Source organism: Zalophus californianus, chromosome 2 (genome assembly GCF_009762305.2).
Source record: "Zalophus californianus isolate mZalCal1 chromosome 2, mZalCal1.pri.v2, whole genome shotgun sequence".
Classification (NCBI taxonomy): domain Eukaryota; kingdom Metazoa; phylum Chordata; class Mammalia; order Carnivora; family Otariidae; genus Zalophus; species Zalophus californianus.
The window spans coordinates 150691230-150835408 of NC_045596.1; the positions used below are offsets into that span (position 1 = coordinate 150691230).

General features: G+C 40.3%; 1 protein-coding gene and 1 long non-coding RNA gene across 4 annotated transcripts; one reads left to right on the forward strand and one right to left on the reverse strand.

The window, feature by feature from the left end:
* Positions 1 to 7501: 7501 nt before the first annotated feature.
* LOC113924530 lies at positions 7502 to 30739 on the reverse strand. Of its 2 annotated transcripts, XR_003520699.2 has the most exons (6): positions 30658 to 30739; positions 28855 to 28961; positions 20656 to 20795; positions 19388 to 19449; positions 14263 to 14383; positions 7502 to 10272 (listed from the first exon to the last, which is right to left on the reverse strand). It is a non-coding gene; the product is annotated as an uncharacterized LOC113924530 (long non-coding RNA). The 2 variants fall into 2 exon arrangements; XR_003520698.2 differs by lacking the exon at positions 19388 to 19449 and having other exon boundaries at positions 20662 to 20795.
* An 85-nt stretch (positions 30740 to 30824) lies between these two features.
* PINX1 (PIN2 (TERF1) interacting telomerase inhibitor 1) lies at positions 30825 to 118324 on the forward strand. Of its 2 annotated transcripts, none has more exons than XM_027600441.1 (7): positions 30825 to 30967; positions 37387 to 37496; positions 39189 to 39281; positions 40769 to 40847; positions 54930 to 55022; positions 61152 to 61228; positions 117608 to 118324. In XM_027600441.1, the coding sequence occupies exons 1-7, from the start codon at positions 30949 to 30951 to the stop codon at positions 118085 to 118087; spliced, it is 951 nt and encodes a 316-aa protein (XP_027456242.1). In that variant the 5' UTR covers positions 30825 to 30948; the 3' UTR covers positions 118088 to 118324. The 2 variants fall into 2 exon arrangements, with proteins under 2 accessions (XP_027456242.1, XP_027456243.1); XM_027600442.2 differs by lacking the exon at positions 30825 to 30967 and adding an exon at positions 31278 to 31579.
* Positions 118325 to 144179: the final 25855 nt, after the last annotated feature.

Consider the following 144179-nt stretch of genomic DNA (forward strand, 5'->3'; position numbering starts at 1 on the left):
CTCTCCAAAACACCATTCCTGGGGATCTCTTTCAGCCAGATGCAGCTTCATAATTAATAGTAAATAGTATTAAATAGTCCCAGGTACCAAAAATGGGGACATCACAGCCCAGCTTTGGGGCATTTTCACTGGGCTTCACATTTGCCTGTGGACAGCAACAGGAGCTTAGCACAGAGGAATCTTAGCACGTTTCTTAAGCCTTTAAGGCACATAACCTATCATGCCACTCTCTAACTTCATTCTGTTGCTTCACTCATGTGAATACATCTGTGATCACATATCCTCAAATGTTGTTTCAACTACCAACCACCAAATCAGAAACACATCATTTAGATAAAGCAGATCTAACTAGGCAGAGCTTTGGGGATTATTTCAAGAAGAACATAGGTGTTTGTAAGGCCATTCAGGCAAAGAAGCTTGCACCTTTTCAAAATCCTCCATTTGAGGGAAGACCCAAGATCAGTGGTCCTTGTAGACCTTAGCTGACATGGAGGGAACCACTTAGTGGCACCCAGAGCAATGAGCAAAGGGCTCATTTGACACCCACCACCTCTGGTATCCCAGAGGACCAGGCGTTGAGCTGCATTTTGAGTCAGAGCTGGGTGGGGAGCGCAGAGAATGTTTCCAGGGCAACGACCTTGCTCTAATAGGTCCAGGATGGATTCTGAACTCTGGGAAAGCTAGGTAGGAAATGCGATTAGGAAGCCTGGGAAGATGCAGGATCTCATATGGCTAAGGGATGAGAAAGTAGGAATATCTTCTGCAAAAAGTGACAGACACACACACACACACACACACACACACAGCTTCTTCCTGATTCCACAACTCCCTGGGGCAGAACAAACCATGCTGTAGGAAGCCACACGCTGAGGCTGTCCGCCTCCACCCATGAGAGGGGGAACCAGAACAGTGTGGAGGCGATGTCTGCCAGAACTGTCTTTTCTCCTTGAGGAATGTAGTAAAATCTGTAGAGGAAGCCCAAATGTCCTCCAATGGCCAGATTGTAAACCAAGTTATTGAGTGTTTTTAAGGCTCACAGCACCTCACACTCTATTTCAAAGGGAGGGAAACTTTCTAACATGGCAGCGGAATTTGTGTTTCTTCCCTTTCTCAGGCTGTGGTTGTGAGTAAAGGGTTTGCTCTCCTGTGCAGGTCACTTGTGTGAGGTGGGTGGATCCAAGCACATGGTCACATCCCACAGGAGATGAGAGGGTGCTGCCCACACCTTACATAGGACTAGCAGATTCCAGGCCCTAAATAATACACCTCTGGCTGCCTAAAATAATCACCTTTTAATTTCAACAAACCCGGAAAGAGTTTGCCATATACTGTTCAGGGGAACTCAGAGCCTACAAGGAAGGGGCCAGCCAAGTAAGTCTAAGAGTGGTTTTCATGGGTGTGGGCACCAGGATGAGGCTAGAGAGGGGTTGCTGAAGAAGAGGAGCATTATGTGGCCTCCAGAGGCTTCTGGACCCATGGCCATGCCCAAGGTTGCCAAACATCCGCCCCTTTCTCTTGGACACGGAGAGAAGGGCTCCTTGAAGCCTTCCAGTGTGTCTTGCCTCTCCTAACTCATCCCAGACTGGTCGGCTCTACAAATCTCAAAAGAGGACAATTCCTCAGTCACCCTTGCTTCTCCGCCTGTCCCAGGACATGAACATGAAGACTGTTACTGGATCACTTCATTTAGCCACATTGCTCTTTCAGTCATATGCCCACTCCCAAAGGCAAGGCTCTGGGGGAATGGTGGCTCTTTTTCTTCCATGTAATTTGGGGTTCTTGACTCTTTCCTCTTCTTCTTTTCCAGAACATGAGACTCTGAGAGGCACAATGGTCTTGACGAGGGCTACTCTTCTGCTCCTTTGTCCTTGTCCCCCTTTGCCCCCCTACCCCAGCCCTTGTTTTAACAGTTCTATTTTTCTTTCCTGGGGGGTGATTCTTGATGGCACAGTAAGGTATGACTCCATTGTGGTTTCCTTTGATCCCATGAGGTCATGCCACTCCCTTTCCCTGGGACAGGGGTACTGAAGCACAAAGCAGCATTGCCCAACAAGGCTCACACTAAAACAATTCTTTTTATTTTTAACTACAGTGGGAAAGCTCAGTGACGTGGGAAGCTCCCTTCAGATGCTCCACCCTTCAGCCCCAGATTTCCAGTCCTTTTCCTGTTGGAATTTTAATACCATCTGTTTATTATTTTTTTTTTTAATGGAGGAAGAACCTCATGCTAATGAGTTGTGCAAACAACACCATTCCTTTGTTACTGTTTGAAGGGGTAAAGACCGTAGTGAACTGTGTTTATGTTAAGATATCCATTTCTTGTGCTGGGTTGATTTCAGATTGGTGCATTTTCACTTATCAGGGACCTCTGATTCTAGCAGAACAAAATCAGCTACTTACTCTAGTTACTGTAAGCAGACACATAACTTTTACTGTAATTTGAAAACCTTGCACTGTAATGGTTTAAAAAAAAAGCAAATCTTATTGAAACTGATTTTGTATTTTTGATTACATCTGAATTTTCACATTTTTGTATCTAACCGTGACCATGATAGTGCTTCCATAGCTTGTGTTCAAGGTCTTGTTTCTTTCCAGGTTGAATTCTTAGGGTTGTGTTGACACCAAATGTTTAAGGGGCAGGACTGGGGCCTGGCTAGCAGAACCTGTCATGGGGGTGTGTCCTTCTTCTGCCAGATCACTGGCTGGCAACAGGAAACCTTGCCTAGACTGGAGCAAGCTGACGTCGCATTTCATTGCGCGAATTTCCACAGACAGCTCATATCTCCAACTAATTTCAGGCCAATGGTTTTGGCCAAACCTTTGCCAAGGACTCTCAAAACTGAGCTGCCCCCACCCCTGCACTACCCAGCTTCCTGGGTAAGGGAGGACATTTTTTGAAAACAAAACTTGTGAAATTAATTTGTGATTATGATTTTTTCTTCTTGCTGGAAACGTGCTGGGAACCAGACAGCATGATGTTATCGCTCTTTCTGCTTTTCCAAACCAATACACCTGTTGTGCTCTTTTGTTTCTTAGTGAAGAAAAATTCTAGACACAGATCTAACTATGAACTCTTTTCCTCCTGTATTTCTGATTAGCAATTCTCCTTCTGTATTCCTAACTTGTTGAAGTGTTTTCCTTCTTAGCATTGCTTCTCATATTTTACTTTATTTCTTTACTGAACAACAACAACAAACCCACAAAGGAACAAAAAATCTATTTCTCTTTTTCTCTCTTTCTCTCTCTGATGTGTAATGTTGTGTTGTCCAGATTCTGTATAAAAATATGTATATGATGTATCTGATATTTGGCAGCCACTGGCTGTAACTTTAACCAATATAATTAACAAAAATGCATAATGTTGGTGTTTGATTTTTTTTTACAAAAAAAAAACAACCTAGTTAAGATGTTTGTGTATTTTTGCATGGTTAAAATGTACTTAGTGCATTGAGAAATGTTGTGGAGGTACTCAGTGAAAAGGCCGGTTTACTTTTTGATTCTAATGGTGATTGGTTGTTGACCAGACTATTCCCTATGATGTCTGTCTTTAATTTAGCATACTTCTATTTATAACTTGTTTTAGTACTCAAGATTCAGCATAGTGTATCTATCTATCTCTATTGTATTTACTGTTCCTTAAAACCAGGTTGTGGAAGTTCACGTCGTCTGGCACAGGTGCCTACATTGCCAATTTCTGTTGAGTTGTGTTCCATTCAATTTGCTGTACAGTCCAGATCTGAAGCATCCCTGGCCCTGTAGACAAAGCCTGTCATCTCTCCTTCCAGAAGTCTATTCCTTTGAGCAGTACTGTGGTTTTCCCTCCTCGTGGAACATCTTTCTTTTTCTCCCCTCCCCCGCCCCCCCAACGTAGTTATATAAAGGAGGGAAGTTAAGTAGGAATCCGAGAATTATTTATATTTTATACATAATAGTACATATAATATATTATTGAGAGACAGGCAGGAAGACTTTGTGAAGTAAGCAGAAAGGCAGTGGAAGATTTTGACGGACTCAGAGATGGAGGTCCTGGGTTTTCCTTCCAGGTGTGTCACTAAATCAATAGGAGAGATGCAGAAGAACTGTCTGTCCTCCTTGTGCCTCAGTTTCGCCATACATAGGATGACAAAGCACTGAATTTTCGGGGAGGGGAGGCAACTACGCTTTCTTGAGTCTTCAGTGCATTCAGAGTGAGAGTGGGTCTTTAACTACCTAAGAGATTTAATTGCTGTGTGTTCAGAGACCATGCTCTATGCTCACAACATCCTTTCTCCTCCTCAGGACATCTGGGCTTGCTCGGGGTGGGGGGGAAGACACATCTTTTTAAGAGTCAAGAGCTGTTCCAGGCTGAGGTTATCCTGGCATCCAAAGTCTTCTCTTCAGCTAAGTGGTTCCCACGCAGCTTGGAAGGAGATGGGATTGGTAGGCAGTATTTCTGGCGAATGCCATCGAGCTTCTGTCCCCTCAAGTCTTACCTTTTCTTGAATCCAATAAGAATCCATGGGCTTGTTTTCTCCAGGGCATACAAGGAGTTTGCCATCTTCTATTTTTTCTACCCAAAACTCTGACAGATACCCCACTCCCACTGCTAGGAACCAGCATACATAGTTGTATTAGAAGCACCTGTATTTCCAGTATTTGTGGTTTTGCAGACACTGGTTTCTTGGCAGACAGATGCAACCTGTCTCCAAATGGGCCTTCCCTTCCTCCTCAGATCTGGAGACGAAGCCAGTCCTCTAAGGTCTTCGGGGCTTCTTGGCTCAGCAGTGAAATGTCAAACCTGACAGCCGACCATGTAGAAAATGAATATTGCTTTTCCCACTCTTCAGAGGGAAGACCTCAGAGCTCAAACACTTCATAAGCATCTTGTCATGGGCATTTCAACCTGCTGCAATGTATGTGACTGTGAGGATTGATCTCATTACTGACAATTGGTAGTGGACATCTTTCAAAATATATTGAAATTTTTATTAGGTTTGAATAGCACTTGCTACTTTTCCTCAGAGTAAGGTTGAATGCGAAGGGGCAGGATTCCACAGAGATGTGGCCGGTACTACTCTTTTCCTGCCTGGCTGTTTCAAGGCCAGAATTTGCCAGATGGAGCAGCATGAACATGCTGACCTTGTGCAGGGGTTGAACTTCTCTCCCCCAAACCCCCTCCCAACATAACATTAGCCAGGAGTCCCAGGAACCTGTTAGAAAATTTATTCACCATCCCTAAGAATAAATTTGTTCCGTTTGAGGCAAAGCTAGTAGAGAACGTCTTGATCCTAGAATTCAGCCCCTTCCTCATATCTATTCCAGACGAATAATCAGTACTCTAGATCCACAGATTATGAATGCCAGCGAGGCCCAATCTCCTCCCTGTACAGATGAGGAGATTGAAACCCATAGAGAGGTGAAGTAATTTTCCCAAAGAAATGCAGCTAGAAATTCGCAGAGCCAGAATCAGATCCCACATTGAAATGCTCTTTCGTCCCTCTTCTGACTTACAACCAGTAGCTGAGAGTCTCTCTTTTAATTTGTGAATTCAGGTATTTCCCAGAATATCATGCTTTATATAAGTCTCTGGGAGAGAAGAGTTTATTTTTTCATGATGACAGGCAATGTGAACTCACACTTAATACACACTCCCTCTCCAAGTCTATCCCTCTGTAAGTCAAGAGAGTTAGGATTTTGAATGAGAAATGAGCTGATATCTTATTTACCTCTATTTTTGAGGAGCAAGGAAGAACAATGAGAGTCAGAAACAGCAGAATCTTAATCTATAAACTGCCTTACTAAGTCTCTTGCTAGAACAGATTTTTCTAAAAAATCAGAGTAATCTGTCCATCCACCCAGCCACCCCATCTCTTGTCCAGCCTTTCTGACTTTCTTGGATCTTTTCCATTCCCAGGGCATTTGATCTCTCCAGAAAAACTTTTTACGGTTGCTTTTGGCTATGTGTTTCAGGAAGTCCACAACTTCTTAACCTCAGCAAGTCTTCATAATCTGTTTGTTTTTTTTTTTTTTTTTAATATGCACTTCTCTCGGCTAACTTATTTTCTTTATTTTTTTAAGTAAGCTCTTTGTCCAGCATGGGGCTTGAACTCACAACTCTGAGATCAAGAGTTGCATGCTCCACCAACCGAGCCAGCCAGGTGCCCCTCTCTGCTAACTTTTCTCTCAACCAAGCTACCAGAAACAAGTGTGTTTTCCTTGTGCAAAATGGTGGGCCCAGGGACTTCCTTGGGTGTCATTCTTCTAGAGGTTTTCTGACCTCGCCTTCCCCTTCATAGGAGCTTAGAAGCACCTGGTTTATCTGGTCTCTTTTCCTTTGGGAGGACTCTTTGAGGTTTGTCCCCATAAGCTTATAAGGATGTATCTAGAATGTTTATATTTTAATTTGCAAAATAAAGTCTGCGGTTTGCTACTGAAGCCCCTTGGTTCCCTATCAGTGTCATCACTGAGAAGGGTCCAGTGAGTCCTGCCTTCCTTTCTCCCAGCCTCCAGTATTTAAAGGTCTTATTCTTATTCGATGGAGAGATATCTTTGGCTCCAATTAGATTATAGCGCTGTTTCTCTAAAGAGATCAAGTACCCTGAGTTGAAGATTTTTATAGAAATGTATTCCTTTAAATGGCTACCATTCCTGCCTTTTCCAACTCTACCCCTGTAATAAATGTGATGCTCCCCTCCCCCCACCAGCCTTCAATCAGGTTCTAGAGGAAACTGAATGCTGCCAGGGGCCCAGGAAGGACATTCATTGTCCTTCTTGGTGGTGGTTCCCCTGAGAAGAAGTGGCTACAGTGACTGCTTTGAGCTATCCAACCTTAAGGCGGAGGTCTCCCTTTGAAATGTTGGGGCTGAAGAGAGTCTTCAAAGAAAACGCCCCTCTGGGGCTTTGTAAGAGAAGAGTACTTCTGTCGTTAATATGTTAAGGCTAATTGGCAGGAGTTTTGAAAACAGCCACCTGCTTTTCAAGGTAGTAAGAGCAGAGCTGAAGAATATGACACTTGTTCAAGCATTAAAGCCAACTAAAATATCCTAATCCCTGCAGAAAGAGCGCTGGGTTCTAATATTGGCTCTGCATTAACTCCCCATGTGACTTTGGGCACTTAGCCACGGGGTTCTGCCTTTAAAATGAAGGATTAAGCTAGATAATCTCCAAGAGGAATTGTTTTGTATTGTGGGTAATTTCAAACCATATATTTAAGCACATATTAGAGTCAAATTATTCAGTGAAGCCCTACAGACCTACCAATCGACTTCAGTAATGATCAACTCATGGCCAATCTTGTTTCATCTGGACTCCCACAGCTTGATGATCACGTTTGCTTCATTATAGATTTGTCATGGTCCTTGGATTCCTGGATGAAATGTTGCCCACTTTTCTTAGGACCAAAACAAGACAGCTTCTACCAGAGAAAGGTCAGGCAGAGCACTAGTCCCCCGATGGCTGGCCATTACAACCAGCATTTCTCTTTCTGAACATCTTGTCCCACTAATGCCCCCGGTGGAGGTGGCCTTCAGTAATTAGAGCACAACCATTGGGTCCAGGACATCACATCCTCAGGCCCTTGCATCAGACTGTAATCTCATTCTACAGGATGAGGGGATATCTGTGTTGTTCACTGAGACCACATGTGGTTCATTTGCTGGAGTAAGTGGTTGTACCTTTTAGCAACTGCTTGAGAGCCAGTTCTTGAATTTCAGGGTCTTAGTAGTCCAAACACCCAGCATCTCGCCAGAAGATGCTCAGAACGGCAGGCAGCTCTCAAGGTTTATCCTTCCCACAGCATTTCACGGTCCATCTCCTTTACTCCAGAATAAGAAGGAAAAGATTCTCGCATCTGTTTTGTTCAGTATTCTGTACATCTCTCTGTGAGTGACTTCAAAGGAGCTTCTATTACTCCCCTAAGAACCCGCCACCCATGGGCTCACAAACCTTCCAAGGATCTCATACTTCTATGGACTTTGTAACTGTCATTTGATCAGACACAGGGGAAATATTCCTGAACCCTGAAAGGCTAGTCCTGTTCTCCAGGTGAACATAGGTCTCCCTGAAGCATGTGAATGTCAGGCCTGCCTTTCTAGGACATATGGTGTTCAAGGCCATTGAGATGGGCCATAGACAGTCTATAGCCAAGGACTTAACCTAACTGCACAAACCTTGGTGCTTCCACTTTTCACTCAATAGCTGGGTGAGCATAGCCTGCCCTCCTGAAAGAACTTCAAGAAAGAGAGTCTGGAGAATAAAATGCCCCAAGTCAGGGATAAGTCTTCTTTTCCATGGAGCCTTCCAAAGGGCACGCCCTCCGCTACTGCGTACTGTAAATTCAGAGCTTCGGGAGCTGAGGCCTCCTGTGCTTGGGGGGAAAGGTAGCTGAGGAGAAAAGGAGTCCTTCTCACCTTTTGTTTACCTTCAATCTGGCTGAATTTAGCTGCCCTTAACTTCTAGTTTGCTAAAGTCCTTATTGCCTTAACAACCACCTCAGAAGCAGTCAGAACCAGAAGAGAAAGCCCCTTTGTTGGCATTCATTGTTAACCCCTACACCTGTCCCTGTCTCCCCAGTGCTGCTGTGCCTGAAAAGAGTCCCAGCCCCGTCTCCAAAGCACTGGGTTAGCCTCTGCTGAAACAGAAACGTACCCAGGCTAAGAACAAACCCAGAACTGCTCAGACGGGGAGAGATTCCCCACACTACACTTACACTGCTGACAACCGTGGCTGTCCTTCAGACTTGGCTTTGCTTCAGATCTGGACTCCTCACGCACCCTCCCCTCCACCTCTTGTTCCAGAGACCCTCCACACCCCATCATCCTCAGTGCCATTCCTGAAGACCATCTAGACTTTGTGTTCTCCTGAACATTCTACTCACCTTCAGCTGCACCGTATTTCGTCAGCCTCTCCACCAAGCTCTTTAAAACGAAAGGCAGTTGCTGTCTTCCCGTGGACAATAATGAATGTATCTACTGTAAGTGCAGACCATGTAGAGAAGTGGCTGGGTTTATCAAAAAGAGGGGTTTTGTAAAGCCTGTTTATTTTTTTAAGTCAGTTTTGAGCATTTCTATTTTACCACCCTTCACATGGTTTTGGGGAACCCAAATTGTATCAAGGTCTCATGCCAAAACAAGCCAAAAGTTGTTTTCTTTACCTTTTTCCTCCATGCACCATGATTTAAATGATTGTTTTAGTGTCATTTTAAATGTTTTCTTGTGACATGTACTGACGATAAAAGTCATCTTGACAAAAAAAAAAAGATTTATACATGAATCAGAAAGTATTTATTTCAATTTTGTACCTTTCCATTTTAATACATTATAATGTATTGACTCAACTGAGATAATATAAACAGTTCATTTTAATAACATGTGTCTGCGTGTGGCTTTTCCTTTATTCACGGTCAGGGAGGGACAAATAATCGTGGAGTGGAAAATTCTGGGGGCTTATTGGCATCAGTGTGAGCAGAGTGTTTCCTCTGACCCAACAAAAGGCTTCTCGGCAGCAGCCGGAGACCCCCCCCCCCCCCAGGAGTGGAAGAGACTTTACAGGGGAAATGAGGAGGTAAGTGAGTGGGCCCTCCAGGCATCAACTACCTGCCTCCTGATATCCTGACACACACTTCCCCATGTAGGGAGCATCATAGAGATGTCACTACTTACTTGTGGAGCCTGAATAAAGCCTAGAAATCAAAGGTTGGGATAGGGGCCAGAAAGGGGAAAACCCAAAGCAGATAAGCTGAGAATCTAGGGAGAAAATTCAGTGCTAAAAGTGTTGGGGGGTGAGGGGTGGGAAGAAACAGAAAACTTCTGGGTTAGATTTTCTGGATGCAACACTTTCTTTCCCCCAATACCTGGGTGCTAGAAATTCTGCAAATGAATCCCTGGGGCAAGTTGCCTTCAAACAAGACCCACTGACAACCAACCAAATGGCTTCTTCTTGCTTCCTTAGTATAATTCCTTAGGGCTTCTAAATATAAAACTGAATACAACCATACTCATTTCAGGCTCTTTACTGGAGGGTGGGAGAGAAGGTGGGCACAGGAAGCGGCGGGGGGGGGGGGAGGACCTGGAGAAAGAGGGAGGAGCTGTCAAATGCAACTGCATCCAAAGGGCATTAGGGATAACTTTCCCCAAGCATATTTGGCAAAGGGGGTGGTAATTCCGTGAGCCTCATGATATTAATCTCTAGTCTTCTCTGTATGTTTGAACATGTTCTAATTTTCCAAGGTGTCATCTGGGAGGACAGAAACACTACTTGAAAGGAATCCATCAGCCCTTTCCATGTGGGACTCCTCTGAGAAGAGAGAGAGAGAGAGATTATATGTCTAGGACTCTGGGAGGTATGTCTAGGACTCTGGGAGGAGAGATGGATGTTCTCAACAATCAGCCATTTGATTGATCTCCTTCTGCAACCCCATTCTCTCCATTCCCTCCCTTTTCCTCCTCCCCCACCCCCTCCACACTTTTAAGCCCACAAGTTTCTACACTTGCCCTTTTTGGGCACCTCCCCTCTGGCCTAGGCTCCTTGAGTGCAAGCTTATTTCGGCCAGCAAGAACACATCAGAGGAAGGCAACTCTAGCCGGTGAGTCAAGGGACCTCCCTTTGATTCCTTAATCACCCCCACATCATCTCAGCCTCTTCTTCTGGGAACATTTGTGCATTCCATACAGGAGATTCATTAATGGATTATTTTGAGTCCTAAGCCAATACTTTAGAAATGATCAGTTGCCAATTATATAAAATAGGAAGCTCTTCAGGCTTACGAAGACTCATCTACCAGGAAAGACATAGAAAGCCCCTCCCACCCATTCCTTTCCAAAGCTCTTTTCCAAAACTCCCATTAAACTGACTGGTAATCTTTAGCTTGCAGAGGATTTAGCTGTTTGAAGAGAGCTTGAGTTCTAAGGAAAGGATGTGGGAGGTGCTTATTATTTTAAACTGAAATCCTTTCTAAAGTGAGTTGATCTGCTTTGCTAACCTAGTTCATCAAAGGCAACATAGAAACCCTTTTCAGATATGTGGAAAATCTGCCCTTGGGGAATATGAGTCCAGAATTTGAGATTCTTCCCCTGTGCCAATGTGTATCTGCAGTTGGGGATTTGTGATTCTGGGTCCTCTTTTCTCCTTAACTTGTAAAGAGAAGTTTGGACTGCCTTGGTCCCTGGCAGTTGAAGCTGAATGAGAGGCTATTGCAAATAATCCCCATAGTTAACTGGGTGAACTGCTATCAAGTTCACACTTGCTGGCCACACACAGACACACAGACACACAGACACACGTGCGCATGATACCCTACTACCAGGAGGCCCCAGTGCGCCACCCATGAGTCCCTGGACCCAGGCATCCAGTCAAGGGCTACAGAGGCCTGTTTAGACACACTCTTCTAAAGCCAACAGAGGAGCCATCCTTCCTCTGTGCCCTGTTCATCTTTCAACCTAGCTTTCTTCTTTCTGGCCCCTTCTTTTGCTTACTCTCCTCTCACACCTGACCTGATTTCCTCCCTTCAGTGCCACAAGAAGGGAGAGATCACCATGGGACTGAGAGTGGAATTCTTCATCCTCCCTACGCCAGACGTGGGCAGAGTAGAAAAGAAGTCCAGGTGGCCTGGGTCCCCCTAAAATTTTTTGACTAACAGAGCTCTGAGAGTAGATCTCCAGCTATTTCCTTGCCTTGAGTCATTCTCCATCCTTTGGAGAGATTCTTTTGTCTGGTGCAGAGTGGGTTTGGGGGCATATTCATTCAAATAAACTCAGAGTCCTCTTCTAATAACTTCTCGAATGGGGCAGACCCACATGCCAACCCCTCACTTGATATATATCAAGCCAAGGAAGCACATACATTGATGCAGCACCTTTAGGAAAAGAACCTCCCTTCCTACCTCCCATCCACATACACAGGGATGGCAGAAATGTGAGGCTTGCAAATGGGCACAGGGGAGACATATACAGGGGAAGGGGAGCCCCAGAATCTTTGGTAAACATCATGGGGCTACCTGGGACAGAGCTGCTTCTCAGATCCCTTCTGTACCCCTTCCTCAGATGTTGGAAAGGGAGCATTAATCTAACTCAAGTGTCGCATTGTCAGCCCAGACTGCAGCCTGCGAGGCTTCCGGTCAATGGGAGCTGGTCTGGTCTCCTGCACAAAGAGGGGCAGAGGTTTAGGAGGCTCCTTCTAAAGGACACATGACACAATGCTTAGGAAAATTGTACACTACAAAGTAATAATAGTTAACAATATTTATATGTACACTGAAAACCCCTCAACTCTCTTTGAATTATATTCTCATCTTATTATGTAAACTCTCCTCATCTATATTCTTCTGAAGAGGAAGGGCCTTGGGCATTAGGGGAGGAATTTTATTTTATTTATTTTATTTTATTTATTTATTTATTTTATTTTATTTTATTTTATTATTTTTAGAGAGAGAGAAAGCGGGGGGCAGGTGGGAGAATCTTAAGCAGGCTCTACAACCAGCAGGGAGCCCAATGCAGGGCTCAGTCTCACGACCATGACCTGAGCCAAAATCAGGAGTCAGACACTTAATCAATTGAGCCACCCAGGCACCCTTTTTGGGGGTGGGGAGGAGGGAGGAATTTTAGAAGCTGTACTAGGAATACAGAAAATCTGCTGTGTCTTGCCCTCTGCCTGGAAATACATAAACATCAACAGAGAGAAGGAAGGAAAACACTGGGGAAGTTTTTCATTTTCTGTTTGTTTTCTGGGAGTAGCTGTTCCCTTATAGACTGTGAACCAAGAGGCTAGAATCACAAAATGATGTTGGATGACTTCAAGAAAACATACATGCCTCTGGAAAATCAGCTCTGCTTAGAGCCTAGACTCCCAAGTGGGCTTTTTCCACTCCCACCTGATCCTCCTACTTGGTGAGGGACCGTCCCCAGATTTGCTTTCCAAATGTCCTTACTAAATGTCAGGTAAGAGTGAAAGGGAAACAAATAACCATCAGACAATAAAATACAAAGACCTGAGCCCCCATGTTCTGTCCCTCGCCACTGCCTTCTGCACATGATCTGAGCTATTTCAGCTCTAGTCCTAGTAGATTGGCATGGCCTCCAGACACCATACCTGAAGCCCTCCTTTCTTGGTTCCTGGCCTGGCTCCATGCAGAGGACCTCTTCTTCTTATGGGCCACCCCACCCCCACACAAGCTCCCTAATCAAGAGTTTGCCAACTTTTTGAATAGGCCAAGAGAGCTGAATCCCCTGGACAATGTTCCTGAAGTTTCTCTGCCCCTCTTCTGTTTCCTCTGAGAGACAGGATTCTATTCTCTGGTGACTGATGCAGTAAATAATCTCACCTTTTAGGTGAGACCCCAAATCCACAGAGGCAGCCCTATCCTTATAATGCCAATAATTAATTATTAAAATATTAGTTTCAGCTGTGCTGTCAGGATGCCTGGATTTAATTCTTGGCCCTTACTGTCCATATAAACTTGTTAATATCTCTGCACCTCAGTTTTCTCATCTGTAAAGTGGGGACAACAACATCATCCACCTCGCAGGGATTTTGTGAACAGTAAATGGAATAATATATGTAAAAAAATGTAGAACAATGCCTGCTTCTGACAAAGATTCTCTCCTTGACCAACCTGTAGCCAGGTTCCCCTGAGCCCTCTCATCCACTGGGCTTCAACCTTGGCCTACAAAGACGTGAACAAAATATTAACACAGTTTCTAACAACTCAAGTCTGCATCTCCTGGATGATCCTAGCCCCCCTCTTAAAGAAAACTCAAAGCTGCCAAAAGAATTTACTGTTTGTTTCAGGCAACACCTGAAGATAGGGCCCTGTCTTCCAGCCTCTGTGGGAGGGGAGGAGCCTAACTTGGGTACACCCCAGTTAGCGAACCCAGATGGGTTTCACATGGGCCAAACCCCTTCCTGCTTTTCGTGATTTTTCACTTGCCTGACTCTGTTGAGACCTCTCTAACCCTCCTCCCTATGCTCTCATTCTCCCTTTAAAATGTCTAGTCCCCTCTGTACAAGTCAAAGCTGAGTTCAGTTCATGTTGGATAGACCCTTTTACCTATTGCCCTAGCGCACATATTACTGATTAAAGTCTGTCCCAACCACTTTAAATATTGTCCAGCTTTGTTTATCTTTGACACCACATAGTAAACTCAATAAATGCTAGCCGCTATTATTATCATTTAGCATTATATAATATTTTCCTTTTTGTGCTGGTTGCTACAAGCTCAAGGCCACTTTGGAACTTTAGCTCATGCTTATGGTACATATTTCTATAAACTAACTTTACCCTTGACTTACCTTATTTTTCCTACCTATATTTTCTCCCTTTGACCGGATTTCTTCATATTTTTAAAATATCTGTGGCCCATGTATTTTTGCATGCCACCTCAAGTTTTCCTGATGAAGGAAGCAATACATTCTAAAAATAAAATTAAAATAACAAAAAGTAAATATAGTAAGCTGGAAGATCAATTGCTCAAAGCTGGGTTTTTGTGGGTTTGAACATTTGCTTATGTTTTCTACAAATATATTATGGAGGTTGAGGCCTAGAAAGAAAACTTAATGTTTGTCACCTCCCCATCTCACCACAGAGTTAGAACCAACTAATAAGGATAAAAAGTCATAAAGTCTAACGGCCAGAAATCATTGTTTCAAAGGCTACAATTTCAGGAGCAATTTGTGTGTGTTTAGATTTGGCTCTGTCTGTGAAGTCACTAAGTCGTGCAGGAGAGTCACCGCCTACCCTGTGCTTTACTTTTCCTACATAAGGATGTGATTAGATATGGTCCCTTGTTGCCTTCCTTCTCCCCTGGAACAGACATTCTGCCTTTACCAGATCCCTGGGGCTCACTGAGGTAAAGGTAAGCAAAAGCTGATGGATTTCGGGAAACAAGGCAAGAAAAAGAAAACCTATTTAGCTGCACAACCAGAGAGACTTAAGAGATGTCATAGAAATCAACCCCTAGATTACTCTGTTAAAGAGAGTTAATACTCCTTGCTCAATGGAGCCCCTATGTAGCTAGCTAGCATAGCTCTCTTGTACAATGGAAATTTCTTCTTCAATCCCCTTCCCTACCATCCAGTCCTCCTTCCTGCATTATCTGAGTGTAAAAATATGCCAAGTTCAGCACTAGTTCAGCTGATACCCTAGCATCCCTCCCTTCCCACCCACTAGACACCCCTCCCCCCCTTAGCCCTTATTCTTAGAAAAAGCTGGAGACAACGCTTGGAACTACACCAAAGGCAATTCCTGTCCAAATGGAAAACTCCCACATGCCCTCTTGTTTTGAACTCAACATTCATCTGGGTTTTGTTATATAGACAAAGGGTAAAATCATATAGGTTCCCTGGCCTAAGGAGAAGAAAAGTTTAGGATGAAAAATACTTGGGTTTTAGCTAAGGCATTCGATGACTGGGTTAAACACAGAATCATGATCACAACTATTACATCAGTTACTACTACTTCTTTATCACTTATAAATCCGTAGTTAGCTTGGATTTGCCAGTATTAGGAACAGGAAACCAGGAAGAAAGAGCAATGGAGGCATACTGATGGCAAGGCAAAGAGCTGCAGCAGACATGAAAGAAGCCAGAAGTCCAGGAGGGAAGTCCCCTTGGGTAGCATCTAAAAGGAGAGGTGGCTAAAATCCTGAGAAAGAATGAGCCCTAGAAGGGAATGAGGCTGTGGGGAGAAGAGGAGACCAAACAAGGACCTGAGGTGATAGCTAATGTTAGACATTCGGAGGAGGGAGAAATGGTAGGGCAGGGGGAGAAAATAAAATGTGGGGAAAGCAGAATATGATAGAGAAAGTGCTTAGTGAATGTCAGGTAGTGACAGAGAGGGAGTGCAGTGAGAGCTGGGGAAGGCCTTAGGGTTTGGAAGGAGGTTACTGGTGACCTTAGCAAGGTATCATAACGTCCTCACTCTGGGAAGACAGTAGAAGAGTTAGGACTCACCCAGCCTGGGAACACAGAGGAATAGGGTTTGTCAACCTCATCCCCCATTAGAAGCCAAATCTCTTCAGTAGATACTTCTTTTATCACTCACTGGCTTTGGCTTCCCCATGCTGAGTTTGACTTCGAAGAATCAACAGCTCCATGGAAAAGGAAGTGGCCCAGGCAAGATCCTGATAGTACCAAATGAGGTTCTTCTAACTGCACTTCATTATTACCTGGGAGTGTGGTGTTTACCCCAGGGCCCCATGTCTGGTCAAGAAGATTGGTGCCCCTGCCTCTAGGTGAGGCTTCTTCTCTGCCTTAAGTGTAACCCCTTCCCCAGCTGACTGAAGATCTACAAGGCTGCCACATGCACACATGTAGAGAGGAAGACAGAGAAAGCAAGATGGGCAAGCCCACCCCAGAGAGACAACCCTGGCTCAGGCTGTTCCTTCTGCCACCAGAAAGAAAGCCACATCCATGTAGGACACGGGACTTTCACCACGCATGCTGACCCTGAACACTAGAAAATGTGGTCCAACTGGTATCTTAAAACCTGGACCCCATCAGTTTAGTGTATCTTTAATTGTCTTATGGAGGAAGAAGTTGGAGGGCAGGGCACAATATATATCTTCCTGACCGCCTCCTTAACCCCCAACAAGCTGCTAACAAATGTAAAACGGTGCTTCCTAGGGCTTTGGGATTCGTATCTCTGGACTTTCTAGAGAGTTAACTTTTCAGAAGTGGTTAAATATGGGCAAAAGACCCAAACAGACATTTCTGCAAAGAGGATAGACAGGTGGTCAATAAACACATGAAAAGATGTTCAACATCATTAGCCATCAGGGAAATGCAAACTAAAACCACATGATAGCACTATACCAAAACACAGTGACAACGCCAAATGCTGGGGAGGATGACGGGAAGCGAGACCACTCATACATTGCGGATGGGAAAGTGAAATGGTGCAGCTACTCTGGGAAACATTTTGTCAGTTTCTTACAAATCCAAACGTGCAAATATGTGATGACTCAGCAGTTGTGCTCTTGGGCATTTATCTCAAGGATAATGGATATTTATGTTCACATGAAAACCTGTACAGGGATGTTTATAGTGATGGTCCAAAAATGAAAATAGCCCAGACATCCTTCAACAGATGAATGGTTAAAACAGTAATACACCTGTATTTTGGAATCCTGCTCAGCAATTTAAAAGGTACAGACTGTCGATACATGCAACATCTTGGATGAATCTAAAAACCAAGGCCATAGATGGCTGGCTTGACCTCAGTTGTCATTTTTATCAGAAGGGAGTTTCAAAGCCATGTTAACTTCTTCAGAGCTCCCCCTCAGATATCTAGGAATTTCCATAGAGTTGTGTCATAGGCCAATGCCAGGCAGGGCAGCCAAAAATGGACCTAGAAAGGTGGTCACGGTGTCTGAACGTCTGGGACAGGTGAGGCAATCAAGAGACTGGGGCCAGAAAACAACAACAACAAAAAAAAGAGTCAAACCAGGATCAAGAAGTGGGAGCCAGAGGCTTAAAGGAGACAAATTTGGAAGCAGGGGCTGGGACATCACGGGAATCAAAGCTTTGGGAATGGGAAGTGACTGGTGGCAGGGCAGAGCTGCCAGGAAGAGGCAGTGTGTGTTAGGAGCAATGGTGTCCATGTGGGCCCCCAACTGCAGTCAGCTGGATGTCATTCCCAGGGGTTCCCATGCCCATGTTTCTGCCTCAGGAGAATGCTGAATGTGTCTTTTGACATCATTGTGTGAATTTGATCTCTGGATGTGATTTTCTACTGTTGAGCTTTACAGATTTTGTGAAGGCTAAAGCTTGAAGCCCTAACATTTTGAGAGGAAGTATAAACAGAGGAAGAGTCTCAGGCTAGCCCTGCTGCCAGGGAGGCAGAAGGCATTTCTGGACCGGGATCAATAGAGCTTTCCTTTCGCACAGCTCTTGGCTCACTGATACATTCTCCCGACGACATAGCAAAATAGATTCCCCTACCCCCAGCCAGGGAATGGGTAGATAAATCTCAGCAAGACATCATACCAAGCACCCATTTCTGGTGTCTTGGATCTGAGAATGGGAAGTTGCTTCTCAACCTGTGTTCCTCATATGGCCGGAGGCAGGCTTCGGTGGGACTGCAGGAGACACCCCTCCAGGGAGGGGATGAGTCTTCCATTCTTTGGGTAACAGCCACTGGATTGGCACATTCAGGGAGTTTATATTAGACGCAGCTTCCCTGATAACTGACAAAAACAGACTCCCTGGGCTGTGTCGGTCCTCCTCAGGAGAAATATCCCCAAAGGCTGGTGGAGGAAGGGTGGAGCAGGGCCCACGGTGAAGTTCCACGGCAGAATTAGCTTTAAATAAGTGAGAAAACCAAGCTATTTCTGTCAGCCTGCTTCCAGACTCCCGTACCTCAACCACCACAACATACAGTTCTATGGAAATTCAGAATGCTCTTTGAAATGTTTACAGTTTGGTTTTGGTGGCAGTGGTGGTGGTGGGTAGTTTTTGTTTTTTTTATTTTTGTTTTGTTTTTGTAATAAAAGTCATCCAGAGCACATATCTCATTTCTGCTTTATGCCATTTTAGGCATATCTGTCTTCACTAGTGAATAATTGATTTGAAGGTAAAATCTGGTATGTTGGCTTAAAACTTCCATGGTTCTAACTTGCTTGCTACTGTATAGGACAATTTTGGTTTTTAAAGACTTGACTTTTGTGGGTATACATAGCTGGTACACAAATTGTAGAAAACTTGAAACATTTAGAAAGTATTAGGAATGTCTGCTTCCAGCCATAATGGAGTAACAGGGACTGGATCTATCCATTCATGTAGAACAACACAAAACTGGACAAAAGATACAAAACACTGGTTTTCAGACATTGAGCGGTAGGCAGTAAAGAACTGTGCCCTTGCCCTGCGCCCCTTCCCCCGCCCCCCCCAGAGATGGGACACAAAGGATGTGAGCCCTCTGATTGACCTTGTTTCCTGCCTGGAGAGTTTCCAGGCTGCACCTGGGGGGGGGGGGGGGGGGGAGGCGGGTGGGCAACAGAACCCAGAGGTCTCACAGAGCTGAGGAGACACAGATCAAGGTAGCGAGAATCCACAGGGCTGTGTTTGGAGAAAAGATAACTATACCAAGGGCTCCACATACCATCAGCGGGGATGCCTCCAGTCTTCCAGTGAGCATTGAGCAAGGGACCCATGTACAGAAATGACTTGGAAGGAACTACTCAAGAAAAACAGGCAGAAAAATCCCCAGGGCTTATGCAGGGCCAAGAATAACCTCTGTTTCCTGAGCAGGAAGAACTCCGAACACATGGAGCATTAAATAGAATCCTCAGAAGAGTTTTACCTCAGTCACGGGACCAGACAGACTACACCTAAACTAAAAGACTGGTGGGTGCCCATCTAAGAAAAATTAAAAGAAAGTCTTGAAAAGATCAAATTTTTCCCAAAAAACCTTACCTACCTCAGAACGAAATATTTAAAGGAATACAAATCCTCCAACACCCAATAATATAACACAGAATTCTTGTCATGGCATAAAAAAGTCATCAGGTGTGTGAAGAAGCAGGAACATATGAATCATAATCAGGAGAAAACCTTAAAAAGCATTTGGAAGATCAAAAAATAACAATAAACCTAACAAGAAATGACCTTAATGATGAAGGTATTATTGCCTTTTAGGCTTTTATTCAGTACATTAAGCTTTTATTAATTGATTAATTTATTAATTTATTTGAGAGAGAGAGGGACAGAGAGGGAGAGAGAATCTGAAGCAGACTCCACGCTGAGCACAGAGCGACTGAGCCACCCAGGTGCCCCTTGGTACATATTTTTTAAATTACTGAAATTATGGGGTGCCTGGGTGGCTCAATCAGTTAAGTGTCTGCCTTCGGCTCAGGTCATGATCCCAGGAGCCCCCTGTCAGGCTCTCTGCTCAGTGGGGAGCCTGCTTCTCCTTCTTCTGCTCTCTGCTGCTCCCCCTGCTTGTGCTCTCTCTGTCTCTGTCAAATAAATAAATAAAATCTTAAAAAAACCTACTGAAATTACATCAACTATGGATGACCAGATGTGGGTATAACTTGGTAAGCATTTCCCCATGTGTGTTATTTTTTTCTTTCCTTTTTTTTTTTGGTGATGAGAACCAACACTCCTTTGGGTTACCTCAAATAATAGGAAGTGTATTATGAGGAGACCACCAGGTAATAAGGAAAGAGGGTTCTCAGCTAAATTGACCAAGGGAGAAAAAAAAGATAAATAATTGGACCTCGCAGGAAGTGAAGGAATGAGAATTGCTCAGAACCAGAGCAGCTCCAGCACATCAACAGGAGCTATGAATATTCCCAATGATGCCCCACCTTAACAAGCCTCACCCCTCACCATCTCAGTATTCCTCCTCTTTGTATGTCATCTTGCTGCTTCTGTCGTACAGAATGGTTTCTGGTCTGGATCATTCAAATTACCTGACTTTCAACCAAATTGAGAACACTTTACATTAAGGGTTTGAGAACGGAGATGACAATGACACTCATTCTCTTGGTTATGATCCCATGACAGGACCTTAACATCGTTAGGACATTCATCTCACTCCCTCCATTCAGGAGGCTATGGCTGAAAGCAGAGGCAATGTGGGTGAGCCTTCTTCAGTCAAAACTTGCCTGTACTGGATAACCATCCAAGAAAAAGTCAAATGTTGGGGTATATATGTGAGCATCATCTGAACAGAAAGGATACACGGACCACAGCAACTTCCTTCATGATCACAGGGTGCAACTTCCAGCTCTCGGCCATCTAGATGGGGCCATCCACGTCCAGCAAGTTTGTTCTGGTAGAAGCAGGGAATTGTTTTTCATGGGTCATTTCTCCATAAAACCCTGTAAGAGGAGTGAGGGTCTATTTACTATTGGATTTGTTACTCTACCTTATTTAGAGGTTGGTACAATATTATCTTTGAGTCCTTGTATTTATGTAAATGAAAAAACCCTCAATATCTGATCTTAAACATTGACAGTGTTGTTTTTTTGTCCCCAACATTCCATTATGAAAAATTTCCAGCATGAAGTGAAGCTGGAAGAATATTATAGTGAACATCCACCGAGATTTTACTACACTTGCTATGTCACACATTCACACATCTATCCTCTCTCTATCCATTAATCCCACCTATTTGGGGGGCATTTCAAAGTAAATTGCAGACATCAGAATATGTTCCCCTAAATAGTTCAGCATAAATGTTGTTACTTAAGTTTCAATGTTTGTTAAGTTTTTTCCACGTCTACACAAAAAATATGCAAATCATTAAGAGTACACCTCTGAGTTCCCCCCAAAAAAGGCATTGAACTGTGTAGCCCAAATGGTTATCAAAATCTATGACATCATCATCACCCTTGAAAATTTCCTTGTGACCCTTCCCAGCCAATGTGTGCTCCGCTCTCCCAGAGACAACAGCTGTTCTGATTTTTTCACACCTAGATTTGTTTTGCCCTTCTAGAATTTCATATAAAATGGAATCATAGAGTATATACTTCTTTCACTGAGGACCATGTTTTTGAGATTAATTCAGGGGACAGGAAATTTTCTCTTAATATTTTTAGGTAGTAACTTTTTTAGCCTTTGGAACCAGACAATCTCTTGAAACTACTCAACTCTGCTGATGTAGCCAGAAAACAGCCCAACAAAAGATAAACGAGTGGGGCTGGCTGTTCCAATAAAACTTGTTTACAAACACAAGTAGCCAGGCCCATAGGCCATGGTTTGCCAAGCCCATTAAATGTCATTGTGTGTATCAGTAGTTTGTCTTCACTGCTGAGTAGTATTCCACTGTAGGAATGTGCCAATTTATTTATCCATTTGCCAGGTGCTGATCACAGGGGCTGCTTCTAGTTTTTAGCTATTATGAATAAAGCCTCAATGAACAATCTTGTACAAGTGTTTTTGTAAAAATGTTTTCACTTCTCCTGAGTAAATACCTAGAAGTAGAATTGCTGGGGCATAGGGTAGATTTATTTTTACTTTCATTCTAAATGCATAGAAAATAAACAACAAAAAACAGCTACCAGGCGTCAGTGTGACTTTTACTTCTCTTTCACCAGGGAGAGATAATTATAACCACATTCTGTAAAAATTTCTTCTCTCACTGAAACTTCTCTCCCTCTCCTGACCTTTCCTTCCTTTCAAAGTGGGATCATCACAAACAAAACTTTAAAAACATACTTTGCATGCCTATCTCTACGACCTAGCTTCTTTCTACTTCCTAGCCCAGACTGCCAAGAGGAAGACCGACTAGTTCAGCTGATCACCGTCCTCCCATGCATGGCCAGCTTTTCACTGGCATAGACTAGTGGCATGGCGTGGCTGCATACCTCATCCAATCAGCTCTGGCCTGGCGAAGTGGTTCAGAGGGTAGAGATGGGGCTTCTCCCACTCTTAGCTGAGCAGTGTCCTTTAGTGAGGATGGTAAATGTGGCTGGCGTCTTAACTGACACATAACTACAGCGATTAATAATTCCCCTATTGTTGGGGACTTACATTGTTTTCAATTTTTCATCTCACATCTTAGGCTGCAAAAGACACGTTGGGACACAAATATTTGCATGAAATTGGTAACATTTCCTTCCAGACTCCCTAGAAGCCATATTACTGGGTATAAATATCTGACATCAGTGATTCTCCCACTTTGGCATCAACATTATTTGCAGGGCTCCTAGTTTCTGTCTCGGGAGGGCTAGTGCGGGGGCATGAGAATTTGCATTTCTAACAAGTTCCTGGGTGATGCTGACCTGGGAAGAGGAATTTTTTTCTTCTTCTGATGCTTTTACAGCACTTTGTGCCACTTGAAAATATTTAACACAATCTGCCTTGCCTTAGAGTTAAGTTTGCACGTATTCATTTCCTCCCTAGAACAGGAGCTCCATAGGTTCTGTATTATCTTTGTATGCCCTAAAGTGCTCAGCAAGAATAGTGTGTTAAAAAAAAAAAGCAGCTTGTTATGTCCTTAATCTGCCACCTAATTTCCTTGTTATTGTCTCCTTGTGGTATTAATGCTGTCCCAACTTCCCCCAATTTTATTTGCAGACACTTAAAACTAGTTGCCACTTAAGCTTTGGTTGCTTGTTTTGATTTCTGATAAGCAATAGCTGTAATTTTTCATGTCTGGATTTTACACCCCCTCTTGTCATTAAGTACCCTTGATCCAAATTTTCCTTGAGGTGGGTGATAGTGGAAGGAGGTTGTGAGGGAAGTTAGGATGGGTTGGCTTAAACAGTGCCAAAAACGCATAAACCGAGATCTTAAAAATAAATTTTACCATTAGCATCCTTGAAATCAAAATCAAAATGAGATGTTTGTGAAAGACCTGGAAAGTAGTAAAGCGTTCTCTAAATTATGGAATTATTTTTTTAAAGATTTTATTTATTTGAGAGAGAGAGAGTGAGCACAGGCGGGGTGAGGGACAGATGGAGAAGCAGACTTCCCGCTGAGCAGGGAGCCCAATGCAGGGCTTGATCCTGGGACTCCAGGATCATGACCTGAGCCGAAGGCAGATGCTTAACCGACTGAGCCACCCAGGTGCCCCTAAATTATGGAATTTTTAATATAACACCCTAGGTCATATGATAAACAGAGGGGAGGAAAACACTTAGAAAGTAACTTGCCCAACTTTATCCCTGTCACAGTTCACACAGACAAAAATCAAACATACTTAGAACATTTGGACCAAAATGCAGAAACTAGAGGGTGGATAAACAGCACATTCAGACCAAAGTTAGGAGAGTCCCCATGAGTTTGTATCACAGGAACCGAAAAAGTTCTTTTGACTCAGATTTGTGATATTTCTACCCCCAAAAGTAAAAGGGTAAAATGTTTCAAATGAACTGGCCCTAACTGCCTCAGAACATCTTAAGTGAGAATCTTTCCCCCTGGTTTATTTCACACATATCCTACAACCTCCCTCTTCATCTAAAGCTGTCATCTAAAAGAGGACCCACAACCCATTTTCAAGATTTTTGTTTGATATGCAATGCACCAAGGAAAGTACCTGTTTGCAATTACATATATGAAATGTTTACTATCCATTTTTAAAAATATTTATTTATTTATTTTAGGGGGGAGGAACAGAGGAAGAGAGAGAATCTCCAGCAGACTCACCACTAGAGTGTGGAGCCCATTGTGGGGCTTGATCTCACGACCCTGAGATCATGAACTGAGATCATGACCTGAGCTGAAACCAGGAGTCAGCCACTCAACCAACTGAGCCACCCAGGCGCCCCACTTACTATCCCTTTTCACAAAGTTTTCCCAGTCATTTCCTGATAGGATGAAGCTTGTCCTCTGCTAGATTTCTCAAGAAAGGCTCATGGTTGTGAATTGTTTAAAACTCATTTTCTATAGACTTGACACTTGAAGGATAACTCGACTGGATATAAAATTCTTGATTCATATTCTCTTTCCTTGAGTTTCTTAAAAATTGTTGCTCTATGGTTGCCTTGCTTTCTACATTGATATTGACCTAATTCTTTTGCCCTTACTATTGTAAAAAATTAGTTATTAACTTGTTTACATTTATTATTATTTTGCTTGGGGATTTTTCTCTTTGAGAAAGTCTAATAATTTTGCTAGAATATGTCTTGGAGTTGATTGTTGTGGCTCAGTTTTCCCAGGTACTTGATAGACTTTTAAAATATGTAGAATCAGATACTCTTATTTCTGGGAAATTTTCTTGGGTAATAGTTGTAAATGTTAGTTCTGTTCTATTATTACGTTTTTCTTCTTCAGGAACTCCAGTTTTATATATCTCTGTAGGATCTTCTTTGCCTCTCCATTTTTTTTTAAGATTTATTTATTTAAGAAAGCGCACGTGTACACACTCATGTGAGAGTGTGTGCAAGAAGGGGAGGGGCAGGAGGAGAGGAAGAGAATCTCAAGCAGACTCCCCACTGACTGGGAGCCTGATGTGGGGCTCGATTCCATGACTCCTGAGATCACAACCGGAGCTGAAACCAAGCATCAGAAGCTCAGCTGACTGAACCACCCAGGCGCCCCTTCTCTCTTCCATTTCAACAGCTGACCCTGTTATTTAAAGTTCTTTCTTTATCTCATTTTCATGCTCTTAGTTATTTGGTTAGCTTTTTTCAAAATCTCCTTTTAACTTTTAATTTGAATATACTCCTTTGGCCACCTTGTAATTTTGTCCTCATTTCTGATATGGTTTTGCTGTTTTCCATTTCTTTCTTGTGTTCAATCAACTTTTTTTGTGTGTGTGTTTCTGTTAGTCAGAATTTCTGATTCAAGTTATTTTGTCCCCTCCACATCACCAAATAATTAATTTGATGTGGAGTATTACCTATAGTTTTCTTCTGTTTTTGGTTGTTTTTGCAGGGGTGGATTTTCATCATCTGAAATGTTTCCATTCTCGCTGTTTTCTTCTTATAGAAGCCTCGTATAGATGAAGACTATTTTTGTTTATTAATTTCATGGACAGGCTCTTGGCTAAGGGGTAGTTTTTAAGACTCCTACTTCAGGAATACCACTTGCTCTCAGTGTGGCAAAGTGCCCTTTAAAATGATAGTTCTCCTTTTGGTATGTGTGGAGGAGGAAACTGGGGAAGGAAATACGTGTTCCTTGATTTTTTCAAAATCTCTTTTGTTTTGCAGCACTCTAAATTCCCTCTTCCTACTCTTTTCTTTCTTTTTTTTTTTTTATCACCTAGTCTACAAAGGAGACTTTCAGAAGCAATGACACTGGTTCATTGCTACACAGAATCGTCAGTATTGATACTTGATCTCTGGCTGCTTTCAACACTGTTGACCACTTCATCATTCTCTGAAATATTTCCCTCCTGTTTCTTCTCCTATCTCTGAAGCAGTTCCTTCCATCTCTCCTAAGATTCTCATTCTTCTCTTCTGGCTATTAAATGTTAGACTTCCTCAAAGCCTGGCCTTCCGCTGTTCTCATTCCACACTCCTTCTGGGTGCACACATCATTGTCCATAGCTTTATTTAACATCTATATTTGCATGATTCCCAATTTTTTTTAAGATTTTATTTACTGAAAGAGAGAGAAAGCATGAGCAAGGGGGAGGGCAGAGAGGGAGAAGCAGACTCCCCACTAAGTGGGGAGCCCAATGCAGGGCTCAATCCCAGGATCCTGAGACCATGACCTGAGCTGAAGGCAGACACTTAGCTTGACTGAGCCACCCAGGTGCCCCATGATTCCCAGTTTTCATCTCTAGCCCAAACCTGTCCCCTGAGCTCTAGACTCCTATGTTTAACTGATGATGCTCATACTCAAAGACACCTCAATCATATCATGTCTAAAACTGAGCTTTATTCTTACCTCCAAATGCCTCTGTTACAGTTACAGAAATTTTGAGATTTCCTTGACAACTTTCTCTCAACTCCCAAATATCCAGGTTATCATCAATTCCTATTGACCTTACCTTCTAAAAGTCTCTTGAATCCAAAAACTAATCATCACTTTGACAACCACCTTCATTTCTCACCTTAACTACAATTGCCTGCTAATTGGACTCCCTATAAACACCTTTCCCCCTTCAATCTATTCTTTCCATACAACAGCCATAGGGACCTTTTAAAAACTATAATGTGTGTTCCTCCCCTACTTAAAAATTCTTCAATGGCTTCCCATAGTTCTTGAGACAAAGACCCAAATCCTTGTTATGACCCACAAGGCCTTATAAGAACTGGCCTCTTACTTAGTTCTGTAGCCTCACTTTACCTTACTCTGCATTCAGCCATATCAAGTCCTGGAATAGGCTATGTTTTAATTTACTTCTCACTTCCTTTTTTTTTTTTTCCCCAAGGATGGTATATAAGATCACTTTATTTCACAGGGCAAAGGTTATGTAATACCCTCTGGACACTATGTAAAGCATTAGAAGCCAACTATACGTATGTTCAGTACTGGCCAGAGAGCTGTTCCTCTTCTAGAAGTGCTGCTTTTTATTGTGGCTTATGGTAACCATGCAACATGGAATGTTGGGAATGACCCTGGAATCCAGAGAATGACCCATGGAATCCAGGGAATGACACTGGATGCCACATGGGGCAAGCTGTTTTGCCCAAACTCTTATCCCCCAAATATACCTTCTTTAGCCAGTGAGGGCCTGTTATAAAAAGCCTTGGGGGTTTCATGAAGAGACTACTATGCATTACAGCTTTTGCCCAGCATCACCACAAAACTTGAACTATTTTGGTTAAATAGCCCTTTAAAAGCTGACAGAAGAAAAGAATATCTATTGTGAAACTGTCTAAATCCCCCAATTGCTGGCTCCACACAGTCAGATATGGTGATGATGCACATAGTTCTGGATTAATAATGAAAGCTTAAAAAGCAGAGAAAAGCTGCAGGGGCTTTGGCTGGCTGGCTCTCCCCTCAGGAGCCCTAAGCATCATCTCCTGGTGCCTTTCCTGATATGAGAGGGTTTTCACGTTTGAACAGCCTGATGTCATAGGTGACCATGTTGAAGTTGTCCCAGGCACAGAGCTTCTTCACCAGCAGGTCATAGTCAACCATGCTGCTGTACGTTCTTGAGGGGACAGTCAGGGCCTTGCTGTGTCCCGGGCCTGTGGCATAAGCAAAGCTGAGAGTGGTGTCAGGTGATGAGTAGCTGCTGACGGGGTACAGGTGGTCACAGATGATGAAGACATTGGCCACTGACTGCTTACGGATGTTAGTCTCCCCAGTTTGTTCAAGTTCCAGACTCTCTGGGTTCAGTTTGGAGAGGACAATGCGCCTTTGGCCTCCTACATGCTGTACAGTTCTCACTTCCTTGTGGAAGATTTCTTGAATTCTCCTAAGTTAAATCCCCTCTCATATTCTGTCCTAGCCTCATGTCTTTCTCTCTCCAGCATTTATCTCAGGTCTAATTTTATATTTATGTATGTGATTAACGTCTGTCTTCTCTGCAAACTCAATGAGGATAGGGGTCATGATGTTTTGTTCACCTTTGTAACTCCAGCAGTGAGCACAATGTCTGAAACAATAAATATCTGTTGAAATAATCATTCTAACCTCTATTTCCTTTAAAATTATAACAGTGCTTTATTGAGTACTGTATTGAGTGCTTTCTATGTGCCAGATGCCATTTTAAGCACTTGACATGTATCATTTCATTATTCCTCTTAATAGAGGAAGGGGGAGGTAAAGTAATCTTCCCAAAATACACAGCAGGTTACCAAAGCTAGTAAGTGACAGAGCTAAGATTTGAACCCAGGAAGTCTGGCTTCAGAATCCAAGCTCTTAAATGTTATATTATATTCCCTTTAATGCTCATATCACTGACTTATGCTTTTCTGATTAATTTTATGAGAGTCCTTCAGACCTGGAAATAATTTCAGTGATCATCCTTTTTTCATAGATTGGATCAGTGATATCAAAAAGGGTGAATGACTTGTCCAAGATCACACTGCAAGCAGGTAGCAGAATTTAGACTCTATTATGTTTTCTGCCTTTTTTTGTTCCTGCATTGTACTGGCCTGGTGCCTCTTAGGAATGAGCTAAGTTTAACTGGCAAGATTCAGTTCTATTTCTTTTATAGATACAAATTTTAGTGCTGTATCTGACATATAGTATAAAGATGTAGTACAACATATGAGAATTCCTTTTTGCAACTGTACAGAATGTGTAACTAGCTTTTATAATTGTCTATGTGTGGAGTGGCAGGGGGGCAGGGGATTGATTGTGATTTGCCAGAGCTAAAGAAAAGAAGTAGCAATCATCTGTCTCTGATCTTGGTCTTTGCTTGCCTGAAGGTAGGGGACTAGGTCAGACCCAAGTCAGATCTCTGAACCTTCTAGGTTCAGGTCTTTGAAGTATATTGAAAGCATCAATCAACCTTAACTAAAGGTGTTCTTCATACAGAACTTTTCTTGAAAAGAAGAAAAAAGTATATTTTAATCCCAAGTTCATTTATACCTTTGGTTGTTTGATGGTCTGCTGAGCAAAGTAAGGTCTGTAGATCATCAGCACCCACATCCTTGGAAGCTTGTTAGAAATGTAGAATTTCTGGCCCTATCCCAGACCTGCTGAACCAGAAATGGCATCTTAATAAGATCCTCAGATGATTCACATGCACATTAAAGGTTGAGAAGCACTACTCTGAGAGGGTCTGCCAAGAAAGAGACTGAAGAATAAGACTGAATGTCTTAAACTGAATCACCTTATTTTTAAAAGCACAATATTCATTCCCAGCTGACAACTTAAAACATATAAATAGAATTCTACACATTTTTCTAAAATCCCACACTTGACAGTAGTTTTTTTCAATAGATAATCTTCATAGATTTTTCATAGGCACAAGAAATGCTGGAGTTGGAACAAACCTAGGACACTATTAGTCTATCCTGCATTCACCCAAATGCAAAATACCTTCTATAGGATTCTTGTGCGGCCTCTGATTGAACATTTCCAGGAAAGGCAGCTCACCAAATTACAAGGCACAACCATTCCTTGCCATTCACTGCCACACTTAACAATCTCAGTTTAGTTCTGACCATCTATCACCTAGAGATGGCAACAGTGTTGCAAACTTGTCTCAATCCTTCTGACCATCCAAGAAATAAAACCCTGTTCCTACAATCATATACCAACAAATGCCGTGCTTGCAAATTTTGACTTTTTTTTCAATTCACTATTGTCCACACTTATGTAACTACCTTCTATTTTCTCTGGTCTCATTGGACAGATCAGCTAATTATCCAAAGACTTGGGTGATCCTGCCTTTCTAATTTTGGCAAGTCCAACTCCCTGTTTTCCATGGCACAATTTATGGGATTCCTGACTTAGCTATAAAATTTCCATTAATTTTGCATCTCCTTATTCCGCCCAGCTCCTGGGTATTCACTAATAGCGGTAACTATTCTTTTGTCTCTTTTTTTCTGATTTTTATGAAACTAGAGAAGCTAACCTTGTTTGTCTAGACTCCTCGTTAAAGGGCAAATTCATCTAGAACAGGAATCTAGTCCTTTACACGGCGTTTCGTGGCACCTGGCTGCTTCCTTTATGTTCTGCTTGTGGGGGCTAAGACTTCTATCAATACCATCACCTTAAGTTCACTGGAGAGTCAGTCACCTGTGCAAGATGTCCTTCCTATCTGTCTAAGATTCTCATTGCCAGAAGTTCATTAGAACTCCCCTGGAGACCGAGACACTTCAGTTAAAATTCACAGATGGCTATAGAGCCCATACCATACTCAAATTATTTTGCTAGGTGTTGGTATGGATAAGGAGATGATTACGATAAAGGCAGAGTTCTAGAGTGCATGTTATAAAAGAAGAAACAAAACAACTTAGTCTTGTTGAAGACATCATGTTAGAGACCAATTTTTTGCCACATTTAGTTATCGTCTTAATTTGGGGTCCCATAGATAGATAGATATGTATCTACTTTACCTACTGCTCTATCTCAGAGGGCAGAGCACCACAGTGCAAAGTCTTCCCCTCCAGGTGAGTTTCTCAAACTCCTCATACACGCAGTTTTAAAACGCTGACGGCCCTAAGGGCTGTTGTTTACATGTCTCTTTCCTCATGAGACTGTGAGCTAACCGAGGGCAGAGTTCATGTTTTATTTCCAGAAAGCACCATGCTTGGCATTTAGTAATCAATACTGAGAATGATACAGGTAACCCTACCGAGCGCTTGCCCTGTGGCAGCCACTCTTAGAAAGGGTTTACGTATAACCATTTAGTACAGGCACTTGCTCAAGCGAATGAACCCATACCCTTTTCTCCACCGGCTTTAGTTCCGGAGACCTCCGACCTCTTCCCCGGGGCGTCCGCGCTCCCTCACCTACCGGAACTCCTTCGCCCCGCCCCCAGAACGTCCGCGTCCCGCCCCCTCGCCGCCACGTGATCCGGGGCCGGTCGCACCTCACTAACGTCACCAGCACGCGCCCTGGCTGCTGCTGTGCCCCTGGTTTGCGAGTCCCGTGATTCTAGTTTCTTCGCGAGCCGGCTGCTCGGTAGCCGCCACCGCTCAGGTCCGGAGACTCGCGGCGCCCCAGGCTCTCGACATGTCGATGCTGGCTGAGCGTGAGTTGAGGGCGCGAGGGTGAAGGTTCCAGGTGACGCGCCCGGCCGGACCGAGTGGCGCGGGGTGCGGGTCGTCGGCGCGCAACGGGGCGGGGGATGCCGGGGGACGTGGAAGCCCGGTTCGGCTCGCCCTGCCTGCCGCGGAGATTTCCCAGCCCACCTTTCGCCGGAAGTTAGCTACCGGTCTACTAGTGAAAGAGACTGCGCGTGTCAACGTGGGACTCTTGTCCTTACGCTCAGGTCTGGGCACGCACGCGGTGGGTTCAAATGGGAGCCAGGACGCGGACCGGGCAAACCCTGAGCTGTTGTTTCACTTCGCCGGACCTCAGCTTCTTCTGGTTAAAAAGAGGCGGTTGGGCCAGCAGAATCTCTTCAGGCAGTGAAATCCCGTTCTCGAAGATTTATTGAATCCAGAGAAAGAAAAGCAAGGGGTTTAGAAGCATCAAACACAAGAAGTTAGCCTTTTTTAGGGAATGCAGGACAAATGAGTGATTCTAAATAAGACTGACGGTTTGGACTTAGTTGGAATTGTTAACATTCTTGCATGACAGAAGTGTTGGCTGCAACGCCGTGCCCTGCTTTTTGCCTTTGACATTTATCTTCACTTTACGAGTAAGTTCATTAATTCCCTCTCTCTGGAGAGGCGATTTGACTTCTGAGCGGTATCTGTCGCTATGCCTGCCACTAGGTGGCAGTCGTGCTTTGTCATGAAAAGCCGACCCGTGACTTTTTGAAGTGTATAGTGAGCAAGGAACAGAAAAGGCTTGTTTAACAGGCCAATAGCAGCCACACAGGGATTCTATGAAATAAATGCTGTCAGCATTCTCTTATCTAAGTAGGTGGGAGAATGGGAGCACAAACGCAAGGGGTAAGGCACCGTTCCAATTTTACGGGGGCTGAAATCCAGGTTCAGAGGAAAATAATTTGCCCCGAGTCTTTGAGCTAGAAAGTGACAAAATTGATCTAGTTATCACTGTGTCTTTACCTTTTTGTCACTGGGCCAGCAGTTTCTTACTGTTTTTTAATAGGGACTTAAAGAAAAGCATATGTTTTAGACTGTGACTAAATGGGCTCTGTTTCTTCATTTGTGAAACTAGGGCTGCTAGAATCTCTTCTGGTTTTAATTTCTCTGATGTATGCTTAATTCAGCATGCACTTTGGCCCTGGCTCTGCTATTCATTTATGTCTCTTTCCATGATCAATTTCTGCGGAGCTATTAAAAACTTTCTTTTATTATCTTCATTACTAGGTTGGCTTAAAAATCAATGAGATGGTGAACATGAAAACATTTCAGAGTATGAAATGCCTTTTATACAGGTGTGAAATGCTGTTTGTAGATATCAGTAATTCAAATTGCATGATTTCAGAGAATATTTTCAGTTCTTCTCTCCCCACCGTGACTCCAAATTTTCAAATCTTTGCCATGATAATATTGATACTTTGTGTTGTCTTTTAAAATAACTTGCTAAGTTTATGTCTTCGGCATCCCTTGTGATTAGATATTTAGGACTGCTGTTCTTATTTTATGTTTTTAAAGATTTATTTAGTTGAGAGAGAGATAGAGCATGGGGGGGGGTAGGGGTGGTTAGGCGGAGGGAGAGGGAGAGAATCTCAAGCAGACTCCCTGCCAAGTATGGAGCAGTATCTCTGGACCCTGAAATCATGACCTGAGCCAAAACCAAGAGTCAGATGCTCAACCGACTGAGCCACCCAGGCGCCCCAGGACTGGTGTTCTTATTTTAGAAGTAAGAAAATAGGAGCAAAGGAACGTCCTAGTCTCATAATTTCAGTGCCTAGCAATTATTTTTTCTGCTGGTTTATAAAATTGGGGTAATTCTGTAGGTATAGTTTTGTTTTCTCCCCCACTTAACATTAGTGAACATTTTCAATTCATTAAGCATGCTGTTTCCTCTGTTTTCCCTTGCCATGTGGACTATATTTTATTTTATTTTCGCCATAGGTACTTATCCTATTTTTAAAATCTAGTAGTTTTCTTTTTGTTTCTCAAAAATATTTTTATTTAGTATTTCTGTGATATCAAGTGTTATTTTCTTGGGACTTCCTTGTGCAAGACAAGAAATCTAGCTTACATAAACCTCCCCTATGTAAGACAAGAATTTAATTTATTGATCTCACTTACCGGTCATTACATCATTTGGAGTTTTAGACCCAGATTTTTGTCAAGTTATTACTTTTTTTTTTTAAAGATTTTATTTATTTGACAGAGAGAGACACAGCGAGAGAGGCAACACAAGCAGGGGGAGTGGGAGAGGGAGAAGCAGGCTTCCCTCTGAGCAGGGAGCCCGATGCAGGGCTTGATCCCAGGACCCTGGGACCATGACCTGAGCCTAAGGCAGACGCTCAACCCGTGAGCCACCCAGACGCCCCTCAAGTTACTACTTTCTTTACAGATTGTTTCCTTTTTGAGATCAGTTTTTGATACTTCCAATCATCATATGTGTAGTCAAATCACACTATAGTTAATGTATTTTAATGCTCATTGCATTAAGATTCTATACTGCAGTTTCCTTAATTTTGAATATGTCTTGAATTTTTAAAAGGAATACATGGTACGTGGATGGTATATTTTGAGCTCTTGAATATTTCAAAGTGTCCTTTGAAAAAGAAAAAAAAAAGACAAAACTTCTGTCCCTGACTCTTGGAACTCAACACACCTTTCAGAGTAAGCTGAATCCTGGCATAAGCCAGGTGGTAATAGGCATGGAGTGACTGAAAAGTGAAATCTCTTAAAGCTGTTATATGGAGGGTTGTTTATTGGGGTTATCCTGAAAGTGTCCTGATGGAATCGACTACAGTTAGGTCTTCAAATAGGAGTCCCTGCCAGAGGGACTAAGTAGTGATTCTGCAGATTCAGGGTACTCTACTCTCACACTGCTGTTCCACATAGCGTCAGGCATCCCCAAGACCATCCCAGATTCAGTGATTTGCTTGGATTCAGGACATAGGACTCAGCAGAAAGTTGTACTCACGGCTGAGATTTATTACGGCTAAACAATCAGCAAATGGAAAAGATACATGGAGCTAAGTCCTAGGGAAACCAGACACAAGCTTCCAGAGTCCTCCCTCAGTGGAGTCACACAGGACACACTTAATTACCCCAGTATGAGTTGTGACAACGCTTGTGAAGTGTTGCAAACCAGGGAAGTTTGTTAGGAACTGGTGTCATGTTTACTGGGGGCTGGTCATGTAGGCAGTCTCTGCTTGGCATGTACCCAAATTCCAGACTCCCAGAAGGAAAGCCAGGTATTCAGTATAAACCATACTGTTTGTATAAACAGGCATGATGAGCCCTTCATGAATTCTGAGAATGCTGGGAACCCTCCTGAAACCCAAGTTCCCAGCCAAGGTGCCAACCTTGTAAGCAAGCCTTTTGAAGGATAGCAGTGAGGCCTGCTATGTTCTGTTCTGCACATAGGGTTAGCAAAGCTGACATCTAAGCACAGAGTAACTGTGGAATAAGAATATCAAAGCACTTGAACATAGTAATAAAAAAATAATAAAAAAAGAATAACAAACAAAGCACATGTAAATGTTGATCCAGTATGAACAGACCAGTGACAGTCTTTTCCTTCCCCGATTTCCCAAACCTGGAAACTTCTATAGCACTAGAGCCAGAGAGTGTTTCAAGGAAGTAGGTTCTGAGCAAATAAATTTGGGAAACATGGCATTCCTGCTTTGCCCTCGGAGGATCTACACATCTGCATATTAAACATTCTGGGGAAGTCTCTAATATGGAACACTGTTGACTTTTGTTTCACCCATTATTGCCCTTTTTTATTTTAGTGGGAAGTGTGCCCCCCCCCCCCATTTAACATCCTCATTGGGGAAACCCTGTCCTACCCCATTGGTTGAGGTTACCTGACATTTCTGCAGGGAAGAGGAACTGACCTTTGGGATCTTTGGTATAAGCACTCTAGTCTGCTATATAAACATATGTAACATAAACTGTTGGAGTTCTTATTGCAAAGTGTGGCCTCATTTATTCTGAAAAATGTCCCGTTCGTATAAGCCCCATTCAGAACACCCTGGCAAGCACTACTGAACAGAGACATGAATTCTGACACACACCAGTAAGCAGCCTCACAGAGAGAACACTGGTTAACGAGGCTCATATCTGGTATGTTGTTCATTAGCAGAGGCAACATTATGCTGTATATTTGCTAAGATAGGTAAAGTAGTAACTTAGTCATGGTTAGCATTTTGGGGTTATCCTTTTCCTGTAAAACTATAGATTTGTTTTGCTTCATAAGTAGCCTTTTTCTACATGCTTATAAAAGGTTCACTTATTTTATACACAGCTAGGCTGTGTATAGTTTGGGTCTCTATTGATTTTACAGGTAATACAGTGAGCCCTCTGACTAGAAGTTGTTACTTTTAAATTATGTTGTGAAGATGATCTGGCTGTGACATCTGTTACCGTATTGATCGCCAGGGTTGATTGGGCTGATCTGGCTGGCTAGGTTGGTGTCACCTTCCTCCCTGCTCGACATGTGTCCCTCCCTAAGCCGTGTGCTAGGTCGAAGCTGTATGCTAGGTTGGAGAGGACGGCCTTCCCCTATAAAGGAGGGATAAAGAGGGCCTTTCTTCAGTCAAAGGTATACGAGTAGCTGCGCTCCCCTGCTAGAACCTCCAAACAAGCTCTCAAGGTCCATTTGTAGGAGGACGTGGGGTAGTCAAGCTTCTAAGACTCCAGACACATCTAAATGAGGTTGCTGCACATGGCTGTCTGCCTTAAAGAAAGAAGGGAGAGAGGGAGGTAGGGAAGGAGGAAGGGAAAGAGGAAGGGAGGGAGGGAAGGAGGGAGAAAGGAAGGAAGGGAGAAAGAATGGACAAAGTTACCAGGCTGTTGTTGATAGTGACATACTGTGCTTTGGTTGTTGCAGTAGGTGAATAATAATGTCACTTGACCTGCAAATTCCACAATTTACTTTGGGGCTTCATGTTCTTGTTCTGTGAACTTTTGAGGTTCTGTATCTCTGCAGTAATTTTCCTTAATATACAGCGCTAGGGGCACCTGGTGGCTCAGTCGGTTAAGCGTCTGCCTTCGGCTCAGGTCATGATCCTGGAGTGCCTCTCTCTCTCGATAAATAAAATCTTAAAAAAAAACTACAAGGACAAATTTGAGTTCCTAATGGTCAGTTATTGATATGCATTTAAAAAAATACTTAATAGAAGAGATTCAATGCAGTTCCCTTAAATATGTTCCTTCCTATCTTCCTTTCCTCTTGTGTCTCTTTTTTTGTCTCTTTTTTTTTTTTTTTTAAAGATTTTATTTATTTGACAGAGAAAGACACAGCGAGAGAGGGAACACAAGCAGGGCGAGTGGGAGAGGGTGAAGCAGGCTTCCCGCAGAGCGGGGAGCCCGATGTGGAGCTCAGTACCAGGACGCTGGGATCATGACCTGAGCCAAAGGCAGACACTTAATGCCTGAGCCACCCAGGTGCCCCTCCTCTTGTCTCCTTTTTTGCTTTCTTCTCTCCAATCCACTCATACACCCATACACATAGCGCCTGCAATGAGTACAGTGTTTTCTACTTGTTGCAATGAAGCATAAAAAAGAATAACACACAAATATGAGCCATAAGTTGATGATGGTCTAATAGAAATCATCAGAGATGGATATAAATAGCCACCATACAGAAGAATGTGAGTTAAATGCCAGAAAAGAAGCAGATAATTTATACTGGAAGTTCAGAGAAGGGGTCATGTGGCTTTAGGGCATTTGAATGACAAGGGATGGTATCACGAATATCTGTAGATCAGGTGTGTGTAGGGTACAGTTGACTCTCCCCAAGATCATAATGACTGTGGATTAAGAATGTAAGCTTTGAAGTCACCTGAACCTTGCTTTGTATGGAGGCTCTGATTTTTGCTTGGGGGCATTAGGCACATTTCTTTGTCTAAGCCTCAGATTTTCTCATCTGAGAAATGGAGATCAGAATATCCATCCTCACTGGGTCTCTGTGCAAAATGACTACAGTGCATGGATAGCATTTGGTACGTGCTGTCTGGCAAGGAAAGCTGCAGTGATTGCTGCTCGTGGTGGTGGTGACACCCCTGTTGACAGGTGCTTTCAGATGCTGCCTTTCGCTGAGTGCGGAAGGCCAGCTGATGGCTTATCATGTATTTCTGTTTGTCACATATGGAGGGAACATTGTTATTCTTTTCTTAGGCCAATTTGTATATTGAGAATATACAGTTATTGGGAAAACCAGGGTAAGTGATCCAATCTGATGATATTTCGTTGAATGCTGAATCCAATATCTGTAGCTAATAAAACAAACTGTTTGTCACATTTTTTGCAAGTATGTGTGTATGTATTAGGTTTTGTGTGTATTTGTGTCGTATTTTCCAGGTTTGAAAGATAAATTGCTGATGAGATACTTTGTCACTTCTAGGAAGGCAGAAGCAGAAATGGGCTGTGGATCCAAGAAATACTGCGTGGAGTAATGATGATTCCAAGTTTGGCCAGAGGATGCTAGAGAAGATGGGGTGGTCTAAAGGAAAGGTACGTTGGAGAAGAGCAAAAGAAATTGGAGCCATGCAAAAAGGCAAATCAGGAGGATGCATCTTTCTTCGGAGACTGGGAGAAATTTATGTTTTAGATCAGTAAGGGATTTTGGAGAAATAACTAAATTGTAATGATAAAGTTAGAATTGAACATAGATGTCAATTCTCTTTATCATTTAAATTGCTGTGATTGGCGTTTTTCATAAATTGTACCTTTTAATTAGCTGCACTTAGAATCATACTTAACCATCATTGTTTTATATTGCTAATAGTAAAACTTTATTCCCCTTTATAGCTAAGAATACACATTTTTTCATTTTCCTCACACTCCATTTATTCCCAACTGACAGGATTTCTCCTGATATCTTTGTATTTAAAGGGTTCTTGTGAGGGTCTTTAATGACCTTGTTGACAAATCCACTGGATCCTTTTCTGTTCTCATGTTACTCAGTTCCTTAGCAGCATTGGACATAATTGACTGTTCTTGAAGTACTTCTGTCTCTGCTTCTACCATACTGCCCTCCTCTCTGTTTTTTCCTTCTCCCTCACTGGCCACTCCTAAATGTGTTGCTGGCTCTTCCTTCTCCAGGCTTTTGTGCTTTGGAGCTCCCCAGGGTTTAGCCCCAGGCTTTTTCTGTACTCTGCTCAGGTGAGCTCTTTCATTCCAGACCATGCTTGGAATTGTCTGAATTCTGAGGACTTTTCTACATCTGGTCCAGAAATGTCCTCTGAGCTCCACAGTTGTAAATTCACCAGCCTGCTTGGCATTTCCACTTGAGTAAGCATCTCAGGTTTATCATTTTTGTTATAAAACTGTTGATCCACCCCCCACCTTCCCCCAGCCCCGCCAGTCTTTTCCTTCTCAAGTCTTCCCCATTTTTGCAAATGGGCCTACCTGGTTCCTGTACCTCTCTCACTTCTCGCCTCCCTGGTCATTACTCCTCTCCCCCCAGGGCCCCATCCTGGGCCACACACCATCCTCATCTCTTGCCCTGATCACTGCTGCACCCTCACAGCTGCTTCCCTCCCTCCTTTTCTACCTCTGGGCCGTTTGCCAAACAACAGCCACAGTACCTTTTAAAGTACAGAAATTAGATTGTGGCATTCCCTTGCATAGAAGTTCAGTGGTTTCCCATTGTTTTAAAAAATTAAGTCCAAATTCCTACCATAATTTCCAAGGTCCTGTGAGGTCTGTCTCTTTTATATCATCTTATTTTCTCTTAGCGAACCTGGTTACCTTTTAGTTTCTTCAGTACAGCAACTTCTCTGGGACACCTTACACATGAGTGTTAATTGATGCAGGGGACTTGGTCTCCTCTCCCCACTTTCTCAGTGTTGTTTTATAAAATTATTTAATGGAGAGAGCCATAGAGTTGTAATATCTCTAATGAGCATCCATTAGTTTGGTGGTAGTGCTCTGATTTTGAGCATCACAGAAGGGCCTGTTCTTGGTAGTGTTTACATGGGCCATGAAGTGGGTGTCAGATTGAAGAAGTAGCATTCATTATTATGAGTGTATTGGTATTACAGACATTATAAGAATCCATTAGACTGTGTCCTCTTTGAGGGTAAGGATAGTGCCTCACTCCTGGATATTTAATAATTAATTGAATGGTTGATAAAGGAGGAAAGATGCGATCTGTCTTGATACTTGATAAAAATGCTAACTCTCTTTTGTTGATCTCCACAGGGTTTAGGGGCTCAGGAGCAAGGAGCCACAGATCATATTAAAGTTCAAGTTAAAAATAACCACCTGGGACTTGGAGCTACAATCAATAATGAAGTGAGCAACAGTGTGTCTACTGGGGGTTTTCCTTGCACGATTTGCTTTTTTATAAATATAAACATTTTAATCCAATCAAATTGATCAGTTTTCAACTATTCAAGTGTGTATCCTCCATGGTGTGGTTAACTAAAGAGCCCATAACTAAGCGGGCTCTTCATCACATCACATGCCTTCACCTTGCCTTGTTGTCCTTATGGGATTCTTGACTTGCTTATGTCTAAGAGATCCAAATTAGTTTTATTGCTAAACTTTGAAAAAAATACTTCTTTTATAGAATATTTATAATTTTGTACTCATTTCAGTACAGAAAGGCATTTTCATCTTTACCTGTGTTCTGATATTTGCTTATGTTATTAAAAGTTGGTGGTGTTTAGTTTCAGAAAGTAAGTTTTTTCTGCAAGAAAGTGGTGACCTTTATCTGTCCAGTTACCTATTTCTGACTGTTGATATTCAGTGGTTGAATTTATTCACATTTCCCCTTAAATACTGATGCTTTGAGAGATAGATGTATGGATACACTTAATTTTTTAGGAGAAGCATTGCCCAGTAAACCTATTAATATGCCTTAACCTTCAGCATTCTTAAAAAGTGTGTATGGGGCAATTTCCTACATTGATACCTTGCTTCCCATTGGTTCAGATTGTTTTGGAGATACCCATTCTCTTTTAAAGTCTGATTGTTTTTCTTATAATGAATGTATTAGCACCACCTTACGAGGGTGCTAACTGATCCAGGGAACTTGGGAGTCTTTCCTACTCCCTTCCTCAGTGTTGTTTTGTAAAATTGGGGTTGACGCGAGCAAATAGAATTGGGCAAAATATTTTCAGTGCAGAGGAGCAAAGAAGAGATCCCTGAAGTCTGTCACTACTTTTTTCCCTTTAACCTACATAATATTCCCATAGTGAGAGAAAAATAATAATTTTATTTCCTTTATTTTAATATTTAGCACAGAGGTTGCCTGTTGATAATTTGATTATAAGTGGACTGTTGATAAGTTATCCACATTTGAAATCGGGACTTAATCTTCCAAGAAGTCCATTTTTAAAAATTTTTTTAAATTTTGAATTTTTGAATTTTGAATTTTTTAAAAGATTGATTTATTTATGAGAGAGTGTGTGTGTACACGGCAGGGTGGGTGAATGCAGAGGGAGAGAGTCTCAAGCAGACTCCCTGCTGTGTGTGGAGCCCTTCACGGTGCTCAATCTCACAACGCTGATATCATGACCCAAGCAGAAATCAAGAGTTGGATGCTTAACCAACTGAGCCACCCAGGCACCCCAAAGCCTATTTTTCATATTAATATAGATAAATTACATTTCAAATTTACATTATTTCTTCATTCAAATTTGTAACATAATATTTTGATGAAACATTTAAAATTTCACATGAACAACCAGATTTCCTTGATTCTAAAATATATCTTATCTCAACCAGTGTATGTAAACAACAGGCTTGCCTTTAATTGATTTTTTGGGTGTTTTCAGGATAACTGGATTGCTCATCAGGATGATTTTAACCAGCTTCTGGCTGAGCTGAACACTTGCCATGGGCAGGAAACAACAGGTAGGAAAAACCTTTGCTTTGTTATTCATTTGATTTATAGAAGAGATAATGTCTTAATTTAAAACATTTTTATTAACTCTTTTTACTGTAAGCATAATATATCTGAAAGTTAATTGATTGAAGCTCTTATAAATAGTCCTTTCTGTATACATTTTAATGGTGCTCTCATCATTAAAAGCACACACTTTTTTCCCAGTGTTTGAGAATGGCAAGATAAATCCGTTCAGTTTACAACCTCAAATAGTAAAGTGATCTTTCCAGGGATCCTTGAGTGTGACTAAAAACTTGTTTTTAAAATATAAAACAAGAAAAAAAAATACAAAGCAAGAAATATCAAGTGGGGCCACAAACTAGCAGCCAGCAAAGGCTTAATAGAAGAGCCTTTTTGGTACTGATTCTGCCTAGTGAAATTTATTGTATTTTGAATATATGTCAGAAATTCAAAATGCTCAGGTATATAGTAAAATTTGTTACAAGGGCTCAGTACTAGAAATTGTATATCTAAGGCCTGGGAACTGAAAATGAAACAATTGAATATTGGGCATTCCATATTAAATTAACAGAAAATACTGCCGAGGGGAAGGGCATGGATGGTGTAGGCTCAAACTTACGGGTCTTTGGTCTAATTTTAGAGGTTAAGGTACGTTTTTGTCACATGGCTCTTTGGAAGGCAAGGACATAACTTCAGTTAATTGTGCTGGATAGTCATTGATGAAATCTAGACTGTTAGCTCTTCTGCAAACAAATTTCTAAAAAATAGTGGTAAAATATATATAACATAAAGTTAACCGTCTTAACCATTTTTAAGTGTACAGATAAGCAACATTAAGTACATTCACACTGTTGTGCAACCACCGACACCATCCATCCATAAAACCTTTCATCTTGTAAAACAAACTCTTTCCCCATTAAATACTAACTCCCTATTCTTTCTCTCAAGCCTTGGCAGCCATTCTACTTTCGGTCTCTGAATTTGACTACTCTTAATACCTCATATAAGTGGAATCATACAGTATGTCCTTTTATGTCTGGATTATTGTACTTAACATAATGTTGTCAGGGTTCATCCATGTTGTACCATTTCCTTCCTTTTAAGGCTCAGTAGTATTTCCTTGTATGTATAGACCACATTTTGTTTCTCATTCACCCTTCAGCGGACACTTGGGTTGTACTTCTTGGCTATTGTGAATAATGCTGCTGTGAACATGAATGTATAAATGTCTCTTCAAGTCCTGCTTTCAGTTCTTTTGGGTACATATCTAGAAGTGGGATTGCTGAATCTCATGGTAATGAGATTCTATTTTTAAGTTTTTGAGGAACTGCCATAGTATTTTCTATAATGGCTACACCATTTTACATTCCCACCAACGGTACACAAGGCTTCCAGTTTCTCCATATTCTTGCCAACACTTGTTATTTTCTGGGTTTTTGATTTTATGTGGTTTGCTTTTGTTTTGTTTTGTTTTGTTTTTGATAGCAGACATCCTGATGGGTGTGAGGCGATATCTCATGCTTTTGATTTGCATTTCCCTGGTGACTAGTTACGTTCAACATCTTTTCATATACTTGCTGGCTATTTCTGTTTTTGGAAAATTGTCTTCAATTCCTTTGCCCCTTTTAGAATTGGGTTTTTTTTTTGTTGTTGAGTTGTGTTTTGCAGACATTTTTATAAGGAATTTCTTTCTGTTCCCCATGCACAATATTTGGCTTGTAGTATACTGTCAAAAGATGTTTGTTAAATTGAAGGAGGAAGAACTTCGTGGAATGAAATTAAAAAGTGCCAAGTTCAGCAAACATTTGTTGAGCTGTGTGCTGGATCCCGAGTTCGACGTGAGGATATGTAGATGTATGGGACGATCCCTACTTAGGAGGTAGCTAGCAGGATATGCCTGTAATTGGTAAAATTATAGTGTGAATCCAACTCTGGGAAGATTTATTGCAGCGCTGTGTATGGGACTGAGCCCAAAAGCATGAAGAGAAAGGTGCTGTGTTTGTATTTTCCCTAATTCCCTCTTGTTGGAATCTATAACTTGGACAGTTTTCCTTATCCGTGGGATAGCTATTAGAACTATCCTAACAGTTCTGTATAAAAAGATATATGGTTCTTAATATAAAAGATGCTAATGTGTTAGCCAGAGAAAAACGTAAGGAAAATGTTTTATGAAAACACTACCTGGACTGGTGTTAGGAAGTGCAGGATATATGCAATAGTAAAACTCAAGGACCTTAGCCCTTACTAATTATAAAAAGAAACATCTTTATATTCAGGATTTCAGTTAAACTCAGTAGAAACACAAATATGAATATAAACGTGATCGTATAAGACTTGTAGGTTTTGACTGAAGAGTAATAGAGTGCCATGGCTTGGAGATGAACACTAGAGCCAGATTGCCTGGATTTGAATCCTGATTCTGACGTCTCTGCTTGTGTGACCTTGAGTAAATTACTGAACATCTCTGTCCCTTCCTTCTTGGTGAAAGGGAGATAATAGTACATCCTCAGAAGGTGATTGTAAAAATTAAATATATTGCTATAACTAAAGTACTTTGAACACTGCCTAACCTATGGTAAGTACTTAATAAGTATTAGCTGCTGTAATCTTTATTATTGTTGTTATTTGTAGAGATAGAAGTCCAAAGTAGAATATTTCCTCTGAATATTTTTAGTAATTAGGATATAGTGCCACCAAGAAAGAGTGATACTTGTAGGTGAAGGGATTTGGGCTTGATACTTAGGCTAGTCCTAGTTGTCATTAATGAAATCAAAGGCAATAATGTACTTTCTCCCCAGATTAAAAAAATAGAATGCTCTTAAGATAATGAACATTATAAAGAGCTGTACTTCCAGTTGGCAGCAAGATATACATAAAATTTGAGATCTTTATACGACTGTTGGATGATCTCCAGTTATAGGGTAAAAAAAAAAGAAGATGAAAAACCATATGTACAGCATGCATCTGTAGAAAAATATAGAGAGGAAATGCGTGTGTGTGTGGTTGGGTATACATCAGTGGTTTTCAACTGGGGGTGATTTTGGCAATGTCTGGAGACATTTTTGGTTGTCACAACTGGGGATGGGGGTACTTTTGGCATCTAGTAGATGGAGACAAGCGAAGCTGTTTAATATCTAAGGTGCACAGGGATGGTCCCCGATGACACAAAATTATCTGGCCCAAATATCAGTGGTGCTGAAGTTGATATACATAGGGTAGCTCCAAAATATCTGTTGTGTGTATATTTTATGTATATAAAATACATACAATAAAATATATTTTATATACATAAAATATACACATACATATATATACCTAAAATATCTGCAGAAAAATGCCCGAAAAACTGGTAAGACTAGTTGCGTCTAGGGAGGGAGCTGAGTGACAGAGGAAGAGGGTTTTTTGTGGGTGTTTTTTGTTTTTTGTTTTTAAGATTTTTTTTTTTTTTAATTTATTTGACAGAGACACAGTGAGAGAGGGAACACAAGCAGGGGGAGAGGCAGAGGGAGAAGCAGGCTTCCCACAGAGCAGGGAGCCTGATGCAGGGCTCCATTCCAGGACCCTGGGATCATGACCTGAGCGGAAGGCAGACGCTTAACCGACTGAGCCATCCAGATGCCTCGGGGAAGAGGATTTTTACTGTAGTCCTTTTGTACCTTCATGACTATACCATGTGTGTTATGTCCTACTCAAAAAATTGTTTTAAAACTAATTTTAAAACTGTTTCTTGAGCCCATTTACCTCCACTTCCTGAAGCTTCTGCTCTTCTTTGCCACAAAACTCTAATTTTCTGTACAAATTGATTTCAGTTCTCCTATCCTCTCTTTTTAAAAACTTGTAACATGCCTTGAGCGAGTCTCAGATAGTCTGCTTAGTTGCTCTACCTCTCTTTTGCCTCTTCTAGTGTTGATGCTCAGCAGTGGCGAGGGGAGGGGGAGCCCCAAACATCAGACTCACTTCTCTGGATTTCCTTATCCTTAAGTGGGACTGTAATTCTTTGCTTTGCTCCACTGTAATGTCTTTGAGCCATCCCCCCCTGCCCCCCCCCCATATTTTGTTGTAGTTTTCTTGACAAGAGAGATTATTGAAATGAGCCAGTTCACCATTACTAGAAGCAGCACTCTGCCTAGAATATTTTTTTTAAATAAACTTCATTGAGGTATAATTTATATATAATACAATATACCCATTTTTGAGGGTATAGTTCCATGAGTTTTGACCAATGTATATACCTGTAATCGTAAGAACCTTGATAAAGAAATTTTCATCATTACAAAGAATTATCTTGGGTCACTTCCCAGTCGGTCCTCTGCTCCTCCCCACATCCCACCCTCCCACTTCATTCTCTGGCCCAGGCAACCACTGATCTCTCCGTATAGATTAGGTATTTTCTTTTCTGCCTGGCTAATTTTTCTCAGCACGATTCTGAGATTTATCCATGTTGCATTTATCAGTAGTTCATTTCATTTCTGGATAGTATGCTGTTGTATGAGTATGCCGTAATTTGTTTATGCATTCACCTGGTGATGGACATTTCGGTTGTTTCCGGTTTTTGCCTACCGTACCCAAGGCTGCTATGAACATTTATGTATACTGTGTGGACATACATTTTCATTTCAGTAAGACCCTTGTGCGCATGCGGGCTTCCCCTCCTTATGCCATGTCCAGAAATTGCCTCTTGACAGAAAGCTGGGGCAGCCCTAGAGCTCACATCCTTTGTTACCCATCTGTCAAGGATGACAGTCCTGTGCTGCCTGTTGTCCAGTGTGTGATGAGTAGTTTCATATCTTTTGTTTTCCCAGTGTTTACAGTAGAGGGGCATGATCCATAGCACTTATCCTTTTGTGGGCAGAAGACAGGGAATCTTCCTCCTGTCTCTTCTAAACCCACTTCAGACTTTGCCTTACTGCTCCACAGAAACTGGCCTTGCCAAAGTCACCAGTGACTTCCACGTTACTAAGTCCACTGGGCATTTTTCAGTCCTTGTCTTACTTTGCCTGTGGCACAGATGTTCACCCCTCCTTGAATCACTTGTTTCCCGTGCCTTCCCAGACCGCATCATCTCCTGCCTTTCTTCCCCCTTCACTGCCACTCCTTAATCTCTGTTGCGATTCTCTTTTCCCAGCCTTATCATGTCTGGGGCCCTGCAGTTCAGTCCTGGACCTCTCTCATCTTTTAGCTACACCAATTATTTATTAAATCATGGCTGGATATAACAAACCATGGCTGAGATGTTTGGTCACAATTGCCAGATTTCTCATGACTGCGTTACCATCTCTCCTAAACTCCAGACTTGTATTGAACCCCCAACTCAGTATCTTCATTCGGGGTGTCATCAGCTATCAACTTCTCAAACTTAACATACTCAAACTCCAGTTCTGGCTGCTTCCCCACCTCCACCCCGCAAATGGTTTTATCCACAGTCTTCCCCATTTCAGTTGATGTCAATTCCCTCCTCCTAATTGTTGAAGCCAAGGACCTGTGTCCACTAGAAAATGTTGGTTCTACCTTCAGAATATATCCAGACCCTTCCTGCTTCATGTCACCTGCACTGTAGCTAGTATGGTCTGAGCAACTGTTATTTCTTGTCTAGATTATTATAACAGCTTCTAAAGCTGGTTTTCTCAGCCATAGCACTACTGATGTTTTGGGCTAGATAATTCTTTGTTGTGAGGCATGTGCTGTGCATTTTAGGATGATTAGCAGCATTCCTGACCTTTACCTGCTAGATGCCACTAGCACCTTCTTCCCCTTCCACCCCCCACCCCCGCCACCTCCTCCCCATTTGTGGCAACCCAAATACCTGCAGACATTGCCAGATGTCCCCTGAGCAAAATGCCCCTGGTTGGGAGCTGTTGCCCTCAATTGCTCTTTCTTCATCCAGCCACGACCTTCAGCGTAACAGTCAGAGTGATTCTTTCAAAGTGTAAGTCTGTGCTGCTTATTCTCAGACCACCAGTACCACCAGCACCCCCTCGCCCTTGTTGCCTCCTTTTCATTCAGAATAAAGTCAAAGTCCTTTCCCTTGCAGCCTTATATAATATGGACCTTTTTCCCTTTCTGACCTCATCTCTTGCTACTCTCCTTCTTACTCATTCCGTCTTAGCCACTGGTCCCTGTTCTGGTTTATGAATACATCAAGCATCCTCCTGCCTTAGGATTTTGCATTAGTTTCTCCGTCTCTAGAACACTCTTCCCCCAGTTAGCGTCTATGCATTTTTTCAGCAAGGTCCACACTTCCTGCCAGTTGAAAATTGTATCTTGTTCCTCAGTGCCATTTTTGGAAGTCAATAGAAAATTGGTGTAAGATATTGCAGTGTAAGGATATTATTTAGAAATATGAAGGAACTAAAACCCAGAAGAACCAGCTAAGAGTCTGGAGAGAACTGGGGCAAGGACTTGTTGTGCATACTTACGTGTGCATGTGTTTGTTTTAACAGCTTTGTTGAGATATAATTCACATGCCATATAATTTACCCATTTATAATGTCCAATTCAATGCCTTTTAGTATATTCACAGAATTTTCACCAGAACCAATTTTAAAACATTTCATCACCTCTAAAAGAAACTCTGTACCCAGTGGCAGTCATCCCCCATGAACCCCCCAACCACCCTTGGCAACTGCTGATTTACTTTCTGTCTCTAAAGATTTGCCTATTCTGGACATCTCATTTAAATGGAATTCCACAACATGCGGTCCTTTGTGACTGATTTCCTTCATTTAGCATAATGTTTTCCAGGTTCATCCTTGTTGTAGCATGTGTCAGAACTTCATTCCTTTTTTAATACTCCATTGTATGAATATACCATGATTTACCCATTCATTAGCTGGTGGGCATTTGGGTTATTTCCACTTTTTCATCCGTTATAAATAATGCAGCTGTGAACACTGTCAGTGTTGGTGTGGCCTGTGGCTTTATTTTCACTTCTCTCGGGTATATACGTAGAGTGGAATTGTTGGGTGATGTGATTACTCCATGTTTAACTTTTTAAGATTTTTTATTTATTTGAGAGAGAGCGAGCGAGCACAAGCTTGGGGAGAGAGAGAAGCAGGCTCCCTGCTAAGCAGGGAGCCTGATGTAGGGCTTGAGCTCAGGACCCTGAGACCATGATCTGAGCCGAAGGCAGGCACTTAACCAACTGATCCACCCAGGAGCCCCTCCATGTTTACTTTTGAGTAACTGCCAGACTGCTTTCCAAAGCAGCTACACCCTTTTGCATTCCCACCAGCAGTGTATGAGGATTTTAATTTCTCTTCATCTTTGCCAACACTTGTTATTATCTGTCTTTTTGATTATAGCCATGTTAGTGGCTACAAAGTAATATCTATGTGTGCTTTTGATTTGTATTTCCATGTCCGCTGAAGATGTTGACTGTTTTGTCATTTGATTATTGGCCATTTGTGTGTCATCTTTGGAGAAATAGCTATTCAGATCCTTTGTCCAGTGTTCAGTTGGGTTATGTGTCTTTATTGTTGTTTAGTAAAACTTTTTAGTATATTCAAGTACCAGTCCCTTTATCAGTTATATGATTTGAAAATATTTTCTCCAGTTGTGTGGGTTTTCTTTTCACTTTCTTAATGGTATTGTTTAAAGACTGAGGAAGTGCAAATAGGTAAAAAGACTCATTGCCTTCTCTGAAGAGACTTAAAATCTAGTGCAAAAGAAATGAAACAAATACCAAAATAAGTTGATCCCCCAACTTTTTCAGTTCCCAGATAATTGAGGGAGAGTAGCAAAGGCTTTAGATGGTGAGTGAGGGTTTTCTTTGAAAATTTATCCAAATCTCTTTGTTTCCTAAGATTTTTCTTTCCTATCAGGTATTGCTAAGGTTGCATTATTGATGACTGTGGCCGGTTTCTAGCACCCATAGGCTTGGATACTGAGTGTGCTATTGGGTTTAATAACAAAGTAGACACAGCTGAAGAAAGTCTAGAAAATAGACTAGAAGACAGTTATCCAGAATGCAGCTGTGAAAGAGGAAAAGATGAGAAATAAGAAACAAGTTTAGATGAAAGATAACGATCTAGTATCTAATAGAAGCTCAGCAGCACAAAGGAGAATGGGAAACAGGCAGTATTTAAGGGGATAAGGGCTGAAGACTGTCTAGAATTAGTGATAAAACAAATCCACAGATTCAAAAAACTTAATGAATCCAAGCAGATTACATTTAAACAAATCTTCACTTGCAAACATAATAGCAGATGTAACAGTGTAACATTGTAGCAGAACATCACAAATACAAACATACATGCACACACAGGCATGCACACAAAAGAGAGATGATTGTTAATGCAGCCAGAGAAAATATACTGATTCTCTTCAAAGAAGCAACAGTTATAAATGAAAGCAGAGTTCTTAACAGGGGAAACCAAAAGACATTGGAGTAATACATTGAGGGAAATACAACTGGCAACCTAGAATTTTACACTCAGCAAATACATTTTTTAAGAAAGTGGATGGAATAAGTTTTCAAACAAAGCTTTACCACCAGTAGACCTTCAATAAAGGAAATTTTAAAGGATGCACTTCAGTCAGAAGGAAAGAGTACTTATTATCTGCAGTATCACCCAAATGTCCGTCAGTAGTAGAATGGATAAGTAAACTGCTGTGTTTGTAACTGCAAAGAAATGAAGTACAGTTACATGCAAGGGTCCAAAGCAGGGGTTGGCAAACTTTTTCTGTAAAGGGCCAGATAGAAGTATTTTGCCGACCATAGGGTCTCTGTCACAACTACTCAACTTGCCTATTGGAGTGTGAAATTAACAGTATACAATATATAAACAAATGGAGGTGGCTATGTTCCCATGAAATGTTATTTACAAAAATAGGTGGCAGGTAGGGTTTGGCCTATGGGCTGTTGTTTGTTCCCTGGTGTAGAAGGATCTCATTAATTTAACGTTGACTGAAAGAAGTGAGACACAAAGTTAACATCCAGTATGATTCCACTTGTAAAAAGTTCAGATGATAGGCAAAAATCTGATACTGAGGTACCATACTGGGGTGGTCAAATTATTTTAAAACACAAAGAAGTGATTACTGTGAAAGTCACAGTAGTGATTACCTTTGGAGAGAGGAAAAGGGTTGAGATTGCATAGGGGCCCATGGGGAACTTCTGGGGTGATATTAGGGTTCTGTTTTTTTTTTTCCTAGTTGGCAGTTATATAGGTTATTTGTGAACACTATGTTTTATGCACTTTCTGTGGCTCTTACTCTCCCCCCCGCAAAGTAAATGGTTAAAACCAAAACAAAAAGCAAGAGGAAAGGTGATTATCACAAAAATCAGGATAATGGTTGCTGTTAGGACAGGGGTTCTCACCTGGGGGCAATTTTATCGTTCATGGGACATTTGGCAATGTTTGGAGACATTTTTGGTTGTCACAGCTGGGGAGATGTTACTTCTATCTGGTGGGCAGAGGCCAGAAATGCAGCTAAACATCCTACAGTACACAGCGTAGCTATGCTCCTCCGTCCCCAAACAAGTAATTATTCCTCCCAAAATGCCAATAGTTTATGGGTTGAGAAACCCCATTCTAGGAGGAAGGGGCACAGGGATGCTGGATGCTTCTTGATACAGGCAGTGTTCTGTTTTTTCTCATCCAGGAAGTGGTGGGGGTGGGGGGGAGAGGTTGCTTTATAACTAACTGTACAGACTTCAGCCACTCCTATATATGATGATATTTGTCCCAATAAAAGAAATCTAAAAATTAAATGGGTCCCTTTCTGGTAGACTTAATTACAATAATTTATGGCATATTAAACCTGTAGTGAAGGTTAACTAAAGAGTAACCTGAAGCAATTTGGATATCAGGGATCAACTTCTATCTTAATGAGTATCTGGTGAGGTATAAATGGCCGTCACTTTTCCTACACGGATTCAGTGACACGATTAGGGTGTCAGTCTTGAGCTGGCTTTGCATGACCATAGTCATGGAGGCAGAAGCTTTTGAGTCTGGGGCTCGATTTCTTAGAGGCAGCCACACACTCATTCTTGAAGAGGGAAAATGAGTTGACTTCACACCCTGTTTGGTATCATAACTTTCTCCTTGATGTACTGAATTAGAGAAAACTCTGTAACCTCTTAGGTGATAGGGTTATCAAGAAATTATCAGCTTCAAGATTCCATAAAGGAGCCATGAGATTCATTTTTGTAGGTACTAAGAAAAGAAAGCAGATTTTTGAGCAATTTGCTTTTGAGGTTTGACAGCGATAGCTAGAAAGTTACCTTTTCTCTGTGATGGTATCATGTACTCTTTTCTGAGAAATGCCATCGTAGTTGTGAAAACTCTGCTTTGGGACAGTTTTCCACTTTGTTCCTTGTGCTGATTGCCGAGGCTGAGCAGTTAGTTTAGTCGGGCCTTCATGATGTATTTTCCCAGAAGTACAGTCAGTGAAACGTTTAAAGTGCCCCAGGGCACCCTGTATTATTTGTCAGGAAGTTAGTGGGTGTATAACAGCTTCCAAGTGGTAGTCCCTTGTCCTCATGCAGCCTTGTCCACAGGTTCATCGGTGCAGACTGACTCTTGTGTATATAGGGCAAGTAGAAGACAGCTGGAGAGTCACTCGCTGATCTACAGATTAAGTTCCACCTCAAGACCACTAGAGGGTCCTGGTAGCCTTGCAACAGGGACTGAGCAGTTCAGAAGAAACGGGGCCTTGCTAACTGCCACTCCCAGTACTGGAAAGCCTGTAGAATATTCCTTTAAGGGAAGACCTGGCCAAGGAATGAAACTTGAAGCTGATAATTTCTTGATAACCCTGTCACCTAGAAAACTAACATTATTTTTCTGCCATGTCATCCTTGGTAAATACAGTATGTCTTCATCCAAGGGAATTTTTGGTCATATTACTTGTATTAAAGCTGAAAAGCAGATGGCACAGTAACCTCGTAACATAATTTTTCTGCCATAATAATTTTAGTTTCTTAAGACTGTTTACAAATCCACACAGTAGGCCTTTTAACTAAGCAGAGATTCCATACTGTCCTTTTCTTAGACTCTTACAAAGATTCTAGAAATAACCCTTATTTTCTTATGGGATATAAAATTCAGTATATTCTTCAAAATTTCATTTTTAGGAATTATTTTACTGATTAGTTCTCTCTACCAGACTCAACTTCGCTTTTTGGTGGACTGACCTCAAGGTTTTAGGAAATGTTTGTTACTTCCATCAGATATTTTGCCCTTTCTGATTTTAAGATTTCTGAAAATAAAAACTGGGATGCCTGTTAGGACAGGGATCTTCAAGGGTTTTTTGTACACATGTTGAAAACCAGTATACTCTGTCTCACATTTTTTAGAGCAACATCTGTAAGATTTTTAACCATAGCTTTGAATAGTTGTGCAGAATGTAATTTCTGGCCTATTGGGAAATATTGGCATTTCAAGATAAAACCCATACGTCAGTCTCAGATGTATCCAGTGGACGATAAATACCAGAGCAATTTGATATCCATTGTCACGTGTCTAGAAATACACCAAGTCCTTTAGTCATCAGAACTATTATATTTCATAGTTCCCTTTCCTCTGAAATAGTATTTCCATTGCACATACCACATAGCATTTTATGTTAATATGTCCTTTTTTGCTTCAACTTTTCAGATTTGTTATCCTATCCTATTTCTCGGCCCCAAAACAAATACATATAAATTTTTGGTTTATTTCTAAAAGCCCTAAGGTTTTAGGTGTAAATATTTTTCCTGTGGATTAAGTTATCGTTGTATCAGTAGATTGCAATTAATAATACTGGGAAACATGTTATAAATTTTGATAATTATTATTACAGTGAAATCTTTCTGGAAGTGCATCTCTGGATGAGACAGATTGGTGTGGGGTGGGGGCTGGTTTTGCTGTTTTGATTAGAGGGCGCTCCCTAGTACTTCGGCTTGTGCCTTATTTATCCCCGGTAAGAGAAGAGTCATGCCTCACTGGTTAAATGAGGGAAGGACACATGGGTGAAGTGAAGGAGAGCCAGATGGCTGCATCCACTCAGGATCAGGGCAGTTTGGGGAAAGAATGCACAGGGACTAGTAGATAGAGACCGATTTCCCCTAAGATCTGTCTATGCTCCATATACTGTGGGAAGTCTGTATTCTCGGCAGATGGAACAGCTCCCCCCAGAGATGCTTAAAATCCTCTGAAGTGCAAGAGCAGCTCTTTTGGGGACACAGGGTAGTGGGTGGGAATGTGGACTATCCTCATATCCACCTGGGTTTGGATCCCTTCAAAGCCACCTCCTAGCTGTGCCTTATTTAATCCCTCTGTGCTTCAGTGTCCTTCTGTGAAGTAAGTTTAATCCTCACAGCAGCTACTTTGTAGGATGGTTGTAAAATGAAATACAAGAATGCATAGAAAGCTCTTAGTCCAGTGCTTCCTGCTTGATAAGACTTCACTTGATAATAGCTATTATCTAAGCTCTGAACTTACTAAGTGATTTGTGTTTGGAACATCAACATTGAGAATATTATGTGCCTTAAGAATAGTGTTTGACTTCCAAAAGACGAGAAAAATTTACTTGGGGGATGTCTGAAAAAAACCCCAAGCGCTCTTCTTGAAAAGTGACTGCAGAAGAGAAGGTTTCAGGTTGATGATATAATTAACCCATGCTAGAGATTGTCTGAAACCTTGAAACATTTGTCTTTATATCTTTCGGAGCCTTACTTTATAATCCATACTTTGTTTTTAAAATTGCTAATTTCTGGAAAGGATTACCACTAGCTAACATGTTCAGTGGACATGTGCTGGTTTTGCTCCAGTATTATGGTGAAAATTTCCTTTTCCCCTCTTTTCTCTGAACTTCCTGTCTGTAGTGGTTTATGACATAACTATAGGAAAACTCAGTCTCTTTCTCCCTATGATGTTCTGTTTCCGTGGTATTCTGCTGCCTTACCTGGACACGTAGATAAGGGTGAGAGAATATGGGCAGCTAGTGACTATCCTATAATTGACTCTAACCCCGGATCTACTTGCTCTGATATTTTAGGTTCTGATATTTCTGGCTCACATTTTCCTCTTTTATCAAAGGAATAAACACATGAGTTTATCCCTCGATGATTTGTTTTTGTTATTTTTGTCCTTAAGGTGAGTCTCCACTGAAATCTGGTGTTTGAGGCGATGGCTCAGTGCCGGCTCTCCTTCACACCCTGATCATCGTCTCTGCTCTGTTTTTTAATTATCATGTAACCTACCTTTATTGGCTTTTTAAAAAGAACTTCTTATTTTGAAACAATTATAGATGTATAGGAAATTGCAAAAATAGTAACTACCAAGAGTCCTGAGTACCATTTACCTACTTTTTCCCAGTGGTGACATCTATTGCAGCTATAACATAACCTCAAAACCAGGAAATTGACACTTGTGTAGACTATTAGACCACAGACCTTATTAAGGTTTCACCATTTTTTTTAGCCTTCGTGCATGCGCGCGCGCGTATGTGTGTGTTTAGTTCTGTGGAATTTTATCCCATGTATAAAATCAGGTAATCATCACCACACTTAAGGTACAGGATTGTTTCATTACCACAGAAGAGCTGCCTCATGCTGCTTCTTCAGACTCACACTCACCTTCCAGCACCCCCCTTTAATCCCTGTCCCTTGGAAACCTTTTCTAGCTGTAGAGTGTTGTCACTTTGAGAATGTTATATAAGTGAAACATATCGTGTGTAGATTGACCTTTTTCACTAAGCACAATGCCCTTGAGGTCCATCGAGGTTGTTCCTTTTTATTGTGGAGTAGTGTTGCAGTAGAGGGATATACCAGACTTTGCTTAGCCATTCACCCATTGAAGGAATTCCGGGTTATTTCCAGTATTTTACTATGATAAATAAGGCTACTATTACATTTGTATGTAGGTTTTTGTGTGAACACAAGTTTTCGGTTCTCTTCCTCGAGGATTTTATAAATTCCGTGTGAATGGTCTTGCCTGATTCTTAGTACACAGTTTAAGAAGAATATTTCTAATCATTTGATTGGAGTTCAGTAATAAAGGATGGGGCTCCTAAAGATTTCATTTAAATCAGACCATGTCAATGTAAGAATAAATGAGAATGGATTACAGAGAGTTTAATGTAATGCTTTTCATTCTTTTTTTAAGACTCCTCAGACAACAAAGAAAAGAAGACTTTCAGCCTTGAAGAAAAGTCTAAAATCTCCAAAAACCGTGTTCACTATATGAAATTCACAAAAGGTAAAATTAAGCATTTCTTTATTTGTTGCTGAAATCTCTGTTCACACTAGGTTTCTTAAAGCATTTTTAGCTTTCACCAACATTATTTCTTGTTTTATATGCAAAATGGACAAGTGTGGGTGGCCTGACTGGTTTGACCTAAAGCAGTGTTAGGGTTTCAACATTTATTGTGAATCACCTAGAGATCTGGTTAAAGTACAGATTCATTAACTCTGAGGTGGGGCCCCATGTTCGGCTTTAGACTACATGCAAGTCCTTTGGCAAAGCTGGAAGCGGAAGTCAGCGTGCTGTGTAAAAGAGAAAAGAGACTTTATGTGGCTAGGTCAGAAAATAATTTTAATTTATTGCTCAACATTTTTAGTTACACTTCTTGTTTTTGAGAAATCCCACTCCCACGCTGAATCACATTATTCCACACCATTCGACATTGAATGGAGTGTTAACTTAGGCATTCCATGGTCATTGCAAAGTAGCTTTAGAAAATGTATTTGAGAACTGGGTAGTGAGTGAGTCCTAAAGTCCTCCATCATCACCTCCCCCTTCCCTCCCCAGTACTGCCGCCAATTGCAAGTGCAGTTGTCCTGTGTAACCATGAGGTGGCAGTCTTGTATTGGTAAGAAACAATTTAACTTAAACTCCTCAACTCCCCCAAATATTTTCCCATAGAACAGTATTGTGCATTAAGTACACTTTCCAGGTACAAAAGCCTATTTATTACATACTGTATTTAAGGTATAAATGTGAATGTAATCCTGTTGTGATAGTCTAGTCACCATATGATCGTTCTTCCTATGGGAGATTGGATGTACCTTTCTACCTTGCTATACCAGGAAACACACATCCCTTTGCTTTAGTCTGGTTGGCATGATTGGGAATTCCCTGACTGCTAGAACTTGCCTAAATAGCAGTGGGAGCTAGAATTCCCACTACTCTATTAATGGTGGTTCTCATTTGGGGCCAGCACCCTGAAAGGTAGGTCTGGAGTTGGTTTAAATGGGAGCCCGTGGCAGAGTTAGTGGGAGCCGAATAGCTTCGGGAATGTGTACAAGGAGAGACGGGCACTTCCTGCTTCCCTCTCCCTGCCTGTGTGCTTTTTGTGTGGCTCTTCTTGCTATCCCCTCTTCTTTCTCTCAAGCTAGAACCTTCTTTGTTGTTTTCCTATATGGTTTCTGATCAGGGCTTCTCTCCACTCCTGACCTACTGCAGAACAGAAGACAGTCCCTGTTGGTTCCTCAGTCTTTGTAAGGGGAGGCTAAATTTGCCACTTTATAACCAGTCTTTTTTCATTAGAACCTAAAGGAAAAAAGAGAGATGTAGCAGAAAGATTCTGAGCAAATGAATGACATTAAAAGCGGCCTGTAACTTTTAGATGGTAGGGCAGCCTTTGAAGCTTTCACGTTAGCAAATCTAGTTTTCCTTTAGTACCTAACTGTATGCATGATTTCACCTGAAGCATTTGCTGCAGCCGGGATAAACCTCTGTAATCTACTTTAATCTGATGGGTGCTGGGAGTATCTGCTTTCTATTTCTAGTTAAGCCACTCCCTTGCCAGGTGACCCTGTCAACCTGCTTGGTGTGTTGTGCCTTCACTTTCTCAGAATGAGGTTTGCTCGTTTATTAGTATTAGCCTAATACTAATATTAGTGTTAATATTAGTATTATAATTATAATTATAATATTAGGAAGAGGGTTCAAGATATATTGTCAGGAAGGAAGCAGAGGAGATTGGGAAAAAATAGAGGAAAGGCAGTTTGGGGAGTGAGTGGAAAAGATGGGAAAAGGAGGCAGAAATCCAGGTCGTGAAGAAAATAGTTATTTACTATCCATCTTAACAAGCTACGGTGAAAGCATATCTTAGAGTTCTTTCGTTTAGTAAAAGAAGTCTTTCCTTGCAGAGCAGCTGTTGTCCCTGAATATGAATGATAAACCCTAAGTCATCTCTAAGGTGGATGATCTTAGATCACAGGGATCCTGGGTGCTGCATTACCTTCTCACACAGATCACTTTAGCACTTACTTTCTTCCAGACTCCGCTTCCACTGTTAGAACATGAGGAAAGATTTTTAAGTCATTATTGAGTTCTAAAGTAGGTCGCATTTTATGACTTTTCAGAAATGACCCATTTTATGGAACTTTTGATTGTTCAGCATAATGGATGATAAGTATTTTAGCCCGCGGGTAGGCTCCTAGTGAACATAACTAATTCGTTTATTCAATGCGGATGATTCATGCTGTTACTCCCATCTGTGGTCCAGAGACTAAAACATGGGAAGAGGGCATTTTACATAGCTTGGTGGGAAGAGTGAAGACAAAAATTTGACTTTAGTGAGATTCCAGCGGCATATAGAATTGTAAAATTTGCTACCGCCTAAATATAGGCCATATCATTTTCGTTGAGATACATATATACTTATTCCTTTCTTGAGTCCCAAATTTATGATTTTAATTTTAAACAATATTACCTAATTCAAAAGTTCATATCATCAGTGTTTGTTTAAAAGCCTAACTTCCATGCAGTTCCTTTTTTTTTTTTTTAAGAATTTATTTATTTGACAGAGAGAGACAGCGAGAGAGGGAACACAAGCAGGGGGCGGGGCAGAGGGAGAAGCAGGCTTCCCGCTGAGCGGGGAGCCCAATGCGGGGCTCAATCCCAGGACCCTAGGATCATGACCTGAGCCCAAGGCAGATGCTTAACGACTGAGCCACCCAGGTGCCCCCCATGCAGTTTCTTTTAATTTGAAAAATGTTCGTCGAGTCCTATCTGTGGAGAGGAAAAGACAGGGAAAAGAGCAAACGCCACAAAACCATTTTTAAAGCTTTTCACATACACAGTGTGAAGTTATCAAGAGAGCATTGCTTTCTTCCTCCCCTCAGTTGTGCGGTGGGTGGAAGAAAGGGGCATGAACTGTGGTTGTGCAGCTTTAGCCTGGTAATCGTACTCAGACTTCTTACTCCCGTGACCGTTTGTAGTATTTGCTTCTTAAACGAGGAAACTGCCTGGAAGACACACCTGGTGGCTGGCTCCTTAGGCTGGACGCACAGACTGTAGTCCTCCTAGCTCGCTCCCCTCCTCCCCACGGCGGGAGAGCCGACTCTGCTAATGTTGGGCAGCAGGTTTCCTCTTCAGATTCTTTTGCCACTTAAATCTAAAATAGCGCTGCAGGCTGGGAAAAAATTCTGGCTCTCTTACTGGTTGTGCGGGTCTCACTTATTTCATCCCCCACTCCACGTCCTGCAGCTTGCCTGGTGCTCCGACGTCACCCTTTCAGTGCCACGGCCATAATCTCCTGGTCCCGGCTTACTATCGGTCCCATGTATTTTCATTAAAAACAAAAATCAAAATACAGTATGTGTTGTATCCTTCTTGACTGGGGGATGCAAATGAATTTTCCAAGCAAGTGAAGCTAACTACATACACCTGAATTGGTGTTGGTTTTTTTTTTTTTTAATTTTAACAAACGTTATTTCTCCTACCGTGCTTTTCCTGGCCCTCGCCCTTTTACTCTGAGTAGAAAGCCCAGGTTTTTTTTCAGGCTTTGTTCTAATACGGTACTATAATACCGTGTTTTCCCTGGAACTTGTTGGGTTCTGTAAGGCTTTTGCCCTTAAAGTAAGAGGCTCCAAATCTCTGTGCTTCTAAAATTCTTATACTTATTTTTCGTAGTTTCATTTGCTTCCCATGTGGACTTCTTGGTGTCGTGGGTGTACCTGGCCATAGTGGTAACCTCCCTTCCTTCCTTTGCCACTCTGATGGACTGGATAATCATGACTATTAGAAAAACAGCTAAAAAGATCATAAAGAACTCTTCTCTATAAAGTACCTGCTCATCCTTTTATGGACACAGTTACATCAGCTTGGCTGCTGGAAACCATTTTCCCTGGTTCTCAAAATGTTATGGCCAAATTAAGACTAACAGATGAACCAGACCCAGACAGATAATATATAATTCTTATTCTGTTGAGTTTTTGATTGTCATTTTCCCTAACATCTAAGTTTATCAACAGTATTTGCTGTCAGTTGACCTTAATTCAGAACTGAGACCAGTAAGCTTTCAAGCTCAGTTTTAATAAATATATATTTTATTCAAGAGTGGCCATGATTTTATAACATTTATAAGCTATTCAACCAGGACCATTAACTAACAACTGTTTCAGTATCACTTCCATCTTCACATTTTGATCTATCTATAAGTTCCTTTCCATTGGTCTCTGACTCTTAATTCTTCTCTGTGTTTTGTTTTCCAGATCAAATCCAGAGCAAGGCCTGTAACAATCCCGGTTTCTACACTTACTTAAGTGAACTTTGCTAAAGGATAAAAATTTCTGATACAAGAACCTATCACCAAAACCTTAGAAACACTTGCACCTTCATTGGTATAGCTTACTGTCTCTCCCAGCTTGGCAGTTCTTCCTGTGATGTTTAGATTTGTTTTCAGTCTCTGCGCGTTCATAGTTTGACATCTGTTCTAGAATTGCGACCTTGCATGTACCCTCTGTTCCTTAATCCCTGAAGCATTCCTTCTAATTGAGTTGCTGTAAAAGAGATCTTAATTTGCATTTCTTTGAGGGTATCTGTTCCATTCCAGAAGAAGGGAAAGATGGCCTATACATATTTTGAACTAAGTAGAACTCCTTTTTCTGAAATGGAAACTGCCATCCTGAATGTGCTCAGCAGTGCAAAATGGGTTATGCCGATGACAAAGCTAAGAATAGATCTCTAGACCTCCTGAGGGTTTGTCTACTTCTCCCCACTGTGACCAATTTTATTCCCTACTTTTCAGGTTCATTTTCTGAGTTCCTGTCTGGGATATGTTTCATTTTGTTCCTAAGGAGGTTTCATTGGGGGTCTTTTGTCTGGGTCTGCTTAATAATCAGAACCAGGAAAGCTTTGTTTCTAGCTCAGGGAGAAAGGAGAGAGTAGCACAGAGCCACAGAGGAGCATGTCCTTCCTGATAGGAACAGGTCGTACTGACTGGACCATTGAATCTAGTACTGCTGCCTATGAAACTGGTTATGGCGCCTGGCTTCGCATTAAATCGAAGGGTGTTTTGTTTTTTAATTTCATGGAGTCACTGAGCAATATCATATTTGAATGCCCCAGTGATAGTCAGTGAACTAGAACCTTCTGGGTCATGCCATTACTTTGCCAAGTCAGTTTGCTACAGGAAACTAAGACGACAAGTGAGTCTGTGACATTGGAACTCAGGCTTCCTACTCAAAGCACAAATTCCTGTGTCTGACCCAGAGCCTCACTCCCCCAGAGCCTCAAGACTTTACATGTAGCAGTTACTTTTAAAATGCATTTACCATGTAGTTGACAAATGGGAATAGATTTGGTTGACTGCTCAGAGAGTATTATTGGTAGAAGTGGAAATTCCAAAGAAGTGAATTTTAAATTAGTTGGTTTGTGGGTTTGAAATTAAGTGAAAGAGTTTAGTGTTTTTAATAAGAACCGTAGATCCTTTGGACAGTGCTTTGCCAGAAGCCATTTAATTTCCTGCTCTTATTATGTATCCTTTTACTTAAAGATGGTAGAGCTGTAACAGTCAAGAACATTTTAAAGCGAAAAATCTGAAATCCTTTCATCCTAATATAGTCATTTTTATTTGCATATATTCTTTTAAAACTTTCATTCAGTTAATTATTAAGCTCCTATGTGTCAAATACAGTGTGCCCTCATTCATGTGTGTTTAAAAGCTATGTAGCTAGCACCATTTTTGTCTGCATTTCATAATCCTAATAACTTGCATCTCCTTGAAATAAATAATATCTCTTTTATAAATGGGGAACCCAGAGACCCAGAAATCATGCCTTGAAGGCATACCAGTGGAAGAGCTAGCTTTCAAATTCAGTTTTCCTCTCATGCTACATGCTCTTGATTGTTTCTATGATTAAGAGAATGTCAAGGGTTCTGGTTCTAAAACACTTACTTGATTTTTAAGTGATTTTGAATTAATTAATTTTGTTAATTAAGGAGTTGTAGTCTGTGAAGGAGAGACAGAATGTCAGTAGTTTACAAAATTGTTTCTTTTCCAAAACCCATTTTGCTTTCAGGATTGTCATAGTTTATATCCGTGTTCTTATTTTAGAAAAAATGGTATTACTAAAAGGCACCATGTTGTTTTCCTAGGGAAGGATCTGTCATCTCGGAGCAAAACAGATCTTGACTGCATTTTTGGGAAAAGACAGAGTAAGAAGACTCCTGAGGTATTAAGCCACATACAGTTGATAAATGTTCTGTTTCAACACTGCTTGATTTTCTGCTGTGCGTAGAACTATTTATATCTATTACTGGTAGTACTCTTTAGATAAACCTCTCCAAAAAAACTTTGAGAGGCTTCATACAAAGGCTAAATGTGATCCTCTTAATAATAATAATAGTTGGAAGATAATATGCTTCACAAGGATTCTGAAAAAGGATATGTGTTACCTGCTTTTTCCCTTGTGTGAGAACTAGAATAAACTCGGGGAGGAATGTCTTTGCTGGTATATTCAAAGGGGAAAATGTCTCTCCCATGACAGGAGAGAGGGTGGTTGCTTGCAGTGGTTCTGTTTGCTCTGCTTGGACTGCATAATTGTTTGGGATATGGCTTGGGGAGGAACAGTATCATGTATGTAGTCCTGTTCTGGTCTATTGCCTTTTAAAAGCATTTTTAAAGTGTTGGATCATTACCGAGAATCTGTAAGGGATTTGAATGTAGTATTTCCTCCATTGTTACAATATTTGTTTCAAAACTAGATAGGAATAGGGTGACTAAACTGTACCCTAAATGGGATGAGTCCATAATTCAGAGTCTTCATTAGTTCATTGGGCTGTGTAATACAGCACAAGTTTTTTGTGCCATTTCCAAGGTAAGAGACAGTCCTGGATTTGGATGCCAAAATCGAAGTTTTGAAATACAGGTTTCAGGAGATGAAGGGATAAAAATTTGAAATTGGTCTTGTCTCCAAAAATCTGCAATATGGTTACTATAGCTATTACTCAACTAATCTGGTATGTCCTCCTTATAGTTTCTTTATTGGCTTCTAACCAAGGCTCTTGGTGACGACAGAACAAAAAAGACTCGTGTCATTTATTTCTGATATTTCTCCAGACCGACAGGAATTTTTCTAGGGCAGTAGCTATTTGTTACTTAATATTACTTTCAAAGACTCTAGTTATTAGAAATTGTGCTGGGTGATTTCCTCTGCGGGTTGGGAATAAATTCCATCTTTCAGCACTTTTCTGCCCCTATACCTTTAGCGGTGAGGCCTGAGGAAGCAGGCCTGGGCCCCATTGGCTTGCCGAGGGGTGGTGTCTGTAGGTCTCTGCTGAGTCATGTCAAAAGCAGGTGGGTAATTAGGGAGGAGGTGTTCTGTCATCAGGCCACACTGGATGCTTCATTCACAGGGAGGCTGTTGGAAAGAGCTGAGGATCATCAGACAACCCTACTTCTGGTCACACCTCTCCCCCTCAGTGGTTACTGTGTGACCTGGATTGGATCAGGCCATCTGCCTTGTTCACTCAAGACTTTGCATCTGTCTTACCTGAGTCTTTCTCTTGGATCACTCTCCTTTGATCATCCTCAGTAATTTCAGTATCCTCAAGGATGTTCTATCACCTCCTCTCTGCCCTAGCTACCCCCTCCCGTGCCCATACCTTGAGCCTTTGCAGCAGCCCCATGGTCCACCCCGGATCTCTGATGGTAACCTTTCTGTTCCAGCTCTCTCAATCTTGCATTCCCACTGTGCTGGCATTTCCAAATCCTTGTTTTCTTGGGTTACTTGACCCTCTTTTTTTCTCCCTGCTGCCAGCCCCTACTGCCTGCGACCCTGGTCTTTTCTAGTACTCTCTTGAAATGTTATAGTTGAACAGATGAGGGAAGGAAGTATTATTTATGGGCTTTTGCTAGAACTTTAAAAGAACTTACGTGGTAAGCACAGGAAAGCCTTTTGTTACAGGAGATTAGAGGTTTCTAATCTTCTGACAGATGTCTGTCAGTAAGTCCTGATGTTAGGTGCCATGAAGTTTTTCAACACTATCCATCACGACTTGGCTTTTTGGTGGTGTAGTCATTCATGACCATGTTGATGTGAGCCTGTATTTGAGGTACTAGCCCAGGGAAAGTCTATTTCAGTGCAGCTGGTGTGGAGAAGACCAGCCTTGATATAATACTGTGTTTTGTTTAAGATTTATATCCAAGCACTTCTTAATCTCTCATTCAAGCTTAAGGTTTTCCTCTTGTTGATGCATTTAAAATCCTGATTGATTGGTGAGGCAATATTATACCAGGGTGCAGTACTTGGTCTGTAGCAGTCGTTCTCAACAGCACTTGCATGCAGTCACTTAAGGAGCTTTAAGAAAAGTGCTAATGCCAGGGTGCCAACCCAGCCCAGTTAAATCCAAATTGGGGGTCAGAGTCCAGGAACAGGTATTAAAAGAGAAGAAGAAAAATAGTTTTAATTTAAAATAAAGCCTACCCAACCACCTTGGGTGATTATTAGGAGTAAGGATTGAGAGCCACTAGTAGACGCCCTGATAATGTAACACTTGGGAGAGCTGCTGGCTTTAGGGTGACGAATAGTGCCTAGGACAGGACTTCGGAACTCTTAACACGTACACAGATCGTCTGGGAATTGTGTTAAGCTGCAGATCCCAGTTCTTGAGGGTGGGGTGGGGCACAAGAGTCTGCATTTCTGAGGAGCTCCCAGGTGATGCTGATGCTGCTGGCCCCGCTGCTGCGTGAGCCACATGAGTCAACGGGGCCTCTGTCTAATAGTCTAGTACACGGCTACATGTGCGTTGAAGACGGAGGGCAGTGGAACCTAATCACATTGTAAGATACCAAGTAAAAAGTATTTCTGTAAAGCAGAGTCGCTTTGTTTTTTTAGTATTTATTTATTTAAATGCCAGCATACAGTGGAATAGTGGTTTCGAGTGTAAAATATAGTGATTTAACACTTCCGTACAACACCTAGTGCTTATCACAAAGGCACTCCTTGATCCCCATCACCTATTTCACCCATCCACCCCCAGCCCCCTGCCCTGGTGCCCATCAGTTTGTTCTCTGTAGTTGAGAGTCTGTTTCTTGGTTTGCTTCTCTCTGTAAAGCAGAGTCACTTTTAAATTTAAGTTTTAGATATATGTGGATTTTCACCTATAGAGTTAGCTCTCATTGAGGCACACCTGTACCTTCCCTGAATAAATTGTTGCTATGAAACCTTACTGTATTAGTTAAAACGGTCCTTAAAGCCAAGGGCAGGAGGCCTTTGATCAGATTTGTTTGAAAATACAACCTCTTTTGGCTCCTCTTTGCAGTTGGAAGGAATATCACTTTGTTTTTATTCCCCTGACCCCCGTAGCAACATTGGCCTGAATTTATATTTGGCATTGCCAAGGTAAAGGTGCTGCTGGAGGTCAAATACCTGAAGAATCCTAGACATCATGGCAGTATTGAATGTTAACGTAGTAATCCTCTGTGGGTGCTCTGGATAAGGTGCTGATATTGATCTTGTCTTTGCATCTAGATTTAAAGAACCTTGGGCATTGACCACATCTAGCTTGGGCAACATCCTACTTCTCGAGTTAAAGCCGAACTTACTAATTTCTACAACCCCTGACTGTTGTAAAGATAGAAATGAAACCACAACCTTATGAAGTATCTGTGTGCCAGACACAGTGCTGGCCACTTAGGATAGTATTTCACTTATCCCCAAAACAGTCCTGTGAAGTAGGCATTATCATCACCTTTTTAGCAGTGAGGGAACCAACACTCGGAAGGATTTGTTAACAAAGGTCCAAGGTGGCACAAATGGGATTTAAACTCAGGTCCCTCTGACTCCAGAGTCGTTGTCCTTTCCCCTGTACCATAATGTTAATTAACTTTTTTGCAAATAAATAAATATCTACATTTAAATGATTTTAGTTATGCCTTAGAAGTTTTCTTTGAGATTTTGTCAAAGGCATAAGTAGTTAATACTTTATCATAACTTTGTGGGAAACTGGTTGACTTTTATTCTCATTTTGCTGAAAATAGTGGTTCAACTTTCAAAACGTCACTACCTTGCCTTCAGGCAGGACTGAACTCTGATGGGTTCAGAAGCATATTACAAATGCCTGGGCCAGCTATGGGAACAATTTTATTTTGCTGTTGGAACTGAATTAAGAAAGACCTAGCTTGAGTTTCTGGAGCATAGATGCTGTGTTATGTGTGCATTTCCTGGTCTCTCATATGAATTGAAGACTCTGAATACGTTTATATCCAAGAAATAGCGGCAGCCCTTGATTAATAACAGATTTTTTTGGCCTTTTTTTGCTTTAAAACTTTTTAAGATTTTATTTATTTGACAGAGAGAGCACAAACAGAGGGAGAAGCGGGCTCCCCATAGAGCAAGGAGCCCGATGCAGGGCTCCATCCCAGGACCCTGGGACCACAACCTGAGCAAAAGTCGGACGCTTAACTGACTGAGCCACCCAGGTGCCCCTAAAACTTTTTATTTTGAAGTAATTACAGATGAAAAGGAAGTTGCAAAGATAGTTCAGAGGGGTTCCTTGGACCCTTCACCCAGTTATCCCAGTGGTTACGTCTTACATAACTGTCGCACAGTATGAAAACCAGGAAATTGACATTGGTACAATCCAGGTGTGTAGTTCTGTGCCACTTTATGACATTTGTGGATCCTGTAACCACTGTCTCAGTTAATTACAGAACTGTTCCCTCACCACACGGATCTCCCTCATACTATCCCCAGTTATAGTCACCCCCCACCGCACCATCCCTAACCTCAGCAGCCGCTGCTGTCAACAGAATTGTCTAATTCAAAATTGAATATTATATGTATGAACCCCTTGATCTCTCACAGTTACACACTGAGTCAGCTCACATCAGTAATCAATACTGAGGTTTTAAGGGCTGATCATAGTTTCCATGATCTACCTTGGGCACTTAATGCCTGCTAGATTTTATGTCTTTTATAGATCTTTAGAAAAATGCCTTGTAGAAATCATATTGTTTGATGTCTTTAAAGTCCAAAGGTATCGATTAAATCATTTACTTTAGTAATTTCAGAAGTATATGAAACTGTAAAGTGATATATCTGTAAAAAGTGATATAATTATTTTGTGTCAGTATAGGAGAGCTCCTTGGGCAGTATGTCAGGGTACACTCATAGTGAGTTGGTAAACTCCTAAATTGCATGCAGAATTAGTGGCATATGTACATGTAGGTAGACATAAAAGTCGAACACTTTCATCAGATTTTCCAGGGAGTTCTTGATCCGAAAAGAATCATTAAAATCCAGGACTGTGCAATAAATAAATAAATGAGTGAATGAATGAATAAAAATAAGGGGTGCCTGGGTGGCTTAGTCGTTAAACGTCTGCCTTCGGCTCAGGTCATGATCCCAGGGTCCTGGGATTGAGCCCCGCATCGGGCTCCCTGCTCAGCGGGGAGGCTGCTTCTCCCCTTCCCACTCCCCCTGCTTGTGTCCCTCTCTAGCTGTCTCTCTCTCTCTGTGAAATAAATAAATAAAATCTTTAAAAAAATAATAAAAATAAAAATTAAAAAAATCACTTAAAATGAAAATTTTCTTTGTGAGGGTAGTAGGAGTGAGCCTTGTATTGTGTAGAAGAACAGAGCGTTCCTGTCTCCAGGAACTATACTCTCACTTTCTTGGTGCTCAGTATTTTCTCCAGCCACAGAGACTATCTAGAAGCACCGGTTCCCTATCTGAATCTGGCTGTTCAGAACTACTCACTTACATAGTGAAAGATCATCACAAACTACCAATTACTCAGAAAACTTTTAATAAACAGCTCTGTGTGGGAATGGTTGGTTGTGCATTTTTAATTTCCAAGTCTTTCATTTCCTTTCCCCATAATCTTTGTACTAGAAAGACAATAACTCAGGATTGGAGTGCACCTAAATTGGAGATGTATGCACTTTCTGTGGAGACAAAGAAATGATCGAATATATTGAACTGAAATTACCAGGGCCCCTTGAGACCTGCAGCAGGTACTTGTGCTGGCCAGTGCCTACCAGGAGTTATAGATACGAGTGCGTGCGTGTGTGTGTGTGTGTGTGTGTGTGTATCTTTTCTTACTTGGTGTATGCGTTGGAGTTAGAGACACTGAAAAACAAATCCCATTAGTTCCTATCTTGTTGAACTTCCTGATACTCCCTTTTTTTTTTTTTTTGCTTCTCTCATTTTTTCCCCTCCCCCCACCTTCCCAGTTTCCTTCCTCTATCCAGCTTGTTTCCTGATTCAGCCTTATCACTAGAGAAAATACTCCTAAACCATATCAAGGATTGAGACTGTTACCAGCATTCCTACTTCATTTCTCTAAACAGCAGTTTTCTGGCATAGGCTCTTGGCAAAATAATTGTCAATTTCTTCACCTCTTGGGGCGCCTGGGTGGCTCAGTCGTTAAGCGTCTGCCTTTGGCTCAGGTCGTGATCCCGGGGTCCTGGGATCGAGCCCCGCATCGGGCTCCCTGCTCCGCGGGAAGCCTGCTTCTCCCTCTCCCACTCCCCCTGCCTGTGTTCCCTCTCTCGCTGTATCTCTCTCTGTCAAATAAATAAATAAAATCTTAAAAAAAAAAAATTTCTTTACCTCTATAACCTGATTGAATTAGAAACCTTGTATTTCTTGTATGCTCCCAGGATACCCCAGTTAATGATTACTTTGCTTGAATAATCTGATGGCTTTTGCTTTTGAACCAAAGCATGACTTATGTCCCTTTTTGTCAGTTAATATGAATCCCCTTTCTTTCCCATTTCTGACTGATTGTCAAATCTGAAAACTCACTTCCAAGCAGACCCTTCCTTCTCTTTTGGCTCTCTTTTGAGTTCATGGGGTATTTTTGACCATTGTTTTAGCTCTATAAACTGCCCTCCTTACCTCGTAAGGGAAGATCATTGGGAAGAGAAGAGTCCTTTTTTTTTTTTAATTTTTGCTTGAAATGTCCTTGAATCAAAAACCATTCTTCCTTAGTTCTAAATGTTCCTGTTAATAACCTATATTCATGAATTAGGTTGAGTTTTGTAAATGGTTTACTGGATGTGAACTCTTAAATTTAAATCTCTCCCCCTTTCTGCAGCCTCTATCACTCTGCCCCCATCTCCTCACCCCAGTTCTGGGCATCAGGATTCAAAAGCTGGGCAGCTTTCCCAACCTAGTATTTTCTAAAGCAGTCTTCTAATGAAGAACCTTTTAGTTAGAGATAAATTTAAACTGAGCCCACAAACAGGTCAAATAAGATATTTAAGGTCTAAAGTTTATTTTTTTGCCAGCATTGACGACTTCAGTAATTTTCGTCATCATTTTGACCATCGATAACAGAATCAAGATTCAAAATAATCTCTCTAAACTGGAAAACACTTTATTTAACCAAAACTAAATAGGTGAAATTTTATGAAGATATGTAAAGTCTCATTTAATCCTGGAAAGATCTCATTTGGTAGCAGTCAGATGAGAATTAACTTAGAATTAACTTTGTAACCTGACCTCGGTTTTACATAAGCCAGAGTATGTAAGTATGGCAGCTATCCCACATATAGGCTTGGGCTATATCAGAACGGTTGTGCCTGCATGCTAAAAGCAACAAGCTTTTTGCTCATTTTCTGCATTGGTGACTGTATTTGAACTATTCTTTGAGGCCTGGGACCTCAAAGTATCTGGAAAGCAGGTTATGCATAGGAACTAGCAAATCAGCAATTAAGAAACCCTGCCTTGCCTAAAGAGAAATCCTGACTTTGAATGTCCAGACGGTTTTACTGATCTTCTAAAAAAGGAACAGATTTGTTTGTTAATGCTTCATAAGAAAGAACTAGTACTGATGGATGAAATATATAGAAAGGTTTCTACTCAGAGAAAGGAAGCAGCATTGGCTGGCCAGCTATAGGACGTACCTTGCGGTGTGTTTCTGTGAGAAATTCTTGTGATGGGTAAGAGTAAGAGTCTGAACTAAACACATATGAGTACTTCCAAGTCTAAGGTTCCCTGATTCTGAAGTAAAGAGAGTACATGAAATACTCACATTTGAAATGGTACTTGAAGTTTTACATTTTCTTGGACTACAAAGGAAAGAACATTACTTGGGTTCCTCTTCTTGATTCTGCTGTACTTGGACAATTTTGGCTTTATCTACTTATGTTCCACTTCCAGGGGATGAATGTGAAAAGTCTTTGGTGTGTTGAAGTAATAAATTGAATAATATTGAGGTAAAATAGCAAGTTGTCTTAGCGATTTAAGACTTAAAAGGAGTTATTAGGAATGTTGAGTGTCAAGGTAAAATTAGCTGTCTTGGATGTCCCCTCTTTATCTGTTAACTCTGTTTTCTTATCTGTAAACTGAGAGTGTTGAATTATATGTCCTTTACTAGATTCTGTTTTCCAGAGATTCTCCTCAGTGATATTTCCCATGGCATATACTCTTCCAAACTGACCTTTGCAACTTTCTCATTAGGAAGTGGAGCCCAGTTCCTTCCGTCTGGGCAGGCTTGTGACTTGCTTCTAGTGATAGAGTGTAGCAGGGGGGATGCTGTGTGACTTCGGAGACCTTGCTGGCCAAATTACTTGCTCTTGAAGACTTCAGCCTTCACTTAAGCAGTCTAGTTGCCTTGAGCCCCTAAGCTGTAAGAAGGCCCCAAACCGAAACTAGCCCACTTGGAGAGCATGGCACAGAGAATTATGCAGGTGCCTCAAGACTGAAGAGAAAGAGGTCCTGGCCAACCCATTGCTATGCCAGCTCTAATCACTTTTTGATCACAGCCACATTAGAGAGACCTGGGGCCAGAGCCGCCCAAACTCTTCCTTGAATTGCTGACCCACAGAAATTGTGATAATGAAAGGCTTGTTGTTTTAGGCTGCTAAGTTTTGTGGTGGTTTGTTACCTAGATAACCTGAAATGGCTCTCTAAGGAGCTGTCATTCTGTGGTTCTGTGATTGTGCACTTATGGTGAACCTGGTAGATCTGTCTTAACCAGTTGGAATGAGGAAATGATGTCATCTAATGAATTGTTCTTTTTCTCTAGCTTCTTCTAAAGGGAGGCTCATTCAGTGGAGTATGGTGTTGAGAGCAGGCACTTTAAGAATTTGATAAGCCAGCTTTTGAGCCCATGAGGAGTGTGAAGACTGATTTGGGGCAAGTTATTTAACCTCTCGGAGCCTTAGCTTCTTCAGTCATAAAATGGGGATGATAAATTATCTAGCAAGAATTAAATAAGCCTTGTAAAGTTATTAGCAAGTCTCTAGCATGCAGTAAGTGCCCAACATAACTTAGTTGCTGCTGCTAAGATCACTGTCATCATTATAATTGTTCACACACTCAAATTTAAGCTGGTGAATAATAAACCTAACGTAGAAATGAGAAAATTTTAATCCATGTGTGCATAGTCACATGCTGAGCAATATTTATTAATATAAATGTACTGACTAAACTTACTCATTGCCAATAATTTCTTTCTTTTCCTTCCTTCCTTCCTTTCTTTTTTTTCTTTTCTTTTCTTTTCTCTTTCTTTCTTTCTTTTCTTTCTTTCTTTCTTTCTTTAAATTTCTTCCTTCCTTCCTTTTCTTTTCTTCTTTCTTTCTTTTCTTTTTTCTTTCTTTCTCTTTTTCTTTCTTTCTTTCTTTCTTTCTTTCTTTCTTTCTTTCTTTCTTTCTTTCTTTCTTTCTTTCCTTTCTTTCCTTTCTTTCCTTTCTTTCCTTTCTTTCCTTTCTTTCCTTTCTTTCCTTTCTTTCTTTCTTTCTTTCTTTCTTTTTTTTTTTTTTAGAGAGAGAGTGTGCGGGGTGGCAGTGGGGCAGAGAGAGACTTCTAAGCAGGCTTCACACGCAGTGCAGAGCCCAATGCAGGCCTCAGTCTCACAACCCTGAGATTATGACCTGAGCTGAAAACGAGTCAGCTGCTTAACTGAGTCACCCAGGCGCCCTAAGTCCTCGCTTTTACAGTCTTTCAGCAAAGAAGCTTTTTGTTGCCATTTTGCCATTATAGCAATTATAGTGAATTTCTTAGCATATCAATTTTTAAAAATTAGTATTTATTATAAGTATTAACTAAAGCAGTAATCTTCCTTTTAACGTGATGTCCTATACAGTTTGGGGTAGATGTATTGGCATTTGCTTAGTGTGTAAAGAATTCATTGCTTTAAAATAAATGAATGAAAACTGAGGTAAAACCTCTTTATCATCATCAACATGTATTGAGTATTTATGGAGATGATGGTACTGAATTTAATAAGTTTCAAAATGTATTTGATGCTATCCCTGTTCCCCAAAGATTTTCAGTGTTTTAGTACTGTTAGAATCTGTTTATGGAAAGATAATAGGATCTCAAGGACAAACAGACTCTTTGGATCATCTAATTTGTGCCCCTGTATTAAGCAGGACTATTTCTGTCATCACAGTGGAAATTAGTCTGATTCCATTAACAGTAGAAAGGGAAAACAGATTTCTAATGTGAGTTTCAGAGATTTAGATATAGAGAATGTTCCTCAAAGAGTTATATAAAGAACTGTATAAAGTACAGTTCAAATTACTTAGGTCATAGAAAACTTAATGCTTGGAGATATTTACAAGTGGAATTAAATGCCATCTAAGAAAATTGAGGGACAGTCCATTTAGGAAGCACCAGGAGACCATTACCCTACCCTTTACTTTCACTGAAGTTCATCCGAGCAACATAACATCCTTGGAGATATGAAAGGACAAAATAGTAAACAGTTTACCAAGGATATGGAATTTGAACCAAGATGATTCTTTGTACCTAGTACAATCTTTACTTCTATTAATACTTTTGAAGCCAAACACAAAAGATATCCTGTTACAGGTTATGTACAGTTCTGGTTTCTTCTCTTTCACAGTAAACATAGTTTGTTGGCACTTACTTAATAATGGAAAAGCTGGAGAAACTTCAAAGGTTATAAAAATTTACCCAGTGTGTCCTGATTATACTCTGATTGCTGAAGCTGCAAAGACAGTAGGACTTGACCCCCTTAATGGAATTCATGGTCCTCTGCTAGAGGAGATAGATGTAGAAATATCTTGAATATAAGGTAACAAATTCTTCAGGAGAGTATAAAAGAGTCTTTTCTACAGTGTATTTTTCCTATAGCAGCTTGAGTGATCTTTGAAAATGTAACTGAGATCATGGCACTACTTTGTCCAAAACCCTGCCAAGTATAAAAGGCAAATCTTTACAATGGCCTGGACTTCTATATGTCGTACTCCCCCCACCCCCGCCCTATCTCTCTCTCTCTCTCTCATATACACATAGACACACACATTCACTACTGCCCTACCCCATCTTCTGGGTTTTTGGTACCCACTCTGTCCTCATCACACTGGCTTCCTTGCTCTTCCTCTAGTAGTATTTCAGGAATGCTCCCACCCCAAGTTTAAGCACTTGGTGGCTCCTCTGTGTGGAACGGCTTACCCCTGCCTCTCTCACACTTTTGTACAAATGTCACCCTATTTATAATTGAAAACACAAACAATAACAACAAAAAACCTTGACACTCTTATACCCTTTCCTTTGCTTTGTTCTTCTCCATAGCAGTTACTGCCATCTGATACACTAAATTGCTTACTGTCTTTCCTGAGTGGATTGGAAGCCCCACGAGGGCAGGAATTTTTGTACTCTCTAGCATCTAGAACCATGCCTGGCATGGAGTAGGTTCTCAGTAAAGTTGTTGTTGGACTCCGTTATTGAAGTATGTTTTAAATATTGTGGAAACATAGACCAGAGAATCATTAATTTTTACCATGATGCCAGAAAAATCGACAGAGAACTGATGATTGATCTCGGCACAAAGGGCAGGAGTCTCTGAATGGACAAGGTGTAGAAAAGAAGATGATGATGTACATCTTCTTTTCTATGCCTTTTCTTTCAATCTGCCAGCTTATCCTGGGTCTCAAACTCAAGTCAGTGAAGTCCAGGCATCTGACTGTAAATGTGTCAGCAGTCTGACTTTAAGATGACAGGGAATCAGGAAAATTGATATCCTGCCTGAAAGAACCCAAGATGCATAAAATAATGATGATGTTGAAATTGGTGGTGGTGGTAGATCTTGTTCCAGCAAGTAAAACATGTTTGTGATCTCGTTTGACACAGACTGCTAGTTTGTAATCTTCTGCCTAGTTGGAGGTGAGAAAGCCAGGTAGTTTTATGTACGTAAGTGTGGGATTGAGTAGCAGAGAGTAGCTGCTTAGAACCACCTTCCTGAACGGGCTAGGCAGTATACTATACGTATTTGAGAAGTGCTTCCTGTCTCCTGGGTATGTGAATATTCACATCTCTCTTCTGTGGGAACTTGTATTCCTCTGATATTTGAACTTCTACTAAGATCTTTATCCTTTGGTGCCTGTCACCGGCATAGGGATGGATGAGAAACTTGGAGAACTTGAAGCACAGTGGGCAACTGCCTGACTGGAGTGAGATCCTCGTGTGAATAGTGCCTGAGATCAGGTTACTCTCGGCCTCTTCTCCCATCCAAGTACTAACCAGGCCCGACCCTGCTTAGCTTCAAGATCAGACGAGAGATCAGGCGCGGTCAGGGTGGTATGGCTGTAGACTCTCGGCCTCTTCTAATTCAGCGTGCCAGTGAAATCATTCCAAGTGAGTAAGAAACATTGCAGAGCTAGATTTTCTATTGAGCACAGCTTTTGATAAAAGGAAGAAGAGCTAGATATTGACTTTTTGGTGCCTGTTCTATCAGTGGTCTCTTAATCAACAGAGGATAAATTATTGCTCCTCAGACACAGGAAAGGATCCCCTTGGCTTGAAGGCATTTCTACCTTTCTTTTGTTTTTTTTCTCTTTATTGGTAGAGGTCTTTCCTCCAGCCATTTGCTCCTTGGGGGTTTTGTTAAGGACTGAAGGGAAACTGAAGGGAGCTCTTTTGATTTATCTTCTGTCCCTTCCTTTTGGTCACTCCACAGGGCTAAAATAGCCGAGTTGGCTTTAATATGTTGCCATTAGAGACCAAACATTAGCTGGAATAAACCATCATGCCTCACAATGAAAAATGTCCCCTGATTGGCTAATTAATCAGTCAAAGGGGAATGACATGGCTCTCGGCTTGAGGGACTCTGCCTGAGAGAAACAGGCTGTTGATAAATGGATTTCCAACAAATTCATATATCAAGGAAACTTAGTCATTTTTTAACTATACTTTGTGTGACTGCAATTTTTCCAACTTTTTCTTTTCTGCTGCTCGGGCTGCCTTTTTTATTGTTGATAGAGAAATATAGGATTTTAGATATGAGAAAATAAATGCCTTCCACTTATTCATGTCTGTTAGTCTGATTGGTTATGACTGTCTACGTTTATCGATAGGTGGAAATCTGCTTTTTCCAAAATAGTTCATGAAATTATATTTCCTTGGCTTCTTCAAAGTTAATAAGATCTCCAGATTCTGGTCCACACTGCCAGAGTTTGAATCCTAGCTCCATCAGTTGCTAGCAGTGAGCTCCTGGGCAATGACCCAACCTCTGTCTGTTTTAATTTCCTCGTCTTTAAAATGGGGTAAAAATAGTATTACCTAAAATAATTGGAGATTGGAGATTAAGTGAGGTCATCTGTAAAGCATCTGAAATAGTCCCTGGCACATAGTGATAATGAGTACTCTCTGAATGTTATTTTTTAATCAGTGATAGATGCATATTGATTTTATTTATTTTTTATTTTTTTAAAGATTTATTTATTTATTTGACAGAGAGTGAGAGCGGGAACACAAGCAGGGAGAGTGGGAGAGGGAGAAGCAGGCTTCCCGCTGAGCAGGGAGCCTGATGCGGGCTCCTGGATCTCAGCCTAAGGCAGAAGCTTAAGGACTGAGCCACCCAGGTGCCCAGATACATACTGATTTTAAAAATTAAGCTGCCCTCATCAGCTTCTAATGAAAAGCAGCATTCTTCTGTCACATCCCACGCTGTTTCACCTCCCAAGTGCTCTGGTTCTTTTAAAATTATATGGTATTTATTTTCATATTTTAAAATATCTTACATTGACATTCTTGATGTGTTAATTTTTTGACATCATCTGAACTTCTGTTTTGGTAGGTTAAGCTTTTTTACTACTCAAAATACTGACGTAATTATTCGTTAATTTGGTATTTGGTATCTATATTTTCATGACTGTAAATATTGTTCCTTGCTAAGCCAAATAGTGTACTATAATTTCTTTTGTAAGTGTACATTGCCTTTTATAATTTTGCATTGTTTTCTGGTGGGGAACAAAGGGTGCGTCTGTGTATTTTTTTCTGTACCCTCTAGTAGCCTTTTAATATACAACTTTCTGCCGTGTTGAGCACATGGGCAAATCAGCGCAGTTTTTTCCCTAGGGATTGCCTTCCTAGGACCGCCTTCTTCCTGCTTACTCTGACTGGCTGTTTGGTTTGCTCCACCACTGGCATCCCAGACTTTTCCCTGCACTCTGCTCCCATTACCTCTTCTGTTCCGTGTCTCCTCACTCATCTTTTGCCAGCTTTCTGAGAAGGGGTACACTTCTCAAAATCTCTATCCTAATACCACAGCAGATTGGGTGGGTTATAGCATTCTGGGCTGAAAACCATTTTCTTTGCAGGATTTTGAAGGTATGACTCTAGTCCCTTCTGATTTCTGTCCCTGCTGTTCTTATTTCAGTCCTTCACATACATCTGTTTTCTTTGTCTTGTCTTCAGGAGTTTTTAGGATCTTTTTATCCTTGGATGTCTAAATTCTCATGGAAGTATGATTGGTTGGGTATTTTTATTCACTAGGTACTTGATACATCTTCCAATGTGAAGATCCATGTCCTTCTACCAGTTCTGGAAAATTAACCTTTTATTCATTCTTTGGTAATTTTTTCCTCTGTTTTCTCTAGACGTCACTAGTTACACAGTGAGCATCTTGAATTATTCCTCCGATTTTTTTCATCTCTTCTATTTTTCTATATCTTTCTAATACTTTTGGAGAGATTTTCTTGATATTTTTTCTTTCAATCTTTCTATTAAAATTTTTGTTTTTCTTTTTTCTATTAAAATTTTAAGTTTTGCTCTCATATTTTTAATTTCCAAGAGCTATTTCTCATCATCTGATGGTTCCTTTATATTTATTTTTCAATAGCCTATTCTTGTTTCATGGATACAGAGTGCTCCCTTATCTCTGAGCGCAATATTTTATGAGAGCTCCAGGTTGTTTTTCTCTTCTTCCTCTGAGCTCCTTTTTCCTTTTGGTTTTGGTTTTGGTTTCTTTCATGTTGGAGACTTTCCCCGTAGTCTGATGTCCCTTTGCTGCCTGACTCTTACTTGAGTCAATCAGCAAACTGCCAATTGGAAGCTCTGTTTGCACAGGTACCACCACTTTCCTTCAGTGAGGCTCAGTTTCTCTAGAAAGGCACTGTTGCTTGGGGAACGTGGCCTGGGTTCTGGTGATGGATGGGGTGAGGAGCCGTTGCATACATATTCTGGCCGCTTTGCCAGTTGAGCGTCTCACTCTGCCCTCCAGCTGCAACTTAGTCCTACCTGGCAGAATTTCTCAAGCTCAATCTTTCCAGAGATTAAACCCTTTGTTTCCTTACACATTTTTCTTTTAGAGGGAAAAATAGCTCTTGTTCCCCATTCTGTAAGTGGATAGGGCCTACCACACGGGTATTCAGCAAATCGTTACTAAAGAAAAGGTCAGAAAGATTAAGATGAAACCCTTTCACAACAAAAGAAAAATTTGTTTGGAAATTTAACAACGCTTTTTTTCATCCATTAATTCCAAATGTAAACTATTTTATCTCAAAAGACTTGGGCCAGGGGTGGGGGTGGGGGTTGTTTTCAAATCCTGGCCCTAGCATTATTTGTGTTTTAAAACAACAAAAAAACCCCCTTATTTGCTACTCAAGATTTACTTCCCAGGATTGGCCTGGAAATAAACTAAATTTTACATTATCCTTGGTCTCTCATGTGGACTTTCTCCTCCACTTCCCTCTTTCTCCTCCTCCTCATGACTATCTCCTATTCCAGCCTGAGGAATATATGCCTGAGGAAGACCGAAGAAGCCCCCCTTTTGAAGTGAAGGAAGTGGCATATTTGTCTTCATTCCTCTTTCCCTCAGCTCTAGTGTTGGTTCTTACTATGGGTTAAGCACAGGTAATTTGCTGAGTATCTCAGTTATCTAAAGTATATCATGGAAATATCTAATTCCTAATTTATTGTGTAGAAATGTACGAGTGGGTTGCAGAAAGTACCCCGAGCCTCCAGAAATACATGTTGTTAACACCCTGACTTGGAAGCCTTTTGGGTGTGATTCCTGTAGCCAGTTAGCTGCATCTATTGTATGTTTTCTCCAAACACACATTGCAGAAAGCCATAGGTCAGACATCTTGCCCCTGGCTCCCATTTTCCTCTCCCACCGAAACAATGCAAGGTGTTCTGCCAGGAGAGACAGGCCTCATCTTGTGACAGGTTTGCCTTTCTTAGAAAGTATAATTGTACTATTGAGAAAGATTCATGGAAACTAGTTATGATGTTGAAGTGGAAGGAGTAATGAACTCAGGGACAGGAGAAGGTCTCCATTTTAGTCTTAGATCTTTTGGTAACTGCCCTTGTGACTTTGAGCCAAGCCTTAACCTTCTCTGGTCCTGAGTTTTAGATTGAAGCACTGGTGGGATCACTTCATGTGAGAATGATGATGAGTAGATTAAAAATACCCAGAGTTGTAGGGGAAAAAAGTAAAAGCGCCAATACTTTTTCCATCATTGGATGGTGTATTTACCCAGCATAGTTGGATAATGAACTTGAGTATGATCTTTGATTTCTTTCTCTCTTTAGCCTTCATGTCCAGTCACATCATCACCAACTCTTGTTGATTTCGTATTTTTAATACCTATGGCATTCATCCTGCTTTTCCATTTTTACCAAAATCATGGTCATTATTACTGCATTTGTTACTACCATTGAATTACTTTCCTCACTGGTCTGCCTGGCCCTAGTTTTTCCTATTTTCAGGGCATCTTCTTATCTATTTTCATGAACTCCCTCTTGTGTAACATCACTGTCCTGCTCAAATCGTCCCTGTATCTAACAAATGTACTGTCCCTTAGCCTCATGTACTAGGCCCTCTACCAACTGGCCTGGTCTGTGTTCTAGGAGCTAATGCCCGCTGATCCAAAATGCAGATCACCAGGACTGTCTCAGTCAGCTCTAGACATCCTTCGTCCTCTCATATCTTTGTTTCCCCATACCATTGCTTCTGCTTTTGCTGCCCTTGCCTTGTCCACTCTGCCTGAGTCTTCCAGCGCAGCTCAAGTCTAGCCTCCCACCATTGAAGAAGGGAGAGAAGGACTGCACAGTTGTTCAGTCGAACAAGCATTGGTATTTTAAGTCCTGGTTCATTCATGTATTCAGATTGTTATTAAATGCTTCTGTGCTGGGCACTGGTGATGCAGCAGTGAGCAAAACAGACAGGAATTGCTGCCCTCAAGGGAGTAATATATTCATGAGAGGGTTTCCCATGATGGTTTTTCCCTTCATGAACTCTGCATTTGTCTGAGTTTGCTGTCACTGTATGCTCTTAGCTTGTTATCTCTTTTATTATCCTTTTAATAGCATTATGTCTTACTAGTCTACCTTGGACAGAGGCCATGACTCTTCGTCCCTTCATAGGCCCTAGTTCAGTGTCTTTAATAGTTGCTCACTAGGAAACTAGGTAACTGTGAGTTAGTTGGTATAATTCAGTGGATCGATAGATAGATCTTTTATAATATGGGAATCAAATGTATTGTTTTAATTGCAGGTTAATTTTCCTGCTCCTTAATATAAGGACTGTTAAGTTTCTGGTTACTAATAACAACCTTACACATTATCCATTTTATTAAGAGTTACTTAAAATTTACATCCATGGTAATCAATGAAAATCTATTTCAACACCAAAAAATATTTTCCAGTGCTAAAAAAGAACTTATTATCACTGATCAATTTTAGTAATGCTAAAAGTAGAACAATCAGACCTTGTGTATACCCGACATATGCAGTATGAATCTAGAAAGTATTCTTGACTATAAAGTTGAACCTAAATATATTCAAGTCTCTAGAAGTAACTCTCTCAAAAAATACAGTGTTTGGTCGTACAAGCTTAATGACCTAAGGAAACAAATAAAAATCCATAATGTAGAAGATTGTTTAAGACAACTGGCCCAATTTCTGCAGTAAGTCAGTAGCATGAAAAAACAAATGGGATTGTCAGGCAGAAAGAGACTGTAGATAGAGAGACTCTAAGAGACAGAAGTCACTAGACATAATAGGTAGGCCTGGTGTGGGACCTGATTTGAACCTTAAGAAGATACACGTGAGACAGTTGAGGAATCTGATTATGGATTGTGTATTAGATGATGCCAAGGGATTATTGTCAGTTTTGGTAGGTATGCTAATGGTACTGTGATTGTGTAAGAAAATTTCCTTACTTTTTAGAGATCCAGAAAGAAGTAGGAGTGAAATGACTCATTATCTGGAATTTGCTTAGAAATACATACACAAAGACCAAAAGAATGATGTAACAATGTGGCAAAACCTTGTTAATTGTTGATAATAATATTGGGGGCTCACTGATTGTGTATATAATTTAAAGTTTTCATAATCTAAAATTTGGTAAAGAATCTCCTCATTATAATATTCTTTAACATTTAGCTCTGCTCAAAGAATGGTATAATTATTTTGTGTAGTAGGTTCACAATGTCAGGGTCATCCTTCAAGTGCAAAGTTGTTACTGCCCAGTTTATTTTTATCCTAATATGTCCTAGTTTACTCCTTCCTCAAATCCTTTCAATAAGTCTTCTTGTCATCTATATTAATATTAATAGAAATCAGGGATGGGAGCCAGCAGAGAGACAGAATAAAGGTGGCTGAAAGATAATGGCTAGTTTGAGTCTTTCACAGAATGTAAGTTCCTTGTTCTTTGAGCACCTCATCTTCCCACACCTACAGGTCTGCCATATTCCTTACTTATGTATGGCTCATCATCCCAATTGCATGGGACAGAGAATGAGGTGTGGAGACAGTAGAGTACCTGTTCCTCCTGGGTCCACTATTATCTGGCTACTCGTGAGTGCTTGGGGAATCTAGATCTGGAGGGAAGATTTAGGAATAAAGGGTCACTAATAGGTTTGCATCATCATCTGGGTTCTGGCAGAGACAGCAGTCCCAGAATGGGATCAGGTTCAAAAAGTGGTTGTTTTTTGGGATGAAGGAATGGAGTGCCAAGCTATTCCAGATCTGGAATATCCAAATTTAATCAGTTTTCCATGGTTGAAAGTTGTTTTCATAGAGTAAAGTTTACCCTTGTGTGTGGAACGAGGAGTTGTGTGTGTGTGTGTGTGTGTGTGTGTGTGTGTAATGAGTTCTGTTCTGAGGGAACTGTCTTTAGTGAATGAGTAACTCACTGTATGTAAGTCACAGAGGTTTGTCTCATTAGCCTGTTGTCAACTCCATAAGCTTATTCCTGAAGTTATTCTGTATGTTCTGGAGAAGCGAGTGCTCAGAGCTGTATGTTACGGGATTTATGACTTGTTCCAAGGAGTTCCTTGATTACTCTAAATCTTGTTCCTCCCCTCCTCTGTCTCTCAAGCTGCCTGTTTATTTGTTCATTTCTTGGAAGTCTTTGGGCTCTTTTCTTTATCTTCGCTGTACATTTTTCAGTTTATTGGTAGGACACAGTTGTGACTCATAAGGCATGTAGAATGTCTTTTACTTCCCTTGCACATTGGAGGAACAGTACTATAAATTGGCCACATTTCAGTGGCTCTTGTACATGATATGATGTTTTCTTTACCACTTTCAGTCTATGACCATCAGAGTCTCCCTTGGGACTATGATGATATCTGTGCTCAGTGATAGATGTACCTTTAGCTTTTAGGCAAACTTAATGGTCTAGCAATTGGGATTCTTGAGATACTGATTATAAGCGCAAAGCATCCCGAAGGGGAGGTTACAATGATAACAGAAGTTCTATTTCATTAGAAGTGGTTTAGCATAGTTAAGTGAGTATTGGTTGTTTTAAAACCACAGTATTTTGGTGAAAGGCCCAGTTCTGTCACTTCACCCTCAGTGTGACTTTGGGCAAGTGGGAAAATTTAGAACTGAAAGAGACCATCTGGTTCTCCTTTTGACTTTAAGAAAAGGAAACTGAGGTCCATAGAGTTTGAGCTTGACCAGCAAAGGGCTGGGCTGAGAGAATTCCAGTGTTAACTTCTGGATAAAGGCATCATACCACTTATCTGGACACTCACCTGCTCTGGGCTTCTGCTTCTTCATCTGGAAATGATGGGTAAAATAACGGGTGTGAAAGCACTGTGAGACTCATTAAGTCATAAAGTGGATGTAAAGAGTTCAATTATCTTTGAAATGGTAGGAAGTAAGTACAATCAAATACCTGGGGTCAGGCTCATTTTCCCCTACTTTACTACATGAGAGATAGAGTTTAAGGGGCAGTTCTGCAAGCTACCAATGGAAGCCCATTCTGTTCCTTTATTTCCTTCCACCTTCCTTCACTCTCTGCAGGATGAGGCATGATTCATCTGTGGATTCTCTTACACATTGTTATGTTCTAGGATTCCCTTTTTTAGTAGCGGTACATACATGACATGTATTCACATCTATGTTGCTCAGCTTGATACAATAAAATGTAGAGTTGAAGAGACCTATGCCAAGGATCCAGCAAGGAGGTGACTGTCTTATACAAATTTAGGGATTGCCTGTGCAGAAAGGAGAGTTGGGCCAGATTTGTTGTCCACTTAACTCAGATATGTGGGTCCTGCTACGCCAGCACTTTGGTCAGGAGCTGTGGTTGGAGGCTGTGGGAAAGCACAGAGTAAAGAGTAGTGTCCTTTTCTTTTAAGACTAGTGTCACACTAAGAATTTGTACTTTTTTCTCAACCAGGTCATGCAAATAAACTCCACTTTATTGTTTTAGTTAACCATGACCAAGAGAAACCCAGTTTACTCAGAACAGCACTCTCAATAAAAGAATCACTAAATAATTATCATTGACATTGGGTAAAGCCCTGTAGTAACATCTGATTGCATCAGTGCAATTGAGCAACAGGGTCACTCTTAAATTGGACAGGTGCGTTTATACATATGCAGTGTTAAAGCTTTCGTTAAACCCTAAGACCCATACCATGTTCTGTATATCAGACTCTTACTAGGAAATGTTCCTGCATCTAGGGTCTCACTTTGTGTAAGTGATGACAGTGTAGATAGAAAAATGTAATTTAAACCCAAACTAAGAAGGACGAAAATCTTAACAGAAGTAACAAATGCAAAAACAGTGTGGGATAGTGGGAAGAGTACAGGCTCTGTGCATACTTGGGTCTCAGTCTTGACTAGGCTCTTGTGACTCATGCGGCCTTAGGCAGGAATTTAATCTCTCTGAGCCTCAGGAGGCAGCTAGTGACAAATAGCCCAACAAGGACTAACCTTGACCCTGATTCACAATAAGTTCCCTATTCAGCTTCATCAGAAGTCACCCTAACTTGGAAAAAACCTACTTTGCCCAGTAAAATTCCTAAGATCCATGTTCAAATCCATAGTCCTTAAATATTGTTCTCTGATCTTCTGCCAGCTGACTCTTATCTCATGGCCCATGGCTGCTTGCTCAGATGCCATGCACCCTCACTCAGACGCCTGCAGATGGCATGTTTTTTGTCCACTGCACCCCAGCCAAGAGGGGGCGAGTGGGATTAGCTCAGGTGTTGTTGCCCACCCGGCTTTGGCCTGAGCGGCTGGGTCATTCCCTGCATGCTTGCTCCAGGTTAGGCTCGTCACCTGTGCATTTCAGACCTTATCAAACATGGGCTTTCATGAGCCAGACAGATCTGGTTGGGAAAAGAACTGGAATCTTTTTTGGCAGCTATTGAAGGCAGAATAAGGTGAATGAGCCAGAGCCAGGCTGGAGAAAAATGAAACAGGAGCAGACATGTGTGTTCATCATCTCCTGTCAGGCCTCTGGGGCCTGAAGGGGACTGTTTATCTTGTAATGTAAAAGCAGCAACATCAAAACACTTCAAGGAATGAACATAACTTTTTTTTTTTTAAAGATTTTATTTATCCATTAGAGAGCACGAGCAGAGGGGCAGAGGGAGAAGGAGAAGCAAACTCCCCACTGAACGGGGAGCCCGACATGGGACTTGATCCCAGGACCCGGAGATCATGACCTGAGCCGAAGGCAGATGCTTAACCTACTGAGCCACCTGGGTGCCCCTGAACATGTACATAGGAAGGGTCTTCATCTCTAATTTCTTTTTCGTAAAAGCGTGTGTACAGACTCACTTTCTTACAATTCATGTGATGGAAGGGACAATTTTTCTTACAGAGAGCAGAAAATGATTTACAGGCAAAATATGTAACTAAAACATCATAAATAATCCCTAACCATGTAGCTGAGAAGAGGGGAAGGTATTTTCCCTATTAATGTAAGCAGATATCCTTTTCTCTGACCACTGGTAACTGAAGATTTGGGTGGTGATTGCTGTTCTGATATGAAATACAGTAGTCCCCCTTTATTGGTGGCTTTGCTTTCCATGACTTCAGTTACCTGCAGTCAACTGCGGTTCCAGAGGAGATGATCCTCCTTCTGATGTATCTTCAGAATGCTATGTCACAATGCTTTTGTCACACATCCTCTGCCCTTCATCTTATCACATAGGCATTTTGGCATCTCACATCCTCACAAGAAGGGTTAGTACAGTACAGTAAGATATTTTGAGAGAAAAAGAGAGACCACATTACATAACTTTTATTGCGGTATATTATTATAATTGTTATATTTTATTCCTAAATTAAAACTTTATCCTGAGTATATGAAAAAACATATATGCAGGGTTCAGTACTCTGCAGTTTCAGGCATCCACTGGGGGGGAGGTCCTTGGAAGTTTACTACTGTAATTGCTTTTTATACACAATTTGGGGAAACGAGTATTTTCTGAAAAGCTGACACTAGAAGGAGCTACTGAACAGTAATTTATACACTGCCTCCAGTTCTTAAGTTGTCAGGCAGAAGAATTACCTGTTGAGCTTGTCAAAAATGCGTATTATAGGCTCTGGCTGGACTCTAGAAATAGGCATTTTCAACGAGCGCCAGGTGACTGTGATGTGCAGTTTCAAAAGCATTGACTAGGCCTTTAGACTCAAAAGAATTTACTTCTAAGAAGTTAGAAAGGGTGGCTTTCCCTTTTTGAAAGAGTTATAAAAAGCAATTGATGGGGGTGTGGAGGGATTTTAGTTTTAACCAGCTCACTGCCAAAGGACTTTTTTCTAAATACCCACCGATACAGCTTTTGAATTTCCTGATTGGCTTTTGTTAATCAGGAGTCCTAGCTGCAAGCTTGATTGATAACAAGAAATTATATATTTTTCTCTTCTTTAATAATTTCCATTTTATATTTCCTTTACATATACCGAGTGAAAGTATGCCTTCATATTGACTTTTTAACCATGTGCTAATTAAAAACTGGTAAAAGTAGTATGTAGGCACAATAATTCATTCTGACTTGTTTCCAGTTTAAGGCATATGGATTTGGGAGGGCATGGAAGTCAACTTTAAGTGGTAACTTCTTGAGGCTGGGGATTATGCTTCTCTTCATATTTCAACAGTACATACACACACACAAACACACATTTTCGTGGGCACTTAACAAGCAATACCCAGGTCAGATGTACTCTAGGGGTAGTTCAGTTAAGTTTTCCAAAATTTTGGCTGACTGGTTTATTCAAAGAAAGCCTGGCTGTGTGCAGTGATCTCAGAAGCACATCTGTTGATAGGACAAATCCAGAATGGATTCTGTCTCACCTGATCTATTCTTCACTTCTAGTGTAGCTTTTATACCTGAAAAGTCAAGGTAAATACATTTTTCTTCTCCCTAAAATTAGCAGTTGTTGTTTTGACTTAATTCATCATTTAGAACTTTATACTTCATTGCATTATTAAGATGACTGACATTTCTCTGACATGGATATATTAATGTATATTTCTTCTCTCCATCAGAAACTGAAAGGACATTAATTGCTGTTTTACCATTTCCTGATGACTGAGTGACCAAATGTTTAAAGAAATTACTATGAAATTCTTTCTATGACTGTAATATATGATATTAGTTTGTTTAAATGCAAATTATTGGAAAATATCAAAAGATGGTTTGGGGAGCATTTTGTTATGATGATGAAACACTAGAAATAAAAGTGAATTTCAGGTGTCCCATTTCCTAGGTGTCTGTGCAGATTTTTTTCTAAATATCTGATTCAGATGTTCTCTTTTTATTGTGAATAATAGTTTATTAATACTCCCCAAACTGGAGTAACCTACATGATTTAGACCATGTTTACCTTCCGAAAGCTGTTTAACAGCTATATCTTTATAACCTCTATAACCATCTGTTCAGAACTTTAATGAAGATCAGTAGAGCACCACAGAAGGCTGCTTCAAGCTCTGCCTGGCAGGTTTGAGCTAAATGAAGGTCCATAGTGTTAAACTGGAGCTTTTTTATTAGACAGGAAGTGGTTCAGCAATAATCATCATTTTGGTGTAGAGAGTACAGTCTCAACATTGTTAACTATTAGACACTCCAACCCTAAGAGGTAGACAAGACAGGTTTTAATAAAAATACTAGGAAGATTCAGAGAGGTTAACTAACTTGTGTCACGACTCTGTTCAAAAACCATGTCTTTTTGACTGTAGCTCAGCAGCATTCTTGCTGTTTTGCTTTACTATGCTGCAGATTGATTAGGTGGGCCTCAGTGGGGTTAGGGAGACAGGGACTGGATCAGCTTCAGTTCAAGTTGTGGTACTGTTTCTTCTGATTGATTCTCTCAGCATTGTTGTGGGGCAAGGTTTTCTAAAGGTGTTCCATGGAACAAGAGATGGTATTAATAGATATTGGGGGGAAAAGAGGGGAGGGGGCTGATGGTTGTCATGTCATGTGTTCAGATACACTTGGGAAACACTAAATTGAACATATAATTATGTAACTATTTGTTTAAACTGCATCCTTTTAGAGCCTTTTATGTGGTAATGAATATGATACATCTCCAGAGCTTCCATTACGTATTGGACTGTGGACCCCTCTTTTGAAAAACTACCCGTTTATATCTCTTAGAACACGTTGAGCACCTGGGTGGCTCAGTTGGTTAAGCAACTGCCTTCGGCTCAGGTCATGATCCTGGAGTCCCAGGATCGAGTCCCGCATCGGGCTCCCTGCTCGGCAGGGAGTCTGCTTCTCCCTCTGACCATCTTCCCTCCCGTGCTCTCTATCTCTCATTCTCTCTCTCTCAAATAAATAAAGTCTTAAAAAAAAAAAAAAAAAAAAAAAAAAAAAGAACACGTTGAGGAAAGCTGCACTAGGTCACTAAGAGAAGAAATTACCAATTAAAAAACGTAGGCAGAATAATGAGTTTTATAACCTATCAGAAGTCAACAAGTTAGTTTTCTTGGACTCCCTGTGTCCTAAGCATTTTATGGTTTTAAGGAAAATGTAGTACCAGAACAAAACAAAAGAAAACAAATAGAAAAGCAATGTAGAGGCACGCCTAGCAAACTGAATCATCAATATATTAGAGTTGGGGCGCCTGGGTGGCTCAGTTGGTTAAGCGACTGCCTTCAGCTCAGGTCATGATCCTGGAGTCCCAGGATCGAGTCCCACATCGGGCTCCCTGCTCAGCAGGGAGTCTGCTTCTCCCTCTGACCCTCTTCCCTCTCGTGCTCTCTGTCTCTCATTCTCTCTCTCTCAAATAAATAAATAAAATCTTTAAAAATATATATATATATTAGAGTTAACTGTCATTCTTTTTCCCATTCTACTCGCTGAAACTTGATATGGTGGCCAAGTGACAGACACTATGATGGAGGCTGGAATACAAGGTAGAAAAGATATAATGGATCAGATTCTTACAGATCATCTCCATTCTGAAATTAACCAAATCAAAAGTCCTTTAAGCTCCATTACGCCCAGGGGAAACCTGTGCCTCTCACCTGCCTGGGGTCTTTGACTTCAGATGGGAGCACTCCTTGCCCTGCTACCTGGTTTTTCCCTGCAGTTCCTTAGAAGCCTTTCTTATGTGAGCAGACAAGCTACTTCCACGCGTTTAGCACCTAATGGATGTGCTTTTTCTCACCATCATTATCTGTAACCCTAGAAATCTTGTCTCATTCTCACTTGAACCCCCTAGTTCCCCAAATTTCAGAGCTCTTTCACCACTTGGCATCCAAAGTCCTCAGCTAATTACCATTATGAAATACCTTTACCTTTCTTCTGTTGAGGATAATGGTTGTTTAAATACCTCAGGCAGTGAAAGCAGTTGCTCTGTTTTATTCACTCATACAAATTCTGTGTTCATTTGAAAGGGAACAACTGCTTAGGCAGCATGAAAAAGATGCAAATGATATTTGTGAATAAATAAGGGCCTTTTTGTTGGGTTTTGGTGACTATCATAATATTTGGAACTCCCTACCACAAAGTAGATTAAAAAAAGTGAGATCATGTTCATCTTAACTTTACCTGTTTAGATAATAAAGTAGCTGTAAGAGTCTTGGGTTTTTTGTTTTGTTTTGTTTTGTTTTTTGTTTTTTGTTAAAAGCAGTGACTATAAAATAAGTCATGAAGTTACAAGGTAAAGACTTTTTTACTTGAGGTGACATTGATTGTTGAAAATTTTTGTTGGCACTTTTAGAAAGGACCTTTTCTGCCTCATTGATTATAGCAGCTAAGAAAGACAGCATGGGAATGAGCCAAGTCCTTGGTTGGTGGCCGGGTTAGAGTAATTCTGTGAATTTAATTGGCTGGGGTGGAGGTTTGATAGCCCTTAGCCACACAGGTCTGGTGAATTTTGATATTAGCACTGTCACCCAGCCCAGGTGATTTGTGTTGAGTGAATTCATCTTAGAATTTTGCACTTGTAAAACCAAGATGCTTTTGAGTATTTTCTGTCTCTAAATGAATACCACCTTTCTAGACGAGCATTAACATTTACCCTGTGTATTTATTCGGGAACATGTAATATGTTCATTTATACCTTCTACCTCCTTTATCATCGTTTCTCTTCTCCAGTGATGTTAAATTTCCCATTCTGACATGGACAAGGAAGCTTGCCCCGAATAAATATAATAGATAAATGGTCTTTCTGTTCTAGAATTCAGAGCACTTTATGTATCTGATGTCACTAACAACAAAATACCTTAAAATTATTTATGCACTCATTTTAATTTTAAATCCTAAAAGTATGATTTGAAGGCATCCATTATCTTCTCACTCATTTAAAAGTAACAAGCAAAGAGTGTGATCCTTTTTACTTTGTATAGGCAAACCTCAGGGATATTAAGGCTTTGGTTGCAGATAACTACAGTAAATCAACTATCACTATAAAGCAAGTCAAATGAGTTTTTTGGTTTCCCAGTGCATATAAAAGTTATGTTTACACTATAGCGTAGTCTGTTAAGTGTGCAATATGTCTAAGAAAAATGCATACCTTAATTAAAAAAATACTTTATTGCTAAAAAATGCCAACAATCATCTGAACTTTCAATGAGTTGTAATTACTGATCGCAGATCACCATAACGTTTGAAATATTGCAAGAATTACCAAAATGTGACACAGAGACATGAAGTGAGCAAATGCTGTTGGAAAAATGGCACCCATAGATTTGTTCCACAGGGTTGCCACAAACCTTTAATTTGTAGAAAACACAGTATCTGTGAAGTGCAGTAAAGTGAAATACAATGAAACAAGGCATGGCTGTAATACTATTTCAGCCTTCAGCAAATACGTAAAAAAGCTGCTCTTTGTGAGAAAACAAAAGTTGCTTTCTTCGTAGGTTAATGGAGGTGTTTGAATGTTTACAAGATCTATATATATATATTTTTCAATTTTTTTAAAGATTTTTTATTTATTTATTAGAGCACAAGCAGGGGGAGGGAGAAGCAGAATCCCTGACATGGGGCTTGATCCCAGGACCCTGAGTTCATGACCTGAGCCAGAGGCAGCCGCTAAACCGACTGAGACACCCAGGCGCCCCTAGGATCTGTATATATTAAAATATATTTGTAATTAGGAATTTTAGTTGATGTTAAATTACTAGTGAGTGGGCATTAATATTTTGGTCCTTCCGAAAGCCCATTCCTAGAAATAGCCCTTTATTGCCTTTCCATAACATTCTCATTTTTGAAGAGAAAAATGAGTAGTTATTATGTTAATGACAAACAACTGCTAAGCAATTAGCAGATCTATTTTTTAACAGTTTACACTTGTTCAAATTTAAAACCATTTGTAAATTTTTGAATGTAGTTGTCCTCTTACGTGAAAGCTGTTCTAGGCAGCATAGATTTCCACACACCCCAGCTGAATTATTTTTGCCTCTTGTTTGAATCTGTTAATAGATACTCCTTGCAATAATATTTGTTTTACATTTATCTTAAGTTAAATCTCTGCAGGTAATAAGGAATACACTAAAATGCTCATAAGTGACTCATGTGATCATGATTTGTTATAACAATATTAACTGTGTTCATGTTGGTTTGACAGATATCCCTGAGGCTAAATGACTTATAAACACACCCTACTTTTATTTTGGAAAGTAGAGTCCTTTTTGTTTGATTATTGAAATTAATAACCTTTCATAATAAAAATTAAAACAAGTGCCTCCATTTTACTGGACACATGTATTTTTCCTTTAGCATGAGCCCATTTGATGCTTTTGGTGGGGATATAATTGTCTAGGTCAAAACATTTGAACAAACCAAGCTCAGGCACACAACTTTTGGCTCAGAAAAGTCTTATGCCATAAATAATAATTTGGTTTGAAGTTTTTTTATAGACCAGCAAATAGAGGATTCTCTAGATAAAATGCTCTTTAAAATAGGTTAAGGAATGCAGACACTCAGAAGATTTGAGGGCAGGAACTACCTCAAACTTATGCTTCTAGAAGCTCCTCAAGGCTAAGATCTCCATCCCTAGCAAGGACTGAGACATAGTATGCACTCAACAGATGTTAACAAGGGTTGGACTAGTCCGCTGAGGTACAATCTAGGCAGCGTGATTTGGCAAATACATGGAAGTGGGAAGAAGATGGTGTGAAACAGAACTGGGAGTGTGAATGGAGAATCAGCTTCCACATGCCAGTGAGAGATGCCTGATGGGGGAAAGGTTGAGCAATACCCAAAATGGGCTGTAAGATGGGAGTCTCAAATAATAAAATGGTTTATTTTGTTTAATCTTGCATATTATATATTACAACTGTATATAGTACACCTTACAATGTAAGTAATTAATACAGTTTGTAGCTATAATCATATATGATACACGATATATGATATACTTACAGATACAGATTTATTTGAGTGCCATTTGTTTCAATTCAGGGTTGTATATCCTGTGAGCCCTATATCACAGCATTAAAGCAATCATGTCACTTAACTAATTCCTTTTTTTTCCTGCTACATCCACCTGTCAATACAACTGTTAATCTGAAGATCCTAAAAATATCTTTAAACCTTACCTGAGTCCCTGTGGTCTGCATAGGGCACACCATTTGCAAATTCTCATGAATTCAATCACCAAGATTATTTCTTTTTGCTGTAAATCTGCTTTACCTCATTCATGAATCCTATAGGCAGTTTTTGAGCATCTGTGGTATGCCAGGCACTCTTCAAAGCAGTGGGCTGGGAAGATAAGGCATGGTCCAGCCTCCCATGGAGCTCACAGTGGCCTGGAAGAGAGATGTGGTTTATCACTTCAGTGCAGGTTGGTAACGTGTGCTAGAGGTGCACACGTGGGCTCCCACCTTCCTGGAGGTGGTGGTGTCTTAGCTTATCCATCAAGGTCAAATGGGTTAGTAAGAGAAGAGGCAGGGAGGGTTTTTCAAGCAGAAGTAGCAACATGTACAAACACGAAGTTGAAAGAAAGCAGGGAGAGCTGCAGAATGCTGGGAGAGGGCATTAGGAGTTGAGGCACGAGCCGAGTTGTGTGGGAGATGCGTTCGTCTGATTAGAAACTGGTTGTCCAGGGGCACCTGGGTGGCTCAGTCTGCCTTCAGCTCAGGGTATGATCCCCCGCATTGGGCCCCCTGCTCTGCGGGAAGCCTGCTTCTCCCTCTGCCGCAGCTCTGCCTACTTGTGCTCTCTCTCTCTGTCAAATAAATCAAATCTTTAAAAAAAAAAAAAAAGAAGAAACTGGGTTGTCTAGCTCTCTAAATAAGTGGACCTTTATCCAGAGACTCAGACTCAGAGTATGATACAATATAGATAAGCTTCAGTACTATCTCTTGTTCATTCTGAGTGATACAAGGGAAGAAAAGGGAAGCCCTGGCCAGAACAGGGAGATAGGAGTTTATCCCCACACCAGGCAAGGTGTAAAGGGCACCTCTGAGTGGAGATTGAGATTGGAAGAGGTTGTTCTGAGAGCCACAGGTCTTCCAAAACGTAGCTTCTTTCAGGTCCGGCAAGAAGAGGACTTCCACCAGGGGGCCAAGCAGGGACTACAACAGAATCCCAGGCCAGTACAAGTCCTTTTGCCCTGGTCAGTGCTGGAGAGAGGCCGTGACCAGCCTTGCCTTTCTTCTAGCTGCTAAGTCAGACTCTTACTAGAAGGTCATATAGGACCAGCAGATTTCTTAAGCACAGCAAAGGTAGCCACAAAGACAGGACCTGGGGTTCCCCAAACAGAAATACTCTCCCCGTCCTTTTTAAAAGAGTATAGTATATTTCCACCTTTGCACTGAAGCCTAAATTCTGATTGTAGTTTGACAAGCAATTTCAGCAGCCAGCTTTATTTCTGAGGCCAAGTTCAGTAGCCAGTGTGCCATGAATAGATTGCAGGCATGCCAAGATACTGATCCCCTGAGCCCTTGGAGTGGCCGGGGGTGGCGGGGGGAGGACCTTGAGAGAGGAATTAGGACCATCTAGAAGTGAAAGAGATGAGGGAAAGAACACGGAGCTAGTGGCATAGGGGGCTCCGAAAATGCCGCCCCCTATGATTATTAGTTCACCTGCCTCTTGGGCATGACAGCAGTCTGACCTAAACGTGATCACCCTGGAGGAACGAGCCCTCTGCCCTAAACTTGTAGGTTTTTTTCCTGTTTGCGTGTGTATGTTAATTTCAAATGATTTTTTTATTGTAAAGGCAGTATATAGTCACTGTAGAAAAATAGTTGCCTATAGATATGCACTAGAAGGAGAAAAAAAAACCCATGATCCAGATACCCAGGCATAACCATAATTAAAATCTTGGCATGTAGAGGTGAGTGGGTTTGGTAGTAATAGTGTCTACCACTTCCTGGCTGTCTCAGAAGCAGGAGAATAATGTACATACTGTGTTACGACCTCTTAAAAATTCACACCTATTGTCTCTTTAGGAGCTTGCATTTTTAGTTCTGCCACTAAGTCTGGGAAGTGTGTTGCTTATGGGCTCTGTGCTGATTGGCTGCATTCCTAAAATGCTCCTCACTTGACGACTGCTCTCTCTACAGCGAAAGGGAACTTGCCCAGCGGGCCCCTCGTCTCATTGGCCCGTTATTCTTCTCTTTACCTAGCATCTCCTTAGTTCTGCTCATTCTCTGTGGAGAAGACAAGGTTTTTGATTCCCTCGTCATGTTCTGATGCCCTGTAAGTTGCCTGGTAATCGAGGAAAAGAAGGAACTGGCTGGAAGGAGTGAGGCTGCAGGAATTCTGGGCTTGATCCCTTTAAGGGCCCCTGAGAGGCTTTTCCATTCCCACCTCCACCTTCATCCTGTGGCTCTTCTCTACCCCTCATCCTGCTTTTCCCAATCTCCTCAGTTCCCTGGTATTACATAATATTCCTGTTAGGATCAGTTCCTGTTTTGCTAGCAAGAGGAATTGTGACTCTTTCAGGGAAAAACCCTGTTCTAACATTAGTAGCAGCTGCTGGTGGCCAATCCATGATCTCATATGGGAAACACATCGCTTTGCTGGCTTCTCTGTTCCCGTCTGAGTCAGCGCACAGATGGGATTACCTTGCTGCCATGGTTGGGTTCCCCTCTGCCTTGTTTCTTCTGTGGGAGTCCACGATGATTTCTCTTACGATAATGGAGCTGCCAGAGTCAGTTAGGCCAGCTAGTTAGTGATCACTTTCACTTATGCACAGATGCCTTGGGTTTCTTACAGCACTCCAGGAAAAATTCTCCTTGAAGACTAGCAGACGTACATTCACTTTTAAAAACATTGTATTGTGGAAAACTTAAAGTGCAATAAAAGTCAAGTAATAAGAGTTCCTGCCTACCCATTCCTAGCTTAACAGTGATCAATTCATAGTCTTGTGTCAGCTGTACTCCACTCTTTCCCCAGTTACTGAAGCAATTCCTAGACATCGTATCATTTTATCTTAGTATCTTATTTTAGCATTTCATTATACATCTCTAAAAGAGAAGGACTTTTTTAAAGAGAAGGATTCTTTTTTTTTTTTAAGATTTTATTTATTTATTTGACAGAGAGAGACACAGCGAGAGAGGGAACACAAGCAGGGGAAGTGGGAGAGGGAGAAGCAGGCTTCCCGCTGAGCAGGGAGCCCAATGCAGGGCTCGATCCCAGGACCCTGGGATCATGACCTGAGCCGAAGGCAGACACCCAACGACTGAACCACCCAGGCGCCCCTACAGAGAAGAACTCTTAAACACACAACCACAGTACCATTATTACACCTTTAAAAAATTAACCACAGTCCCTGAATGTCATCAAATCCAGTTAGTGTTCACATTTCCCCAGCTGTCTTATAATTTTTTAGTTTGCATGTGTGTGCTTGAATTAGGATTCTAACAAGATCTATGTATTGTGATTTGATAATATCTTTTACTCTCTTAACCTATAAGTTCCCACTTCTTTTTTCCTTGCATTTTATTGTTGAAGAAAACTTGGGTTCCTTGTCTTATAGAATTTTCCATATTCTGGATATTGTTGATTTTATCTTTATAGTGTCCTTTAGTACATTCACTTTTTTAAAAATAATACATTCACTTTTTAAAGAAATGCTACACTGGATCATTTTATAACATAAATTACTATCCCTGCTGGACCCCCTTTTATCATTAATTTTCCTTGCATGGCTCTTTATATGGTTCCTGCCTTCATATAATTTACAATGTAATCTGATAGGCAGCAGTTAGTATTATAAGCTCTTCCAAAATAATAATGTCCAATATAAATACAATAAAATACCACATCAAGTATAGGCATTTCTTTCTTTTTAAGGTTTTATTTATTTAAGAGAGAGAACACGAGCTGGGGGAGGGGCAGAGGGAGAGGGAGACTCCCTGCTGAGCTGGGAGCCTGACGCATCACAACTTGGCTCAATCCCAGGACCCCGGGATCATGACCTGAGCCCAAGGCAGACACTTACCCAGCTGGGCCACCCAGGCACCCTTAGGCATTTATTTCTGCTATAACACAAGATATATGTTTGTGAAAAATGGCACATTTTGCAAATTCCATATTAAAAACAATAGAACTTATGGGAAAAAATCAGGTAAGAGGTAGACTGCTAAAATCTCTGCAGTTTTGTAACCAAGAACACACATGTTGCTTACCTCCCCCCACCACCTCTTTTTCTCTCTTACACACACACACACACACACACACACACACACACACACACACACTAATTATTGGCTTATGAGATAATTCACTCAGACCAGGGAGACTACTTAGGGAATCTTTAAAATGTTCAAAAGCAATAGAACAAACTCTGAGCTGTGGGCCGCCATTAAGGTGAACACAGTCTGCTACCAGCTGAGAGCTCTTTGTGGATAGAGCCCTGGATGCCAGTGTTGTTGCAGATCAGTTTGAGGGAAGCCAACTCTAAAAATGGATGCTAATTAGCATGTAGGAAGTGCATTGGTAGGTGTTTTCAAGACTACTAGCCGGGGAGGGAGGGGGTGCAAAGAGGGAGGAAGCAAGATTGGGCAAGGAGAGAAGTTGGCCTGCTGTGATACAGTCATATGTCCTCAGCTGACTCCACAGGGGCCTCTTCAAAGCCACCCTAGATCTTTGGCAGAAGCCGGGTTTTATGGCCCTGCATTGACCAGTCACTGGGTCCAGCCTCCCTGTCTCCCAGGAATGGGGGTGTGACCTTAGGACAGGTGGCTCTTCCCGGAGAGGACTGACAGCTGAGAGTTGTCAGTTCCTTGGGGAACAGACCCCAGTCTGAAGGGTGGATGTGGGGGCACAGCACATGTTACCTGTGCTCATTTTAACTTCCTAAAAATAGAACCGAGGGGATCCTGTCAGCACAGCAGCTATATGGAGAGGTTTGGGGTTTTTTCCCTTTCCTTCCAGGGGTGTGATTCTGCCCACACAGTCCTGGCTCCCCTGGCCTAGGAAAAATCACACAGCTTCCACTTTTTATTTTCCCTGTTTACCAGCAATGGATGAGCTACTTGGTGTTGAAGAAACAGATATTGTCACAGAACAGACTAGGTGAGAAGAGTAAGCAGTGGCATTAGGGCCTTTTCACATTTTCATTGACTTCAGAAAGTGTCCACACCATTCACAGACTTGGCCTTGGCTGCTAATTTACCAGATTTCATTGCCTCAAGAAATTCACCTACAGTTTAAGGCTCTTCCCATGGTGGCACATGGTAAATTGTGCCTAATTTATTCATCCCCTCCCACCAGACTATCATAAACTTACACAATTAGTTACTACAAAACAACAGAAAAACTGAGAAAATATTAGATTTCTTTGGCCATCGACAAATTCAGCTGGCTAATTACTTTTAATGACTATATTGACAAACAAATGACAAAGGATTCTATAGCATTACAAGGCATTTTGGATTAATGAATATGGGGGGGAAATGACTCGGATCATGAACTCCTAATAGCATTTTAACAAATGCTTAAACTTAGGTCTTGACTTCAATAACCTAGACTTGGGGTTTCTATTTCTACAAATAGAAAAGCTGTCCCGGGGAAGCTACTTTAACCTAAGTACAATCCGAACATTTCATGTCACGTGGAATCTGTGCACAATCAGAGATAAAATGAACAGCCTTATCTTTCTACTTACTGTGTTCTAGTTCTGCCATGTTAGCCATGTAAAATCCCTTAATCTAGTAGTATGCATGGCCCAGAATCTTTTTAGGTAACTAATTCTGCCATCTGGAATTTGATGTGCCTGGCAACCAATCTAAATACTTGTCTAGCTAAGAAGGAAGGAACTAGTTACAGTGCATTGTTTGTGTTTGTTTATAATAATGCGTTACTCCAGCCTTACTTAGGGTGCATGTGTGTATAGATGTAGAGACCACATACACAAGCAACATACATTCTAAATTAGGTACTTGAAAATGGATCTTTCAACACTAGTTTTGTTCAGTGTTGTGAAAAGTGTTTACATTCAAGATTTTCTTACATTTCTTGTTGAAGTTTGGAGTTGAAGAACCTTTGTGCCACAGGGGAAAAAAAACCTGCTTACTTGATAAGAACTAATTGTAATTAGTACAGCAAATGTTTGCATATAAATGAGCATTACTAAATTGCTTGAAGCTACCTGAATGCCTTTCTTTTCTTAGCCTTAGGAATTCTTTGTAATTCAAGCTATTTTGTAATTATGTCATTTGGATAATTTATCACTGAAACACCGTTGGATGAACCTTAAGAATCTTGTCTTTTGTAGACTTTGGTTCTAAATTAAATGCTAAAGGAGGATTCTTATTTGTTAATTCGCTAGGCCAGTCCTTCCATAGAGATGTGAGAGGCTTAAACTTGGCCCTAAATTAGTAGGATCTCACTAATAGCTCTAGGTGTAGTTTAGCATATCTCTTGATGCTTAGTAGTCATTAAATTGTAATCTTACGTAGTTCTATTGGAACTGCTTTATAACAACGAGAAAATTCTGTTTAAAACTCAGTCTTTAACCCAAAGGGAATTTTAACCTTTATGGGAATTTTCCAAATAATTATTTTTTTCTTCCCTAAGATTGAAATTATAAATTTTCTATGTTTATCAGGAATCAGAGTGCTGGTAGGTCTTTCTGATTGTCAAGGTTCTGTTAATTCTTATCTGAAGCCCCCGAGCCTCTAGGAAGTTCACTCAGAGGTTTGTTTCTTCAGATGGCACTCAAGTCTCTGCACACAACACAAGGCTGGAATGGTTGGGTTTTGGTTTGTCAGCTGTTGTTCTTTGACAGGTTTATCTTTTCTGCATCGGAGTCATTTCAGTAATGACAGTAATAGCACTAATGACGGCCAGCCTCCAGTCACTTTTGTCCCCTGACATCCAGGACTTCTGTAATTCTCATTCCAACTCTTAAAAGCATACAGAGGTTCTAAGTTCTACTTGACTGGTCTTGAAGCATTCTGTGAGCCTGGACTCCAAATCACTTTTTAATAAGTGCTTACATTTATTTTATGTCTTGATTTCAGTAACCTAGATTTGGTGGGGTTTCTATATCTACAAATAAGAAAGCCAACCTAAGGAAGCTACTTTGCTTAAGTAAAATCTGAACATTCATATCAACACCCTTTCTAAAAGGAAGGTAGCTGTAGGAAGCTACCTAGCCTTAAACTGTAGGTAACTATAGGAAATTGCTGAGTAGACTTTGGAAATCAGTAAAGTTAGTTTTATTTCTATGTATCAGTAAAGCTTGTAAATAGAGTGTGAGCTTTACATATTTATCTAATTCTTATTCCAAAGTTGTTGAAGTTCCAGATTGGAAATTGTATGCCTGTTTACTGTGTGATCCTAAGAAAATCTTTTTAAAAATTTATGGTATTTTTTTTAAAGATTTTATTTATTTATTTGACACAGAGAGCGAGAGACAGAGAGCAAGCACAAGCAGGGGGAATGGCAGGCAGAGGGAGAAGCAGGCTCCCCACCGAGCAAGGAGCCCGATGCGAGGCTCTATCCCAGGACCCCAGGATCATGACCCAAGCTGAAGGCAGCCACTCAACTGACTGAGCCACCCAGGAGCCCCTATGCTATATTTTTTAAAGTTAAATATTGACACTTCATTTAGTTAAATCAGCCATTTAATTTTGGGGTGCCTGGGTGGCTCGGTCGGTTAAACATCCAACTCTTGATTTTGGCTCTCAAGGTCTTGAGATCAAGCCCTGTGTTGGGTTCCAAACTGAGTGCAGAGCCTGCTTAAGATTCTCTCCTTCTCCCCCTGCCCCTCCCTGCCCATCGCCTCTGTTTGTGCATGCATGCGCTCTATTAAATTTTATTTTATTTAAATTCAGTTAATTAACAGGTAGTGTATTATTAGTTTCAGAGGTAGAGTTCAATGATTCATCAGTTGTGTATAACACCCAGTGCTCATTATATCACGTGCCCTCCTTAATGCCCATCACCCAGTCACCACATCCTCCCTCCCTACTCCCCTCCAGCAACTGTTTGTTTCCTGTAGTTAAGAGTCTCTTATGGTTTGTCTTCATATTATGAAATCATTCATTTTTCCCTCCCTTCACCTAGATCCTCTGTTTTGTTTCTTAAATTCCACGTATGAGTGAGATCATGTGATAATTGTCTTTCTCTGATTGATTTATTTCACTTAGCATAATACCCTCCAGTTCCATCCACGTTGTTGCAAATGGTAAGATTTCATTTTTCATTGATGGCTGAGTAATATTCCTGTGTGTGTGTGTGTGTATACACACCACATCTTCTTTATCCATTCATCTGTCAATGGACATCTGGGCTCTTTCCATAGTTTGGCTATTGTGGACATTGCTATAAACATTGGGGTGCAGCTGCCCCTTCAGATCACTACATTTGTATCTTTTGGGTAAATACCTAGTAGTGCAGTTGCTGGGTCATAGGGTAGCTCTATTTTCAACTTTTTGAGGAACCTCCCTACTGTTTTCCAGAGTGGCTGCACCAGCTTGCATTCCCACCAACAGTGTAAGAGGGTTCCCCTTTCTCCGCATCCCCGCCAACATCTGTCGTTTCCTGACTTGTCAATTTTAGCCATTCTGACTGGTGTGAGTTGGTATCTCATTGTGGTTTTTGATTTGTATTTCCCTGATACCAAGGGATGTTGAGCATTTTTTCATATGTCTGCTGACCATTTATAAGTCTTCTTTGGAGAAATGTCTGTTCATGTCTTCTGCCCATTTTTTGAATGGATTATTTGTTCTTTGGGTGTTGAGTTTGATCATTTCTTTATGGATTTTGGATACTAGCCCTTTATCTGATAAGACATTTGCAAAAACTTCTCCCATTCTGTCGGTTGTCTTTTGGTTTTGTTGACTGTTTCCTTTGCTGTGGAAAAGCTTTTTATCTTGATGAAGTCCCAATAGCTCACTTTTGCTTTTGTTTCCCTTGCCTTTGGAGACGTGTCTAGGAAGAAGTTGCTGTGGCTGAGGTTGAAGAAGTTGCTGCCTGTCTGTCTCTTTCTCTCTCTCAAAAAGAATAAATCATTTGATTTTTATTATCATCCTTATGCTCATCCCTTCCTCCCTTTTAAGGGGATAAAGGGATAAAGGGATTGTTAGGGAGGTAAAAGCATGCCATTCATATTACTTTGTTGTTTAACAGATCCCAGTTACTTGGAATTGGATCATGATACATAGCACATTATCATCATTGGTTACACTTTATTTTAGACTCCTTTTTCCTTATAAAGATCTAGAACTGATACGTTGGCACTTTCTTAAAATTAAAAGATAAAATTAGATGTCTATGAGTTGCAGTTACTAGTGAACCATAAACAGAGCCTGTTTTCTGTTTATCTGTGCTTTGAAACTTAGGATCAGGCTCAGCCTAGAGTCTTGGTTATGACTCCTTCAGTGTAATAATCTCTCATTATTTCATCATTTTTCTTCAAGAAATATTATTTTAATTGTTTTCTTCCTATGTACTTCCCTAGCTTAAGACTTTTCCAGTTCCTTCTATTTAACTCAGGTATTCGTCCTTGTCACCCAATAGCAATTTTGCATGACAAATGAATTAAGTGAATAAGACACAGTCCCTATCTAGTTGGGAAGTCAAGATGTACACAATCAGCTGGAGCAAAGACATTGATTACTGTGCCATTGATTGCTGGGGACATATGTGATGTAGTGATGAATTCAGCTTGCAGAAATTAAAGAAGGTAACAGATGTGTGGCGTCTTAAAGGAGTAGCAGTTGGCCAAGTTGAAAGGCCTCACAAGGAGGAGAGAAGAGCATCTCCACAAAGTCAAAGATCCTTGAAAAAGCAAAGGGCCTTTTAAGGGACAACTAGCATACAGATATGGCTAGACTGTGCAGGTGGGTAGAGAGAGGCAAATACCCCAGACACTTCTCTCTGTGTTACTTTGAAATAAATCCCTGAACTCATAACATTTCATCCATAAATATTTCAGTACTTGAGCTTATATATCTAAAAGTTAAAGGACTTTCTTAAAATGTATAATTCCAAGGCTATTATTATAGTCTATAAAAGTTGATAATAATTGTGCACTATCATCAGTAAGTGTTCATTTTCAGTTTTCAAAATGTTATACATTTTGGCTTTCCTTTCTTTAAAAAATTTTATTTATTTCGGGACACCTGGGTGGCTTAATCAGTTAAGCATCTGCCTTCACGGCTCAGGTCATGATCCCAGAGTCCTGGGATCGAATCCTGGATCGGGCTCCTTGCTCAGCAAGCAGCCTGCTTCTCCCTTTGCCTGCCGCTCCCCCTGTTCATGTGTGCTCTGTCTCTGTCAAATAAATAAAAGCTTTAAAGAAAAAAAAAAGATATTTGTTTATGAGAGAGAGAAAGCAAGAGGGAGCAGGAATGTGGAGGGAGGGAGGGGCAGAGGGAAAGGGAGAAGCTGACTCCCCACTGAGCAAAGAGCCTGACTCAGGGATTGATCCTGGGCCCTGAGATCATGACCAGAGCAGAAGGCAGATGCTTAGCTGACTGAACCACCCAGGAGCCCCAAATTTTGGCTTTTAAGTTTCTTTCAATCTGTGGATTCCCTCCATACCTTGTTCTTTTTTTTTCTTCAATTTTAGAATGAAATTTAGAATAGAAATTTCCACATATCTGTTTACCCTGAGGTAATAAATAAATAATATTTTGTTTCCTTTATTTACCAGTTCTCAAAAAGAAGAGGTTCTGTAGCGTTGTCTGAAAGTGACCAATGAGTTTTCCTTTTTTGTATCATTCATGGAGTGAAATACATCTGTTGTGTTTCAGTGCATTGCATTTATTATCTTTATTGATAAGGTTTTCCATCTTTACCCAGTGGAAGCCTCTTCAGGTTGGTTCCTGAATTCTTTTGACATGACCTTATAATGGTATTTGATCATTCCTTTCTACCTGGGAAGAGATTTTCCAGGCTTACTTTGTACATTTGCTGCCTCAGACTTGGGTTCATCCATTTATCCCTGGTTCCTTTTGGTGGTAAATGATGTTTAGAGACCACAGTCTGGGCAGTAGGGTTGCTCATTGCCATTAGTTGGTCTTTGTTCCTAGCCCTTGTTACATGGATAGAACTGTAATTTTTTTTTTTTAAGATTTTATTTGTTTATTTGACAGAGGGGGAGAGAGAGAGAGAGAGAGAAAGAGAGTACACATGTACAAGCAGGGGGAGCAGCAGAGGGAGAGAGAGAAGCAGACTGAGCAGGGAATCCGACATGGGGCTAGATCCCAGAATCCTGGGATCCTGGCCTGAGCTGAAGGCAGACAACTTGACTGAGCCACCCAGGCGCCTGAACTATAATTTTTTTAATAATAAAAGATATTATGAGTTTATATTCATATTACTGGTTCAAATTCAGGACCATAGGACTTAACATTATTAATCTTTTATCTTTATTTATCCACAGTAAGAATTCTTAGAATCTATGGATTCTAGAAATAAAAGCATTATACTATTATTGTACTTACTTGTTTATTCCTATTACATACAGGATAGTTACCGAATAACATCAATAACTTGATTATCCAAAAAAAAAAAAAAATAGATTGAAGGGTTTTTTGTTTTGTTTTACCATTTCTTTTTGTCCTTTGGATATATCCCATTAGGGTATGTATGGTCAAATTATGGTGTTTTAAGGTCATTTGGAATTCCATTCTGTGTAGGTATTTAACACTGATGAATAATCACATGTATTTATTTCATTTTATTTGTAGGAATTGCTTTCTTAAATTTGAATTTTGTTATATGTTCATTGATTCTTGATTATGTTCTCCATTTTTATCCTCTTGAAATTATTCATTATTCTGTAGTTGAACTCTGTACTCTGAACTCTGCACAAACTTTTAAGTGGAACCTGGTTCTAAGATCTTCTTCCTGATTATCCAACTGGTCAGAATATGTAGTTCTTAATGCTTGCACATGATCCTAAAAAGAAAATGATTAGAGTATAGACAGTCTTAAAACTTGATACATATGTACTTGTGTGATTTAGGACGTGTTATTTCTTTGTCACCTTCCGTTACCAGATGGAAGAGTGATATTTCTGACTAAGCCTGGGAATGGAGAGTCTCATGTCAATAATGGGATATCTAGGGAAGAGCTAGCCTCTCCTCCCAAAGTCACCTAGCAAGTGGTTGTTCATGACAAAATGCTTGTCTGGTCCTCTTGTCACTTCCCTTTCAGGTGTCTGCCAGTTTTGCATAAAATGTATGGTTCATTGGTAAAAGCCTGCCCCCTTAGAACAAGGTAAATCAAAGATTTAGCTATAAGATTTAATCAGGAGAACTACTCATCTTATTTAGATCATGGCAGTATCTCTGTGAACAGAGCTTCTTAAAGCAGGTTAAGCAGAACACTAATTCCATGGGGTGTCAATGAATTTTATACCAAAAAGGGTTCCAAAGTGAAATAAGTTTGGGAAGTTCTGAAGTTTAACAACTACTAGATATCTCAGATGATAGTGTGCATTATGAATCAAAGGGAGGAATAGCATAGGTTTGTTTCCCAAGCTTACTTAACCATGAATCCATTCCAGTTTTTCATAAAGCAACATGTTGTATTGGAGAAGTGCTGCATTAGAAAATAAAGCTGCCTCTAGATTTAACTTTACAGGACATCCGTGAGACGGGAACATGTTAACCCATACCATACCACAGGGATCCATTCAGCAAAATTCAGATTCTGGGAGAACTCTGTAGTACAAATGCCTTGGTTTTCATCAGTAAGACATTGAAAAAACAAAAGAGGGAATGAGAATGAATAGCCTAAAAGACAAGAGACATATCAACTAATCACAATATATATATATGGACCTTATTTGGAAACTGATTCAAATGAACTGTAATAAGAAATAACTTAAAAGACAATAAAAGCAGTGTGAACACAGATTAGATATTTAGTGATGTAAAAGAATTTCTGCTAATCTTTTTATGTGATAATAGTGTTCTAGTACGGGTTTTTCTTAGAGCTGTTATGTTGTAGACATACATACTAAAACATTTATAGATGAAAGTATATGATATCTTTGATTTGCTTTGAATTGAAGGGAGTAGAATTGGTAATGGTTATGTGTTGATAATGGTTAAAGCTGGGTATTGGGTATTATTGGGTTCATTATACTACTTTCTCAGCTTTGTATGTTTGGAAATTTCCATGGTAAAAGTTTTTAAAAGAAGACTGCTAAATTTGTATTACTTTCATATGAGTTCATTAGAAGTAACTGAGGCCATAACTAATTTTAAGTTTCCCTGCTTAGTCTAGATTCTTCTCTAGCAGCTGTCTTTGTTCCCCAGCTGGAAAACGACCAGGATTTCTAAAGCATAGAAGCCTTCTTGGATTCACAGGTGTGATTTGTTGCAGAAAGAGACCACCAGTGACATCCTTCTGTGTTTGGAGGAGTCTCTCATAGCCTTGCTTGTTCCTCTGCACCATGGAAATGGAATTGGCCACAGAAAACACGAGTTGTCTAAATGAGGCACGTGTGCCCCGAGAAAGCACTCTCTCTGCAGCCTATGGTTTATAGGCCCCTGTCAGAGCATAGACAGCAGATGGGTCTTGTGCTACGTGCCCAGGGGCCAGTAGCACAAGGCAGTTAGGGGCAGGGCTCAAAGCAAGGAAAGTGGTGGTGCATTCCAACCAGAAAGGAAGTTCTTAAAAAACCTTTCATCCCTGTTACAGCGGTTTTAGCAAAAAGAGATATAAAACAAATGTGTTTAAAAAGGGGGGGGAACGGGCAATTTTATTTGGGTCAAACCATTTTAAGATATATTAAAAACCTCATCTCTTTTCCTCATTTTATACCCCTTCCTACCTCCCCCCTCCCTCCAATCTCAAGCTGCTCACAAACCCAGACCCTCCCCATCCCCCCTTAGACTAGTTTAGTTTATTGCCAGTCATGGTGCTGTCTGCTCTGGAAAGTAGCAGGAAAAGCTGATAAGGTGCTGAGGACAGAAATCTCTGGCCTTATCTCTCCCTAGCACACGGTGCCGAGAGTGCATCCTTTTCCTGTCCTAGGACAAGAGACATAAACCGACCATCTCCTGGCAGCAAGGACTTCAAACAGGGTTTGGGGGACCTGCCTCTACTTTCTATAAGAGCCAGAAAGGAGAAAGTGGGTCATTGCTTTTTTGAAAGTTGTTTTAGTACCAGTAAAAATTTATATTGTCTTACAGTTAAACCCAATTTATAATCAGACACTCATTAAAGAGGAAGAAAAGAAAAAGAAGTAGGGGGTGAAGAGAAGGACTACCAAAACAACCCAAGAGTTGTAAGTCACTGGACTGTTTTGTTTGGTTAGACTTTTGCCAGGGCGTAGGTTTGGACTGAAAGGATTAGATTTGGCTTTTTGTTTGTTGACAGATCAAGCAAATGGTTTTGAGAGCTTTTGTGATAATAAGAAATTGACACACAGATGGCCCAGTGTTGGAAGAGAAGAGTGAAATACTGGCTCATTTTTCCTTCCATCCCTCTGTCCTGCCAGGAAAGTAGAAATAACATTCTCTCCCAGATTTTCATCCTGTGATGTAATGAAAATAGTATGAAAGGAACCTTCCTTTGGGTTAGAGCGTGACCATGGTTGGTGAGAAGGCAGTACTTCTCTTCTCATGCAGTAGTCTGCAGGGACATTGGTGATGGGGGTCTGAGCATCACCATCTCCCCTCTGGGTCCTCTTTGGAGCCTCACCAGGTGAAGCAGGAAGAATGACGTCATTCTGAATCATCTGGAACCTCAGGACCCAGTTTGCAAGACTTTACAGTATTAAGACCTGGTTCGATGTTTTGTTACCATTTTTGGAAGAAATTGTTCACTGTACCCTTCTGACAGCCAGTTGTTGGAATTCTAAATGTTAATGACAACTTTAAGAATTGTGTATATACATAATAGCAAAGACCTGATTGTATTCTTGAAAGCTTCTTAGTCTCCTGACTCTGAGTGAGTGCTGTGAAATTCTCAAGGCTACAGCATGTTAGAATGTTGGAATTGTAACAGACCTTAAAAAACATAGCTGTCTTTTTTCCAACTCCACATAGAGCCCTTGGAGTTCCTCAGAGATGCCTCAGGGGCCTTACCAGGGAGAGGAGGTTTAGGACAGGAGCTTTGGGTTCCCCTAACCCCACCTCAACCACAGTTCTGATGTGTTACATACTGGCCTCTGTTTAAATTTCATTTGAAGAATAGCACACAGTCCAAAACTGTGTTGGAGATAAGTAACTGAGTAGCCCTACTTCCTTGTTTTGCAAATGATTCATTTGAGGCTCGAAAGGCCAGTGAGTTGTCCAAGATCACACATTCTGTCAGATGTGAGTCAGATTTTTTTGACACTCGGGTGATTGCCACTTGCACTACATTGAACTCAGTACCTTTTCATTCTTTCCTTTGGTAGCTAACACTTTATACCACTGCCACTGTATGGTCCACAGACCAGCTCATGACAAGGACAGAAGTTAGAGTAAGCATTTAGAAACTTTTATAGCTTGATATTAAGTTTCATAAATTGGAACTTGTATTTTTTATGTCTTTTTAAAATTTCACTTTCCAAGTATTTTTTAAATATTTTATTGTATTCTAGTTTACTTTATTTTCTTTATTTAGTAAATAGTTGTAGTCTGTTTACAAAAGTCTTGGTCCACAATGGATTGGAGATTTTAAAAAGAAAAACAGTGGGCCCTTCACCCCTGATAGTTTGAGAAGCACTGTGCTATAGGGCATTGCATCTCCACGGACTCAGAGCCAGTTAGGAACAAAAACAAGAAGCAGGGCTTACTTTACAGAACCAGGTAGGGAGGTGGCATTACTTGTTCTTTTTTGCTTAAACTTTTAAGATATTATCATTCTTCCTTATAAAATAAAAAAAATTATTGCATAAAACTGATTTCTATTTTTAATATGTATAATAACACAGGAGTATGTGTTTATAGTAGCAATAATGTTTCTTTTCTTTTTTTAATTAATTTAGTTTTTTATTATGTTACGTTAGCCACCATACAGTACATCATTAGTTTTTGATGTAGTGTTCAGTGATTCATTAGTTGCGTATAACACCCAGTGCTCATCCCAATACGTACCCTCCTTACTGCCCATCACCCGGCTATCCCATCCCCCCACCCCCCTCCCCTCTGAAACCCTCAGTTTGTTTCCCAGAGTCCATAGTCTCTCATGGTTCGTCTCCCTCTCTGATACCCCCTCTTCAGTTTTCCCTTCCTTCCCCATTGTCCTCCATGCTGTTGCTTATGTTCCACATATGAGTGAAACCATATGATAATTGTCTTTCTCTGCTTGACTTATTTCACTTAGCATAATCCCCTCCAGTTCCATCCATGTCGATGCAAATGGTGGGTATTCATCCTTTCTGATGGCTGAGTAATATTCCATTGTATATATGGACCACATCTTCTTTATCCATTCATCTGTTGAAGGGCATCTCGGCTCCTTCCACAGGCTATTGTGGATATTGCTGCTATGAACATTGGGGTGCATGTACCCTTTCTCTTCACTACATCTGTATCTCTGGGGTAAATACCTGGTAGTGCAACTGCTGGGTAGTAGGGTAGCTCTATTTTTAACTTTTTGAGGAACCTCCATACTGTTTTCCAGAGTGGCTGTACCAGCTTGCATTCCCACCAACAGTGTCAGAGGGTTCCCCTTTCTCCACATCCTCACCAACATTTGTTGTTTCCTGCCTTGTTAATTTTTGCCATTCTAACTGGTGTAAGGTGGTATCTCAATGTGGTTTTGATTTGAATTTCCCTGATGGGTAATTTATTTTCTATAAACTCTTTAGAATTATGGTCTCCATTTAATCAGTTAGAGGTTTGTTGAACTGAGTTGTTTTGTAGTTGGTTTTCTTATCATTTAGTTTCTCTTTATTCTAAAAATAAGTTCTCCCAGTGTATTTTATTTTTTAATTTTAATTTTTGATGTGGTGGTGGGAAGACCGCTTACATGAGATCTACCTAGGTCTCATTTTTTATTAATACTGTTTTTTTTTTTACAGTCTGTCTCCCTTGGGATGGGGAGCTCCTTATCTAGGTCCCAGCCCTGGTCAGGTAAATAGTAGCTGTTCAGTGGCTGTTCATGAGGAACGGGATGGCCAAATCTTTGGACTTGAGCCTTTTCAAGATCATATTTTTGCGTCATTTACTTTTATTACGTGATTCAATGAGTTCAGAATTTTATTTAACTTACTCTTACTAATAACTTAAATATCCTTTAAACATCGAATTATTTTGCCTTACCAGATTTACTCCTAAAGAGCATTTTTAAATGCTTTTAATTGTTATTTTGATTTCTGGTCAATTAAAAAGTATAGAAGGGTTAACCTTATATAATGCTCAAGAACTGAGGGAAGGGACTCTGTTTTGTTAGTGACTTCATTTACCTAAATTAATTTACCTTTCTCTTGAAAGTAATCTTGACTATTCCAGATAACTATTCCTCCTCTAATCCTAGTTTTAAAGTACTAGGTTCTCTGAACTCTTCAAAAAATGCTATGCTTTCTATAATAAGGAGCCTTAGCATGAGTTTTCATGATTCCTAAGCAATTTTCAAGTCTTTTTTTTTTTTAATTTTATTTATTTATTCATGACAGACAGAGAGAGAGAGAAGCAGAGGGAGAAGCAGGCTCCCAAGGAGCAGGGAGCCCAATGTGGGACTCGATCCCAGGACCCTGGGATCATGACCTGAGCCGAAGGCAGACGCTTAACCATCTGAGCCACCCAGGCGCCCGCAATTTTCAAGTCTTCTGTGGAGTAAAGTTGGAAGAGACAGATCCTCAGGTAGCCTCTGCTTCTGTCCTTCAAGATTCAGATACTAGCGTTCAACTACGGATAAAAGCTACTTGTCCTGCCTCCAGAGAGCAGCAAAGAGAACCAGTTGACCTAGAATTATAAAGTGTAGTCAGTTTGGATTATTTTTAGACTTCATTCAGAAAGAAGTTGGTGTCTATGTCACCTTGATCATTTTAGCTTTGGAGGAGCCTCATTTATCTTATAAGGGCTAGTATGTTGTGAAATGTTGTCTCATGAGTCACTGCAACTTTCCAAGCCTTAGGACCTTTCAGGGGGGCAGGAAACCTGCTCTTTTCTTCCCCCTCTTTTTCCCCAGAGGCTGTTATGACTCTTTTCAGTAGTTTTGATGTCAGTTACTTGAGAAGTTGTTGCCATAGAGAATCATCCTTTTAAAACATGTTTATGTTGGCTTTTCTTAATGAATGGTAATTGGAGCAGCTGATGAGGCAAAAGGAAAAAAAAAAAGAAATGAACAGCTTTGTTAGCATTGGCCTTCGTATGAGGAATTCGGCATCATTTGTATTGCTCTCCTGTTGTTCAGTGCAGAACAAGATATTTTGTCCCTTCCAGTTCTCCATTATTTTCTGAGATGTCCATTTATTTGTCTGAATTTGTAAATTCCAAGCAAAGTTCTAATGTCTAATTATTAGAAAGTTATCTCCTTAGGTTTACAGGGTGTTGAGAGTTCTCTTTGATGTCCGATCGCTTCATCACCAGACTTTCTCCTTGTCTACCATCCTTTGCTGCTTGAAATCAGACAGCAGTTAGCAGCCTCTCTACCATTCACCAGCATTAATTCAGGAAGGTAGCAAGTGATGGACATTGAGAACTCCCATCAAACCCAAAGCCCCCCAATTCCATATATATGTGCATGTATATGTGTCTGTGTGTGTATGTGTGTATACTTCAAAAGCATCTAACACTTCCAAAAGCAGATATTTGATCATAAATTTATTCATTTATTTGTTCAGCAAATACTTAGCATCTATTATGTTTATATACTAGAGAGAAAACAAACTTCCACAAATTATCCACTGATGAAATTCAAAACTTTATGGACACTGATATTTGAAATGTACATAATTTTCACAAGTCATAAGATAGTCTTTTGATTTTTCCCCCAACCATTTAAAATTGTAAAAACCTTTTTTAAAAGAATTTATTTATTTATTTATTTATTTATTTATTTATTTATTTATTTGTTGGGGGGAGGGGCAGAGGGAGAGAGAGAATCTCAAGCAGACTCTGTGCTGAATGCAGTGCCCAACGCAGGGCTTGATCTCACAGCCCTGAGATCATGACCTGAGCTGAAATCAAGAGTTGGACACTTAACCGACTGAGCCATTCAGGCACCCCTAAAATGTAAAACCCTCTTTTTAACTTGCGAGGTGTTCAGAGATCAGCAGCGGGGATGGATTTGGCCCATGAGCCATAGTTTGCCAACCCTGTTCCAGAGAGCGCTCTCCTGGAGCCCCTGCAGAGTTGGCTTCTAATACATGCCTTGGGTTCCTAGAACCTGTTTGTATGTGCACACCTGCCCAGCTGCCCCCCCCCCCCGCCATACACAGTGAGTCTAGGTGTTTTGCAGTTGAGTTGCTGTGTAATTCTACTGCCGATATTATATTTTTTATTTTTAACCCAACTTTTAATCAAAATTTCTCTTCAGTCAGGTGGAGTTTTGTATTTGTTCTTGACTCTTGCGATGCTTTCTAATACTAAAAGCAGTTGTGTTTCCCAGTCAGATTCCCTAAGACTGGTTACAACTGAAACTGTGTGTTTAGCCTAACTCCAGATGTGAGTGATGGAGATCTTGAAACACACACACATACACACACACAAGATTTCACATTTGAATAAACTTTTTTGTGAGTGCAGAAACAGCTCTTTGTCAGGAAAACACTAAATGTCTTCAATTATATGGAAACCAAAAAGGTACATGGAAAGCAAGGAGAGAAATGTTGGCACAGCGGCACAATTCCTGCTTTCTGACTAACAGCATTGATCACTGCTTAGCTTAACCTTTGGAGACAGACCAGTTCTGATGACTCTCTAGAATCGGGCTTTCCTAGATTGTATTTTCAGCTCAGGATACAACATAGGCTGTACCTTAAAAACTTGCAGCCGGGGGCTTATAGTGGAACTTTTGTCCAGCTGCTTGTCTTCTCAGAATAAGCTCCTACCTTTGCCCCTGATGTGCCCTAGCACTCTCTTGCTGTCCAACCTTTTATTTTGATGACAAGAACAGTTCGGCCCAACCAGGCTGTTTTGTTACTGTGTCTGCCAGTCCCACAGAGTGCATGTGACAGTTCTCATACAACATGGCACATATTTTTTTTTTCCAATTTACTTATCTCCTGGGAGGTGACTACAGTCACATGGGGAGTAACAGAACAGAGAAGTGTGTGCATCTATTGACTGAGCTCCTCTGAATCCCTAAGGGCCACAGGAGGTAACTGGCTGATCACTCTAAGTTGTTAGAGAAGCAGGGTGCACCATGAGGTGTGGCGGCATCTGATGAGAAGGGAATGGTTTCATCTGGATGGGAAGAATATATACTGCAAAATGCTGACTCTCTCCTTCCTGCCCTTCCAAGTGCCTTCTGGGCATTAGGCCTGCCCAGCATGCAGACAAATCTCTACCAATAAATACAAAGCTTACGGCTCAGTGGGTGGTAGTGAGGGTATCTCCCAGCCCTAATCTGCTTGGGCTTTGTGTCTTCTGTGCTCTCCTTGAGCGCTTACCATGTGGTTGTTCCTCCTTGGAGAATGTGTGCAGAATATAAATGAAGTAGAAATGGTCTCTGTCCTCAAGGAACTTAACATTTCCCTGGGAAGATGCTTACACGGCGAATTATAAAAAATCAGAAAATAGAAGTAACTCATTAATTGCTAGTCACAGACAGTAAACAAGAGAGAATGTTTCACAAGGGATCAGCCTTGTTGAAGGAGGCAGTTTTGTACTCCATCTTCAAGAAGGTGATGCACCTGACTATGTATAAAGGATCTGCAAGAGCATCCTTGGCCCACATGAGTGACTGTGTCAGCCCATTCTGCCCCATCTGTTGGCAGAGGCTCTAGCGCATACATATTCCAGCAGTGCCTTCATCCTGTAAGTGATGAAATCATTTCTTGACTTTATCTCTGTCCAAAATGAATGGGTGCACTTTCTACATCCCAGGAGACATAATTTGTGCTTGTCAGAACTGTCCTGCTGAAAAATTTGGAAAAGATACAAAATGTTCTTTAAAAGCACTCACTGGCCAAGCTTCCTTAACTTTGCACAGACTGCTCCAGCCCCAGCTGATGACAAAGAGAGTGGAAGTGAGCATTTGCTCATCATAGGCACCATCTGTCAGAGCTAGTAACTCCAGTTGTTAAATCCATTACTTTTGAGCTCTGGGTGTCTACTTTTTCTTTCGATGAGGAAAGTTCATTGAAGGATTACTGTTGCAGCCTGAGCTCTTGTGTTTTAACATGGAAATCAAAAGGCTTCAGTCATCTTGTCACTTAAGATGAGCAGTGACATGAGAGAGGCCATTGAGCTGAAAGACTTTTGCCTTTGAAACCCCATCGCTGGCCTAATCTATCATAAGTTAAGATTTTATATTTATAGTGCAATTGCCCCCAACACCTCACTGAATTCTCAACCCAAAGTGCTCTGTTTTCCTGCCCTGAAAGATACTAACAACATCCTCCTGAGAACAATAAAGAGAATCCTTTTTATTTGGGCATTTTGCTGCTAATCCATCTTAGTATACATGTTTGAAAGGCACAGAGGACTGTGAACCCAGAGGTGCTTGAGCAGATAGCTCACTGAGCTGCAGAGCCTCTAGAGAGAATACCTGAGAGAAACAAAGAACAAACTCACAATTCTGTGGACATTGGAGAAAAGTTGACGTGCATAGTTCTGGGCATCTTTCAGGCACCTGAGATGATTGTGGCATATTGTAATTGATGTCCCACGGGTCTCTCTTTGCAAGGTCTTGTTTCCTTTGCATCCATTCTGTCCTGCTGCTCGCAATCCCAGTGGTAATTCAGAACTGCCAGAGATAGGTTTAGGTCCTAAGATTCTCCAGCTTTCAGGATGGCACAAGTATATAGGCTTGAACCACTGGAATCTAACTGTTGCTGTCGAGAAAATGGAGACAAAGCAAGTTAATGGTGGGAGGGACTGCCCGCCTCCCCAAGTAATCGCTGTCTGTATTAGAGGTGTCTGGCTGGAAGTCACAAGACATCTGTCCGCGAGGGAGTCTTGCCTTAGGTGGAAGGTTGGACTCAGCTTTTACTTCCTGCTTCAAAACCCTCACACTTTGCTAAGTGAATTTACATGCTAATTTGACTAATTATAAAACTCTTCAGCCTGGCTTTGGGCTATTTTTTATTTATATAAACTGCAAACTACATAAGAGTATTTTTTTTTTTTTTCCTGTTTAGAAAGTAGTATCTATTTCTGGTGACATTTTTTCTACATGAAGCTTTTGCATCAGTTTACCTTCTTCTGCCCTTGTCAAAGTTGAGCATGGACCTTAGTCCATGGATTAAGTCCATGTGTATCCCAGCTGATACACATTTCGGTATTAGGATGATTTCTGAAGAGAGCAACAGTGACAAGTGAGTCTGTGTGACGCAGGCCAAAAGTTAGGATGCCATCGTGGAAAGAGAAGGGGCTTTGTGTCTGGCAGCCTTGTGGCCCAAGACCTTCTGCAGTTAAGTGCTTTGATCTGTAAAATGGAGAAAATGCCTCTCATCCGGTTGCTGTGAGGGTCACATGGGCTGACTTATGATAATAAATGACTTCCATGTTGAAGGCATCTAAGAAATGATGGCTGCTTTCTATAGTGCACCCAAGTATGGGTCAGGTTTCCTTCTGTGATTGAGTGGAACATTCCCATAGGGCCCTTCCAGTTTACACTGAGGTTCTGTGAAGTGAGGGACAGGTCCTCCTGAGTTCCAACCCACAGAATATTTATTGCTTGGATAGAAATTAAGGCCCCACCTATCATTTGGGAAAACCGATTATCAGATATTTTTTTAACACGTACTTTTATAAACTCAGAGAAATGAGAAGACTGAGGTTTTTGGGAACAGACAATATTAACTTATGAAACAGAACACCACAAGAAGCTATTGCACTTTATATTTTTAAAAAGAGTAGGTTCTAAAATACATGGAAAAGATTTCAAGACTCTAAATGTACCCTTGGGTCTTTCTGAGTAATTGATGAAAAGGAAGGCAATACAGTGGATATATTACAAATTTAGGGAGAGGTTTGTTTTAAAACTGCTTTGTTAATCCCTTACCATTTCTCCTCCTCATTCACGGACCTCTTTCTTTGCAAAGCTTGTCTTAGGTATCCTGCTTGGTTCTGGACATGCACAGTTAATTCAGATATGTCCCTGCCCCGTGGGAACTGACAAGAAGCTGTGGTCAGCACAGAGGCTGGGGGGTTCCATGGGGCAGAGCCCAGCTCCCACACAGACTACTCTCCCGCCTGTATCCTTCACTGGACCCAAGTGAAAGCCTGCATTTCTCCTTGCACATGCCATTACTAGGCAGCTATTAAAACTCTTGGCCCACTCAAGCCGGGATTTAAAGAATCTTAGGCTTTGGAGGCATAAAACCCAAGGGAGCAGTTGCCCATTATTCATTCCAGAAGCCCACCAGTTTTGATTCCAGTCGGGTAAAATCATTAGCATTTCCCCCACGCTTTGCCTTTGGAAAACACAAATTTAGGGTATGTGAAGGATCAGTGGAGATTTTCAACCCAAGGGATGGAAAAAAACCTTCAAAATTGTTAAGTACAAAAAGAGAATTTGTTACTTTTAAAAGTTTTAGATTTTTACTACCTTTCTTAGAAGTATTTGGGATGATTTCCAGGATATAGGTGTAAAATAGATCTGTCCTTCAGTTAATAGTCGCTCCAGTTTGTTGCTTTTATTGATTTTAGCCTCTGTATAGTGTCCTTTCTTTTAAACACGTTCTTAACAACTCTCTTCAGTACAAAATAGTACTTGGCTCTCTCAGCTCTTCTGAATGGTATTACTGGATGTGCTTTTCGACTGGCATGCTTTCTCATAGGTGGTGTAGAAATGTTTTCCCACAGGTAGGCTGTGGGTGTATTGGTCTCACTGTGGCATCTTGGCCTGACAGTTGCGGTGGTGGTTGGCTATGAACAGGGCCCATCTCTTCTGCCTGCCTCATTGTACCTTCTCTGCTCTCTTCCATCACTGAGGAATGGCCAGTACAAATGTCTCTTCAGAGATCAGTAAGTTTTAGACCTTCAAGGGACCTTAGAAGTAACCTCCTTTAACCTACTTCTTTGACCTGATAATAGGTAACAGGCCTAGAGAAGCTATGGGATTCATTCACCTAAGGACCTTCATTAGTTAACAGCAAGAATTAGAATTCCAAAAAAAAAAAGTTTCCTGAATCCCTAAGCTTAAATCAAATGTTTAGTAAGAACTATACCTCCCTTGGTAGTATTTTGTATGGCACTGGAAGTTTTCAAGCTATTTGTCATTTATTTGGCTAGTCTTTAGGACACTGTGAGCAAATTGGTGCATTCTCAAAGTTTACAAAGTGGAAGTCACGTGTGGCATTACAGATTTTTTTTTGAAGTTGTATTATATGATTAATGGAAATGTGGATAGAAATTGTTTCAAACGACTAGAAGTAACTTGCTTTTTTTCAGTACTTTGAAATAAAGACCAAACATGAAAAGTTTTCGTTTTCTTAAAAAGATATATCTTTCATATTTATGGCCAAGAATATAGAATACAGGGATTACAATTGCTGTAGTAAAACTAGGCTTATGATTTATAAAATCAAAATATGAGCTTACGATGTAGGAGTCCTGGGCACTGCTCCTACAAGAATCAGATCTGCGACTGATCCCTGCTGTTTCCGTGGCTTTTAAAACAGATACATTCCTGTAGTGTGGGAGGGTGGCTGCACCTGGCATTAAATGGCTCTCCCCAGCAAGCCATTGTTTTGCCTACACTTTCTTTGAGATAAATAGGATTTGGGTGCTGGCTCCTCTCGCTTGTCTCCATGCCCTGCTAAGCTTGGTGTGCAGTGGCCCGTGGTTATTAAAATCCTTATCACCATAAGGAGTTGATTATGAGCCATAGTTATTTTCTGGAATTAGAAAGGCCTGCTGAATTCAACAAGTGACTCAAAGATAGTCTTATATTTCCTAATAATTAAAAGTGTGATTAATACCAGCAATTAGTTCCTGTGATTTAACTGTTAAAAGCAGGAATTCAGGAGGTAATGCATAGGTGAGCAAGGTAAGGAGCCATAGGATATAATTTAAATTTCAGTTCCTCAGACACCAGAAGAGTTGGCCCGCATAAGATAAACTCCTTTTAATGCCATGAAACTAAATGAGACCTGCTTTACATAAATGGGCCACCTTCACAGACTGTCTACTGTCTTGCTGTGGCTCTGTGCCCTTAAATGGAAGGCAAGAGTATTCTTGCCCATCAAACTGGCACCAGGAGACCTTGAGAAGATTTCTCATTCTGCTATGCAGAATTCAGCTTTTTCAACAGTAAGGAATTAAAAACACAAGTGACCTTGTTTCGTTCTCCTGGGGCAGCTGTTTCTAAATTTTTTGCAAAATTACCTGATGGGATTGCAGCCGGAATTGAGTGCTGATAGGTAACATTTGCACTTCTTCCCAAGGCTTAGTTGGTTTATTCCATATGTTCTGCATTTTACATTTTAAAATTTTAAAAATTGACCATACAATTTTGTGTTATTAGCCGAGTAAAATAAGGTTTGTGTTAATTGGATAAGTTGTGATGTTGTTGGTAAGGAGCCCTTTCATGAGAGCTCTCTGGGGCAGTGGCCACTCAAAGCCCGGTTGTTCATTGATGGAATATTGATTCTGCTGGAATTTCAAAAAGGATGCTACGTTGATTCCACTGAGCTGGTTTTTGAGTTCTGTATCAAGAACATGCATGGTCCGTTTATATGTGTTGGTTTGTAATAAAGTTAGCTGCATAGGCAGAACTTTGCCTGAGTTCAGAATAATTTGTAGAATCCTAATTTGGAAACGGATTTATTCAGAAAAGCATTTTCCCACCCTTCCAACATGAAAGGGTCGAACAACCAGTCTCTTCTGTGCAAATAAGTAAATGTGAAAAGAAGCCAGGTTATTATGAAAACCCAGGTTTAGCATTATTGTCTAATGGCTTGATTATTTCAAAAAAGTTTCTGTGGGCATAGTTACTCTAAACATTGACTTTACGTAAAGCATAGTCCTTATATTCTTCATCTTGTAGGTAATTAGTTTTCCCTCACACATTTTCATTCTCTTGCTGCCAGCCAGCCACAAACCATATGATGATAGTAGCATTTCATTTTCTATCCCAGGCCATTAAGTTAGGAATTTTCTCGCTTCTGAAGCCTTACAGCTGAATGTATTTATTTAATATTAAAATGTAAACCTCACTTAATCCCAGCTGTTATGAGTGAGTAATTCTTCACATTTGGAAACAAGACTTAACACAGCCATGAGTATCTCATCCAGGTTGGAGTAAGGATGGGGCCATCTCCCTTCTCCCCGCCCCCAGCCGAGGGAAGAAGGGTTCCCCGTGCTAACCTGTTCTTGATGGGTGGAGGAGGGAACACTTGCACTTCCAACCTTGGTGCATTCTTTTGGAGGGCCACCTTCTGCCTGTGGCGGACACAGGTGTTCCTGACACACCCAGTTCTGGGTTGGCACTGGGCTCCTGTTACAGGAACGGCTAGCATATCCATGTGTCATCTGTGCTTCCAGGTCAATGCACAGAGACCTATGTAATCCATAACAGAGCTGAAATAGGTATCCAACAAAATCACAAAGCTGGAGGACTTCAGTGTCCGTGTGTGTTTTTTTATTATTATGTTAATCACCATACATTACATCCTTAGTTTTTGATGTAGTGTTCCGTGATTCATTGTTTGCGTATAACACCCAGTGCTCCATGCAGAACGTGCCCTCTTTAATACCCATCACCAGGCTAACCCATCCCCCTCGCCCCCTCCCTTCTAGAACCCTCAGTTTGTTTTTCAGAGTCCATAGTCTCTCATGGTTCGTCTCCGCCTCCAATTCCCCCCCCTTCATTCTTCCCCTCCTATCTTCTTAGTGTCCCTATGTTTTTAAGGGAGATTCTAGGTACTTAGTCATTAGGTATAACATTGTTGCTAAGTAGCTGTTTACTCAGAATTCCATGTAGATGACTTGCCAGTTCACTTAGGAAGTTAGCTTATGTCTGTTTGAATACATACGGTATTCAACCAAAGTGTCTGGCCACCTTGTTCTGTGCTTTGCAGTTGAGCTCTACCAAAGGGGAGACAAAGAGACGTGGTGGAAGCTGGGCGCTCAGCCTGGTCTCTTCCTGCCCAGTGCGAATAGCTCCATGTTCAGTCCTCCAGGATGCTGTGAGGAGTCAACAGTTGAGTCTTAATTGGTTTTAACTTCTTTCCCCACCTTAGGATGATGATTCCAGCCCTGCCACTCCAGATGGGAATGTATCCTCCACTACAACGACCAGTGCCTTCACCATCCAGGAGTACTTTGCCAAGCGGATGGCGGAGCTAAAGAATAAGCCACAGGTCATAGCGGCAGGGCCTGACCTTGCAGAGAACCGAATAGAAAGAAAAAGGGGAAAGAAGAGAAAGAAAGGGGCAAAAGATAAAAATGTGGAGACTTACACTGAACCCCAGGCCAAGAAGAAGAGAGACCAAGTTGAACAGCAGCTTGGAGACCCTTGTTGGGATGAGAATTCTGGTGTTTCTGCTGAGGATGGAGAGGATTGTGTGTGGCCCCCTGATGACCAGGACATTACCCCAAAGCCCAAAAAAAGGAGAGAAAAGAAAAAGCTACAAAAGCAAGTTGAGGTAGCAGTGGATGCTATGTTACATGACATACCAGTAAAGAAGACAAAGAAGAAGAAGAAGAAAGGTTCCGAATAAATTCTCTCGAGCCAGGGCCTTCCAGCCATTCAGCTGTCAGGGCCCTGCAAGCAAACACCTTTGGCCTGAAGTCAGAGCAGAGTTCACCCAAGAGAGTTTGTGCACATCTTTTGACATGCCCGTGGGTTGCTGAGTCTCGCCCTCTCACCACATTTTTCCCAACACATCCCTGGAGAACTTTCTAATGTCCCAAATCATGGCTCTCATAAACAAATAAATTTCTTTTTAGACTGTGAACCCTTCAGCCTGAGTGTTTATTCATATTTATTTGAATACATTGTTACATGTGTGTAGGTATGTCACAGTCTGTATTTGCTCTTGATTTCCTTCGGTAACAATGAACTGTGCTTCCTTCTCAAGGACTCAGTCTAATTAAAGGATTAAGAGGCAATAGTTTGAATTTACATAGTTCTTTCTGTTCTACAGCCAACCATACATTTTTGCCAAGCAGGTATTATATGATTACGTTCCCAAATTGGAGTGTTGTTTGGCTTAGTTTAGTTTTGATGGGGAGATTTTTTAATATCCTCTCTTCCACTGAGCGATGATGGCTGTGTGTTCGGAGGTCTTCTCCCCAAGAAGACAGAGTTTACGAAGCAAGCTGACTCCGGGGACAGTTTAACCTTCCAGGTCTCCCAGGAGGCCTTTTAGCCAGCTAGCTGTTCCTCACGGAGTGTGGGCAGTCAGAGCTGTTTCCATGTGGTGGTGCTTGGGGCAGTCCCTTGTCGTGGGCTTGGCCTTATTTGTGATGATGAGGAGGTCCTCAGGAGGCTCAAAAATACTGAGAATCTAAGGTCATGAAATTAATTTCCTCTGGAAATAAGGCAGTTTCTAGATTGGGACTGCCTTATGAAAGTACTTAAAAGGATAAATATTGCATACATAATAAAAGGTATCTTTCTGTGCTGCTCAAACCACATGGCATCACCCTGTTGTGTTTATCCTGGCTTCTGCCATGCCCTGGCGAGTCTCCCTGTGTGCTGGTTAATCTCTCCTTGTGCAGTTTGACTTCAGAGACCCTCACGCCTTCTTTGGGACACAGTGAAAAAGAAAATGCTTCAAGTTTGGAGGTCCGGCCCTACAGTTTTCCCTGCTTGTTTGCCCTCTTCTGCCTTCTTTCTGCTCCCCATCTAGTCCTTCTTCTTCATCTCTTTGCCCCTTTACTCCGTCTCCCCTGCTCTCCTCTTATTTTCAGCCCCCAGCTTTCTCATACCCCCTTTTAGCTGCCTGCTCCCCGTGCCCTCTTGCAGTTTGCGCTGCTTGGCCCACTCTGCCGGACCTGTGACCGTAGATGGGGGCGGGGGTGGTGGGCTCTACCCCCTGATCTCGAGATTAGCACGGTCTGATGACCTTTGGCCCTTGATTCAAACTCTCGTGGTCATACATTACGTATGAACCATGGCCCTGAGATGCTTAGAATTGAGAAAATACATGAAGAATGTTTGGTTTTAAGTCCCTTAAAGATTCTGAAGAGTGCTTATTGTTTAAACACACACATACACGCACATCCCACAGAGAAAAGTCATGAATTCAGAGCCTGAGGTCTAGTTTCTCAGTTTTATCTTGGCTCCCAGAATTTAGAATCCCAGGCTATGGTCCAGGCTAATAAAACACCCAAGATTTTTAAAGTCAGTTTTCTTTACAGAGGGCACATGCTCAAGTTATGTCTGCTTGTCCTATCTTGTCAATGAAACTAGAGTTCCAGAAGGGAGTTGGGATGTATAAAACCTAAAGGGAACTATCTTTTAAATATATATATAAATATAAATAAATATACATATATATAGTTTTATATATGTGTGTATATATGTTTATTATATATAGTCTTTTTCTTTTTTGCTTTTTATTAAACTTTAACTTCTCCTACTGATAAAAATCAGTGCCAGGAGAATACACTGAATTGTGTGCAGGAGGAGGAAGCAAATGGGTATTTAGGAAGCAGATGCGATGCTTCTAGGTCAAATGGGGTGAAGGGGCCAGCTGGGAAGACCAGAAGCCAGAGGTGCTGAAGGGACGTTCTTTGGAATTCCAAGGCAATCGCACTTCGAGGGGAAGTGCAGCTTCCATTGAGCGAGCCTGTAGACTATGATGATGATTATTTTAATGGGCTGCAGAAAGAACTTCTAAATGATTTTAATGGCCAAGTGGGTAGACTGAGTAAAAGGCACACCTTCAGCAAAGAGCAGTGTGACCATTTGCTTTGAAGGACACAGAATATTTTCTCTAGACATCCTTAGCTTTAATTTTTCCCAAGTGTCTCTTTTTCAGGAGACTTAGTTTTCTGGGTCTAAGTGGAAGTCAGAACAATGGAATAAGTCCTCTTGAGGACTGCATTTCATAGGCATATTTTAAAAATTGTTCACATACGAATCCTATTTTTTGCCTTAAATTATCTCAGTAAAAATATATTAATTTTGTATTCTTTGCTGCTTTCTTTCAGTTTTAAGAGGAAAAGTAGGTTCTCAGGAGATTTATCCAACAAGGAGGTTCCTAAATGTTGTCTCGTAGTGCCCTTCTTTCCTCTTTTGGTTAATTTTAATAGATAATAATTATTACAGAATGAAATCCTATGTGCCTGGCCCTATTCCAAGCAGTTTAAATAAATCAACTCATGTGGTCCTCACACCACCCAGTAAGATAACCATTATTACTATTATTCCTATATCTATGAGCTTGGTTTTGTTTTCTTTTTTTGTTTACTTATGGTTTTTAGACTACACATATAAGAGAGATCATATGGTATTTGTCTTTCTCTGACTTGTTTCACTTAGCATAATGACCTCGAGGTCCATCCATGTAACAACAAATGGCAAGATTTCATTCTTTTTTATGGCTGAATAATACTCTTTGTGTATTTATAAATTTCTTTATCTTTTCATCCATTGATGGACACTTCGGTTTTTTCCCTGTCTTAGCCATTGTAAATAATGCTGCAGTGAACGTGGAGGTGCATATATCTTTTCAAATTGGTGTTTTTGTTTTCTTTAGATAAATGCCCAGAAATGGAGATGCAGGATCATATGGTTATATTTTTAATTTTGTGAGGAACTTCTATACTGTTTTCCATAGTAGTTCACCAGTTTACATTTCTTTCCACCAGCAGTGCACAAGGGTTCCTTTTTTTTCCACTTCCTCACCAACATGTGCTGTTTCTTGTCTTTTTGATAATAGCCATTCTAACAGGTGTGAGGTGATACTGTGATTTTGATTTCCATTTCCCTGATTGATGATGTCAAGCATTTTTTTTTTCCGTACCTGTTGGCCATTTGTATGTCTTCTTTGGAAAAATGTCTGTTCAGATCTTCTGCCTGTTGTTTAATCAGATTTTTGTCTTTTTCTTTTTCTTTTTTTTGCTATTGAGTTGTATGAGTTGCCATTGAGTTCTTTATATATTTGGGATATTAGCCCCTTATCAGATATATGATTTTCAGTTATTTTCTCCCATTCAGTAGGTTGCCTTTTCATTTTGTTGATGGTTTCCTTTGCTGTGCAGAAGCTTTTTAGTTTGATGTAGCCCCGCTTGTTTACTTTTGTTTTCGTTGTTTTGGTTTTGGTATCAGATTTAAAAAAACCATTGCCAAGATCTGTCATGGAGCTTACTGCCTATGTTTTCTTCTGGAGTTTTATGATTTCAGGTCTTATGTTCAAGTCTTTAATCATTTTGAGTTAATTTTTGTGTATGGTGTAAGATAGTCCAGTTTCATTCTTTTCTATGTGGCTATCCAATTTCTTCAGTACCATTTATTGAGGATACTGTCCTTTCTCCATTGTATATTCTTGGTTCCTCTGTCGCAAATTGATTAAACCTGTATGTGTGGGCTTATTTTTGGGCTCTCTGTTCCATTGATCTGGGTGTCTGTTTTTATGTCTGTATCATACAGTTTTAACTACTATAGCTTTGTTAACAGGCTTTAAAATCAGGGAGTATTTGCCTCCAGCTTTGTTCTTCTTTCTCAGAATTGCTTGACTATTCAGAGTTGTTGGTTCCATGCAAATTTTAGAATTGTTTGTTCTGTTTCTATGAAGCATGCCATAGGACTTTTGATAGGGATTGCACTGAATCTGTACTTTTTTGGGGTAGTGTAGTATGGACATTATAACAATATTAATCCTTCCAATCTTCCAAATCTTTCCATTTATTTGGTCTTCTTCTATTTCTTTCATTAATGTCTTGTAGTTTTCAATATATAGGCCTTTCATCTTGGTTAAATTTATTTCCAGGTATTTTATTTGTTTGGATGCAGTTGTAAATGGCATTGTTTTGTTAATTTCTCTTTCTGATAATTTGTTATTAGTGGAAAGAAATGCAACAGATTTTTATGTATTGATTTTGTATCCTGCAACTTTACCAACTTTGTTAGTACTAAGAGCTTTTTGGTGGAGTCTTTAGGGTTTTTTGTATATAAGATTATGACATCTGCAAATCGTGACAGTTTTACTTCTTTCCAATTTTGAGTGCTTTATATTTTTTTCCTGCCTTATTGCTCTGGCTAGGATAAAAGTGAGAGTGGGCACCCTTATCTTGTCCCTGATCTTAGAGAAAAAGCTTTCAGCTTTTCACTGTTGAATCTGATGTTAGCTGTGGCCTTGTCATATGTGTCTTTTATTATGCTGAGGTATGTTCCCTCTATACCCACTTTTTTGAGAGTTTTTTTTTATCATATTAAGTTTTGTCAAATGCTTTTCCTGCATCTATTGAGATGGTCCTATGATTGTTATCCTTCATTTTGTTAATGAAGTGTGTATCACACTGACTTATCTGCATGTGTTGAACCATCCTCACATTCCTGCAATAAATCCCTCTTGATCATGATGTATGGTTACATCTGATCTGTTAATGTATTGTTGAATTTGGTTTGTTCACATTTTGCTGAGGATTTTTACATCTCTGTTCAAGGATATTGGCCTGTAATTATTTTTGTGTTTGTGGCATCCTCATCTGCTCTTGGTGTCAGGGTAATGCTGGCCTTGTAAAATGTGTTGACAAGTTTTGCTCTCTTCTACTTTATGGAAGAGTTTGAGAAAAATTGGTACTAATTCTTCTTTGAATGTTTGGTAGAATTCACCGGTGAAGCTATCTGGTCCTGAACTTTTATTTGTTGGCAGGTTTTTTGATTACTGATTCAATCTGCTAGTAATTCATTGTGTTCAGATTTTCTCCTAGTAATCATTGTGTTCAGATTTCCTATTTCATGTTGATTCAACCTCGGTACGTTGTATGTTTCTAGGAATTTATCCATTTTTTCTAGTTTGTCCCATTTATTGGCATATAATTGTTCCTAGTAGTCCCTTATGATCCTTTGTATTTCTTTGTTATCAGTTGTAATATCTCCTTTTAATTTTATGATTTTATTTATTTGAGTTTTCTCCCTTGTTTTCTTGGTGAGCCTAGCTCAGTTTTGTCAATTTTATCTTTTCAAACAACCTCTTAGTTTCATTGATCTATATTGTTAATATAGTCTCTATTTCATTTATTTCTGCTCTATTTGTTATTTCCTTCCTTCTGCTAAATTTAGCCTTCATTTATTCTTTTTCTAGATCCTTGAGATGTGAAGTTAGGTTGTTCATTTGAGACTTACTTATGGAGGTAGGCATTTATCATGAACTTCTCTCTCCTAATTGCTTTTGGCTGCATCCTATAAATTTTGGTATGTTACATTGCCATTTTCATTTGTCTCAAGGTATTTTTTATTTTTCTTTTGACTTCTTTGACCCATTTGTTCAGCCATATGTTGTATAATCTCCATGTAACTGAATTTCTCAGTTTTCTTCATGTAATTAATTTATAGTTTCATACCATTGTGGTCAGAAAAGATGCTTGATATGGTTTCATTCCTCTTAAAGGAATGAAGATTTGTTTTGTGGCCTCACATATAATCTATCTTGAAAAATATTCCATGTGCACTTGAGAAGAATGTGTGTTCTGTTGCTTTTGGATGGAATATTCTGTATAATCTGTTAAGTCCATCTAGTCTAACATATCATTTAAGGCCAATATTTCCTTATTGCTTTTCTGTGTGGATGATCTATCCACTGAGGTAAGTGAGGTATTAATGTCCCCTACTATTACATTGCTGTCTGTTTCTTCCTTTAGGTCTGTTAATATTTGCTTTATATATTTAGATGCTTCTATCTTGGGTGCACAGATATTTCCAAAGTTATATCCTCTTGTTAGATTGACCCCTTTTTCATTATGCAGTACACTTCTTTGTCTCTTACAAGATCTTTGTTTTAAGGTCTATTTTGTCTGATAGAAGTACAGCTACTCCAGCTTTCTTTTTGTTTCCATTTGCGTGGAACATCTTTTCCCAGCCCTTCACTTTCAATCTGTGTGTGTCCATACATCTAAAATGTATCTCTTGTTATGATGAGCACTGGGTGTTATATGTAAGCAATGACTCACTAAATTCTACTTCAGAAACCAATATTACACTATATGTTAACTAACTAGAATTTAAATAAAAGTTTGAAAAAAGAAAATATCTCTTGTAGGTAGCATATAGACAGGTCTTGTTTTTTTTACCCAGACATTCTGTGTCCTTTTGAGAATTTAATCCATTTACATTTGAAGTAATTATTGATAGGTGTATGTTTATTGCCATTGTGTTGAGTATTTTCTGGCTGTTTTAGTAGTTCTCTGTTCCATTCTTCTCTTGCTCTCTTGCTTTGTGGTTTGATGACTCTCTTCAGTGGTAAGCTTTCTCTTAATATTATTTTCTCTTAATCGTTTGTGTTATTTACTTTATGTTTTTGCTTTGTGGTTACCGTGAGGCTTACACATAAAAACTGATATCTACAATGAGAATATATTTGAAAGCAGCTGTGGCACACTCTAGAAAGTTTTGCAATTAGCTTGACGTAGTATTAATATGAGCTGTAGAAAATACTTTAGGGTACACTGCACATTAGAAATTCTCAGTGGATTTTCCTTTCCAACTTGGTCAAGAGGTTGGTGGGAAATTGGGTAAGTCACTCAGCTTCTTAAAACCTGTTTGCCAATTTAAAAACAATTTCTTCTAATTTACAGAAAATATTGATGCTTCTAAAAAATGAAACCAAAATAAGCATTTGTTTTAGACCACAGTGCATACCTCTGCTTCTCTCTTCCTTCACCTGTTGGCAGACACCAGTAGGAGCAAGCTGGGACCTGTTTTGTTGTTTTGTTTTGTTTTTTTCTTAGAAACAGAGTCAGAGAAATGTTTCAGCACAATTTGCCCAAGCAATCTCAGTCCCTGGGCCAGCAAGCAGCAGCTGTATTTAGATTTAAGTAGGAAGTTCCCCACTGTCACCCTGTTTCTCTTGTGGGTTCTACAGCCACTGCAGTTTGAAACCTGTTGTGTTGACCTGTGGGGATGAGAAGGTCCGATCAGGTACTCTGATGTGTAGTTTTATATTGCTCGGTTATTAGTGAGCAAATTAGTATCATGTCCTAATAAAGTGGATGACTAGGCTTCTTGCATGAAAGTATACTATCTAGTTAAGAAATATTGAATACATTAAAATGACCTACACAAAGCCTATATGAGACCAGTAAGGGGAGTGGGTAGGTTGGGGGAAGCCAGAGAGAGAGAGAGAGAGACAGCATGTGAAAAAGGGTACGTAGAAACAGAGTTGCATTTGGGTTGCCAAAATGTGGATGGTTACAGTGTGTGGGCTAAAACAGACATTCTCACTGAGCTCTTCTCTCAGCTAAATTGAAATTTCTCTACCTACTGGCCCTCAACTCCTGCCTCAGATGTCATCAACAATTTCTCCAGCCTTTACTCAGAAAGCTCCCAGAAGCAATCTCTCCTTTTTCTGAATTTTCATACTGCTTTCTGACTCCTCAAAGTCTACCCCATATTAGGACTTTTAGTTGTATGAATTTTTCCCCTTCAAGTCTGAGTCCTCTGAAAGTGAAGTTAAGCTTTGTATCTCTACAGCACCCAGGACAATGCCTTGCACATAGCAGGTACAGAGGACTCTTAAGAAGCAAATGAACAAACCACAGCTAGGCCAGAGCCCATGCTCTGAAGACCTGAAGTGTATCCCAGGTTGAGGATGATAATCAGGGATGTACTGCTGTGGCCACAGCCTCTACTTTCCTTCAAATCCTCAACACTGTAACATAGGATATATGTAAGACCTCCTCACCCAACTTGACACCTTAATTATGAATTCCTCCTCACTCCTCCCTTAGGCCTTCCTTGCAACTGTCACCTTGCCATGGGGATCTGAAATGACCTCCTCCTGGGGCCCAATTTTCAAGCCTCCCTTCCTTGAGTGGTAGTTGTAGGATTAAATGGAAAAAAGGACCTAACCAAATACTGGACAGCCCTCAGTGCATTTTCTCTCTTCCTCCAAGCAAAAGGGGTAAAAAAGCAATTCTTAGAAAAAGCTGGGAGCCCCATTCATAGGAAGGCCACTGGTGTCCTCTCAGATGAGGAAGTTCTGGCAGTGGTAGTCCTTCTGGTGCTCTGCAGAGCTATCACCAGGGCCCCTGAACCACTTTTTAGGTGCTGCAATGATTCTCCTGACTGACAAGCTCCAAGGTGTGGTCAGGTCATCCTGAAGACATCAGAGTCCCAGGAATGCTTAGGGCTCCTCACTGGAGGAGGTAACCTGTGAGCAGGCCCTGGGGCACAGCAGGGTGTGGTCACATTGACTCAGACTTCTCAGGTGACAGGTTTCAGGATCCTGCCCTTACCTGGATCTCCTAGGCAGCTCCGAGTGGAGCAAGTTGTTGCAATTTAGCTTGGAGGGTTTACAAAATCCTTCTGTGATGGGGCAAGGCACTCTCAGTCTGCAGTGAACAACTATTAACAGGGAGAATGAGTGTACTCTGGCCATATAACCTAGTGGGTCCTCAAATCAGAGGATCTTTCCAAATGTTTGTCCCTAAGACAAGCAATCCTGCTCACCTCAGCCCTGTAGGAGCTGTATTATTACATTCCTCACTTTATAGATGATGAAATGGGCTCAGGGTTGCCAAGTGCCTTGACCAAGGTCACCAGTTCATGAAGTGGCAGATGAAATGGTTGTCTTCCCAGGCTCCAACTCCTTTTTGCTCCTGGAAAGGTTTTGGATACCATGATTTTTGTTTTTAATAATTGAATTAATTCGATGTGTGATTTAGTCCATTTGTGTATGTAAGGTGCCTTTATAGCAACTACAAAGTAATTAACAAGAGGAGAGGTATACGAAATAATGTGGGAGAGCATCATCAGATGTGCACATATAGTCATTCCACAAACCTTAAATGGTTAAGGCTCAGTGCTAGGGGCTAGGAATACAGATATGACAAAGCCTTCAAGAAGCTTACCATTTAGGGGGTGCCTGGGTGGCTCAGTCATTTATTTGTCTTCTTTCACTCAGGTTATGATCCCAGGGTCCTGGAATTGAGCCCCGCATCCCTGCTGAGCAGGGAGGGAGCCTGCTTCTTCCTCTCCCTCTCCTGCTCCCCCTGCTTGTGCGCTCTCACTCTCACTCTGTCAAGTAAATAAATCTAAAAAAAACAAAAACAAAAAAGTTCATCATTTAGTGAATTGTGTCACGGAAGTTGGAAGAACTAACGCCATATGCTTCATTTGGATATTTATAAATTTTATGTATCTAAATTCAGGAGGAAGTTGCTAACTTAAAAGATTTTGCAAGCCAAGGAATGTTCATTTGCTGTCCATGGGTAGCGAGACACCTTTGTATAGAGGAATGCAGTCAGAGCTGGTGCCAGAGATTATGCTCTTCAGAGGATGGTCAGGAGTGGTAACCTTGAAATTTTTTGCTAGAGCTAGACTTTTGTGTTTTGAGTTTTGCTTCATGGATCTTGGTGTTTTAAAACTGGGGGGAGGGGCGCCTGGGTGGCTCAGTCAGTTAAGTGTCTGCCTTCTGCTCAAGTCATGATCCCAGGGTCCTGAGATTGAGTCCCACATCAGGCTCCCTGCTCAGTGGGGAGTCTGCTTCCCCCTCTCCCTCTGCCACTACCCCTGCTGTGCTCTCTCCCTTTCTGTCTCTTTCTCTCAAATAAATAAATCAATCTTAAAAAAAAAAAAACCAAAAAAACAAAAACTGGAGGGAACCTTTGAAATTTCACCAGAAATAGGAATGCAAGCTGGTGCAGCCACTGTGGAAAACAGTATAGAGTTTCCTTAAAAAGTTAAAAATACAACTACCCTATGAACCAGTGATTGCACTACTGGGTATTTACCCAAAGTATGCAAGAACACTAATTCAGAGGAATACATCCACCCCTATGTTTATAGCAGCATTATTTACAATATCCAAACTATGGAAACAGCCCAAGTATCCATTAATAGACGAATAGATAAAGAAGATGTGGTGTGTGTATACACACACACACACACACACACACACACAATGGAACATTATTCAGCCATAAAAAAAGAAATCCTGCCATTTGCAACAACATAGATAATGCTAAGTAAAATAAAATAAGTCAGAGAAAGACAAATGCCATATGATTTCACTCATATGTGGAATTTAAGAAACAAATGAGCAAAGGAAAAAGAGAAACCAAGAAACAGACTCTTAGCTATAAAGAAGAAACTGATGGTTGCCAGAGGGGAGGTGGGTAGGGAGGATGGGTGAAATAGGGGATGGGGATTAAGAAGTGCACTTATCATGATGAGCACTGAGTAATGTATAGAATTGTTGAATCACTATATTGTACACCTAAAACTAATATAACACTGTATGTTATCTATACTGGAATTGAAATTAAAAACTTAAAAAAAAAAAGAAATTTCAGCAGAAAAATGCAAGTCAGAGCAGCAGTTTGGTGCAGAACCACCCTGGGTAGAAGGAAAAGGATTGGATGACTTCATGTGTCCTCTCCCAGTTCCTGGGCAAGGTCCTTCTCCTGACTGGCTCCTGAGAGGTGCTCAGGCTGCAAAGACCACTACACCAGCTGGTCATGTTTGGCACTCTGCTGGTCATGTGTGACACTATGAGAGTCTTGAGTTTCAGGGGCCCCAGTCCCTTCTTTACCCATTCCTAGTATTTGACCAGGATGGTAGAAAGAAGTTTATGGTAACCAGGGAGAATGGTTGATATGTGTATCTCATTATCAGTTATTAATTGCATCCTTTATTAAGCTGGCAGATTTGTAATTATTTTCTCATTCTCAAAACAACCCGTAGGTAATTATGAATACCCAGATTTGGGGTGCGGAAAAAATGAGATTCTGCTTGATTGACATTTTTCTCAAGGTCACCCAACTAGTATAGTAAGTAGGCAGAGCTTTACATCTGCCTGACTCCCAAGCCCCCAGTGTTTCCTTTAGGCTACACAGCCTCCTGCCTATCCTTGAGGATCATTATGTGAACATATTTAGAAAGAAATACAATATATTCATCACTCAGTATTTAGTTCACAGTCCCCCACTTCCCTGACCACTCCTGGTCTTGGTTATATGTCCCTCTCCTGTTCCTTTTGGCACTGAGTATGTGCTTTTCTCCATACTTACCATGGGAGAAGCTTTTTCTCATTCCCTAACACCTAACACTGTGCCTATCCCCAATACGTGTTTAAGAAATATTTTTGAATAAGTAAATCATAGACAATATGTGAGTAAATTAAGTGATTTCCTCTTATTCCTATATTTCGCTGTATTGTGGGGCAGTAGGCACTGGTAGCCCAAAGAAATCCATGCCTAGTGCTCAATGTTGTATTTTTAAAGTCAGACTGATTAAAGTGTACTTTACAAACAATAAAATGACCATTTTTAGTGTGCAATTTGATGAGTTTTGAGGAGAGGATAGTGTGTAATCACTACAATTTTTGTGTTATAGAATATTTCTATCAGCCAATGAGTTTCCCTATGCTGCTTTGCAGTCAGCCACCTCCCTCCATGCCCTGGCCCCCAGGCAACTACTGATCTACTTTCCATCATTATAGCTTTATTGTTTCTAGAATTTCATATGAGTGGAATCATTTCAACTTAGCATAATGTTTTTGGAATTCAACAGTGTTATTGTATTTGTCAGTAGTTTGTTCATTTTTATTGCTAAGTGGATTACATTTAGGGATAGACCAGTTAATCCATTCATCAAATGACCATATGAGTTTTTTTGCAGTTGTGTACTCTTATGCACAAAGCTTCTATGAGCATTCAAATACAAGTCCTTATTTGGACATACACTTTCATTTCTCATGGAGAAACATCTAGGAGTGGAAAGGCCAGGTCATATGATAAATGTTTGCTTAACTTAGAAACTGTCAGTTTTCCAAAAGCTACCACTTTACATCCTCATAAGCAGTTTATGAGAGTTCTGAGGATGTTCCACATCCTCACCAACACTTGATATTCTTAATATTTTTAGTTCTATTAACCAGATATGCAATATTATCTCATTGTGGCTTTAATTTGTATTTCCCCCTAATAACTAATAATGTTGAGCATCTTTTCATGTGCTTATTGGCCATTCTTATATCTTCCTTTGTAAAGTGTCCAAATCTTTTCCCCACCCTTTCATTGCATTTTCCTCTTTATATTGAGTTGTGAGATGATTGTGTACATAGAATACCCCAAGGAATCTGTCCTAAAATCCTTCTTGAACTGATAAAGAGTTTAACAAACTCACAGGTTACAAGGGCAACACACAATTATATTTTTTATCTTTTAATGAACTATTAGAAATAGAAATTTAAAAAAAATACTGTGTATAATCACTCAGAAAAATTAAATACTGGACATCAACTAGGTGACCGACTAGGAAGCTCCAGACCTCAGTTCTTCAGCAAAAACATCAAATAAACAATATAAGCTTACTAAGATAACTTCATAGAATCTCTGGAAATCAGCCAAAAAAACACCCAGTCAAGATAAAACTGCACTCAAAATGCTAGGAAATTTCATGATGTTTTTACTTGCCTTCACCCCACTCCCCTACAGTGAAGTCAGAGGAAATGACCCAATCATTTGTTCTGTCCCTTGGGCCAGAAAGAGTAGAGGGGAAATTATAACATTCTAGCGTATCTATGGGCCACCCAAGGGACTCGTATCTGTCTTCCCTGACTCAGAACTCAGACAGGAAATAGCAGCAAGGTTTGGATCTTTGGTTGGAAGCCATGGAAGGAAGTGGTAGGTGCCATGGCATGTAAAACTACAGGGGGATTGCAGATGTACAGATGCCTGGGCACAAAAGACTGTGGGCAGAGTAATATGACAGAACATCTAAGGTGCTGAGAAGAAGCTGGGCTGGGACCCATAGGGAAGTTAAGACAGTTAAAAGCAGGAAAGGAAAATGGGGAGGGAGTGATACAGGGGGAGACTATGGACACATAAGCCCAGATAGGACACATGCCCAGAAAAGACCTAAGAAATTCTTAAGTCTTCACCCTGTGCTGATCTTCAGACTCAGGGACATGCTAATTAGTAAAGGTTTCCCATGCCAATCTGCAAAGACTAGTAGGGCAGCCATTTTCTCAAATGCCCAGTTTTCAACAAAAGATCACAAGGTATGTGAAGAAACAGGGAAACATGCCCCATTTGAAGGAACAAAATAAATTTCCAGAAATAGTCTCTGAAGAAACACACAGTGAACTTACTAGACAAAGACTTTAAAACAACTCTTAAATATGCTTAAAGAGTTAAAGGAAAACACTAAGAACTAAAGGAACTCAGGAAACCTATATGTGAACAAAATGGCGATATAAACAAAGAGATAGAAATTATAAAAATGAACCAAACAAAATCCTGTGCTGAAAGATACAATACCTAAGTTTTCGCTAGAGGGTTTCAACAGCAGGTTCAAATACATAGAAGAAAGGATCAGTAAACTTGAAGACTGGACATTTGAGATTATCAAGTGTGAGGAGCAAAAGGAATAAAGAAGAAAAGTGAACAGAGCCTAAGAGACTTAAGAGGCATGAACAAGCATACCAAATAAGCATTGTAGGAGTCCCAGAAGGAGAAGAGAGAAAGGGGCAGAGAGACTATTTGAAGAAATAATGACTGAAAGCTTACCAAATTTGAGGAAATATATGGATATAAATACAAGAAGCTTAACAAACTCCAAGTAGGATAAATCCAAAGAGACTCACATCAAGACATATTATAATCAAACTATTGAAAGCCAAAGATAAAGAGAGAATCTTGAAAGCAGCAAGAGAAAAGTGACTCATCACATACAAGAGATCCAATAAGACTGTCAGTGGATTTCTCAGCAGAAAGCAATGGGATGATATATTAAAATGATGAAATGAGAGGAGAGGCCCTGTCAATCAAGAATTCTATATCCAGCAAAACTGTCCCTCAAAAATGAGGAAGAAATTAAGATATTCCCAGACAAAAAGAAGCTGATGGAGTTCACTGCCATTAGATTTGTTCTATAAGAAATTCTAAAGGGAGTCTTTAAAGTTGAAATGTAAGGACATTAGAAAATAACTCAAAGCCAAATGAAAATATAAGGTTCTCTAGTAAAGATAAATATACGGACAAATGTAAAAAGTAGTATTGTTGTAATTTTGATTTGTAACTCTAATCTTCATTTTCTGCAGTATTTAAAAGACAAAGAAATATAAACTTATGTTAGTGATTATACAACATATAAGGATATAAGTTGTGACATCAATAACAGAGTTGGGGAGAGCAGAGCTGTAAAGGAATAGAGTTTTTGTATGTGATTGAAATTAAGTTGCTATCAATTCAAGGTAGATTGTAATGACTTTAGGATGAATATCATCCTCATGGTAACCACAGAGAAACTATCTAAAGAATATACAAAAAGGAAATGAGAAGAGAATCAAAATGTGTCACTACAAAAAGTCAACTGAACACAAAGGAAAGTGGTAATGGAGGAAATGAAGGACAAAAAAAGCTATAAGCATACAGAACATTTTTTAAATATCAAAAGTAAGTGCTTCCATATTGGTAATTTAACTATAAATGGGTTGAACTCCTCAATCAAAAGACAGAATGGCAGAGTGGATACACACACCAAAACTATACACTGTCTATAAAAGATGCACTTTACATCTAAGGATCATAGGTTGACAGGGAAAGGATGGTAAAAGATATGTCGTGAAAATAGTAACTAAAAGAGAGCAGGGGAGCTATACTAATATCAGACAAAATAGACTTTAAGTCAAAAATTTATAAGAGACAAGGATATTATATACTAAGTGGTCAATTCACCAAGAAGATACAACAATTATAATAATATATCCAAACCAAACATCAGAGCTCCAAAATATTTGAAACAAATATTGACAGGATTGAAAGGAGAAGTAGATAGCTGTACAATACTAGTAGGAGACTTCAATACTCCAATTTCAATAATGGCCAGAGTAGCCAGACTGAAGACCAATAAAGAAACAGAGGACTGGAATAAAACTATAGACCAATTGGACCTAACAGACATATACAGATCACCCCCCCACAACAACAACAGAATATGCATTTTTCTCAAGTACTTAAGGAACATTCTCTGGGAAAGACCATATACTAAGCCACAAAACAAATCTTAATAAAGTTAAAACTGAAAGCATACAACATATCTTCGTCAATCACAATAGAATGAAACTAGAAATCAACAGAAGAAAAACTAGTAAATTCACAAATATGTGGAAACTAAACAATACATTCTTAAACAATCAGTGAGTCCAGGAAGAACTCATAAGGCAAATTAGAATATATCTTGAGACAAACAGAAGTTAAGACACAACATACCAAAACTTATCAGATACAGTCAAAGAAAGCCATACTAAGCAGGAAAATTATGGCTGTAAATGCTTACATTATAAAAGAAAAAAGTCTCAAATCAACAATCTAATTCTACACCTTAAGGAACTAAGTGTAGGAAAAAGAAGAACAAACTAAACCCAAAGCTAGAAGGAAGAAAATAGTAAAGATTGGAGCAGAGATAAGTAAAGTAGGTAATAGAAAAACAGTAGAGAGCACCAACAAGACCAGTTTTCATTAAAGATGAACAAAATTGGCATGTCTTTAACTAGATTGACTAATAGAAAGAGAGCACATATGCATGAGAGGATTCAAATAACTAAAATCAGAAGTAAAAGAGAGGACACTGCGACCAACTTTACAGAAATAAAAGGGATTATATATAAATATTCTCTTATAAGAAAGTACCATGAAAAATTGTATGCCAACAAATTGGATAACCTAGATGAAATGAACAAATTCCTAGGAAATTACCAAGACTGAAAGATGAAGAAATAGAAAAATGCAAATAGAGCTATAAGGGAGATTGAATCAGTAACCAAAAATCTCCCAAGAAAAGCCTGGGACAGATGGCTTCACAGGTGAATTCTATCAAACATTTAAAAAATTAATACCAATTTTTTTCAAACTCTTCTAAAGATTGAAGATGGGGAAACACTTCCAAACTTATTCTGTGAGGCGAGACAGACACAAAACAGACACAAGGTAACTACAGACTAATACCCCTTCTGAATATAGGTGCAAAGTACTCAACAAAATACCAGCAAACTGAATTCAGCAGCATATTAAAAGGATTACACAATAATCCAAGTGGGACTTATTCCTGAAATGCAATTGTTCAACTTACAAAATCAATGTAATACACATAATTAACAGAATGAAGGGGAAGAAAACCCATGCCATCATCTCAACTGATTAAAAAAAAATCTGATACAATTCAACACTCTTTCATGGTAAAAACACTCAACCAATGAAGAATAGAAAGGAACTACCTCAACATACTTAAGGCCATATGTGAAAAAGCCACAACCAGCATCATGGTCAATGGAGAAAGACCTAAATGCTTTTCCTCTAATATCAGGAACAATTCAGTGATGTCCACTCTCACCATTTCTTTTTTCTTCTCTTTTATTCTTTTTCTGAAAATTTTATTTAAATTCAAGTTAGTTAACATATAGTGTAGTATTGGTTTCAGGAGTAGAAGTTAATGATTAATCACTTACATATAAGCCCAGTGCTCATCCCAACAAGTGCCCTCCTTAAAACCCATCACCCACTTAACCTATCACCCCGCCCACCTCCCCTCCATCAACCCTCAGTTTGGTCTCTTAACTATCACTCTTGTCATTTCTATTCAGCATAGGACTGGACATAATACAGCAATTAGGCAAAAAAACAAAAATAAAAAGTTATCCAAAATTCAAAGGAAGAAGTAAAACTATCTCTGTTCACAGCGACAGGATCTTACATGTAGAAAAACCTTAAAGATTACACTATTTTTAAAAACTTAAACAAACTCAACAAAGTTGCAGGATGCAAAATCAACACACAAAAATCAGTTGGTTTCTATACAGTAACAATGAACAATCCAAAGAGGAAGTTAAGGGAAAATTTTCATTTAAGATAGCATAAAATAAAATAAAATAAAATAAAATAAAATAAAATAAAATAAAATAAAATAAAATAGGAGTAAACTTAACCTAGGAGGCTGGGTTAAGTATACTGAAAACTACAAAATATTACTGAAAGAAATTAAGGAAGACAAATAAATGGAAAGACATTCCATGTTTATGGAATCTTAATATTTTTAAGATGTTAATACTATCCAAACAATCTACAGATTCAATGAAATCCTGATTAAATTCTAATGACAGATTTATGCAGAAATAGAAAAATCCATCCTAAAATTCATATGAAACCCCAAGGGACTCAAATAGTCAAACAAATCTTAACAACAACAACAAAAAGTTGGAAGTCTCACATTTCCTGCTTTCAAAACTTGCTACAAAGCTGTGGTAACTAAAATACTGTGGTACTGGCATAAAGACAGATAAATAAACCAATGGAATAGAGAGCCTAGAAATAAATGCTTACGTGTATGGCCAAACGATTTTTTTTAAGATTTTATTTATTTGAAAGAGAGCACGAGCAGGGGGAGGGGCAGAGAGAGAATCAGACTACCCGCTGAGCTGGGAGCCCAAGGCGGGGCACCATCCCAGGACCCCAAGATCATGACCTGAGCTGAAGTCAGATGCTTAACCGTTTGACCACCTAGGCGCCTCTGGCCAAACGATTTTTGACAAGGGTGCCAAGACCAATGGGGGAAAGGGCAGTCTTTTCAACAAATGGTGTTGAAAAAAACTGGATATTCACATGCACAAAAGTAAAGTTGGACCCTTGCCTTACACCATACATAAAAATTAACAAAGTGGATCAAAGACCTAAATGTAGGGCTAAAACTCTTAGAAAGAAAACATAGGGGGAAAATTCATGACATTGGATTTGACAGTGATATCTTGGACATGACATCCCAAGTATAGGCAACAAAAGAGAAAATAGATAAGTTGGGCTTCATCAAAAATTTTTAAAAATTTGTCTGAAAGAACATTATGAAAATGAAACTCATGAAATGGGAGAAAATATTTGCAAATAATATATCTGATAAGGAATTGATACCCAGAATATATCCAGAGATCCTACAACTCAACAACAAAACACAACTCTATTTAAAAATGCTCAAAGGAGGGGCTCCTGGGTGGCCCAGTTGGTTAAGTCTCTGACTCTTGATTTCAGCTCAGGTCATGATCTCAGGGTCATGAGATCGAGCCCTGTGTCAGCTCCATGCTCATCGTGGAATCTGCTTGTCTCTCTCCCTCCCCCTCTGCCCTTCCTCACCCTCTCTCTCTCTCTCTAAAATAAATGAATGAATGAATAAAATCTTTTAAAAAAATGACCAAAGGACTTGAATATATATTTCTTCACAAAGAAGATAAGCAAATAGCCAATAAGTAAGAAAATGTGGGTTAAGGGAAATGTGAGTTAGAACTACAAGAAACTATTTCACACCCACTAAGATGGTGTCATGAAAAGGAAAACAAAAACAAAAAACAAAGTAACAAGTGTAATGAGGATATGGAAAACTCGGACCATTTCCTCCACTCTTCCTGCTTGAATGATTTCTAAAGAGAAGTCTAATGTAATTTTTATCCTTGCTCCTCTATAGGTAAGGCATTTTCCTCTGGCTTCTGTCAGGATTTTTTTCTGCAGTTTGAATATGATATGCCTAGGTATAGATTTTTTTGGCATTAATCCTTCCTGGTGTTCTCTGAGTTTGCTGAATATGTGGCTTAGGAAATTCTTGGTCATTATTGCTTCAAATATTTCTTCTCTTCCTTTTTCTCTGTCTTCTTATTCTGCTATGTGAGAAAATGTGTAATTCCCTTACACATATGCTATACCTTTTGTAGTTGTCCCACAAGTTCTTGAATATTCTGTTCCATTTTTTTTCTCTTTGCTTTTCAGTTTGGGGAGTTTCTATTGACACATCCTCAAGCTCACTGATTCTTTGCTTAGTTGTATCCAGTCTACTAATGAACCCATCAAAAGCATTCTTCAATTCTGTTATAGTGCTTGGATTTTGAACACTTTTTTAATATTTTCTTATGATTCCCATCTCTCTGTTTACATTACTTATCTGTTCTTGCATGTTGTCCACTTTTTTCACTAGAGCACCTAGCATATTAATCATAGTTATTTTAAATTCCCAGTTTGATAATTCCAACATCCCTGTCATATCTGAGTTTGGTTCCGATGCTCACTCTGTCTCTTCAATGTTCTTTGCTTTTTAGTATGATTTTTTTTTTTTTCTTGAAAACCAGGTATGATGTACTGAGTAAAAGGAACCTGGTACTGGTCCCTGTGAAGGTTTCTCCTCATGGGTTTCTGCTTTGGAAAGTTGTGATTCTTTGTATCCACCTATCTGGCTCTCCAATCTTGGGGACAGCAGTTAGCCTTGTGTTTGGAGAAACCTATTTTCTTCCTTCTGTATAGGGGGATAAAAATAGTTCTTCCCTACTGTATGTTTCTTCCCTATGAGTCTCCCTTACTACTCACACAAAGAACTTCACTTCTGGTCACCAAATGTGTGGAAATTCTCTATGACGCCAAGCAATTCTCTGAAATACCTGTTGACTGTCCTATAATTTACCTCAATTCTGACATTATCTACCCAGAGATAGCATCAGATCCCACAGGTTAAGGACCCAGTCCCACAAGACGCTCCCCCCCCCATGTGCAACACACTTCAAGTGCCAGTTGCAACCCCAGCTTATCACCTATGCTTCTGAACAACTGATTATAGATCAGAGGTTCCAATGACCCCCTCCTTGGGTTCCACCAATTTGCTAGAGTGACTCATAGATCTCAGGAAAACCCTTACATTTACCAGTTTATTAAAGGATTTGATAAAGGATACAGATGAACAGCCCCATAAAGAGGTAGATAGGGCAAGGTGTGGGAGGATCCTGAGCACAGGAGCTTCTATCCCTGGGGAGTTGGGGTATGCCAGCCTCCTGATGTGTCTGTGTTCACCCACCTGGAAACTCTCTGGATGTCATACTTTCGGGATTTTATGAAGGCTTTCTCATGTAGGTAGGATCAATTATTAACTCCATTTCCAGCCCCTCTACCCTCTTTGGGGAAGTAGGGAGTGGGGCTGAAAATTCCAATTCCAAACCTGATCCTTCTGGTGAACAGCTCCCATCCAGGAGCCATCCAAATACCCACCCAGAGTCACTTCAAAAGGACAAAAGATCCTCCTAGTGCTCTTATTAGGGAATTTCAAGGGTTTCAGGAGCTCAGTCCTAGGAACCAGGGACAGAGACCAATATATTTTTTTATTATCTCATATTCATGACCTTTCATTGCCTCAATTCTCTGATGGATCTAAGAGTTGTTGAATTTCAGTTTATCTTTTCTCTTATTGTTAGAATGGGATTGATGATTTCCAGGCTCCCTACATGCCAGACGGGAAACTAGAATTGCCATGCTATCTGTGTATTTGTGTCTAAAGTGAATTTCTTACAGGCACCATATGGTTAGCCTGGCTTCTTTTTCCAATCTGACAATATTTTCCATTTAAATGGAGTATTTAGGCCATAATTGCTTGATGCAGTCATCAATATGGTTGGGTTTTAATCTAATAACTTACTATATGTTTTCTCTTTGTCCCATCTGTTCTTTCTCTTTTTTCCTCCTTTCATGTCTTGGATAAATTAGATTAATTGAAGTTCTTATGATACAATTTTATCAACAATAAGTCTATTTGCCCCTTTTTTTTTAAAAGTGATTGCTGTAGAGTTTACAATATGTATCTTTAATTGATCAGTCTACCATTAAATAATGTTATCACCTCACATATAGAATAAGAACATCACAACAGTATATTTTCATCTCCCTCCTCATGGCCTTGGGGCTACTGTCATAACATTTTATTTCTACAAATGTTAAAGTGCCATAATATATTGCTATTTTTTTTTGCTTTAAAGAATCAATTATCTTTTAAGGAGGTTTTTAAAATAGAAAAAATATATTTTATATTTACCTATATATTATCATTCCTTCATGTGTATCCAAATTTCCATCTGGTATCACTTCCCTTTGCCTGAAGGACTTCCTTCAGAATTTTTTATAGTGCCAGCCTACTGATAATGAATTCAGTAAGCTTCTGCCTGTGTGAAAAGTCTTTATTTTGCTTTCATTTTAAAGGGCATTTTGGCTGGATATAGAATTATAGGTTGAAGATTTTAAAAACTTTCTTTTAGCACTTTAAAAAAAATGTTTTTCCATTGTCTTCTGGATTGCATAGTTTCAAGCATGGAGTCTTCTGTAATTCTTATCTTTGTTCTTCTATAGTTATGTGTCCTTTTAACTCTGGTTGCTTTTAAGATTTTCAGAAGTTTAACTATGGTGTGTCTATTTGTGATTTCTTTATGTTTCTTCTGGTTGAAGAATGTTGATCTTTTTGAAACAGTGGATTTATAGTTTCCATTAACTTTGCAAACTTTTTAGCCATTATTTTCTCATATATGGATTTTAATATTTCCTTTACTTCTGGGACTTCAGTTCCTTTTATGGTAGGCCACTCAATATTGTCTCACAGGTTGTTGCTTCTCTATTTTCAGTAATTCTTCCCTCTGCTTTTCATTGTGGATAGTTTGTCTCTTGTTCACTAATATTTTCTTCTGTAATATCTAATCTGATGTTAATCTTAACTAGTATATTTTGTATTCCAAATTTTGTATATTTCACCTTTAAAATTTTGATTTGAGTCTTTTTAGATCTTTTATTTCTCTCCCCACTATATTTTTGTTTTCCCTTATCTTCTTGAACATATGGAATATATTTAAAATAGCTCTTTTAATATCCTTATCTGCTAGCTCCATTATCATTTCTGTTTCTATTTCTATTGTTGGTCGTTTTTATCCTGGTTATGAGTTGTAGTTTTTTTATGAGAAAATACTCTTCTGAGGACAATACCTGATGCCCCATGTATTAAGAGATCTTAACACCTTGGCCAGTGGGAACAGGAACGCTTTCTGGCCCCATGTGAACTCAGATTATTCCTCCTACTTTTTTCCAGATTTTTTCCCACACAGCCTTAGTATTTTTTCACATACATGTGCAGATGAGTACTCAGGCAAAGAGCAAGGAGACCTTTCTGCAAATCTTTGAGGCTCTTCCTCTGTGCGGTCTCTTCTTTGCTTTGTCCTCCCTGAGCTCAGAACATTGTCTCCTTGACACAGCAAAACCCCTGGTCTTTGTTTCAGTTTCTCTTCCCTGCGCTATGGTCTGGAAGCTTTCTCCAGACAGTGAGCAGGGGAACTTACTGAGTTCACCTTGTTTATTTATCTTTTCTGGGATTATTGTTCCACACTGTCTGTGTACAATGTCTGAAAACTTTTGTTTTATAGGTTTCATCTAGTTTTGTAGTGGTTTAAGGTGGGAAGATAAATCTAATCCCTGTTTTTCCATCATGGGCAGAAGTGGAAGTTTCTGTAATTTAAAGTTTACTTTCTTACACATTATATTGTTTGGTTTAGATACAGACAGCCTCATTTCATTTGAGCCCTACATCTTGTGGAGAACTGGCAATGAATGGGTCTTCTTGAGAGAGCCTTGGGCTGAGTCATTTTACCCATTCTGCCACTCACTAGTTGTCATTTAATGTCTGAACCTTACCTGCTCATCTACAAAACTAGGGTATTAATAACATGTGTTCCTGGGGCACCTGGGTGGCTCAGTCGTTAGGCATCTGCCTTCAGCTCAGGTCATGATCCCAGGGTCCTGGGATTGAGCCCCGCATTGGGCTCCCTGCTCGGCAGGAGGCCTGCTTCTCCCTCTCCAGCTCCCCCATGGTTGTGTTCCCTCTCTCTCTATCAAATAAATAAATAAACTCTTAAAAAAATAATTTGTGTTCCTTGCTTTCCTTGTAGGATGTTTGGAAATGAAATGGGATGTGATCTGTAATAGCACTTTAAATTATTTTTTTAAATAAACAGCTAAAAATAAATAGGTAAAATATCTGTTTCTATAAGTAAACAAGACTGTTATTAGTTGTACTCCAAACATTATGTTGACTAGATATAGTGTTGAAGTGAGAGGATGATGACATTTAAAAACCCAGTTGAAGAAGACCTTGGAAACCATTTTCCCTACCTGTACTTCAATTCTTGCCAAATAGCCCAACCACCGCTTCCAATAAAACTGTACAAATTTCAGTCCAAATGTGGATCTAAAACTCATTAAGCTTTTTTTCAAATGCAATTTCAATATCCAGACCCAGTAGCATCCTTTAAATTGTTTTATGGCTCTAATACACCTTATGCCTCAGCATTCTCCATCTTAAAAATGAAATTATTGTTACCATATTTCTATTATTTTCTTTGGGGAAACTTTGAAAAACCTTTTAAAGGAATGGCATTGTATAATGTATGTGGGCAGAAGACATGAAGAAAAGGGTGACATACTTCTTTGCCTTGACTTTGACCTTGGGGTGGGAAGGAGTGTTGTTATGAGTTGGTTATTTGAGTTTTAAATTTATGGTGTTGTTACCACCATCATCTCACACATACACACATCCCGTAGTGGTTTCAAAGCATGCCACAATTCTTTGACATTTCCCATATTGAGACTTGGGGATCTGTGTTCCCTCCCCTTAAATCTGGCCAGGCTTGTGACCACTTTGACCAATAGAGTGCTGGTTAAAGGTAATGCCATGTGACTTCTGGGCCAAAGTCAAAAAATACCATGCACCTTGTTTGTTGGAACTCTCATTCTTGGAGCGGAGTTAATATTTAAGAAGTCTACTCAGAGGCCACCATGCTAAAAGGAAGCCAATACAATGTGGGAAATTCATGAACAGACACTCTGGTTAACAGTCTCAGCTTAACCCAGCCTTTGAGTGACCCCAGCCCTGGTGCCAGACACATGGCTGAAGAAACTTCCAGATAGTTCCAGCTCCTGACCATTCAAGTTACTTTCAGTTATTCGTGTCTTTCCAGCTGAGACCTCAAACATTATGAAGCAGACACCCTCATTGTATGCTATCCAAATTCCTGACCACAGAGTCACCTAGCATGATGGGGGTTAATCACAGAGCAGTAGAAAACTGGATCGCATCCTTTCCTAGATCACTGTCACATGCTAGTGGAAATGCAGGGCAAATCATTCAAGGACCCATTTAGAGAGGTAGTCTGAGTGGATATGTTGAGTGAGGGGTGTGTTTCCCAGTGAAGTCTTCATAAAGGGACATCTAAGACTGCTCAGACATCCCATCTGAATATAAATCCAGGAGCTGTTGAATGCAGTCTGTTCACATGAGTTGTTAGGGGCAACTCACTTCAGTGCTTGTGGGAAGTGAGCCCTCTTGTTTGCCCAACTAGCCACCCACCCACTGCCCATTGTTCCCACTGCCCTCCTTCCCTCCCTTTCTCCCTCCCTCCTTCCCTTCCTCTTTTCTTCTGTCTTTCCCCTTTCACTGAGTGCCCTCTATGTGCAACACATTATTTTAGGTTCTGGAGTGTCAAAGATAACTGTGTATTAACAGAGTCCTTTATTGTCTATATCTTGATGCTTTGACATCAGGGGCCTTGCTGACTCTGGAAAGATTCCCCCTCCCAAGGCTAGCCAGTCCCTAGAGATAGTAAACAACTCAACTGCTAGTGCACTTTTCAAATACAAACCCACACCCACAACCATCTCCTTTATGGAGCTCTCGCACTCTGGGCCACTATCCACCTGCCCGAATCACCTCAAGGCCAGGTACCAGAAAACCAGGGACAACTCTTATACTCCAGAACCCACCCAAATTCTTCAGACTAGCCAATCCTAAGCCTGCTCACCCCTTCCTCACTTGGCCTTCCTGAGGAAACCACAGTGAAGGCTTTTGCCCACTTCCAATGCTTCCCCATATGTCCCCAAGAGTATAGAGTGCCCTCTTGGGAACTGTGAGTAACTAGCTTTCCAATGGCAGTTGTCTTCTGATCTGTTGGCTTTGCTATACCTCAAATTTTCTATTAATATACTGTATTTTAAAACAGAATGATATTCAATCCTGCCTGAGGGAACTTACAATTTAGTGGTGGTAGGATGCCTTAAAATAATAGGGCTAGTAAAATTGTGTTTCATGATCTGAGCACTACTTACGCAGGTGTGTTCACCTTGTGAAATCCCAGCAAAGTCACCATCTGCACACTTCTCCATAGGCATATTATACTTTATTAAAAACCAAAACATAAATAATGGTAAGTTGAAACCCATCCATGAAGATAATCTCATAAGCTAAACAAACAAGACGTATCCTTAGTTTCTCACAGAATTGTTGGCTGATGACTGAGTTCTCCACGACAAGATCTCTATCAGTATCACCTCACAACGTCAGTCATGATCCTGCCACTATTTACCCAGAAATCAGACTCGTGTACAGATAGCCCAAGAAAAGACTCATTCCCATTTCTTCCTATTTCCATTGTGTATTATTTAAAAATGACTTCTAGTCAGTTTCCCTTCTTCTTAGGCATTTGGAAAGAATAAGCAATAGGATAAAGAGATAGAAACATACCCCCTTGAACCAACTGTTAGTTTTTCTTATAATTTGTTGGTTTTTCCATCTAAAGTCTGAAAGTCTAGCTTCTGACTAATTAAATAGAGATCATTTCAGTGCAGCAATCCTACATACATACTCCCTTACAGAAGAAAAACTGGTCATTGTTCAGAGTGGAGTAGGAGAAAATTAATGTAGAAAAGGTGTGTCCTTGGCTTGGAACTCTCCCAGCCGTCAGTGCTAGGGAGAAGCAAACACAAATCCCAGAATGTGCACTGGCTTCTCTCTGCCTTGCCCTGGAGAGTGCACAC

What these genes read in the sequence shown, in the direction of transcription:
- PINX1 (XM_027600441.1), top strand. An exon ending in CTATATGAAATTCACAAAAG is followed by an intron (nt 55,023 to 61,151) that starts GTAAAATTAAGC and finishes TTGTTTTCCTAG; the next exon opens with GGAAGGATCTGTCATCTCGG. An exon ending in AGAGTAAGAAGACTCCTGAG is followed by an intron (nt 61,229 to 117,607) that starts GTATTAAGCCAC and finishes TCCCCACCTTAG; the next exon opens with GATGATGATTCCAGCCCTGC.